The 135,664-nt window shown below is 62.9% G+C and overlaps 6 protein-coding genes across 8 annotated transcripts in view; 3 read left to right on the forward strand and 3 right to left on the reverse strand.

Annotated features, from left to right (window-relative positions):
* Nucleotides 1-24,556: 24,556 nt before the first annotated feature.
* CHRNA4 (cholinergic receptor nicotinic alpha 4 subunit) lies at nt 24,557-37,084 on the forward strand (the record flags this gene model as incomplete). Its single annotated transcript, XM_081257143.1, has 6 exons — nt 24,557-24,638; nt 26,076-26,227; nt 29,416-29,460; nt 29,591-29,700; nt 32,889-34,230; nt 36,959-37,084. 6 exons carry the CDS (start codon nt 24,557-24,559, stop codon nt 37,082-37,084), a joined length of 1,857 nt encoding a protein of 618 aa, XP_081113269.1.
* Nucleotides 37,085-42,699: 5,615 nt separating this feature from the next.
* Nucleotides 42,700-73,725, reverse strand: COL20A1 (collagen type XX alpha 1 chain). Its single transcript, XM_081255977.1, has 35 exons — nt 72,987-73,725; nt 68,884-68,975; nt 66,805-66,921; nt 61,990-62,133; nt 61,589-61,732; nt 60,094-60,252; nt 59,643-59,762; nt 58,907-59,071; nt 58,111-58,275; nt 57,758-57,918; nt 57,392-57,521; nt 56,531-56,676; nt 56,256-56,379; nt 55,956-56,095; nt 55,346-55,475; nt 55,009-55,151; nt 54,724-54,856; nt 54,267-54,409; nt 53,956-54,085; nt 52,883-52,918; nt 52,180-52,318; nt 50,818-50,960; nt 50,532-50,641; nt 49,935-50,093; nt 49,768-49,845; nt 49,145-49,231; nt 48,389-48,442; nt 46,398-46,451; nt 46,220-46,273; nt 45,869-45,922; nt 45,004-45,075; nt 44,556-44,591; nt 44,384-44,450; nt 44,048-44,194; nt 42,700-42,803 (listed from the first exon to the last, which is right to left on the reverse strand). Exons 1-35 carry the CDS (start codon nt 73,316-73,318, stop codon nt 42,778-42,780), a joined length of 4,134 nt encoding a protein of 1,377 aa, XP_081112103.1. The 5' UTR covers nt 73,319-73,725; the 3' UTR covers nt 42,700-42,777.
* A 307-nt stretch (nt 73,726-74,032) lies between these two features.
* Nucleotides 74,033-85,731, reverse strand: ARFGAP1 (ARF GTPase activating protein 1). Its single transcript, XM_081257171.1, has 13 exons — nt 85,679-85,731; nt 82,859-82,922; nt 82,596-82,705; nt 82,233-82,404; nt 81,734-81,834; nt 80,883-80,969; nt 80,312-80,408; nt 79,455-79,511; nt 78,296-78,328; nt 76,803-76,859; nt 76,246-76,305; nt 75,615-75,691; nt 74,033-74,635 (listed from the first exon to the last, which is right to left on the reverse strand). The coding sequence occupies exons 2-13, from the start codon at nt 82,916-82,918 to the stop codon at nt 74,287-74,289; spliced, it is 1,260 nt and encodes a 419-aa protein (XP_081113297.1). The 5' UTR covers nt 82,919-82,922; nt 85,679-85,731; the 3' UTR covers nt 74,033-74,286.
* An 11,282-nt stretch (nt 85,732-97,013) lies between these two features.
* Nucleotides 97,014-110,896, forward strand: NKAIN4 (sodium/potassium transporting ATPase interacting 4; the record flags this gene model as incomplete). Its single annotated transcript, XM_081256491.1, has 7 exons — nt 97,014-97,067; nt 102,046-102,183; nt 103,186-103,266; nt 104,327-104,521; nt 108,446-108,506; nt 109,604-109,688; nt 110,836-110,896. The coding sequence occupies 7 exons, from the start codon at nt 97,014-97,016 to the stop codon at nt 110,894-110,896; spliced, it is 675 nt and encodes a 224-aa protein (XP_081112617.1).
* A 1,696-nt stretch (nt 110,897-112,592) lies between these two features.
* Nucleotides 112,593-118,674, reverse strand: BIRC7 (baculoviral IAP repeat containing 7; the record flags this gene model as incomplete). Its single annotated transcript, XM_081256492.1, has 9 exons — nt 112,593-112,837; nt 113,000-113,071; nt 114,234-114,279; nt 114,387-114,468; nt 114,800-114,899; nt 115,754-116,332; nt 116,492-116,616; nt 117,784-117,938; nt 118,603-118,674. The coding sequence occupies 9 exons, from the start codon at nt 118,672-118,674 to the stop codon at nt 112,593-112,595; spliced, it is 1,476 nt and encodes a 491-aa protein (XP_081112618.1).
* A 7,023-nt stretch (nt 118,675-125,697) lies between these two features.
* YTHDF1 (YTH N6-methyladenosine RNA binding protein F1) overlaps nt 125,698-135,664 on the forward strand; it is a 14,532-nt gene continuing 4,565 nt past the window's right edge. Inside the window, exons 1-4 of one of the 3 annotated variants that reach the window (XM_081257488.1) lie at nt 125,698-125,965; nt 126,244-126,271; nt 127,289-127,368; nt 134,433-135,664. The exon at nt 134,433-135,664 is cut by the window's right edge and continues 289 nt beyond it. In XM_081257488.1, the coding sequence (XP_081113614.1) occupies nt 125,939-125,965; nt 126,244-126,271; nt 127,289-127,368; nt 134,433-135,664 (1,367 nt within the window). In that variant the 5' untranslated portion in view covers nt 125,698-125,938. Of the gene's footprint in view, nt 125,966-126,243; nt 126,272-126,360; nt 126,463-127,288; nt 127,369-134,432 lie in introns of those variants that run through there. The other 2 variants (XM_081257489.1, XM_081257490.1) reach the window with 2 other exon arrangements.

The raw sequence follows: 135,664 nt of genomic DNA on the forward strand, positions 1-135,664 counted from the left end.
GCGACCCTCAGACCTCCCGAACTTGGCTCTTGTGGGGAGGGGCCCGCTCCACAGGCTCCTGGAAGGGGGCTCTTGGGGGCTCCCTTCCAGATGTGGAAGATGGCGGGTCCCCCGTGTCGTCTCCCCTCTGCCCTGGCCGGGTGCTGGTCACTAGGCTGTGGCCAGCACTGCAATATGGACCCGCCTGCGGGGAGAGGTGCTGGGCAGCTGGGGCACTGCCCCAGGCTGGGCTTGTGCTCTGGGGTCCTGGGCCGGGCTGGTCGTGGTCAGCAGATGTGCACGCTGTCCTCCCCTGGGGACCCTGCCTCGCCTGTCTCCCATCAGCCCCTGATGGGGCCCGGGCTGGACAGTGCCGCCGCCATCGGGGAAATCTTCAGTAGGGCAACCCCCGCCGTCCAGAGACGAAGGCAGCTCTGTCTTATAGGTGTCTCTCCTGTCCCCGCGGAGCTGACCGTCCCCCACCTGCTCTCCTCCACTGACCGGCCCCTTGGCTGTGACCTCTTGGTGTCTCGGAGTCAGAGACGCCCATCCCCACCTTGTATCCTGGGAAGCAGTGGCCCCCATCATTCCTGTCCTGGGCGCCTGGGTCTGTGGGGCAGCAGCTTTGAGCTGGGGTTCCAACCCCAGGAGGCTGAGTGGACCCCGTCCTGGGCCCCCAGCTGTCAGTGCGCGGGGGCCTCTGGCATTTGGGGTGACAGGACGGCAAGCCTGGGCCCCCACCGCCCTCTGAGGCAGTGACCTGTGCTCCAGGGCTGGGCCCACTAAGCCCACCACATAGCGGCGTCCCCCGGAACACAAGGTTCAGCGAGAGCCTCACCGTCTCCTCAGGACGCCTGTGTTTGTCCTGGTCAGTGAGGGAATCCGTGTCCCTTCCTCTGGGAAGGACTTTGAAAGCAGCATCACGTGCCCCTGGCTGTCAGGATCCTGACGCTCTGAGATCTCTGGGGAGCAGTGTCTGCAGTAGCCTCTGCGCATGGCGCCCGCCCTCGCCAGGACACCCCGGGTCCCACCCGTGTGCACCTCTCTGCTGGGGCTGCTGGCTAGGCGGCTGGAGGGTGGGCTGGGCCCAGTGCAGGAGGATCCAGGCTCGGAGTTGGAAACCGTGGTCTGTGCTCAGGGCCGCAGCACGAGGATACACCTCTCTTCCAGCCTCCCGGGAGGGGTTGGGCGTGGAACCTTCCATGTGGCCCCACTGGCCCCCTCCGCCCGGCGTGTCTGCTCCGTGCCCCCCTCTTGTTCTCGAAGGCAGTGTTTCTCCACCTCAGACCCTCAGTGGTGAGAAAAGCCCCTCCCAGTGTGGACACATGGGTACTTGGTGCGACTGGCATGAAGGGGCCCCGGCAAGCGGCCGCTCCTCTGTGTGAGGGGGAGGCCCCCTTCGCCCTCCTGCTGCGGGAGAGGGAGGCCCCAGCTGCAGGCCCCTGGGCCAAGCATGTCCACATCCTGCCCAGCCCCAGCCCCTGCTCTCTGGGCCTGCGAGAGTCAGATTCAGGCGGCCAGCAGCAGGGACCCTCCCCTGTCCGATCTTGGTGGCTGTGGGTGCCCTACTAGGAGGGGCCCTTGGCCACAGGAGAGTTTCGTGTCCTGTCCCACACGCTCCCTGTGCCGTGGGCCCCGGGTGACGGGAGGTGCCGGCCCAGACATACTTCTTGTCCCCAGAGCTGCTGAGCCAGACGCAGGCACCAAGGCCACTGCTGGGAGGGTCTCCGAGGTTGCGGCAGGAGGGGTTGAGGCTGTCGACGTGCTGCACTTCGCAAGGGGCTGTGACGTCTCTGTGAAATCCCGGCCCCTTGGAAGACAGGAGACCCATGTCTCCACTTGAGGGACGGTTTGGGGGTGCAGTTTTGGGAGATGATGGAGGTAGAGGCTCCTTCTCAGGGGCCCCCAGACCCCGGCCCAAGCAGCGCGTGATCCTCCCGGCGTCCATCCACTGCGCCGGGGCCCCCACCTTCAGGAGGTGTAGAAGGAAAGAGGCTGGGCGCTCTGGGAAGTCAACGTGCTTCTTGGGCGCGCGTGTGTGACTGTGCCGGGACCCGCCCTGCTCCTCAGCAGGTGTGGCGAACGTTCCCCAGGACAAGCATTTTAGTTACTAGAGCACGCACCGCCCCCCAGCCCCTGACACACGCCTGTGCTCACACTCACGCCCGTGAACATGCAGCACACATGCACTCACGCATGCACACATACCACCACACGGAGTCATGCACACGCATTCTCACCCCCCCGCCACACGTGCACATACCCCCACGCACGCACACTCATACACACCCACGTGCACAGACACCTCGTCTGGCTCTGTGGCTCTGCCTGCTTTAAGCCAGAGGAATTAACGACTCTGGAGTTGCAGACGGTCCTGGGACGTGGACCCCTGGGTTGGGGTTCCAGCTGTCCCAGTCCTCTGGGCAGCACCGGAGATGGTCCACTCGAGCCCATCCAGGTCCCACCTGCCCCCTCCTCCTCCTCAGCTGCCCTGGAGGCCGTCTGGGATGTCGGGTCAGCCAGAGGCCAAGAGGTCCTGGCATCCGTGGGCGTCCCGCTGTGACGCGGGGGCTCTGGCGCCTCCTCTGCCCTCCTTACCCATGTGGCCCGGCCCCGGCCCCCTCTCCCTTCTCTGGCCAACATCCTCTTCTGTCCGCGTGACAGCGTGAGCTGTGGCTGTCCTGGAGGATGGAGGGACCTCAGCCAGGTGGCAGGGGGCTCCCTTCCAGACCTGCCTGCCTGGCCCTTCCCCATGGGAGACCGCAGCGGTCCCACCCTCCTTTGGGGGTACTTGCCTGCGAGTCCACTTCACGAGGGACCCCCCCTGGTGGGCCTGTAATCACCACGTGCAGCCCGGAGCAGAGGCACCGGCCAGGCGGCAGCTCACAGCTTTCACACGTTGGTTGGTTTTAACTTCTCCATTCCCTGGGCTTGTTCCCCGGTGGCCACTGATCTGAGACGTAAACCTGGGAGAGAGGGGGAAGCGCCCTGTTTTCTTCTGCTCCCTGCCCCGTGAGGCAGAAGCTGGACGAGACCGGGGAGGGAGGAGGTGGCACTGCCCCGTCCAGCTCTCCCCGCCCCGTCCATGCTGTTTGTGGACGGAACGGGGCCCTGGCACGTCTGGATGCTTCCGAAGGCCTGAAGGGCGGAGGCTGCGGGGAGGCCTCTGTAGGAGCCTCGTTTGTACTATTTCACACTCGCCCCAAATGAGAAGAAGGCGCTGAGCGCTCGTGGAGGCATCTGGCCCGGATTTCCTGCTGCAAAGTCAAGATCAGTTCCACCCCCCACGTCAGACCCTTGAATAAACAAGGTGTGAAGAGGGCTGCGTTGGCAGTGAGGACCCACCTGGAGGGTTTGGTGACCTTTTGCACCCAGGGAGTTCTGCGCAGCAGAAGGGGCTCCGTGACCCCGTAACCCCCAGTGCACACTGGTTCCCAATCAAACACTCCCTTCCCTGGCCGGCGCTGTCCTGCATGGTCCTCAGCTGCCCTCAGCAGTGGTGTGGACAGCCCTGCTCTCTGAGACCCCTGAGCAGACCTCCAGGCCGCCTGCTTGGATATACGGATGTTCGGTGTGGGGCAGGGGGGCTGGGCTGCCTGCTTGTGGTGCCCAGGGGAGCCTGCGTGGCTGTCCCAGGACAGCTGCCTCCTGCGTTCCTGCCCCCAGGGGCAGGCTCCACTAGGGCCGCTCGCCACCAAGTGCCAAGTGGGAGAGAGAACTAGGGAGGGCTTCCTGGAGGAGGTGGTGTGCTGGGATCAGGGGCTCATGCCTGCCTTCTCTCCAAGGGATCTGGGAGAGCTGCTACCCAGGCCCGGACACTGTAGCCCCTGGAACCTGCCCCCCCTGAGTGGCTGGATTCTGCCGTCTTGTGAGGGGTGGGGGCTGGCGGCAGACACCAGAGGAGGGGATGCTGGAGGGAGGGGAGCTTATGAAGCCGGCAGAGAGCATGAGAAAGAGATGCTCCGTGGGGGGAGAGACCCCTCTGGGTCGGAGGAGGAGTTGGGCGGTCTCTTGTCTTGGACACTTGAATGGGTGCCCCTGCCCGACAGAGGTGTGGCTGGAAGGCCCTGTCCAGAGACACCCTCGGGATGGGCAGATCAGGTGCCAGGAGAGGAGGGGACCCTCCTGGGGGGTGGTCCTCGGTCCTGGGGTTTCCAGGTGGGCAAGTGGACATTGCCAAATGCCGCACGTGCAGCTCTGACTGGGTTTCGTAAAGTTGTTGCCTTAATGCACGTTGATGAAAATTCACCAAGGTCACCCCCTGCCCCCTTGGCATCCTCCAGGCCCCAACACAGAACCCCGCTGCCTATGTCCATTCAGGATCTGCAGGACCATGTCCACAGCAAGCGCAGAGTGGGCGGCGGGCCTCACGGCATCACTCCTGCAGGGGCCCAGCCCGCCCGCCCGCCCGGGGGTCCCTGTGCCCCCATCCCGTGCCGTCCTCACAGCCATCGCCCTCCAGCCCCAAGGCGGTTGCAGCCCCCCACCTGCGCTGTTGCTTTGGCTGTCTTTGCACTTTTGTTCATGTTCATGCTCCAAAGAATATGTCATGATGCCTTCAGTACCGACGAGCACCGTCTCACTCGAGTCCCTGCAGCACAGCCGGGCCTCTTCTCCTGGATGTGTCACACACACACCCCGTGACAGGTGACGTGTGCGCCGTCCGTTTTCTAGGACAGACGCCCAGGGAAAGAACTCTAGTTTTCTATGGACCAGCCGAGATTCTCACTCCACTCACTGTCAGGTTGACACTTGTGCCGCCAGAGGGCCCAGCGCGGGTCTGCCCGGGGACTGCAGGTGTGGAATCTGGTGGCAGGGACACATGTGGAAAGTTGTGGAAAGCTCTACCGCCACGGGGATGAGTTCGGATGCCCAGTGGACCTGTGCACTTAGTAAAACACAGTGATTCAACCTGGACAGTGTGTGGTCTCTTTCCTTGCGTCTTGGGACTGCTGGCCTGTGGCAGGGCTCACGCAGGGTTCTGCCCTCCAGGGTGAGGGCGCTGGGCACTGCTGAGGTCCTGTCGCTGCCTTAATGAAGGACCATAAGCCAGTGGCTTACACAACAGAAACCCACGCTCACGAACCTGGGCCTGGGGCCTGAGTCCGTCGAGCTCCCCACCTGGCCCTTCTCTCCACCATTGGGATGGCAGGGGCCCTGGGACTGGACCTTCCAGGTTGGGGCCCTCAGGAAATGGTGGGTGGGTGCCCGTGTGCGGGGCCCTGTTCTCGGGCGTGGGCTCTGCGCACGTGGGTCTGCACGGTGGGTGGAGACCCAGAACTCGCTGCTGGTGCCCGGCCTGGACTCCGATGTCCTCAGAGCCCCTCCTGCTGGGCGTGCCACCTGCTTGGTCATGCGGGCATACCTTCTCTCCAGCGGGGGGAGGGGCTGGAGGGTGGTGGACGAGGCCATCCCATCTCCCACCTGGAGGGTTGCAGTGAGGGCCCGGCTGCAGGTGGGTCTGAGATGCGGCCGTGAGCTGAGACTGTGTGTGTTTTCAGCTCTGCTGCCCACTGCCTTCTGGAATTTTCCACCCCACTGGACCCTCCCTGGGCCTCCCGGGGGTCAGCTGAGTAGGAAGAACAGCTCAGCAGGACAGGACCCCAAGAGGCAGTGAGCAGGTGTGGACTGCTGACCCACAGCCGCTTCCCAGGCAACCTGGCCTGCAGCAGGGGTGGTTAGGGAGGGGCCTGGCAGGCCCAGGTCACCTGCCAGAGGCCTCTGGGCTGCAAGGCTTCCAGAAAGTTCTGGGCTGGGGCGTCCTTGGGTGAGAGCTGGGCTCCTGCTCGCAGGCCCGGGGTCGTCCGCTGGGCTCACCTCCGTCCACCCGGAGCACCAACCAGGGTCCTGCCATGTCCTTGCCCGTCTGCTAGAGCCAAAGGGTGGAGGGTTCCGGAGATGAGGTGTCATGGCAGAACCGGGAGGCCGAGCTCTCCCTCCCAGAGGTGCTGGCCCAGGGGCGTGATGGGTGCCTGCTGCCGCAGGGCCACTTGGGCATGTCTTGCCCGCTGGCCCCTCTCCCATCCTGAAACCTCCCCTCCACCCCCGCCATGTCCCGCCCCTTCCACCTTCCTGGGGGCAGGAAGATGATGTCCCCCCCGCCGTGGTGCATTCCCAGGTGGCTGATGAGCTCGTGGGGCGCCCCTGAGTGCCCAAGGGTCAACGGGACAGGGGATCTAGCGTGTGAGTGCTGGCCCGGGGGGATCAGAAGGGGCTGTGGTCACGGAGTGACAAGACACATGGTGGACAGGTGCTGTGGGCAGGGGCGGGCTGTCGGGAGGCTGGCGGGGAATGCCAACCCCCAGGTGTGCTCGGCCGCTGCCCACCTCTAAGCCCCCCCAGGAAGGACGCCCCGTCTGGCCCTTCCTGGGCCCCAGGGCCGCCGCGTCCAGATGCCACTAGGTGGCAGCACTAACCCGGAGGACGGGGACCTGGAGCCCACCCGGGGCAGCTGCTCCCAGGGACCCATCAATTCTGAGGTCGGTGCTCGGCTTGGAAAGGCTGCCTGGCGGTTTCTGCTGGACGGACGTCCCCAGGCCTGGCCCCGGACTCTGTGGTGCCTCGGGAAGGGCCTGAGGGGTCAGAGGAGGGCCCCCGCTGTGCGGGCTCCTGTGGAGGGTGGGCTGGAGGGTAAGGGGTTGGGATGCTAGCTGGGCCCTCAGGCCTCAGGACAGTAGGAGGTGCTGCTCCCGCCAGGCCCCCTCGGCCTGGGTCCCCGCGTCCGTCAACGTGCCCAGTGCCTGTGGTCCAGCTCCCTCTACCGCTCTGCAAGCCGGGGGCTCACGCAGCTGGGGTGGCCGCAGCCCCGGCCCCGCCTGGACCCTCAAGCCTGCAGCCCACGGGGTCCCAAGGCCACGAGGGGGATGTTCTCGGAATGGCCCCGGCTCCGCCCAGGACAGGCCCAAAGGCTTCTCTGGGCGTGGTGCCCTTCATTCATTCACGCATTCATTCATTCACTAAACAGGTGAGTGTCGGTCCCCAGGAGCAGCGACCAGAATGCGGCAGACACAGGCCTTGGGCTCATGGAGGCTGAAAGCCAGATTGTGGATACCACCTGTGAAGCCTGACCTTTCACGACAGCTGCTGGAGCACAGACGTTACAGACAGAAGTGCCCCTGTGCGCGTGAGGTCAGAGGTCAGACAGCTCAGTGGGGTGGTCACAGGCTGCCCTCACTGGCTTGTAGGGCACATTTGTCTCAAGGCGGAGCCCAGTCCAACCCTGGGTTAGCAATCCTGATGGGCTCTGGGTGCAGCAGGCCCTGGGGCAAGCCTTGACCCTCGACCCTCCGGGGGCCCAGCCAATGATGTCCGGTGCTGGGGAGCGGAAACGCAGGGCGGGAGCTCGGGCACGGGGCTGGCCGGTGCGCAATGGAAGCCATCTCCTGTTACTGGAACTGCTGCCCGGAGCAAGGCCTCTGTTGTTACCGTCTCCCTTTCCGGAAGCTGATGGAGCAAATCTCCCTGACCTTCTCCTAACACAGCAAGGCTCAGACCCATGCCAGGAGGGCAAGAGGCAGGCACGGGCGCTGGGCTTGTCTGCAAGCTTTATTACATCCGCGAGGCTGGCCCTGCAGGTCAGGGTTCTGGGCTCTGGCGAGACCGGGGAGGGAGGAGGTGGCACTGCCCCGTCCAGCTCTCCACCCGCGGCCCGGCTGTGAAATTCGGAGCTTTCGCAGGCAGGACGGAGGGTTCACTGAGCAGGGACCCAGCCTGAGTCACCGCCTGGTGTTTCAGGAGCCCCCAGACTGCACCTCAAACGCAAGCATGGGGGTTTATGGGAAACCAGCTGTCCACACCCGCCCACCCTGCTGCCAGACCAGAAACTGCACATTCACGCTTCTCCCGGCAGAGGGCAGGCCTGGAAGCTTCTGTGTGTGTGAGCAGAGGCGTTCCTACCTCACCGGGTCCTGCCTTTCTCCCCTGCGACCCCTCTGCCTGGCTGGCCTCGGCCTCCTGCAGCCCAGCCCCGGGTTCCTCCCCCCACGCGTCTGCACTCTGCTCCCTTTGCCCTGGGCACCGTCCTGCTCTGAAGCCTCCCGTGGCTCCCCAGTGCCTGCGGGGAAAAGTCCAAACCCTTCCTCCCCACACTGGGGCCTTCCCCCCAGCACGCAAGCGTCGTGCTTCTCTCCGGGCACACCCCCACCCCTCCCTCCTCCCATTCTCCGACCCTCTCGTCCTTCCGGGGGCCACCTCCGCTCCTGCTTCCTCCTCGTGGCCTCTGCGCTGCCCTGCACCAGTGCACCTCCCTCACATGGACTTGCATCCCGGGGGTGGCGTTCAGCCCCTCCGTGCCCCCATCCTCCTCCCCATGGGCCCCTTCTCCTGAGGCCCTCCCGTCTGTCCGGGGCCAGGTCCTTGAGCCTGCGCACCCGAGTCCCTGCAGACCCGCTGGGGTTAGACGCCAGGAAAGTCCCGAAATCCGGGCACAGCTGGGTCCTCAGGAAACCCTGCCCTGTAGCCGCCATCATCTGCTTTTACAAGATGCAAAACTATAATTTCTTTTTCAATTTAAGATGAAACGGTTTAGCTCAAGCAATTGGCACTTTACTTCTGCACGTGCAGAGGGAGGTCTAGCTGGTGATGCCGGCACGTGGCTTGTTCTTCTCAGACACTCGTAGGCGGAAAATGCCTGTCAGTCTTCATGGATGGCCTTGAGACCACTGGGCTGGGAGCAGTGAGCCCAGGGGCAGTTTGGGACCCTCCCCTCCTGCTTGGAGAGACCCTGGGTGGGACCTGCCCGGGGCTGCCACAGGCCAGTGGACAGAGAGGGAGCTGGGTGCAGGACTCATGCTCACTAGAGCCAGAGACCACATGGCCAAGAGCATCTATGGAGCACCTACTGAATGCATCCTTTGTTCTCTGCACTGTGGAGAGGCAGGGGAGAGGGCACAGCCACGCCCCTGAGCCCCTCAGGGACTTGCTGGAGGGGGCGTGCTGAGGGGACAATGGGCGCGCTGACAGTCCGGTGGCCAGTCTGCACCCAACAGTGGCCCCGATCCAGCTGCCTCTTCCCTTGGCCCCCAGCCCAGGAGCTGGAGGAAACAGCTCAGCCCCATCCGCCCCGCCCACTGGAGCCAGACAGCTAGAGCTGGAACTCCCTCCTTGACATTCAGAGATGCTAATTTTTCATCACAGGGTGGGTTTGACATTTGCATTGGAATCGGTTTCTGTTAACTTCCTCCCCATGGCTGGCGCAGAGACTGAATCCTCCTGGCTGCCCGCACCACTGCCTGCTGTCCATCCCACCCTGGGGGCCCCGGCCACCTAGGCGCAGACCTGGTGCTGTGGGGCCCCTGGGGCCCCCATCCTCCACCCTGCCTCTGCCCCCACCTTGACCTCAGGACGTGGCTGCCCACCCTGCCCCAGGCCGCGCTCCAGGGCAGACTCCCCCATAAGGGTCCCTGGTCCTGGCGCTGTCTTCCCTGGCAAAGCCCCATCACACCTGCTCCTCCCAAGTCCCCATCACCTGCCTTAGGTCGGGCGAGGCTCTGTTCTTCCCACCGCAGCGCCCACACTCGTGAGTATCCCCTCGGCATCCAACCAGCCGAGGTGCACACTCCCTGCAGCATCGGTGCCTCACGTGCCCCATCCCTGCCCACTCTCCCGGATTCTGCTGTGCCTGCACCCGGAGAATGCGTGCCCGCCAACCCCGGGCAGGAAGGCTCACCTGTCTTGTAGACAAGGGCCCAGGGGGATGGGGCCTGTGACCCCCAGCCTTGCGTCTCCCCAGGCTTCTGTTGGGGGTTGGGGCAGGGTGGGAGAGGGCTACCTAAGGAGACAGGTGTAGGTGGGCGTGCAGGGTAGGGCCGATGACGGCTTTGCAGGGGTGAGTGGGCCTGGCGGAGCCCCCTGTTGAGAGCCCAGTGCCTCCCACCCCAAGGCTGACCTGGGAGCCCGGCCCAGCGCCCGCCCCTCCTCTCCCAGGACAAGTCCCCCTGCCGGGAGTTTGTCCTCCATTTGCCGCTTGGCCTGCATTCAGAGCCCCCTCCCTATTTAGGAGAAAAACCTGAAGCTCAGAGAAGCTAAGCAGCCTGGCTGGAGGTGCCAGGGGAGACGGGGGGACAGGAGGTCCCCATGGGGACACGGCAGAGTGGGCTGAGTGCCTCTGCCCGTGGGCACAGCTCCCCTGAATTCTCAGAGAGTCACCCTGAGGGTGGGACAGGCTGGCTTCCGGAAGTGGGTCCACGGGGTCTGAGAGGTTGGTTGCCGGCAAGCCTCAGAACTTGAGGACAGCAGAGTGAGCCAGCTGGGGGGCGGCGAGGGGCCTCAGACCCCTGGAGCCCCTGCCTGGCCCTCCAGAAACAGGACGGGAGGCAGAAACGGTGGGGCAGACACCTGTGCCCTCCTTCTGTGAGGGGGAGACCCACCCCCAGGCTGGAGGGAACCCGAGCGGCCTCTCCGGGCGCTGCCGATGGGCACCCCAGGCTGTGGCCTCCGCGGGGATGGGGTCCCTGTAGGAGAGGAGGAGGGCCTCCCACCCATCCAGGGACTGGCCTGGATCCCCACCCCAGGTGCTCCCCACCAGGACTCTCGGAGCCCGGGGACCCCCGATGGCATCCCCGTGGCTCCCGCGGTACTGAAAACGCCCAGAGTTGGGAAGGTGCAGGACTCATGGGTGTTCACAGGACAAATGAACCAGGCAGGGTATCTTCTAGTGGTGGCCACAGCACACACCCCACGGGCTCCTCTCTCAGGGGACCCTCACTTCTGGAATCCAGCCAAGGCCACCAGGGACCCACGTGGGGGTGTTCTGGCCGACAGCTAGTGCCAACCCAAGCTTGCAGGTGATGCTCCCAGCCCCCGGCTGAGGCCCAGAACTTTGTCTCCTCTGTGACCTGTCCAGATCCCTTCCTGGTATTCGGAAGCCATGGGAGATAATACATGGGTATCGTTGTTTGAAGCCGCTAGGCCTGGGGTTATGGAAGGACCCATGCTTCCAGTTTTTATTCCCAATTCAGGCAAATTCCAGCAATTTCTGTGGGCTGAGAAATTTGCATCAGAAATGACTCTAATATCAAAAATTGAAATGTAGGGCTTCCCTGGTGGCGCAGTGGTTGAGAGTCCGCCTGCTGATGCAGGGGACACGGGTTCGTGCCCCGGTCCGGGAAGATCCCACATGCCGTGGAGCGCTGGGCCCGTGAGCCATGGCCGCTGAGCCTGCGTGTCCGGAGCCTGTGCTCTGCAACGGGAGAGGCCACAACAGTGAGATGCCCGTGTACTGCAAAAAAAAAAAAAAAAATTGAAATGTAGGACCTGTGTGTGTTTGAAATGATACTTGTTATTCAAATGCCCTGAGGAAAGAGCCCCAACAGACCACTGAGGCGCTGTATCAGTTGCCAAGTTCGTCTGCTCAACAGGACGAAGGGCACGGGCTGGACTGCGGCTGTGCCCGCCCCTCGCAGGACCCGGCGGCCCCTCTGCTAAGATTTGCTCCTCCCCACAGCTCAGCCCCTCTGCTGGGCCCTGGGCCTCCCCTGGGTGGAGGCTGGAAGACCGGGCACCTTGCTATGAGGGGGAAAGCCCACCAAACAGAAAACCCGCCGCTCCAGAAGTGTTCCTGGCACGGGGCTGCTGCCCTCAGCAGAGGCGGGAAGTCGTCCCCCGTCCCCCGCCCCCCGTTTATCCTCAGCCTCCCCTAGGCTTGAAGCAGCAGATAACGGGCCTGCCTCCTGGCCTTGAGTCCCTGGACAAGGAGGCCAGGGACGGACAGGGCCCACCCAGTACCCCACGCGGGGGTCCAGCGCCTGGCCTTCCTCTCCCAGGGATGTGAGAGATTGGACCCTTCTCATCGGTGACTTCTGTCTCCTGGTGGGCTTCCTAGAAGGGGGCATGGTTGTCCCTGGACAGCATGACCCCTGCCCCCCCGCATTGTAGTGAAAGGGGAGGTTCCCTCTCTCTGGGCCTCAGCGTCCCATCTTCAAGATGGCTCTGGATGGACGAGGTCCCGGACAGACTGGTGGTAGGGGGAGCCCGTGCTCCCTCACCGCGCTCACTCATTCAGGGTCATGGTGCCCCAGCCCCACTCTCATCAGCCAGCTCAGGGTCTGAGCCTTCAAAGGGCTCACAGTCCAATGAGATGCGACCAACAGAGGCACCTGTATGTTGCTATGGAAACACACTATGAGATATGGGCTGGGGATGGGCCCGGACAGGCTGGAATGAGGTGTTGAAAGATGAATGAGTTTCCAAGCCCAGAGAACTCGGAGGAGGTGGGTCGGGAAGTGTGTCCTTCTGGGCGAGCGAGAAGCTTCTGGGATGGACGAGAAACCCCGACACGTGGGATCTCTCAGCCTGGTCCACACCTGGCGCCAGGTGCCTGCTTATCTGAAAACCTCTCAGCAAAGTCGGTTGCAGGGCTCAGGCCATTCTGTCTTCTCCCTGGTTTGGGTGCGCAGACAGAGCCGTGGCCATGCACGTGGGGCCCCGGGCAGACAGCTGGGCTGGAGAGGTGTGGGTGCCCCAGCTGCCGGCCAGGCCCAGCGCAGAAGAACTGAGCCGTCCAGGAGCCAGGCTCCATCCCCTCCCTCGCAGGGGGCTACGTGGGTCGAAGTCACGGGCCAGGGTCCACCGGCTGGGCCTCAAGGTGCTTATTTGCCCCCATCAAAGCCCCCACCAGCTGGTCCCAGAGTTCAAGAGATCAGTGGGGAGGGGTCCTGCCCGGGCACAGCTCCATGGTGGGTCCCGAGGCACCCTGGTCCACGCGAGACCCTGGCAAGTGCCCGGCGAGCAGGTGGCCATCCTGCTGCAGCTGCAGTTAGGACAGGGAGGCCCCTCGGGCGGAGGGTCTCACCACGGCAGCTCAGCCCACAGGTTGCAAGCGGAGAACCCACCTCCTGAGGAACAGCCTGGTGTCATCCTGCAGGATTGCCGGTGGGTGGGCGTGGCTGAGGGTGGGTGAAGGGGGCCGGTGGAGCCCCCCTGCACCACCGCCACCTGCCCTCAGCCCACCCACCTCCCTCTTTCAGAAGGCAAGTGTCCTTGGCAGCTTTCCCCTGCTTAAAGGGGCAGGCCCCCGAAGGCACCTGCTCAGGGCCATGGTGGTCTGCGGAGAAGGGGGAGGGCCCCCTTTGTGCTCAGGCGATGGTTTGTAAGCTCTGGGGGCTGGGGCCCTGCAGAGACACTCCCAGGCCAGCCAGGACCCCAGGTCCCTCTGCTGTGCCTTTCTTGGGAAAGCTCTTCTCCTGTGTCCAGCCTCCCCAAGGTCAGTTCCCATCGTGGGTGGTGCTGGCTGGGCAGCAGGACCCCGTGTGGGGCCCCGGCTGCAGTGTGCACGGTGATTCTAGGGTTAAGTACGACTTTCAGCCCCAGCAGCTGAAGAGGAAAGGGAGGCTCAGGCCGGTTACCGTTTGCTGAGGGCTGGACTCGAACCTGGGCCCCGGAGACGGTGCTCTCGGCTGTGGCACCAGCGGCTCTCCCTTAGTGCCACCCTGGGAGTTTTCTTTAAATCTGCGTCTCCAGGGCTCCACCTCCGGCCCATGAGTGGTCTGCGGGCTGAGGCCCAGGAGCCGGCCTTCCGTCCTGTGCTGGAAACACAGCGGCCTGCAGCGCCCGCCCACCCGTTGGTCTGAGCCGGGCCTGGGACGCAGGGACCCCAGGGGAGAGGCAGGTGGGAGAAGTGGAGCCGGATGAGGCCTGGCTGGGGGCGGCCTGGAGGGGAGGCTCCCGGGCTCCCTTCACCCCAAGGCCTGCCCTCCTGGTTACTTCGTTAAGGTGACCGCCGAGGCAGTGGGGGGCTGCCGGGTGGGCCCACGGCGGGAGGAGGTTGGATGACGGGTGTCTGACCGCCCTCCTGGGCTGGAAGGGCCCCAAGGTGGGTGCCGTGACCTGGGCAGCCCAGGCCGCCCCCCAACCTGGCCTGAGCCATGGTCACAGCTGCCCGCTGGGGTCCCGCTGCCACAGACCCCTCGTCCCCAGTCCTCCGCCCTGAACCACACACCAGGCCCTGTCCCGGGGGAGGGTCGGCAGGGACCCCATCCTCTGAGAGGGACGTCGGGAGGCCTTCTGGTAGGTGGCCATTCATCCAGGACCCGAATGAAAAGAAGGAGCCAGGCGTTGGCGGGGGCACGGGCAGGCGAGCAGGGAAGGGCCCAGCTAGAACCTTCTAGAACCTCGCACTGTACACATGGAGGCGGGAGAGGACCCTGGCGATCCCTGGGGTCTCCTTGGGCCCGGGAACGGGGCAACATGGTCCCAGGTTGCCCTGTCCCTCTGTCCTCGAGATCCTCCTGGATTGAAGCTCCGTCCGAGCGCAGGGGTGATGGGCCTGCCAGTTCCGGTTTCCTGCGGTGCCGCCCATGTCTGGGGAGGTGTTTGCTGGGTCGACAGGGGTGTTTGCAGGGTCATGGCCCCACCTCAGTTCCTGGAGGCCAGTGGGCAGCCTGTTCGGAGGGTCCTGCCATCCGTCCGGCTGCGCAGCCAGGTCTGCGGTGCCTGTGACGCTGATTTTACAGAGATGCGAGCCGTGCTCTGAGTGAGATCCAGTGCTCACCATGGCAGCTTCCAAACTTGCAAACGCTCTGCGGAACCTCCGCAAAGGTGGGGAGCGTCAGGGCCGGGCTCCCCAGCACCCCGTTCCCATCCTGACTGCCGCCAACCCGTGTCCCAGACCCCTGCCCCGCAGGGAGCCTGCAGCCGCAGCAGCAGGAAGGGCTCGCAGCAGCAGGTTCTGCCCAGTGAGGAGCCCCCGGCCCCTCGGTGGAGGAAACGGCCCTTCCGGGGAGGCTGAGGCCCCCCCACCCCCAGCTCGCCACCACCAAATCTGTGTTTCCAGCGCCAAGAGAATGCACTTAAACTCTGCAGCGGACGTCAGGGTAATCATCTCCACCCGGGACTGGGACAAGGTCCAGGGCCTCCCTGAGAACAGGCCAGGGACATGGCAATCGCTTTGGAGAGCGCGCGAGCTGGAACGGGGTGGGGTGCTGGCTCTGGGACAGCCCGCACAGATACTGGCCGGCCCAGGCTGGGAGTGGTCGAGGCAGCCCCCCACCCCCACCCCGTCTCGCTGAGGTTGGAAGGAAGAGGAAAGAAACCGGGGAGAGGGAGCAGGAAGCTGGAGGGATGGGAGCCTGCGCGGGGAGCTCTAGCCTTGCCCAGGTAGCTGAGGCCCTGCGGCTCGGCTGTGCTAGCCTCTGCCCTCCTGGTTTCCGGCCGCCAGGAGCTATTTGCAGACAAGTCTGTCAACAGGAGCAGAACCAGGTTTACGGGCCTCCTGAGCCTCCAGCTCTGGGCACATCTCATCTCAAGGAGGAAGGTGGGTGGGCCGGCATGAGGCTCTGGGGACCCGGGGCCAGAGGTCGGGCTGGGACGTGGGGGCGTGGAGCTGTGCTGCTGGGGTCCCGCGGCTGGGCCCTTTCCTCGGCCGGATGACCTCAGCTTTGTCAGCATGTGAGTGGCAGAATAATGCCACCCCAGAGGCAGTGACTATCCATCTGGTACAACAAACGTCAGAACACGCCAGAAATAGAAGAGCACCCCACCCTGCAAAGGGGCCCCCTTTCTCCCCCTCAATCCGCCTCCCTAAAATGATGGGCTCAGAAACCCAAAGGCGTAGCGCTCCCCCCAACCCCCGCCCCCAGGCAGGACCAAGGACAGATACCGACAGGGATCGCTAAGGACAAATCAATAAGCTCCCTCTCCTTCCACGGCATCTCCCCTGGCCTGGATCCCAGCTCCCTGAGGCTGAATGTCCAGTGCTCCCTTCCAGGAAGGGACGGAGGCTGAGAGCCTGAGGGCCCAGCTGGACCTCCCTGCGTCCATGAACCTGGACAGAGCAGGTGGTGCTGGGCGCTGTGGGGTGGACTGTGGCCTGGGGTCCAGCGGGGCCCCCAGAACCCTGTTTGGGGGTATCTCATCCACTCAAGGGTCCCACTGAGGATGGGGTCCACGGTGGGTGCGGGCAGGCAGCAGTGCCTCGGCTTGCTGACAGTTTCTGAGCTGCAGGCTGTGGTGCGTGAGCGGCCTCGGAATCTCAGGGGCCCAGTGCTGGTTGGAGGACGTGGAGGACGCGGAGGACGCGGAGGATGCTGAAGAAGAGGGCCCCGCCTGCCCGCCTGCTGCCCGCTGCCCGGGGAATGTGCTGATTTAAAAATCCGTCACTGGCCAAGGAAGCTTCCGTGCTCTGCAATCGGCTGCTGGGCCTGGGGACCTGTGTGCCCATTGTGGGCGCCCCCCCGCCCCCCCCACCGATTCGGGCAGGCTGTGCATGTCAGTGGTCTGCCTTTCCTGCTGAGTCCCCTCCTGGGCAGGACAGCTGGGCACAGAGATGGGGGTGGAAGTGGGCAGAGCAGGAGAGGCCCAGGCCCACGGAAGGCTGCCTGGGAAGATGGCGTGCAGCTTTCACACGAGCTCCCCATGCAAACTCGCCCAGGAAGCGGCCTGTGGCCTCCAGGGCCGTTGGCCTCTGGGCCTGCAGCTGATCCTCCGCTTTGGGTGCAGACGCACGGGCTTCCTCTCCTGACTTCTGTGCTGGGCCTCAGCCAGCAGGCCACAGAGAGGCCCCACCCCGCAGGAGCTGTGCAGCCTTCCCGGGACCCTCCTCCTGGTCTCTGCTGCCGACTCTGTTTTCATTGCTGGTGGGGGAGGCCAGCTGCCTTTGCCAGCCTGTGTTTGTGGGAACTCAGGCCCCCAGGAAACTGGCCCAGAAGGTCCAGCAGGGAGGGTCCTCCCTGGCCCAAGAGGCCCCAACTGGGTCGCTTCCCAAGGAACCTGGGATGATGAGGAAGTGCAGGTGGTCTCAGTTGGCGGGCAGGGGATCAACCTCAGCGCTGGCATCCGGAGCAGACGCGCTGACACCCCAGCCTGGTCTCCACTGTAGCAAGGAGCGTCCCTTGGTTAAGAACAGCCTGGGAAAGGAGGGGCAGCGCCCCGCTTTACAGGTGGGGAGACTGAGTTGACGGGGGGTTGCCTGAGGCCTGTGGCCAGAGGGGCGGGATCAGGCCTGGGTCTGGGTCTCCTGGATCACACACATGGGGCCACCAGGGCACATGCCCAGGGGTGGAGGTGACAATCAGGGGAGGGGCCTTTGCTCTGCCCCAGGTCCACAAGGAACAGCCCCCCTCTCCTGGCCTAGCTGGTCAAGCCCGGGGGCCAGCAAGAGGCATGACCGCGGCCGTTCTCCCCTCCCTCGGGGCTGGCGGGGCCAGTTTCTGAGGACCAAGTTCCGATTTCCACCCCCAGGAGGGGCTCCTCCACGCCTTGGAGGTCCCTGGGCAGTGGACAAGACTGGTCTGGGCAGGACGTGCCTGTGGCCTGCCCAGTGCCTCTTCCAGGACGACCTGGCAGCTGCCTGACTCGAGGGGCTCAGGATCTGGATGGGGTGAAGGACACCCTCAACCAGCGATTTGGGGCTAGGCCCAGAGCACACACCCTGCTGTGCTCACAGAGGGCAGGTCCCGAGGGGGCCCTGGGGACACACGTGTGGGGTCCCACTAGACGTGGTGGGAACCCACACAGGGGCAGCAGCTTGGGGTCCAGGCCTCACGTGCAGCAGGAGCCCCGATGTGGCTCTCGCACTGGCCCAGGGGAGCCTGGCAGGCTGTGGGGTCTCCCACCCCAGGCAGAGCGCCGTCTGGAACTGCAGGGCTAGGTTCAGGGCCCGAGAGAGGACAAGGTGACTCGGAGGCGAAGGAGAAAGAGGAGAACCTTCCAGGAGGACTCAGGGCTCCCCTCGGAGGGTCACGAAGCCCCGCCGGGCCTGCCCTCCGTCCTCATGCACCGCCGTTCAGCAGGGCCCACCCCCACCCCCGCCCCCTCCTCTGAGGGATGCTGTGACCCTCTGCCCCCAGGTGGGAGCCGCGTGATCCTCCAGGCTGGGACTCATGAGCAGGTGGCCAGCTGCCTGGGACAAAGGGCTTTTCTGCGCTGTGGGCTGTCAGAACGTAATTCTTCAGGAAGAGCCGGACTCGCTGCCTCAGGGGTGGCAGGGCCGGCAGGCGTCCAGACACCTGCTGTTCTGGTCCTGGGTCAGGCCGTGGGGCACGAAGCCCTGCGTGGGGGTCCTTGGGCACAGTGCCCCTGGGATGCTCTGCAGCCCCCAGGGCAGGTGGCAGGGCCCACAGGTGGCAAGGAGAAGGCCCTGGGTCTGCGCCACACCTAGCCTGGCCCGTGGGCCCCCTGTCTGGCCTCTGAAGGCACTTGAGTTGCGTCCGGCTTCCAGCTCTTAGCTGTCGGCGCAGGGGCCTCCCTCGAGAGCAAAAGGGCAACTGCCAGGCGGGTCCTGTTTAATGGTCATTTCAGCGGCAGCAGCAGCCATTCAGCACCAGCCAGACACGGAGCCAGACACCAAGTGCCCGGCCGACCCGACCCCTCCACCCTCACGACGGCCCCATGAGCGGGGACTGTTACCATCCCCACTTAACAGCTGGGGAAACGGAGGTTCAGAGAGGTGCCAGCCGGCAGGGCCGTCAAACCACGCCCCCACCCCCCAGGCTTGCTGGGCCAACAGAACACTGGGAGCAGGGGCGAGGCCCGGGGATCCCATTCATCCCCAGCCGCTTCCTCACCCTGAAGAGTGCTTCGCCCTCCTCTGGAGTGTGTTTATAGATAATTAACTACTTAGCAGAGAGGCAGCTGGGGGTGGGGTGGGAGGCAGAGGCACGTGGAGCTGTGAGACTGGAGGCCGGCCAAGGGCGGGTCGATACCGTCTGAAAAGATGCTGCAAAGTGTCGTAGGGACAAAGTCCAGCTCACAGGAGTCCCGCCTATGGCAGCGGGGCCCCTGAAGGTGGGGGAGTGGGGCTGAGCCCCTGCCAGATCGGCTCAGAGGGAGAAGGGGCCCTGCAGAGCCCTGGCAGGTAGGGCACCTGTCAGCATGTCTGGCTCTGGACAGCACAGTCCTCCAGGCCAGGGCCGTGGGACGCCAGGGACACAGGGGACGAGGAAACGTGCTGGGGCGGCAGGCCCTGATCCCGGCACAGCACAGCTTGGGCTCGTGGCTTAAATCCAGAACCTGGAGGAGGACTGGCCGGTGTCTCAGGGGAGGCCAGGTCTCTCCTTCCTCTGTGTGACTGTCCACTCCTCCTTGCAAGGAGAACGTTCAGTGATTTCGAGGCCTCTCAGCTGCGCTCTCCCCTCTCTCCCACCCCTTGTCCCAGCATCGGTGTGGCCTCTGGCTGGTCAGCAAGGGCGTCTCTCTAAGAGGCCTGGTTGGACCCACCTGCAAGTGGGGGAAGATGACAGCGCGTCCCCTTTGGAGAAATGGCCCCGATTCTCACATTCCTCCTGCACTTGATGGCTTTCAAAACTTCTGCTGAAAGAAATGGGCAAAGAAAGAGACTCAAATATGGGCTTTCTCCCAGGAGCCCCAGGGAAGGCATTTGGTCATGACTGAGGCTGGAGGGGTGTTGTGTGGGGTGGGGTGGGGGGCTGGGGGTGTCGCTGTCCGTGGTGCTGAGAGCTGGGAGGCTGCAGGGGCCTGGGGGACGTGACGGGGAGGCCTCTGGCCCAGGAGGATGGATATGTGTTTCCATGTAGCAGTCAGAGTGACCTGGGGGCTGGACACAGTGCCCCTCCCTCGGGGCCTCACCGTAGCGTGTGCTGGACCAGGGCTCCCACTGAGAGATTCGATCCCAGGCCAGGCCCGGATCTTCCTAACAGCCCCCGAGAGATGGCGCCAGGGCCCACGTGGGGCTCTGGTGGGGCGTGGTCCCCTGTGTGTGTGGGGGGAGGTCCCACTGCAGGACTGGCTGCGGGGGCTGCTTCGGGGGGTGGGTGCGATCTCCATCCTGAGGGAGGGCAGGGTAGCCTGCGAGGGCCCAGGGAGGTGAGGCCAGTAGATTCACTTCAGATCCAATCCTGACCGAGGATGGGGAAAGGATGAGGAAGGAACAGACAGTCTCTGAACCCTCCCCAGGTCCCAGCGCCCTTACTCCTGCCTGGGCCAGTGTGGTCACCACCCCTCCCTCCTGGGTAGCACCTGCCTGGATGCCCAGCACCAGCCCCAAACACCTGGATCCTCTCAGCCTGAGTGTGTGGGGTTCAGCCAGGGTGGGGTTGACGTGTGACGCAACAGGGGCCCCCTCTGGACCCAGCCTCCTTTATGCCCTCTTGCCAGGCACCCACTCACCCACTCATCCATTCACCCACGCATTCAACACGTTTACCAGCCCTACTAAGTGCCGGGCATGTGTGCAAAGCCTGACTCCTCCATTATTGGCGGGGGGTGGGGGAGGGGAGGGGCCGACAGGTGTGACATCTAGGGGTGAAGGGTACTAGGAAGTGAGGTGAAGCATGGCCACGGGGCAGAAGTGGGGGGCGAGAAGTGGGGGGGTGAGAAGCTCATCCCCACAGTCCACGTGGGGGCACCAGGCTTTTCACGTGGCCCCTCTCAAGGGTGTTTGGGTCTTAAAGGGCCTGCGTGGCTGGGTCAGGGGCTGAGGGAAGCAGGAGGGCGGGCCTGGGAGGGGACTGGAGGGGTCCCGTCAGCCACCCCTCCCCTGTGGCTGGGCCTGGCTGAAGGGCTGGAGGAGGAAGTCCCCCAGGGGTGTGGGTGTATAGGCAGGACACCTCCTCCCGGCCCGCTGAGCTCACAGCGCTGCCCTTGGGCTCACGTGGGTCCTGCTGCTGACGCCCCCCCTTCCCCCCCACACCGTCGCCTCCCAAGCCCGCCCTCCTGCCTCCCTCAGCCCCTGACCCAACCTAAGTCCCACCTTTAATCCAGCCCCCGTTTATGCCAACAACTGGTTACCATGGCAATGTCCTTGGGACAGGGTGGAGGGTGGAGAGGGCAGCAGAGGGAGAGGGGGAGGCGGTTTCTGCAGAGAAGACCTTTCACGTTAGCCAGCCGCCTGGCACTGGCCGGGGGAGCGTGCGGGCAGGGGTCTTCGGGGGCCTGCTCCACACCCTTCCTCCTCTCGGCCCCCACCCGGGGTCAGCTCAGAGGACACCTTTCCTGCCCAGGACACCTTTCCAAGGCTCCAGGACGCAGGGACATGGAGGCACCCGTTCCCCAAAGTCGGTTTCATTCGTGTGTGAACTGGGGGTTTTCCTTTCCTCTGAAACAGCAGTTTCAGCAGCAGCGGGAGGGAGGGGCCTGGCGGCCTGGAGTAAGCACTAATTCAGCTCCTACGACACGACTAGATGATGACTAGCTTCCTGCAATGAGTGCTTCCCAGCCGGGCGCAGGTGGGGAGGGAGGGCTGTGCAAAGTAATGAATTAGGCCCGATTAATCTTGCTGCGTTAGCAAGTCTGTGGGGAAAGCCAAACAAGGTTGGACAGATGTGTGTGAATGTGTGCACGTGATGCCCCTCTGGGTCCACCGGGGCCCCAAGCACCGTGCTAACCCCAGTCTGGCCTCGAGCGCCAGGAGGGATGGGCCTGCTGGGCTCACCCGTGGGAATGGCCATTAAGACCCACCTTCTCAACTGCGTGGGCTGGCCCAGGTGCAGGGAAGGGGTGCAGAGCCGACCTGGCTGTGAGCAGCTGTGGGCTCCTGCCGAGAGCCCAGGCCTCTCTCCCTGTTCAGCCTCAGCCACCGGGTGATGCCAGCACCCGGCCCAGGCCAGGATGCCAGGTTGGGTGGGCACCTGGCCAGACTTTCTGCCAAGTCCTTGGGCCAAATCAGCTCTTAAAGTCCGAGGCCTCCTGAATCAGTGTTGCCTGGAGATGGTTGTCAGCAGATAGAGATGGGGGCCTCGGCCCAGGCTGAGTACCCTCTGAGGGTGGGGCGCCAGAGTCTGGAACTTAAGCAAGCTCCCAGGTGACTCCCTGTGCGTGGCTGTGCGTGGACGTCCACAGTCCCCAGGGCTGCATTCCTGGGCGCCCTTTCCTCCAGGAAGCCTTCACAGATTGGGCCAGATCACCCTCTCTCCTCTGACGTCAGCCTAACATTCTCAGGAGCACCCAGATTTCACAAGTCCCGAGAGATGAGCCTAAAGGCAGAGGCTTGAGGAAGCATCCCCATCCCGAAAGGCGTGGGGAGTGCCACAGGGGGACGGGACAAGACAATCTCGCCTTTTCAGCCAGACAAACCCCGTCCATACCTCACCTTCCTAGGCTGCCAAATGAGGGAACCCCTGCTTCCCAGAGGTGCTGAGATGGTTGGAGGAGACTTCAGAGGGGCCTGGAGTGTGGTTGGCCTCCACCACCAAGAGAAGGTTGTTGAGCAAGGCACCTTCTGTCCCGGGACAGCACGGAGCAGGGACAGACAGAGAACGCAGCCGGCAGTCACCAGGGCTCACCCCCACGCCCACCGTCCCTTCTCCGTGGGGGGGGGCTTCGCAGGTTCTGCACCTTGTGTGGCCAAGTGTTCTGCTGCGTGTGGGGAGCGGGCCAGGAGGTGCGGGGTCGGGGTTTGCCCCCTGCGCGCAGTCAGCCGCCGGCCGGGCCTGTCCCCCAGCTCCTGGCTCAGGGCAACTCTTCACCGCAGAGAATCTTCTGGTTCCTGGCGCAGAGCTGGCTCGGGGAAGGGGCCTGAGGGTGTGAGAGGAACCCTGGGGGGTGCTGAGAGGGAGGGAAGGGTAAGAGGGGGCTTGCCGGCAGAAATAGGCCGCAAACCAGAGCAGGCTCCCAGTGAGTCTGTGGGCTGGTCCGGGGCGGGCTGTGCGCTGGGGCTGGCAGCCCAGGAGGTCGCCCAGAGGGCAGGGCAGACCCTGGGGAGCTCCAGTCTGTAGGGGCACAGGCCAGCCCTGGGACATGCTATGCCTGAGGCCGGGGAGGCCAGGTGCAGACCCTGAAGCTGGAGGGCCCTCCTGGAACCCCGGTAGTGACTGCATCACCTTGGCACGCGGGGCAACTCCTCTGTCTGAGCATTTCCTCACTGGGACACACAGATAACCAAAGAGCCTGCCTCACAGGGATGCTGTGGGAGCCGTGCCTCAATGGCTTGGGCCAGCATCTAGGAAGCCCATGGACAGGGTGAGGGCGACCGTCACTGTTGAGACTGGCCACTGCTCAGGGCCAAGCTTTTGGAGAGCTCTATTTATAGGCACCAGCCAGAGTGGATAGACAGCTCCCGAGAGGGGAGCCCTGGAGGCCTCAGAGCAATTGTGTGAGGTGTCAAGAGCTAAAGCTGGGACCAGAGTGCCTGAGAGCTGGGGGAGGGGCAGAGGCGATGGGGGAGGGGCAGGAGAGATGGGGGAGGGGGAAGGGAGATGGGGAAGGAGGGAGATGAGGAGAAAGAGCGGAGACAGGGGAGACCAGCTGGGAGGGGGCGGGAGTGGGGGAATGCGGAGGGGCAGGGGCCTTTGCTGATGGAAGCTGCTGCCTTGGGACCAAGCCTGTTACTTGGCGAGCATCGCCTGTGAGGGGCGGGGACGAGGGGCTCGTGACCCGCATTCAGCCCCCTCAAGGGCGGGGCGCCGACTCAGGAGGAGCGTGGGGGCAGCTCCAGCCCCTCCTTCTCTGCCTCCATCCCGGGACCCGAAGTCTCGGTTTGGGGGCTGGGTTCTCCCCCCACCGCCCCCTAGAGCCCCCGGCGCACGGCGAACAGGGATGGCTACGGGGCTCGCGCTTCTGCGGAGCGGCGACGAGTGTGCGCGCCACGCAGACCGCGGTTCCGCCGCACAAAGCGGCCCCTCCCGGCCCCTCCTCCGAGCACCTGCTGCTCTGCCGGCGGCCACCTCGACCCACCTGAGGGCAGAGCCCCTGCCGGGTGGTCCAGCGCGCTGCCCGGGCATCTCGGTTGCGGCCGACATTGTTCAAGACTAGTCCGGGGGCGCCAAGCGTCTGTTCTTCAGGCACCCGGGCCCGAGGCGCTCCGCGGCCGCCCCTCAGCCGCTGCCCACCGCGCGTGGGATGGGGGCTGCCCTCACGCCGGCGCAGGCCACCCACTCGCAGGCCGCGCAGAGCGGGGGGCGGCGGACCCCGGCCCAGGCCGGACCTAGAGGCAGCAAGAGGAGGCTTCGCCCGGGGCGGGGGCGTTAGGGTCCTCTCCGCCCCCGAAGGGCGGGCCGCGGGGCCGAGGCTCCCCTGGACGCTTCCCGGTCCGCCAGGGACAGGCCGATGGGGGTGGACTCTGTCCTGAACGCCTGGTTGGGGAAGACCTGTGATTTCCAAACTGCAGAGCGGGGCGGGGGTGATGAAGTTAACCAGATCCGTGCGGGGCTCCCCTCCTGGCGCCCGGAGACCCTGGGTGCGCGTCCTCCCTCCAGGCAGGCGTTGGAGGCGCTAGGCTGGGGACGGGGAGGGGGTCAGTGTCTCGTGCTCCGCGAACCAGACCGCGCAGGGATTCCCCAGACGCACGCGGTGACTACCGGGCCCCCACTCGTGGCTCGGGCACGTCCCCAGCCCCAGGAGGTGGAAGGAAACTTTGGCCCTGCGCGGGCAGAGCGCAGCCTCCGCGCCCCCTCTCGGCTCGCGGTCCGTTCCCCCTCCTTCCCCCTCCGATCCTCGCCCTCCTCCCCCTCCTCCTCGCCGGCTGGAGGCGGGCAGGTCCGGGCGGGGCCGCGCCGCTGAGCCCACAGCCCCGCGCTCCCGGCGCGGTAGCCGCCGCCGCGCCCCGCGCGAGAAGCGGCCGAAGCAGGCCCGGCGGACGGAGCTGCCCGCGCGGCGCGGGGGGCATGAAGTTGGGCTCGCGCGGAGCTCGGAGCAGGGGCGCGGCGGGGCCGGGAGCCGCCCGCATCTAGAGCCCGCTCGGTGCGCCATGGAGCTCGGCGGCCCGGGGGCACCGCCGCCGCCGCTGCTGCCGCCGCTGCTGCTGCTGCTGGGGGCCGGCCTCTTGCCTGGTAAGTTTCGGGGCGCTAGACGGACCCCCTTTCGCCCTGTTCAGGGCGGCCTCGGACCTCCGGAGCCAGAGGAGGGGAGGCTCCTGGCTGCGGTCCCAAGCCGCGGGTGCGTGCAACGGGGCAACCGCGGAGGCTACCCCCACCCTCCCTCCAGACGCAAAAGGCTGTCCTGCGGCGAGGGCTGAGGCAGGCAGGGTCTGGGTGGGTGAGGGGGAATGCTGTTTCAAGAGCTGGACCCAGAAAGTCCAACTTGGATGGAGAGAGGCGCGGTCCATCTCCCCCCTCCCCCACCTCCATTTACCCATTGTGCCAAATTTCCTTGCAGACTGCATGGTGCCTGCCCACCTCCCCCCTGCACCGGGGTTTGGGGAATCAGAGGGGTGGCCTCTGCCCTTGGCAGGGCCCCACCCAAACCTCTTCTGCTCCCCCAGGCCCACTGGGACGGGGGAAGTTCTAGCCCCCGTGCTCCCCATTCCCTGGGAAGCCACCTTGCTATTTCACGGGTGAGTGGAGTGTAATTCTCTGGCCTCCCCAGTGAGGAGCAGGCTACACCTTACTGTCAGAGGGACCAGGCTGGGGCTCTGGGTTGGGAGTGAAGGGTCCTGGGGGTCTAGGACTGACCCCAGCGGTACCTGTGAATGCCCTCCTCATGTCCATCCGTGACTCACAGGTGAGCAGGACCAAGCTGAGAGGAGCAGAGTGGCAGGGGTCTCCTGTCCCCCTCCTCACACCCCTGCCCCCCCATGCAGTGGTCCCAGCGAAGTCGCCCAGGAGTGGCAGGGAAGCCCTCAGACCACAGACTGGCCGATGGGCAGGGCTGAATGAGGGGTCCCCTCCCCAGGCTCACTCTAGACCTGGTCATCGAGGGCAGGCTGTATGTCCGTCCAAGAACACAGGGTGCCAGGTTCATTGTCGGGCTTTGCACACTTAAAGTACCCCTTACACGTCAAAGCATGTTTTTTTCTTGGGTGATTGCTTGCGGATGCCACAGCCAAAGGAATCAGGCTCTCGGTGGCTGGACCCTCACTCTCCTTTCTCCATCTCCCTTCCTGTCCTGTGGTTACCCCCACCTTGTACTTTGAGGCAAGGTTCTCAGGACTCTGCTAGTAGCTAGAGATACAGTCCCTCCCACCCACAGTCACGGCCTGACGGGGTCAGCACTTATCATACCAGTTATCTACGTTCATGGTGAGGGGTACCATGCTAGGAAGGCTTCCCTGAGGAAGTTACAGACCCCCTTACAGACCCAGGGGGTAGGGGAGAAACTGCGGCTGGAAGTAAGGCAGCACGTGCAAAGGTCCTGAGGTAGGAGGGACGTGCTGTGAGAAGCTGGAAGGGAGCCCAGGTGCTGAGCACGGCCTGGCAGGAGGCCCAAGGGGGCAACCTGGATGGCCACCATCCCCTGCCCCTGAGCCGCACACCTGCTGGTCCCCGCAGTGAGCAGCCATGTGGAGACCCGGGCCCACGCGGAGGAACGGCTGCTGAAGAAACTCTTCTCTGGCTACAACAAGTGGTCCCGGCCCGTGGCCAACATCTCGGATGTAGTTCTTGTCCACTTTGGCCTGTCTATTGCACAGCTCATTGACGTGGTAGGTGATGGGGGGTGGGGTGGGGGGGGCAGTGACCTGAAGGGAGCACCCGCGTCTGGGAGGGGCTGGCCTGGAGGTGGCCCCAGGGCTGGCGGGGGCAGGGGGGCTGGATGAGCTGGGAGGGCTGCATTGGAGCTGCACATGGACTGTGTGTGCCCCAGCCCCGCCTTAGCCCAGCACGCACGCCTAAGCAAGCCGGGAGGCAAGGTAGGTTTTGTGCGACACCCCCAAGCCCTGCCCTTTCCTCCCTTTCCATGTAGAAAAGCTCAAAGGGCCAGATTTGCAGCAGGGGGTCCGGGCTGTCATCTTCAGAGGCAGAGAGCAGGAAGTACCTCTGTGGGGCCAGTGGCAGAGTTTAGGGCTTTTGTGTAAGTCGTGCTACTGCGTGGGGAGGGGTGAGGCCGTGCGGCACCCTGGCAGCACCCTGACCTCCACCTGGTTTGGATGTGTTTCCCTTCCTGGTTGGGTACCAAGGCAGCTGCTGGGAGGAGGCCGGGGGTCCAGCCTCCGAGTAGCCACGGCTCTGGAGGGGCCGGGGCGTCCATTTGGGGTGGGAGCCCGTCCTGTGGGTCTGACTGGGTGGTAGCTGCACAGCCTGGGGCAGGGTCCCAAGGGCCTTGGAGGGTGGGCTCTGGCCTGGCAGGGAGGGGGCCTCTGGGAGCCTGGTTTGCAGGTCCAAGGCTGGCTGGGTTTGGGCTGGGGTCTCCAGCCAGCTCTGGTTTCACAGAGGGAGCTGGAACTTGTGCAGCTGCAGGAGGCTGTAGATCTCTCCAAATGCCAACCCTATGCCCCTGCCGGGACCCCAACCCCAAGTGGGCTCCGTGAGGGGGGGAGCCACCAGTTTTGGAGTTTGGAGGTCCTGGTTCCTGGCTCAGGCCGGATGTGTTGGTGACCCTCAGGGCCCTGGTTTTCTCACCTGTGAAATGGGATAAGTGTGACAGCTCCATCTGGGGCTGAGCTGGCAACATCCAAGGGGCTTTGGGAGGTGGGAGGGGCGGTAGCCACATTCACATGGATAGAAAGGGCCGTGCTTGGACCCCATCAGTAGAGAGACCCGGTCAGTCCCCCTGTCCTGGCCTGTGCCCTCAGGCCTCCTGGAACCAGGCCTTAAATGCTTCCTGTAAAGTACTCCTGGCTGGGGCGCAGCCAGAAGGCAACTCAGGATGGCAGGTGTCCCGACCCACTGCATTTGCAAATGCTGTTCCCAGTGGTGGCTGTGGCTTCATGTTCTGGGTCGGCTGCACCGTGGCCTGGCCCCCTACCTGAGCTTCTGGAGCTGTCTCATCCACCCCCCTGCCACATCGCAGCATCCGCCCCGCATCACCGCTTCTCCCCGGTTTGCCCAGGAGAGACAGCCTGGAGCACACGAGCTCCGAGACACCAGCGAGGGACCCACTCGAGGCCCTGTGGCAGCACCAGGCAGGACAGGAGCTGCTCCTGGCTCTGCTGTCTGCAGCCACGCTGGCCAAGGGCACTCCTGCACACACGTGTGTGCGGACAAGACGTCCTTGCCCATCCTGGGTGCTGGCCGTTTGTGGAAGGGGCCGCCTCCCTGCCCCACTGTTTGTGGGGCTCAGGTGTTTGCTGCAGGTCTGTGCCCCAGTGCAGAGTGCTTGTGTGTGTGAGTTCACGCCTGCAGAGGAGGCTGGGGAATTCCTGGGCGCTTCTGGGCCCCGGGCGGACGTTGCAGGCGCCAGAATGTACAGAGAGCACCTCAAACGGGTGCCGGGGGGGGACAGCTGCGCTGGGGGGCGGCCGGCACGAGGGGAGGAGGCCAGGCCCCGCCACCCAGAAGCTTGTTCGGAGCCCGGGGGTGGGGGACGGGGCAGAGCCCGGCAGGCTGTCCCCAGGGGGGAGGGGCGGGGACATGGTGGTGGGGGCCGCACCGCAGGACCGCACTGCCGAGGTCGAGGTCGTTGGACGTGGTCGTTGGGCCCCACTCAAGTCACATTTATCCTCAGTGTCCTCTGGCAGCCTGTCCCAGGTGGCCCTGAGAGAGAGCAGGACCAAGGGCAGTGCCTGGGCTGCAGGAGATGTGGTCCCCTCCTGTGACCTGGCTGATGGGGGCTTGTCCCCTGGGGGAAGCAGGAGGGGAGGCTCCCAGGGACACCAGCCCCCACCCCCGGCCCTGGGCGCTTTGCTTGCTTGACCACCCTTGGTTTCTTTGGCCTCAGCAGTTGTCCCAACGGCCTGTGTGTCCCTGGTCTGGGGCAGATGGGGGCAAAGTTTGGGCCATCAGCAAGTGGGAGGAGGCTGGTTCAGGCGCTGCTCCCCACACCCTGTGTCCCGTGTCCAGTCCCTCTTCCCCCAGGGAAAGAGCCCCTGCCTCTCTGGTCCCCGCGGGCTCCCTGCTCTCTGAGGGGACCCCCCATCAGCTGCTGGGTGCCCTGCCCCAAACTTTGGGCAAGGAGCCAGCCCCCAAGCCCAGCCACCCTCTGAGTGGGTTGGGTGAGGCCGTGGTCCCTGGAGGTTGGTTCAGAGTGGGGTGTGAGGACCCCTACGTCCCTGCACGGAGCCTGGCGGTCTTCTCCAGAGGTCTCCAGCCTCTGCTGGACCTGCCTGCCCGTCCGTGCACCCGGGAGGGCTGTGAAGTCGGGGGAGGTGCAGAGGCCGGAAGGAAGCTCACGGCGTGTGTGGTCCGGCCCTCCTCACCTGGACGGGTGCCCACTAAGTGACCTGGAGAGGACCCTCCCGGGTCTCCTGCTCCCACGTCACCTGCTTTAGCCCCTCACCTTCGGGTCCTGAGGCTCAGGCCCTGGGGGGCAGTTTGGCCAGTGAGTGTGTTGCTCTGGTAGCTGGAGGGGGGCAGATGCCAGCTCACCTGGAGCCCCTCCGCAGGGCAGCTGCCCCGCCAGGCAGGATGGAGCCATGCAGGTGGGCAGGCCCAGCACGGCTGCCTGGGGAGGGGCGCCGTCTCCCTTTCCCTCAGACCCTTCGGTAGCTGGAGGGCCCGGCCACCAGTGACGTCAGCCGAATGCTGTCCTCACTTTCCTTCTGGCCCTGAGTTCCCTCCGGGTCCACTGTACTGGGCTTGGTTGCCTCCAGGGACAAGGCGCTCACTCCCTCCTGAGGTCCCCCACTCCCCACGTTCAGCCCTGGCCCATCCTTTCGGGTAAGGAGACGTGGCCAGAGAGACGTGTCCTGACCCGAGGGCATCACAACCTGCCTTCTTCTCCTTTGTGTCCTAGGATGAGAAGAACCAGATGATGACGACGAATGTGTGGGTGAAGCAGGTGAGCGGGAGGGAGCCCCCACTGCCCCCCGCCCCTCCGTGCCCCGCCCCTCCCCCTCACCGCCCCCCACTCCTCCCCCTCACCTCCCCCCACTCCTCCCCCTCACCTCCCCCCGCCCCGCTTCCCCCAGGAGTGGCATGACTACAAGCTGTGCTGGGACCCCGCTGACTACGAGAACGTGACCTCCATCCGCATCCCCTCTGAGCTCATCTGGCGGCCGGACATCGTCCTGTACAACAAGTGAGCCCGGGGTTCTTAGCCGGCAGGGTGGCAGGTGCCCAGGTCCAGCCGTGCTCCGGCCAGGCGGCTCTTCCAAGGCCGGTGTGAGCAAGAGGCAGGCGGCTTGTGTGGGCTGAGGGTGGGCTCGGACGCAGGAACAGTGAGTAAAGGAGGGTGTTGAGGCCTGGGGTGTGGGGGGCAGGCCCGTCAGTGGGCAAGGTGGCAAGGAGACGGGGTCCTGGGGGCAGCAGTGGCGCCTGGGGGCTCCGTCCCTGCCCAGGCTGGGGCAGGGGCCTCGGGCACTCATGGGCCGGGAAGGGGTCTGAGGTCCTCCCAGGGTGACTGCAGGCCCTGCAGCTGCTCCCCCTTGGGCTGGAGTCCTTTCCAGAGTCAGTCCCTGTCTGGGGAAAGTGGGCCCTGCACACGCAGCGGACCGCGTCTGGGAGCAAAGGCCGGGAGGTGTAGGGAGGAAGCCCCAGACCGGCCGCCCATCCCGGCTCGCTGCCCGCGCCCCCGCCTCCTCCTGGCCCTTCGTCTGTGCTCGCAGTCTCCCCAGACCCCGCTAACCACACGCAAGCAAACAAAGCCTCTGTCTGGGCCGCGTGTCCCTGGCTCTGAAATCGGATCTCCTGGAGGATGTTTCTGTGCTGGGGGGCCGGGGTGTGATGGGCACGGCTGTGGCAGACAGTGGGCTCCAGAGGGCTGGCGTCCTTGAACTTGTCCTTTCCCGGGATCTTCGAGGTGTCCCTGACCTCGGGGCAGCCTGGTGCCCTCCCGCGTCCCCGTGTCCCTGCTGTGTCATTGCCAGGCCAGCTCACCCTGAGCTGAATCCACACTGGCAGATCCAGACTCGGGCCTGGGAGGCGGCCGTTCCACAGCGCTTACAGCTACAGCAAATGGAAGCGCTCGGTCCCCTCTGGTCCCAGCCATCTGCCCGCAGCCCCTGCCCTCCCACCAAGACCCCAGTGCTTCTGCACAAAAGGCCTCCTGGGCCCCCAGGCTTGGGCCTGACCTACAAAATGCTGCTATTTGATTAAGAACGATTGGGCTCCTCTTCCAGCTTAATTGATTCCAGTAATGGCAGCGGGAGAGCGGCCGCATGTGGAGGAGATGGTGTTCGGGGCTGCATTAAGGGGGGCCGCTCGGTGAATGGAAGGCGGGGCGGGCTCTCCGCTCTCCCTCTGCAAGCTGCCCGGTCCGATCCTGCGCCCTGGAGCTCTCCAGCCGCCGGGCCCCCCGGGTCCAAGCTCCGCTCCCCCAGCCCCCTGCCCTGCTGGGACCTAGCACGGAATACGCCTGTGTATCAAAGGATCCAGAACGTAGGTACCAGGGTCAGAACTCTGGCACCCAGGGGAGCACCGTCAGGACTGCTGTGGGAGCCACACAGCCCCTGGGCCGGCAGCGCGGGAGAGCGGGGCTGCCGCCCGAGCCCCTATTTTTCTGGCCTCCTTACCAAGGCCCACGGGAGGCTGCGGGATGGACCTCCAGCTTCTCCTGGGAAAGGCGATCGGCACCGAGGCCCTCTCTGGATGGGGCTGGGCGTGGGTGAGGACAGACCCCAGAGCCGGTGGCTGGTGCTGGCCGGACGGCCACTGAGGAGGCATGTTTCCAGGGGCAGCGGGTAGCTGACGGCCAGGGGCGTGTGCACTTGAGTGAGGCCGAGCGGTCAGCACAGGCTGCCGGGCGAGGGGAAGGGTCGGGGGGGTGCTTTTCTGATAGCTTTGGGGCACCCCTTCAAGGTTGGAGGGCGTGCACGTGAGGCCATGCCACCCCCTATGGGCTTCCCTGCATCGGCCTGTCAGGCAGAGGGTCTCACGTGGATGGGAGTCTGCGGCCTGGAGCAGGAACGGGACCAGCTGGCTCGGGGTCCCCTCCTCCCACGGGCGCTGTCATGCGGTCCCGCTGTCCACACCCCTGGGCTTGCTGGGGGCACAGGAACCAGCTGTGGGGGGAGGGGCGGGACTTCGTGCAGCGGTGACGGGTAGCAACAGCGTGCCCTGGGGAAAGCTGCTCCTTCCTGGGGCTGCGCTAGGCGCCGGGTCCCACGTGCAGAGCCCTAGGCCCTCTGAGGACCTGGCCGGGGCTGATGTGCCCTCAGCACACGAGTGTGAAGACACGGGCTTGGTGACTAGCGTCCGGTGCCCCTCAGTCCTGGGGCCAGCTGTCTGGGGGGTGTCCTGGGGGGACGAGGCGAGGTCTCCCATCAGCGTTTCAGAGCCGAAGCGGCAGGGCTGCTGGAGGGGCTGGGGGAACGGCTGCTGCCTCCACCGGCCTGTGGGCACCACGCACGGTCGGCATGGACAGCGCAGGCCTTGTGGGGAAACAGGCCGACAGAGGGGCCCCCGAGGCCCAGGTGGCACCCACTCAGGGCCCAGACTGGGGACCGGATGCCAGCTGCAGAGGAGAGAGTGGCTGACTCTGGGGGCAAGAAGGGCTCTCGGGGGACCATGAGCAGGTGTCCCTGTGTCCCCATGGCCGGCTGCCTCACCTCTCATGGTGTCAGTGTACCCCCCATCCCACCATGGGTGTCTTTGGTGGAGAAAACTGAGGTGGATGTCACTGTCTGGGAGGCCCAGGGCCAGGGCTGCAGGCTGGGCACTCTGCCCACGAGGAGAAGGGCTGGGACAGGGCACCCCGAGGCCGAGGGAGAGGCAGGAGGGCTGAGGGCCTGGGATGTGAGGCTGGGGTCCACGTCTTGCTCGGGGTGGGCCCAGACTGGTCTTTGCCTCGTTGGGCCTTGGAGTCCTCACCTGTGCAGGAAGGGGGGGTCCTGCCTCTAAGTTGGGGGGGGTCAATGGGGAGAAAACACCAGTCTGGGGCACGAGAAGGTGGCCGGACAGGTCCGACTTCTGCCCAGCTCTGGGGTAACGGCAGGGGACAAGGTGCTCTGCGTGCTACCCAGGGGCCACTTGTGTGCCTGGGGCCCCTGATGTGGCGTGGACGGCCTTTCTGGCCCCCAAATAATCACGCTCATCACCGCCATCAAGCTTGGGCGTCAGGCACGGTGTGGGCCACTGAGACGGTCTCCACGGAGCGCTGCCCCCAGGGTAGGGGTGACAGCGAGGCAGGCAGGTGAGCAATGAGCCCAGGGCTGCCCCGTCCTGGGCGAGGCCACCGCGAAGTGGGGGCGCATGTGGCGGGCGGGGGGAAGAGAGCTTCCGGGCCGCGGGTGCTGGGCACCTCACCCACCCCCTCTGTCTCCCACCCAGCGCGGACGGGGACTTTGCCATCACCCACCTGACCAAGGCCCACCTCTTTCACGACGGGCGGGTGCAGTGGACACCCCCAGCCATCTACAAGAGCTCCTGCAGCATCGACGTCACCTTCTTCCCATTCGACCAGCAGAACTGCACCATGAAGTTCGGCTCCTGGACCTACGACAAGGCCAAGATCGACCTGGTGAGCATGCACAGCCGCGTGGACCAGCTGGACTTCTGGGAGAGCGGCGAGTGGGTCATTGTGGACGCCGTGGGCACCTACAACACGCGCAAGTACGAGTGCTGCGCGGAGGTGTACCCGGACATCACGTACGCCTTCGTCATCCGGCGCCTGCCGCTGTTCTACACCATCAACCTGCTCATCCCCTGCCTGCTCATCTCCTGCCTCACGGTGCTTGTCTTCTATCTGCCGTCCGAGTGCGGCGAGAAGGTCACGCTGTGCATCTCCGTGCTGCTCTCGCTCACCGTCTTCCTGCTGCTCATCACCGAGATCATCCCGTCCACCTCGCTGGTCATCCCGCTCGTTGGCGAGTACCTGCTGTTCACCATGATCTTCGTCACCCTCTCCATCGTCATCACCGTCTTCGTCCTGAACGTGCACCACCGCTCCCCGCGCACGCACACCATGCCCACCTGGGTCCGCCGTGTCTTCCTGGACGTCGTGCCGCGCCTGCTCTTCATGAAGCGGCCGTCCATGGTCAAGGGCAACTGCCGGCGGCTCATCGAGTCCATGCACAAGGCGGCCGGAGCCCCGCGCTTCTGGCCGGAGCCCCGGGGGGAGCCCGAGCTCGGGAGTCGGGGCCCCGCCCCGCCCCCGACCCCATTGCGCGGCCCGGACCAGCCGGCCTGCATGTCGCCTTCGGACCAGGCCTCTGCTCTGCAGCCCTCAGAGGCCGAGAAGGCTGGCCCCTGCCCCTCGCCCGGGCCCTGCCGCCCACCCGCCGGGCCCCGGGCCCCAGGGCTTGCCAAGGCCCGGTCCCTGAGCGTCCAGTACGTGTCCGGCCCCAGCGAAGTGGCTGAGGGCGGCGTGCGGTGCCGGTCCCAGAGCATCCAGTACCGCGCACCCCGAGAAGACGCCGCCTCCCCAGCCGACCGCCCGGCGGACGGCTCCCCTGCCTCGCCGACCACGGCCCCCTCGGCCGGGCTTCAGCCCCCAGACCAGGCCTCCCCCCGCAAATGCAAGTGCAGGAAGGAGGCGGAGGCACCGAATGCCGTGCTCAAGGCCCCCGGCACCGCAGCGCCACCCCTGCCCCTGTCGCCAGCTCTGGCGCGGGCGGTTGAGGGAGTCCAGTACATTGCAGACCACCTGAAGGCGGAAGACACGGATTTCTCGGTAAGTCCCGGCCGCGGCCGTGCCGGACGGGCCCCGCTGCCCTGTCCACTCTGAAGGAGGGGGTGGCCCGTGAAAGGCCCAGAAACCAGGTCCCAGAGCCGGCTGCTCAGCTTGGAGGCCCCCCGCCACCCCGCCGTCTGCTCCCTCTGCCCCAAGCCTCCGAGACCAGCAGGGGTCCCTGCGGTGACTGAGTGGCTGGCAGAGGGCAGAATGGATCTCGGGCACCCCCTTGGGGCTTCAGGGCGCAGGGAGCCTGCCGGCGGGGATGGGGCTGCCAGCACCATCTGTACCTGGTGAGCGCCTCCCCCGACCTCGAGCGCCCCCCACCCCGCCAAGGGCTCCCGGAGAAGGACTGGGGGGTGTCTGGGCCCTGGGGTTGGGGTGAGAGGGGCTGAGTGGCCTCAGCGGCCCGGTGGGGGGAGAGGAGAATTCAGGCCTGGGCCACAGCCCTGCCTCTCTGGCCGGCGCCCCTGTGCCCAGCTGGGGAGAGGGCATCCGGGGTCTGGGTGGGCAGGGCGGGTGCTCAGACACAGCTGAGGCTCAGGACCCCGTGGAGGTGGTGGGGGGTGGCAGTGGGGCTGCTCCCCGAGGCTCAGGCTCCACCGGCCACGTCGTGGGTGCCTGTGAGGGTGGGTCCAGGCTGGCGGCCGAGCCCCAGTTCAGGGCATGGGCAGAGACAGGCGGGCAGGGGGAGGGCACTGGTCAGTCGGCCTGGTCATTACCGGCTGCTCAACCTGGGCATCGGTTATGCCGCGTTGACCTTGCCCGCGTTAGCTTCTTCTTGCCCGTGACATGGACCCTGGGTGCGGGCGTGACACTGCTGTCCCCTCCCTGGACCTGGGGGTGGGTGTGACACTGCCGTTCCCTCCAGGAACCTCCTGGTCCCTTTGCTTCCTTGGGAACGGCCCATGACTGTTTCCCGGACATGCATGATCCCCGGGGACCATCCGTCCCGTGGCTGAGCCCCGCCTCTAGCAGTGAGCCGGTCTCCCTGCACCAGCTGGTCATCCCCGTATGACTGGCTGGTTATCCCCCTGAATCCCAAGGGGCTGTGAGGCCACCTGGGGGTTTCTGGAAGGTTCCGTCTTGCAGCCAGGTCTTGAGACAAGAGGAGCTCTGGCTCTGGCGTGGGCTTGAGGGCCTGCTGAGCAGAGACTGACGCCTTTGAAGTGTCACCAGGATCTCGGAGGCCCAGCGGTCCTCAGCGCAGGGCCGGCCCCTCGTCCCCAGACCCCTCCACCAGCATCGCGGGCCTGGCTGTGGCGACCTGGTTCTGGTTCCGGGCGTCGTCCCCGGGCTCTGGGGAGCAAAGCGACTTCACAGGATCCAGCCTGGGATCCCGGCTGGGGTAGCTTTGTCTGCGAGCATTTCATCCTGGGAGGAGGGGCAGTGTGAAAGGCAGCGCGGAGGCCGCGCGCCGCGGGGCTGCTTCCCGGAACAGAGGGTCCTGGCGCTCCCTCGCTTATAGTGACCCCATTTGCTCTGGTTTCCTGAGAATAAACACGGCTCTTTCAGCTTTGGCTTAAAACTATCAGGACGCCTCTGATGACTTTAAAAATCAGAGCACAAAACAGCAGTGAAAAGCCTTCTTTCCCTCGACGGCCCCAAAACGGGGTGTGATGAGCCTGCCCTTGCCCAGGCCTATCAGACCCACTGGCGTCTGGCTGGCCTGAGCCTGGGGGCTGCATCCTTTCTGGTCACTCAAGGGCTGACAGCTGCCCACCCAGGACCCGCCTGTGGCCTTCCTGAGCCTTTGCCCTGGGGTCACACCAGGTGGAGGCCAGGACCTGCTCGCCCAGTGTGGACGTGTAACCATGGCCCATCCTGCGCCACGCTGGGCCTCAGGGTCCCACCTGCAGACGGGATGGTGCAGCCACCTTCCTTGTCAGGTCCAAGGGAGCAACCGCAGGTGATGCACTCAGCGTGTTCCCCACCTCGAGCCCGGGGTCCCCCCCTTGCCCTTCCATGGAGCCCCCTGCCTCGCAGCTGCCCGGCTCAGAGCCTGCTCGCAGCACAGGGCTGTGCCCTCCTTCACATGTAACCCTCACCCTCAAACGGCTTTAGGGACAGAGCTGAGAGACCCCCTGACCCATGAGGGGCTCGAGCCACATGGGCAGGCGGCCGTGAGTGCCGCCCCGGGGCACGGGCAGGAGTGGAGGGCAGTTGGGACTCAGCTGTCACCCTTGGGATGCCGTCCACCGTGGAGCCTGCCCTGGGCTTTTTGTTGGAGGCCAGGCCCCGTTACTCAGGTTGCTCCTGGCTCTTGCCCTGCACAGCCAAGGGGCTGTGGGTGCCCCCTCCCTGGGCCTCACTTGCCCACCTGCAAATGGGGGTGTACTGGCTGATCCCCACGGTGCCACCAGCTTTAGCAAACCCAGAGCACGTTACACTGTGACACAGTGCGGACCCTGGCATTCCTTCAGAGGCATCACTACCTTCTCGGAGCTCAGGCAGGTGAAGTCAGGTGGGGCCACCATGCTGGACCCTGTCCCCTGCGGTGGCTCTGCTGTCCAGCCCCCGCAGAGGGCACTGACCCTGCAGCTCACTGCTTCTGAGCCCAGACTTCAGCTGGACAAGCCGTTTCTCTGTGGCCCCTTTCCACCCCTCACCCCAGTACAGGTGTGCCTGTGACCTTGGTGGCAAGGATAGGAACAGAGCTTCTAGAAGGTTCGCGCTGCGGTGAGGCCTGAGGGCACAGCCGGGAGTGACTGTGTGTGTCTGTCCGCAGGTGAAGGAGGACTGGAAGTACGTGGCCATGGTCATCGACCGTATCTTCCTCTGGGTGTTCATTCTCGTCTGCCTGCTGGGAACGGTGGGCCTCTTCCTGCCACCCTGGCTGGCCGGCATGATCTAGGGGACTCCCCGCACTCGATGCGGCCACGCCACTCACCAGATTGCCCCCAGTCATCTGTCTGCCGTGAGACGGCCTTGGAAGCTGCCTCCTGGGGACCTGCCCGTGAGGCTGGTAAACGCCTGTCTATCTGCAGGGCGGTGTGTCCGGAGCAGGGTGACATGATGGCCTTCCGCCAGGACGCACGTCTGACCGCTCTCGGCAAATGTCCCAGCAGCCCTGACTGTCCCAGGGCCACGCCCCTTGGCCACACTCAGCCCCTCTCAGCCCCCAAAGCCCCTCGTCCCTGCGGGATCCCCGAGGCCCAGGCACTGAGCCGAGCCTGGCTGCCTCTCCCACCCGCGCCTGGGGCACCCGTGGGTCCTCAGACCTGCTCTCTCTGACCCCAGAGGCGAGTCAGCAAACATTCAAACCTCATTTGCCAGGGGAGGGTCCAAGCAGGGATTTTATTTTGGTCTGTTCTGGGTAAATAACAAAAACCCCGATTTTGTGCCTGAGGGGCCTTGGGGATGGAGTGATGAGACGTAGTCCTGCTCGGAGGAGAATCCAGTGGCAGGTCCCCTAGGGTGAGGGATCCTCAGCCCCAGGGAGTCCAGAAGTCTGCCTTCCAGGGGTGCCGGGGGTCTCGGGCCAGCACTTTGCAGGGGCCTGTGATGCCCCAGACCCCCGTGGGCTCTGGTACTTTATGAGGGACCCGGAGCCATATTCAGGACCCAGGTCCCGGCTCCCCGACACCTCCTGTGGGTTCCCCTCTGCTCACAGCCCGGGGACCCCTCTGGGGCATAGACACAGGTAGGACCTCCCTGACACAGTAGCCATGGTGACCTGGGGGGACCCGAGGACAGCTCATCTGGCCGACTTGGAGACTCTCTGGAGTGTGGTCCCTGGGGGTGGAGCCCCTGAGAAACATCGAGGGCGTGGAGGGGACCCTCCACAGGCCGCCCCCCAGCCCAGGAGCCCTACCTCACACCATGCGGGGGCTGCCCTGCCCGAGATGGTGGGGGGAGGTGCGCGGGCAATGGCCCTGGGGGTCCAGTGTCCCCCCACCCCAAGGCTAAACACTGGGCGGCACCAACAGTGTCCCTGGAGACCCTGGGAAAACACCGGCCCTGGGGGGGCGGTGCCGGGGTGGGCGAGTCTGCCCCCCATCTTCTGATTCTTCCAAACCTTCAGGCTCCAGGTGCCAAGGCGGGTCCTGGACAATGTGGCCCCTCCCCCAGGAGTGGCACCTGGGTGGGGGGCCCCCCAGGCCGAAAGAATCGCTCCCCCTTTATGGTCAAGCTCCCCAGACCCCATGCATCGGGGGTGTGGCTGGCAGGTTGGAGCCGGGCCCTCTTGGAGCCCTGGGTCTCCCCTCTCCCCAGGCTGTGCCTGGTCCCGCACAAGGTAATGGGGATGCTGCTGGAGGTGCAGCTGGAGGGCAGCGCCAGGTCAGAGGAGGCTGGAGTCTGCAGCCCCCACCCCGCCGCCTGTGAAGCTCTGGACAGCCCCCTGGACATCCAGGCCTCCATCTGCCCATCTCGGATCGGCACCTGCCTCCTGGGGCCATTGGGGCACTAATCTCAGGATGCTGGGGGAGAGCCCGGGTGGGCGTTCACCAGGACGCAGGACTGGGCGGCGGAGGTGGGGGAGGGCCAGGCCCCCGAGGATGCAGCCGGGATGGGACGCAGATCTCAGACGTCGGCGCCTCAATCCTCCTTACGTAAGCGGATCCAGCGCCAGATATGGGGCAGCTGTGGGGAGCCCTGGGGGTGCCCAGCTGCAGATGCTCTTTTCTGGGCTGGGAGAGAGCAGGAGCCCCAGGGATGGGGATGCTTCCCCTTTCTGGTTTCCGCTTCTGTCTTTTGAGACCCAAACACAAGTCAGAAAATCCGCACACAGCATAGATCACCCACATTCCCACCAAATTAACCATGACCACTGTTTTGGGGTATTTGCCTCCAGGGTTTTTGTTTTGATTGACATGAAATTTACCTATGACAAAATGCCTGGTCTTAGGTCCTCAGATCAGTGAGTTTCACTAGATTCGACCCCAAGGCCCCCATCCCCCAGAGCCCCCTCCAGCCCCTTCCAGCCTGTGCCCCGGTGGCTGTGATGGCTCTAATTTCCTCCCCAGAGGTGGGCTCTGCCTGTCCCTGACCTTGGTATGAGTGGAACCCCCCGTTCTCAGCCTTTCTGTCCTGTTCTTCCACCAGGTGTGGTGCGGTCAACACCCACCATGGCTGTGTCTCCATCCATAAAGAGTTTTGTCGTTAGTTGCTGAGTCGTGTTCTTCTGTCCGAATAAAGCAAGTCTGTGTCTCCGTCACCAGTGCTGGCCTCTGTCCGGTCATTCTGACTCAAGCCGCTGTGTACAGGTCCCGCTGGGTGTCCTCCTTCTTTCTCTTAGGGTTGACTGTGTTTCATTTTCTGTGTCTTGTGATGTTTTGACACCTTGGGGGCCTCACACACCGGTGAGAGGGTTGTTTCAGCACCATTTGTTGAAACACTGACCCTTCTACATTAAAATGCCTAAAACCAGTTTCCTCATATATTTTCTGTGCTTTTTAATGGTTTTTGGTCCAGTATGGGTTACTCCATCACGGCTAGAAGTAGAAAGCTGTATCTTGTCTTTTAATGCAATCTTTTGAAGCGTTAAAACTCCCCGCTATTTGTTGTAATTTCTGCTACACTGGGATATGGTCAGGCCGTCTCCCTTATTTTTCTGCTTGCATGTGTTCTACCCCCCTACATAGAAGAAAGCTTGATCTAGTTGGCTAATCTTGAAGGTTATATGTTCAGTGTTTTCCCTCCTGGTGGCTGCTCTTAACTTCAAGAGTGCTGGTATTTTTCAAGAGCTTAACAAGTTGATATGAAAACTGTCTCCGTCAGCCTCCCACCTCCGAAGAAAGCAAGCACCTCGGCTGCCCTCGGGGATTCTGGAACAGCCTGGAACCTAGACTAGGTTGCCACCGATGTGATGGTCTGGGGAGGGCTTGACGATTCCGTGAACGGCGAACGTCACTAGGGCTCTTACTTACCTGGGATTTTCCATGTATCGGGCCTAAGTGCTGGTTACTTCCCCTTTCTGCAGAAAACTCCGCCAACCGGATTTCGAAGAGGATCCCCTGTGACGTGTGACCTTCTCAGACTTTGTGGGCCTCAGAATGTATTTTCACCCCGTTCGTTTCAGTAGTAATTCTGCTGGGCATAAAATTCGAGCCTTTTCCCTTCAACGCTCTGAGGTCATTTCCCCCACCTTTTGAGGTAGAGCGACTCTTGTCTTTTTGTAGAGAAGTGTTTAAAGAACTTCCCCTCCGTCTTTGTTTTTTTGCATCAGTGACTCTAAGGGTATGTTCTAAGAGCCGGTCCCACTTCGCCCTCTGAGACTTTCCATCTGGGGTTTTAAATCCTCCTCTAATTCTCAGATCTTTAAAAAGTACTTACTTCGGGCTTCCCTGGTGGCGCAGTGGTTGAGAGTCCGCCTGCCGATGCAGGGGACACGGGTTCATGCCCCGGTCTGGGAAGATCCCACATGCCGCAGAGCGGCTAGGCCCGTGAGCCATGGCTGCTGAGCCTGCGCGTCCGGAGCCTGTGCTCTGCAAGGGGAGAGGCCACAACAGTGAGAAGGCCCGCCTACCGCAAAAAAAAAAAAAAAAAAAAAAAAAAAAGTACTTACTTCAACGTTCTGCCCCCTCCACTGACTTCCTGTTCCTTCTTGGAGCCCCTCATGAGGATGCAACGCTTCTTCCACTTTTATCCTCCCCCGAGCCCCTGGGTGGCTTCTCTCCCCCGATCCCACGGCCTGTCTGAAGTTGGGCCCGTAATTACTGCCCCACCGACTTTATTTCTCCTTTTGTCTCCCACGCCACGTTTCCTCGCACCTGTTCATTTCAGCTCCATGGCATTACTACCTGTCCTTCCCTCTTTGAAGATACTGTAATTTTAAATTAATGGACGAAAGGGGACCCGCATTCTCCTTCAACTCCTGAGACCTGCCCGGCGGTCGTGTGGCTCCTATGTCGCGTTTCCCGTTAACTCATCTTCCAAACCCGGGCGCAGCGCTGCGCGTGTGAATGTGCGGGAGCACATGTGCCCACAGGGGAGATGCACGCATGCGTGTGCGTGTGTGTGTGGCGTGCGCGCGCACAGGAGTAGGGGGGAGGTTTGGGAGGGACGTTTACTGTCCTGTGAGGGCTTCATGTCAGCCCTCGAGGCAGCTCAAACCATAAAGGGCCAGAGGCGATGCTACTGGACAGGGTGGTTGGCAGGGGCCAGTGCCCACTCCTGCCCATCTCGCCCTTCCTGCGGGGGCGTCGCCGAGCAGGTGTTCCCCGGCTCTGGAGCCTTCTCCTCTGCCCCTTGCCGGCCACATCCTGACAGGTGGTCTCTGGCAGCGTCCACCCCCCTCCTGTTGCCGCCCCCGGCCCTCCCCGCCCGGCCTTGGAGACGCGAGGGACTCAGTCCTGGGACGAGCCCAGTCTGTTTCACTGCCGCCAAGGTGGCGGCACCCACACTCTGCCCCCGTGAACCCCGCTCTCGCCAACCCACCCAGCACCTCCCCCCACCACCTGGCTGCTCTTGGGACCCTGGACCCCACCTCGCCCAGGGCTCAGCCCCCGCCCACCCCTTCCAAGCCATCACCTCCCCAGTCCAGCCACCTCCGTGCCAGTGGGCATCCCCCCAACCTGGCCACCTGCACTCTCATCTACAGGTCGTTCACACAGACACCAGGTCACGGCAGCCCCTGCTCAGAACCCCGGGGCTTCCGGTCGCTCTGAGGACAAAACCCAAACCCCTCCCCGCAGCCCCTGCCCCGCTCCCCGGTCCCCGGGCTGAGCCCCCACTGGCCTGTGCTCAGCTTGCTCTTTCCTCCTGCCATTTCTGGGTCAGGCGCAGCCAGGCCCGGCCCCAGGCTGCTCACGGGCGGCGCCCCTGCCCGGAACATTCCACGGTCTCCTCCTCCCACTCTGTCCTGTCTCTGCCCCAGTGTCACCTCGGAGCCTTCACTGGCCCCGCCCCCAGTTCTTCCCGGTGTTCAGGGAACTGCTTGGCCCCAGGGCCCACGGCTGGCTGGCCCAGGTGGATGGGGAGCCGGGGGGAGCGGTCACTGCACAGACGGTGGCATCCAGGCTGGTCAGAGGGAGGGGGAGGCGTGCGGGGCAGTGACGAGGCGAGGGGCCAGCGGGTTGGGGTCCCATGAGGCCTGAGCACATGGGGGCTGAGCCAGACTTTACGACTCTAGAGGAGGGGCCGCTACTAGGGAGGCGGGGAGCCCCTGGCTGGGCCCGGGGCAGCCACGCCAGCGTTCTCCATGCCCACCCCCACCCTGCGGACTCAGAGTGCAGCCGAGGCTGAGACCCCCTAAGCGGGGCCTGAGCTCTGGAGGGGCCGGCCGGGGGCACCCGGGCACCGGGGCCTGGGGGCTGCAGTGGCCTCACAGGAAGTGGGGGCAAGCGCCAGGGTAACAGGGAGACCATGGTGGGGGCTCCTCTCCGAGAGACGGGGGTGGGGAATCTGGGACTCCACCCGACGGGGCGGACGTGGGGCCCCGCCAATGAGCAGCACCTCCCTTGACAAGCACACGTGGTTTATGTGAACAGGAAGCGCACAGAGGAAAGGTTCCCAGGCCCGGCCTCTGCCTCCTCTCCTTCCACCTCCAGACCCTCTTCTCCAGCTGTGCTCGGTGTCCGGGATCCGGTGGGGGGACGTTCGGGCTCACTCGGGGCAGCAGGGGCACCGTCCTGGCAGGAGGACAGGGTGGGTGGGTCTGGGGGAGGCGGTGGACAGCTGACAGCCGTCAGGAAGCAACGCCCGGCCTGCGCGGCTGCGTGGACCAGGCCCCCGGGTCCCGGCTGGACCGTGAGCCGTCTGCACAAACCCGCTCCTCAGGACGCTGCCCCCTGGGCCCCTGCCCCAGTCAGCCAGCCTGGCCAGGTGTCCACTGTGGTGCTGACCCCCATCAGGGCCTCCCCACTGGGCCAGCCTCGGTCTCCCGCACCCACTTCAGTCCTGCCGGCTCCCCCGAGGCCCCCACATGCCCCACTGCGCCCACTCCAGTTGCTTCTCTAGCACCTGCACGACTTTCCCCGCTGCTCCCCGCCCCCCCACCGCTCCTCCCTGCAGCCCAGGGCTGCCTGTCCGACTGAGGGCTCCAGGCTCAGCCAAGGGGAAGGAGGGATGTGCCGGACCAAGGGGTGCAGGTGGCAGTGCTTTCCTTTCTTGAAGGTCCTATGCTGACCTGGGGAAGGTGGGTCCTGGGGGCAGCGGGTCCAGCCTTCAGGTTGAGGCTGAAAGCTTAGGGTCGGGGGTCCCTGACCTCAAACAGGCACTGATCATTGTCTCAGAGGCCGGGGTTTAGTGTGCGGTGGGGACGGGGGAGGGGGCTGGGATGGGCATCATGACAGCGCCTGCCAGCTTTGGACGGCAGGTACAAACGGGGGGCACTTACGGCAAAGACAATGTCTGGGGGACTGTGGTGGGTGCAGTCGGGGGGGATCCCTTCCCCGCCCATCCCCGTCGCCCCCCCCCACCGCCCTCGGCGCAGAACTGTCCTCCCAGCCGCCACATCCCACCCCCACCCATCTCCTCCTCCCCATCGAGGCCACGAGCTCCATCTCCCCTCATCAACTTCTCCATCCATCTCAGCATCTAGCATCTGAGCCGTGAACAGCGCCACAGCCCCAGTCAGATGGACGGACTCATTACAATAAGGTCACTGGACCAAGCCTCCCGCTGCAGCAGCCAAGGAGAGAGGGACGGATCAGGGACGGGAGGGAGGGGACCAGAGGGTGGGGAGGGGGCCCTAAGCTCAGGCTTGCTGGGAGGTTGGGGAAGAGGCTGTTTCGAGGGCCCCAGGCAGCCAGGCAGCCCCAGTTCTGTGTGCGTTCAGGGATCCTGTCTCCCCACCCGTCACCTGGGGGAGGAGGGCCACACAGAGCCACCAGCCCCAGGACTGGGGGAGACCCTTCCCCACGGGGGCCAATACCTCTGTCCTCTGGGCGGGGGCCACCGTGCCCCCCTTCTCCAGGGAGCCGGGCCCCTCTGCGCGTGCCCAAGGCCCTGGGGGCCTCCAAGATGGGCATGGGGGGCCGGGTGCTCTCGTGGGTGCAGGCGTGGAGCTTCAGCACGTGCGCTGCGGGGGAGGACGGTCAGAGGGGGCAGGGCAGGGAGACCTTCCCTTGCTCCCTGCCTTGCCCCGAGGCACGTGGCCCAGGAGAACGGCCGCAAGGCTGGGTTCGCTAATGACCGGGCGCCGGGCGTCCCTTCCCTCCCGGGTGAAGACGGAGGCTCTGGGGTCCTCACAGGAGGCTGGGCCACTCACTCTGGATGGCGGACTCGCAGGCCTGGCCCACGAGCTGGTAGATGGTGGCCAAGGACTGTGGCTCGCCCTGCAATGCAGGACAGGCCACGTGGCCAGCGGATTGAGCAGCCCGAGTCAGTGCCTCCCTGTGCTTCCCCAGGGACGGCCCAGACCCCAGACTCCCCACACTCACCTTCTCTCCTCGCTCCCCCTTGGGCCCCGGCAGCCCCTGTGTGGGATGAAAAGGAGAAGCATCTGGACCCCGTGGCCACCCGCCCACCGTGCCCCCCAACCGAAGGCTTCGTGTGGGACTCATCCCAGGAGTCCCCAGAGGACAGAGGACCCACCTCTCCCGCTGCGAGAGGGACCTTCCCTGCCCCCCGGGCCCCCCCCAGCCTGCAGGCCCAGGTCTGCCCCTCCCCGGCCCCCAGAGCCCACGTCCCCTCACCTGCCCCCCACCTTGTCTGTGTTGGGCCGGGCAGGGGGCAGGGCAGCCTGGGCTCTCTCCCCTGCGAGCTTTGTGCCGGCCTTGCTCTACAAACGTGCCCGTCGCAGGACACCCCGAGCGGTCAGCGGGGACAAGTCTGCACACGTGACCCCCCTTGCTGTCTGGCGGGTGGGCTGGGTAGGGAGGGGCTTACCGTGGGCCCCACAGCCCCCGGGGGTCCTCGCTCCCCGCTGCTGCCTCTGGCCCCCACCGTGCCCTGGAAGCCCTGCAAAGGCGGGGGTTCCGGTTTGGCTGCAGCTCCCGTGCGGTGGCCCCTCCCTCCGGTCCCGCCTGCCCTGGGCCAAGAGCAAGCTAAGACAAGCTAAGGGAACCCTTTAGCTTGTCCCCAGCCCCCTGCAGGCTGTGCCTCCTGCCCACCCTGCGCCCAGGCAGCCTCCCGCACGCCCTGCCCGTTGTCGCTAATGCTGCACTAACACGTCCCCACCCGCGTCCCAGTAGTCCGGGTGTGACCGCAGGACGGGCCCCCCGGGGGGGCCTCTTGCAGGAGGGGCAGCTCGGCCTTCCAGGAACGCAGCGAGGCCGACCCCCGGGAGACCCTGGCCGGGTCTGGGCTGCCAGCACCGGACTCCCCACTCACAGCAGCTCCCCAGCCCGAGCTCCGCTCTGAGCTCCGGGAGCACCAGGCCGGGAGGGCAGGCGCTTCCGAGTGAGCCGTGGTGCCCCCAGCCCTCCAGCAGGGCCACCGGGTGAGGGTTTCTGGAGGCGGAGGGGGAGAAGGGGGCCCGACCTCGTCCCGCGGCCAGGCCCGCCCGGGAGCCCAGGCACCTTCGTGCCCTGTGGAATTGGCGGCGTTTCCTACCAACCTGCCCGATGCAGGGAGCGGGGAGGGAGCGGGGAGGGGGCGGGGGGGGGGGCGCGGCTGCTGCGCCACCGCCGACAAGGCCCCCAGCCTGGGGCCCAGAGGCCTCCCCGGTCACTGCTCAGCTCAGCCCCAGGAAACCTGGGGAGGGCCGGTGGGGTGAGTGGTGTTGGGGGCTCACGGAGGAGGCAATACGCACCCTAGGGCCAGGGGGTCCGGGCAGGCCAGCAGTCCCCTCCAGGCCTCTCATTCCCTGAGGGCAAAGGAAGGGGTGGGCGGGGCAGAGGCAGGTGCCCCTCCCACAGTGACCCCCAAAACCCACCGCTGTGGGGGGTACATGCTTGTGCCGGGCTAAGGCTGGTCCATCCCAGGGCCTGCCCCCGCCCCGGGCAGTGGCCACTCATGCCCCAGTCTGTGTGGGCTGACGCTCCCCTCCCACCGGCCAGGCCCCGGCGGGGGCAGGATAGGGGGGGAGGTGGGTGTGGGGTAGAGAAAGAAGCCCCACCACAGCCTCCATCTCCAGACCCTCCCGGCCAGGCTCCTCTCCCACCTTTGGTCCCTGGACGCCAACCTTCCCAGGGGTGCCCTGGAGGCCGGGGTGGCCCTGGAATAGAACAGAGGCAGCCAGCCAGGCTGGGCCGAGGTCCGACCCGGAGGGGCAGGCCCTGTCCCCAGACCCCTGTCCCGAGCACACAGCACTTGTGCTCCGAGTGTGGTCTGAACCAGACCTGCAAGCCGGGGCGTCCATGGTCCCCCTTCTCTCCTTTGACCCCTGGTGGACCCTGGAGGGGGAAGATGGATGGGCTGGAGGGTGAGGGGAGAGGGGCGGGGGGATGGGCTGGAGGGCGAGGGGAGAGGGGCGGGGCGATGGGAGGGAGGGCGAGGGGAGAGGGGCGGGGGGTGGGTGGGTGCTGGGGGGTAGGCAACACCTACCACGGGTCCCTGGATGGTTCGGCCCTGGGTGCCTGGTGACCCCTGCTGACCTCCAGGACCCTCGGGTCCCATCTGTCCGGGTGGTCCGGGCTCTCCCTGGAGACACGGGGGTGTGTGGTGGAGCTGAGAAGACACGTGGCCCGTCCTGCGGCCCCTCCTTCGATCCCACCCTCCTGCCGGCCCATGGTCTCCAGACCCAGGCCCGTCACAGGCATCTTCGTCCTCACAGACCACTCTGGGAGGGAGGGGTCCTGCTATGACCCACCGTATAGCCAGGAGCTGGGCCGACTCTGGACGGGCCAGCACAGAGCCCTGAACCCCAGACACCAGAACATCCTACGAAACCTCTAAGGGACAGGTGACACTAACGCCATTTAAACTGCTTGATTCTGCTTTCAAATCATCATGTGAGCCATGCGCATCAATGCACCAAACTCCATAAAGAAAACCGCAGGCACCGCCATTTGTGAATGTCAACGCGACAATCCTAAATAAAGCCCGAGCGCACAGAAGCCTGCAGCCCATTACATGGGCAGCGAGTGCTCGGTGACCACGCCGGCTTGTAACGGGAGCAGGCGTAGTTCAGAATTTGGGAGAGATTAAATCATTCACCAAACTAATAGCTTCAAGAAGAAAAATGGTTTGCGTCCACAGCAGCTGATGAGGCACTAAATCTTATTAAACGCCCATTCTTGATTTTTAAGATCTCCTAATAAGGGTAGGATTTGACTATCACGTGGCAAAATGTATCTGTCTCAGCTCCCAGGCCAGCCCCACACTCAACCGGCAAACACCAGAAGCATTTCTGTGAAGTCAAGATGAGGACATCTTCTATCACCGCGGTTCTCTGACAAACTCTGGAGTGTCACCATACCAGACAAATAAACGAGAAAAATAAAAATAAAAATAAACGAGTGTAATAAAAATCGGAGTCAGTGAAGTGACTTTTCACAGGTGATGTAAATTTAAACCAGGAAATTCCAAGCAAACCATCTGAAAATTAAAAAACTATTGCAAATAAGATAATTGAATAATAAATGGGGCACAAAAGTCATACACAGAGATGACAGAGGATTGGGGGGCCTGAGTGTGGAGCTGGACACCAGGATCCGCGTCGCAGGCAGCCGTTTGGACTCTGGAGTCCGTGGAAACTCGTGATGTGATTAGGCTGCATTTGAAGTTGGCGGGGGCTGGCTACCCAACCCTGGGAGGACCGACGGGGCAGTGGTCTGGGGAGGGAGGAGGAAGCATGTTGTGTGTCGGAAGGTGCTAGAAGCACTAGAAGGGACCGTGAGCAGGTGGGCCCCCTCAGACTGAGGAAAGCCTTTAAACACGGTGCGAAAGTCAGGAGCCGTAGAGACAGACCCACGCAGTCCACTAGACAAAGGCGATTCTAAAATCTGCCTGGAGACACGTACGGTAGACCAGGTCAAAAGACAACAACAGGGTGAACTAGGCACAACTCAGGTCACAGGTGTTTCCATTAAACCTAGAGCCCCACGAGCGAAGAAGAGATAACTCATCGGAGCGGGGGCTGGAGGCCACGCGTCCAGCAAGAAAATACCAGCAACTTTCAAAGCCGCTGGAGCCACTGGGGAGAGAAACACACTTCAGGGCAGAAGACACACGTCCTGGCCAGACGCCCAAGACGGCCCGTCACGCTGTCCCTAGGTGGGGCCCCGCGGGGAGGGCACCATAGCCCGGCTGGGGGGCCCCGCTCCCGCCTGGGATTGGGCTGCGGGGGGCTCAGTCCTGCACCACGCCCCCAGGACGCCTCACAACTCACCCTGGGCCCTGGGAAGCCCTGCTCTCCTGGGCTTCCGTCCCTCCCGGGGTGGCCCTGCAGAGGCACAAGCAAGGCTGAGGCCGGGCTGCACGCTGGCCTCCCCAGCAGTGCCCTGGGCTCCAGTCCCCACCTTTAGGGGGAGAAGAAGGAGGGGCTCCAGGGGTGAGGGCGTCCTGGCCCACCCTGCCCCCCCACAGCCACCTGGTTACCGCGTTCATGGGCTCAGGCGGGTCTGGGTTCCAGCCCTGGCCCCTCCCTGGTGAGGTCTGTGGACCACCAGCTAGAACGGGTCCTGGAGCCTCAGGGTGGCCAGAGGGTCTGGACCTGCCCCACAACGGGGCCCAGGCCTGGAGCCGCCTCCTTGGAGGCCTGGGGAAAGGCCCCCCCAGGGCTACCCTACAGCCCAGAGCGCCCAGGACAGAGGCTGCCTGCGTGGCTGCGACTTGTGGCCAGGGACCAGCGCAGTGCTGCAGACTGCTGGGCCCGGACCCCCACCCCAGCGGGCAAGTGTGGCTCCGACACCAGAGAGGGGCCTGCTCGGGAGAGGGCGGCCATCGGGAGGAAGGGGCTTGCAGGAGGCGACATGTGGGCCGGGGGGTGGAAGAGGCAGGCAGGACACTCATGACGTCTATCTCATCTGGGTGGTGGGCCTAGGGACGGCTGCTGGGGCATGCAGGGGGGCCACCCTCATCACCGCTGGCAGCAAGATGTTGCCAAGAGTCCCTGGTCACCTCAGGGAGGAGCTGCTGGACTCACAGGAGGTCCTTGGGGGCCCGGGGGCCCAGGGGTCTGCGAGGAACATGCACAGGCAGAAGGGAAGGCAGGGCAGGTCTCTCCATCCTTCTGGGAGAAAGGAGACCCCCACCGTTAAATGGGCCCTTTCCTCACTTCTTGTTCGACCCTAGAGCTCAGGGTATCCACGGACCAGGGTCCAGGGAATCTCCAAACCCACCCCTGGGAGGCTGGGGGGGAGGGGGGAGGACCTGGTCCTGGGTGCCCACCCCCACAGCTACCTGGCACAAGCCCCCAACAGGACTCCCTCTCTCACTCCCTTGCAGGCCACCAGCATGGCCAAGCCCAGTGTGGGCACCCAGGGGAGTTGGTAAGGACCCCTGCCCACAACTGTGCCCACAGAAAAGGGCAGTGGCCCTGAGTGCGTGGAAGCAGCCACCCCTGGGGCTGGGGGCTTCCAGGCCTGCTCCAGCCTGCCTTGCCTCAGGGCCTCCAGGACACACATCCAGCCGCCCTGAGCTCTGGCTCTAGCCCCGGGGGCCACCTCTTCCAGGAAGGCTGTCTGGATTTCTCCCAGAGCGGCAATGACCTGGATGGCCAGTCTACCCCCAGACTCTTTTGCCCTCAGTGGGCACTTGCCCGCCTACCGAAGCCGGGAGCTCGCAGCACCTGTCCTCCTCTGCCCAGGAGTCACTGCACACAATCTGTAGCATCTGGAGCTGGAACTGCAGGTGGGGGGGAGGGGCAGGGTCGGCCAGGGGCAGCTGGGTCGGGTGCGGGAGGGGGTCCGCCAGCCCTGGGCTCTCTGGCTCACCGAGGCTGAGCTGCTCCGGGGGCCCCGGGCCTTGGCCAGTCTCCCCAGCGAGACGAAGCCGGTGGTGGGCAGGCTGCCGGCCTCCCCAGTGGGCTTCTCAGCCACCTTCCGGCAGTCTACGTAGAGCCTGACCTTGGAGCGGCCCACGGCTATGTGCACCTGGGAGACACCAGGAGGTCTCCCGCAGCCCGGGGCCAAGCAGGGCTCCCTTCCACGCCCACAGGCCAGGGCCAGAGCGGGGAGGGGCAGGTGACCTGGGGCCTGGGGTCAGGATCCTGACTCCACCCCAAGTCTCGTGAGACCCCCCTCACGGGGCCTCAATTTCCCTTCTGTAAAATGGACCAAATGACATCCCGCACAGCCCCTCCCAGGGACTTGTGGGACGCAGGAAAAAGGGCTGGATGCTCTCTGACCCAAATTAAGGTAAGGACGTCCAGGGTAGAGGGGACCACAGGAGCAGAGGGGGAGCCACGGTGACGGGGGGCGGGCAGCCTGTGTCCTGCAGAGCCCCATGGGGTGCCTGTCCCAGAACTTGGGAGCCAGGAGGGCCTTAGGGAGGGAGGCACATGCTCTGGTCCTTCCAGGACCTTCCAGGACCTTGTGGAAGCTCCCAAAGAATATCCTCCTCACTTCGGGCAGATCGAAGGTGACCTCCTGCAAGGTGGCCCTGGGGTCACGGTTGAAGTAGGTCAACGACTTTCTGCTGGCTGAGGGGCAGGGCAGGGAGCACGTGAGACCCCCAGGCGAAAGGCGGGAGGACCCACCCAGAGTGGAACAGCAGGGTGGGGGCCGTGATGGGTGTGCAAAGCCTCAGAGGCCGTGCTGCATCAGTGGCCCCTGCCTCTGGGGAGTGACCTGGGCCCACCGCTCCCCTCCAACTGACCGTCCAGCAGGACCCCCACGACAGGCTGGAAGTCTTCAGCCGCCACCTGCCACAGCGCGAAGACCTCGCGAGGCGTCTCGGGGAGCAGGCGCAGGAGGAAGACGACTGTGTGTTCCGTGGGGAGGGTGGCCAGGTGGATGTCGCTGTGGGGACACAGCAGGGGCGACCGCAGGCCTGAGAGGAGGCCGGACCCCCGGGACCGCGGAGTGGTGTCCTCGGGGCCAGGCTGGGCCTCTCTGCCTCGGCTTCCCGTGAGTAACACGGGGAGTGACGGGCAGGACTCCCGTCCCGGGCCTGTCAGGTTTCAACGGGAACATCTCCCCCAAGGCCCAGCAGGGAGCACGGCCAGTGTCCATGATGATCGTTCTTCAGGGTCTCTGCTATGGGTGGGGAGGGTGCAGGTCGAGGGCTCCCAGCAAAGTCTCTGAGCCTGTCTCCTGGGCCAGGAGCCCACAAGCCCAGAGGCAGCTCTGCCCTTGGGAGCTGCTCAGACTGGGTGGGCAGCTGGGGCCTGTGCTGGTGCCATGCCCACCCTGGTGCTCAGTGGTGGGGAGGGGCAGGGAACAGGGCCTTGAGTCACCCAGTAAAATTGCTAACGGCCTGCAGCGTCCCTGTTTGCTCTTCCTTTGCTCTCGGGATAACCAAGGGCCTGGAGGACACAGCCCAGCCTCATTGCTGCAATTCTTTAAGCAAACCAACCCCAGGGCCTTGGCATGTGCTGCTCCTTTTCCTGAGAGCCCTCCCCTCTCCCATTCTCTCCTACTCTCTGCCACCTCCTGGGGAGCCTTCCTGACCCAGGGAGGAGCCCCTTCCATTCTTAGCAGCCCCAGGGTTGTATTTTGTATTTCTCGAATTTCTATTATAAAGTACGTGATCTACCTTTACAATGTAAAACATTTTAACTTAAGAAAAATTATGCTGTGCATGTGGAATTTCCAATGAGTGATTAAAGACACCTCCATATACGAAGTGGGGTGACTATTAGACCTCGGAGGTCATCACAAGCCTTGATTGTGGTGAGTCACAAAGCAGTGGTTTCTTACAGACCCCGGATATTCGCAGAATCAAATTAAAGCACAAAGGAGGCAGGAGTTCTCAGGGAGACAAATCTGGTGGCCGCCGCCCAGAAGTCTGCAAGTTTGGTCAATCCCTGGGCCACAGGGGGAGAAGGACCCCCTCCCACCGTGGCCTCATTGCGCCCACAAGAGATTTATTGATCTGTGGAACTCGGATTCCCGGAGCCCACGTTCCCCCGGGAGTCTCCCTGGCTGGCTCTGGGGTGGAGCCGCTGGGCCTGGGGGACTCCCCCTCCCACGACCCCCGCAGGGTGCCCTCCTGCTTCCAGGCCCACGCCGCCCCGACCTGGCCCGGCGGGTCAGCTGAGCATCCTTGAACAGCGTGAAGGTCCTGAAGGGACCAAAGGCCGAGGGCTCCACGGCCACGCCACGGATGGAGGCGGACTCCTTCTCCACCAGCCCGAAGGCTGCCATCAGGTCAAAGCCTGGGGAGGGGGGCGCGAGGGACAATCAGAGACAGGAGGGGAGGTGGGGGGCAGGAGGCAGAGAAGAAGGCCAGGTGTCAGGTGCGAGTAGGCGGCGGAGGCAGCGAGGGAGATGCAGGCCTCCCCCTGCCCTCCATCCTGACCTGGGGAGGGACACGCAAGCAGCACCGTCCTGCCCCTTCTGTCGCCCGCAGCCCTCGCCTCCCTGTGACCCTCAGTGCCCGGACCCCCGCCCAGCCCACCCCCATCCCCGCTCGCCAGCCCTGCAGCTGGGGCTGAGCAGCTTGCTGGACATCCCGCGGGAGACCCAGCCCCAAGCTGGGCCCCCGCCTGCAGCCCGACCCCACCACCCCGACCTGGCAGGTCTCCCTGACCATGGGGGCCCATGTGTCAGCCTTCCCTCTGGCTGTCTCAGACCCACAGCAGTAAAGATGCGACGCCAGGGACCCTGGCTCAGCCCCTCGCCCGCCCAGTCCCAGGCCACCCTCAAGACAAGGACCCAGAGGAGGAGGGGCGGCTAGGGGCTGGTGGGGAGCAGCCGCCACCCAGGGTGGGGGGACCTACCTGGGAGGGAGCCATCCGGGTGGAGGGCCGGGCAGGCTGCTGAGAGGTGACGGAGGTCAGGGTCAGTGGGGAGGGGCCCTCATGGCCGGACACCATGGCCTGCGGTCCCCACACCTCAGGGACGGGGATGGGACAGGGACAGTGTCCTGCTGCCTTAGGGTCCACCCCCAGGAAGACGGCAGCCGGCTGCGTGCTGCCACCGGGGGCTGCACCCAAGGCGGGGTGCCCCAGGCGGCGGGGCCAGGGAGATGCCTGGGTGTGAGGACGCGCCTGGGGCACTGCCACCCTGGGACCCAGCTGTGCAGGCCTGACCCACTGCCAGGCTCTGCGTGGGCGCTCAGGATCGCTCACGGGCGAGTGCGTGCAGAAACTGGGACCCTCAGGGCGGGGAGCGGCTCCCCCCTCAAAAAACAGGAACGGTGCTGAGCCTCAGGTAGTGAGGCCCTCGTCCCCAGAGGTATTCAAGCCAAAACCAGGCAACCCCATGGAGGGGACGCAGAGGGAAGCTGGGGCGGTCAGCTAACTAGCCTCTGAGGGCCTTCTACTCCGAGCATCTGATTGTCCAAGAAAAGCAGCAAAACAAAACAAAAGACTCCTCTCAGCCGGGTCCTGGCCTGCAGGTGGTGGGGCCCCAGGGAAAACCGATACCCCGATGGTGGGGCCAGCCCGGCATGGGCCCTGGGCTCCACTGCAGCCACCCGGTCTGTGGTCTGCGTCCAGCTTCCTGCTCCTACAGGCCAGACGTCTGCCCTGAGCCTCCCAGATGCAGATCCAGGAGAACACCGGCTGCTCCCCAGCCTTGGGCACCTGCAGTCCGGGCCACAGCCGCGATCCCCTCCGCGTCAGCCTGATGCGTTCAGCTGGACTGCAGTGGCCTTAACCCTTGGGGTAGCGGTTAGCATCCTACACCGAGGAAGGTCTTGCGTGAAGACCGGATCTCCTTCCGCTAAGGTCTGCAGTGCAGGGTGCCTCCAGGAGTGACAGGGCCCACACGTCCTGGCTCCCAGGGACCTGCCAGGGTTCTGGGTCCGGCTGGGGTCTGCTGGGGCCTGGGGGTCTTAGTGCCCACTCACCCGTCTGGCCCGTGGCAGACACTGCCACACTCTTCCCTGCTCCGTAGACGGCTGAAACCAGGACCTGGTACTTGGTGGCCGCCAGCAGGTCAGGGAGAGTCACATGGCTTCTGGGTCCTGGAACGGAGATCTGGCGGGGGAGGGGAGATGGTCACCTGAGCGTCTTTGCTCATTTGGGTGTCTCAGCTCCCTGTGGGTCCTGCCATGGAAGAGTGGCCCCCTTAACAGGCAGGGTGGGACGTGTCTCCCCCGAGGCCCAGGACCCAGGGGCCCACGAGGGGCGATGGCTTCCCGGCTCCAGGGAGACCCACCGACTTCACGGGTCCCGAGCCTGAGGCCAGTGCGTAGGAGAGCTGGTAGTGGAGAACATGGCCACTCGGGGGCGTCCAGCTGACCCGCAGGCTGTCGGGCGACTCCGAGGCCAGGGCCAGGTTGGAGGGTGGGCTCCGGCTGCCTGCGGGGGAGCAAGGTGCGGGGGGGCCTCAGATGGCAGCACGTCCCCCACTCTGCACCACATCCACCACCCTCCCACTCCACGGCCCCGCCACGCTGCCCAGTGGCCTCGGCCAAGACAGGGCCACCAGGCCAGCTCCAGGACCGTCTTGGGCACTGTGTCACACCAGGTGACTTGGACCCTCGGCCATCCCAGGGATGCCTGCCTGGATGGCTCAGGACCCAAGTGGTCCAGCTGCAGGGTCAGGGACTTGGGGGACTGCCTGTCGGGGGCCCACAGATCGAGGGGTCTGGGGCAGAGCAGGGGTCACCTACGGGGGGTGTAGCGGAGGGACACAGGGTCACTGCGGGCCCCGTCCCTGTAGTAGGCCAGGATGGTGATCTCATACTCCGAGTGCCTCCCCAGGCCGGGCAGGATGGCCGTGCCCAGGTTCCCCGGGACGGAGATCTGCGGAGAGGAGGGACCGGGTGTCCAGCCCGTGGAGTTGTGTCCACACGTTGGGGCCCGGCCCGGGCCACATGCAGGCCGATGTCCCCAGGGTGCAGCACGGGGGTCTGAACCCCGGGAGCTGGGCTGGGGAAGGTCTTCTCCCCCCACACCTTATGGGCCTTCCCCTCTCCCAGGGGCGTCCACGTGATCTGGTAGACAAGCACGCCGGACGCCACTGCGGCTGCCCACTCCAGCTGGACTTCGTCCCCAGGCAGCTCTGTCACCGACAGCTGGCTCGGGCTGGGGACTTTCCCTGGAAGAGGGAGACTGAGGCTGGGGTGGCAGAGGGGCCCCCAGTCTTCACGCACAGTGCCCGCAGGGCCCACTGTCACACCTGCCCAGGTACCCGCCCTCACCTGGCTTGGTGCTGCACAGAGCAGACACCGAGCATCTGTGTTCATCTTAACTGTCCAGGGGCACAGAGGGAAGCAGCCTGGGGACACTCACGTGTGGTCAGGCGGCCAGTGAGTGTGGAGGAGCTGCCCCCAGGGTAGAGGCAGGTGACGCGGACCATGTAGGTGGTGGAGGACGAGAGGGGGCCCAGAGTGACCGAGGTGGCGCTCCCAGGAGCCTCCGTCTGCAGGCAGGTGGGGGTGGGGACACGGGCAGCTGCAGAGGGGGCAGCCCCCGCCAGAGGAAGACCCAGGCCTGCCCCATGACCACCCCCCAGACCGGGGAGATGGGGACGGGCTGCAGGATCCACGGCACCGGGGCGGGGTCTTGTCCACCAGCCTGCCCAACAAGCCGGCGTTTTCGCCTCTCGTGACGCCACGTGCCCGCAGCACAGCCCATCACAGCTGTCACGCACGAGGGTTCTCATGTATGATTCTTTGCTTCACGTCTGCCGCCCCCAGGGGTCCACAAAGGCCGGGGTGGTATCAGGTGCCCTCCACTCCCCCTGTACCGGCTGAGGCTGTGCCTGGGGAGACCCGGCCACACCCACCCACCCTGAATGCAGGGTGCCCAGTGGGGGAGGCGGAGGGCACTGGGTCCCCGTGGACAACTCATGCCCCTGGACAGCCCAGGACATCGGGCCCCGGGCAGGGCCTGGCCTCACCTGTCCCGAGTGGCCGCCCTTGCTCGAGACGTAGCTGACCCTGAACAGGCGCACAGGCCTCGCGGTGCCCTCCCAGGACACTCGGGCCGAGTCATGGCTCACGTCCGAGAAGCTCAGGTGTCTGGGGGGTGCCAGGGCGGCTGCAGGGCACACCAAGGCCTCAGGGACCGCCCCACACGTACGGGGGAATGGTGGGCGATGGCCAGGGCTGGTGGGGCTACCGGATGGGGTCGGGGTCCCCCACCCGTGGAAGGTTGCGGGGAGCCAGAGTGGGCAGCAGCCTGCAGGCGGGGCACTCACAGGTCCTGGCGCGGATGCTCTGGGCCTCGCTGGTCTCTGCCCCTCGCAGGCTCCGCACCCACACCTCGTAGTCCCTGCCTGGGGCCAGCCCATCCAGCAGCGCCTCTGGCTGCCCCACCCGCACCTGCGGGAGGCTCACGCTGGCCCTGCCTGCGCTGCCCCCGCCTGTCCACCAGCCCAGGCTGGCTCCTCCGCCTCCCCTACCCCCCTGCCCCGCACCTCTCTCCCCTCCCCCTCTGCCCCGCACCTCTCTTCCCTCCCCCCCTGCCCCGCACCTCTCTCCCCTCCTCCTTGCTCTTGGGGGAGGTGGGTGAGCACTGCACCAGGTACTGGGTGGCCCCTGCCGAGGGCTGCCAGGTGAGGTGGATGGCTCTGGGCATCACTGCGGCCAGAGTCAGCGCCTGGGGTGGGGGCAGGGGCGCTGGGGGAGACGGGGGCAGGCGTTGGGGGGGCTTTAGAAACGCAGCTCAGGCAGAATTCAGACCCATAAACTAGCGGGACAAAGGGTCTCAGGCAGCGCAGGCCAGGTGTGTCTTGATGGAGACACAGAGGGGGGAAGACCAGCGCGGGGTGTGGGGGGCACTGACAACTGAAGTCCCTGTCCCGACTTCGCCCTGGGCCACCCTGCAGGTTTCGCTTAAGGCCACATGCTGTGTGGTCCCATCTATATGGAGGGTCCAGGAATGGCAAACCCCCGAGACAGAAAGCAGATTAGGGGTCCGCAGGGGCCGTGAGGAAGGGGAGGATTGGGGGTGACTGCTAAGGTGTGGGTGTGCGATGCTGGGACAAACGGAAACCACTGACTTGTACACTGTAAATGGGTGAGTCATAGGATGTATCTCAATAAAGCTGCTGGGGGGCGGCTCATGCAGGCCCTCGGGGCCTGCAGGCTGGACGGGGCGGGAGCCCCACCAAGGGTGCGAGCAGCAGCAGTACTGGGTCCCAGCCATGACTACCCTGTCATCACTGTGCTCAGAAGAGGACACTGAGGGTCAGAGAGGCCCAGTGACTTGGCCTCGGTCACAAGCCGGGAGTGTGCCCCACCCGGGTTAAGACTGCTCCGGTGCCAGGCTCCGATGGGAGGCTGCGGGCGGGGCAGCCCTTACCACCCTGAGCCCAGGTCCCCCCTTGCCCACCTGTGGTCACCAGGCCCTGCAGGCCCTCACCGACACCGGCCTTGTAGACGGGGAGCACGGAGACCAGGTACTCCGTGCTGGAGGTCAGGTTGTGCAGCTCTGCTGACGAGGTGGGCGCCTCCACCACCACCTGGAACAGGAGCCGCGACGGAGTGGGCGGGGTGGGGGGCAGGGGCGCGGGCCGGGGAGGGCTGGGTTCGCCCTCGCTCCCTGCGCGGCCGCGTCCCTGGCCAGGTCTGGGCCATCTGCGGGGGGAAGGGGCTGCGGTTTGGTAGCCCCCCCACCCCTGCCACTCTTCTTCCACGTTGGCTTTGTGACATGTGGGCCCGACTCTAGCCCTGCCTGCGTGAGGAGGGGCCCTCTCACCTCCCTGGGGGCGCCGCCCTTAGAAGGCCGCAACACGATCAGGTACTTGAGGGGTGGCCGCGGGGCTGGGGTCCAGGACAGGTGGATGCTGGAGGAGGTCACCCGGCTCAGGACCAGGCCGGTGGGAGTGGAAAGGGGGTCCAGGGCCGGAGCGGCTGCGGCTGGTGTAACTGTGGGACGGGAGGGGGCGGCTGGCGACAGTGGCTCTGCCTGCGCCCTAGGGGGCCACTTCCGGGAAGGACAGCGCTCCCCCAGGCATCCTCAGAGCCCTGAGATCCGCGTGGGCGGGCCCTGGTGGGGCTGCGGCCAAGCACGGGCGACCCTGCCCTCGCGCCGCCCCTGCTCTCGCTCACCTGGGCCCCCACGCAGGCGCCCGCCCTGGACCTTCTGGCAGACGAGGCGGCTGAGCAGGCCGGCCAGCGTGCCGAGCTGGGGGAAGTCCTGCACGCTGTGGACGGTGATGTCCAGAGGCTGGGACGCCAGGAGCCTCAGCTCAGCATCATCAGCGTTCTTCACGCCTGCCACGGGGTGGGGGTGAGCTGTCCGTTGTGCAGCCAGGACCACTGGGCCCCTGCCAGGCATCCAGCCGGCAGAGGCTCCTTCCCAAGCCACAGACCCAAGACTCCACAGGCCCCAGAATGGGGTCACCCGGCCGGGCCCCCGCGAGAGATGGGCTGGTGTGAAGGTGGGGCTAGACACCCGAAGGTCCCTCTCAGGCTGTGCCATGCCTGCCTGGGTCTCTGTGGGGTTTGGGGCCAGGAGGGAGGCCAGTGTGCTTCCCTCGCTAGGGTCAGGCCCCGGGGACGGTCTCTGCTCCCAGGAATCCCCGCCCCCAAGTCTGGAGTTTCCTTCCCAAGGGACAGAGTTAATGACTGGCCAGTTAAGGGAACAGAACAAGGCGTCCAGGCCACGCACAGGCCCGTGCAGACAGGAGGGGGCACGGAGCCGTCTACGGACACTTCATCAGAGAGCGGCCTTGCCGCCCACGCCGACGCACGCGGCTGCCTCGGAGCAGGGACTTGTCCTCCCCATTCGCAGACAGCGGGCTGGGGCTCAGAGGCCACAAGACCTGCAGCCCGGGGGGCGGTGGGGGGAGTGTGGGAGCCACCCGCTGTGAAGACTCCCCGTGAGAGCCCGGGGGCTGCTCACCCACGGCAAAGACGTCGACGCCCAGACCCTTGAGCACGTGGCCAGCAGCGCGGGCGTCGTCCTGGGACTTGCCGTCCGTCACTAGAATCACCAGCTTGGCCGCCTCCGGACGGAGGCCCGCCACGGGCTTCAGATTCTGCTCCAGCACGTGCGTCAGGGCCAGGCCTGGGTGCGGTGGGAAGCAAGTGCCGGCAGCTCCAAGCACCCTCCCAGCCCGCTCGCGAAGGCTCCGCCAGCCCTCGGCCCCCTGCTTTGCCCACCAGGCCAGTCCTGGCCCCTTCAGGCTGCGGGGGCCAGGAGGGCAGGGATGCCTCCTCTCCTTCCCTCAAAGGTACCCAGAGACTCAGGGACCGGCACCCCACACCCTGCTGCCTGCTCAAGAGCAGCGAGGCCCCAGGACGGGAAACAGGGAGGGGACTTGCGGTGGGGGGAGGGGTCTGCTGGGGGGATACCCCCTGACGGGGGCTGCTGCTGGCAGGGCCCCCCCCCGGGCAACTGGTGGGCCCTCCCAGGGGCCTCTACCGACCAGAGGAGTCTCCTGGTTTCAGCAGGACTGCCCAGCACACCATGTTCACCATGGATGAACGAGCTGGACTTGTCCTTTGCAAAGGCGTCAATACACAGCTCTCAGGCGGGGCTCAGAGCACACGTTTCCAAGTCTGGGAGGGTGCGAGGGCGGCGGACCTCGGGACAAGACCTGAATGGACCCCGAGGGGGGCGCCGGAGCCAGGCAGACCTGTGAACGTGTTTCCGCCTCTGTAGTGGAGGCCACGCACGGCGGCCAGCACCTCCTCCTTGGTGCCAAAGGCATTCAGGTCCCACTCGGTCTGGGGGTCCCCGCTGTACTGAGTCAGGCCTGGAAGGGGAGGGGTCCCCGCTGTACTGAGTCAGGCTTGGAGGGGTGGGCACACAGCAGGCGGGCAGGACACACACGGCCTCACCCGGGTCACCAGGGAGGCACATTTGCAAAGCCTCGCTTTCCACACAACGTCCCCCCAGGAGCCAGCTGTCCTCCAGTGCAGGTGGGGACCCCACCCCTGCCTGGCCAGGTGGGAACTTAGCCTTAGTTCCCAGAGGCTGCGTGTCTCCTTCCCCAGTTCTCCCTCCCTTTTCCAAGCATCGCCTGTGCTGGGGGCTGGCAGGAATTGTGAGGACCATCCCGGGTGGGGCGCAGGGCTGGGACCCACCTACTTGGACTTTGTCTGGCCCGATTTCAAAGGGCTCAATGATGCTGGCCAGGAAGTCTTTGACCTGCTGGAAGTGACTGTGACCAATACTCCAGGACCCATCCACCAGGAAGATCATGTCCACGGGTGTGGGGGACGTGCAGTGGAACTGGGGTCCGGCTGGGGAAGGAGGGGAGGGAGGCGAGGTGCTGGGCGAGACCCGCTGCTGCTGCTGGACCCTGAACTGCCCTGGAGGCGGGCTGCAGCCCCAGCATCTCCTTCCCTGGGGCAGGTAGAGGGTGAGGAGCCACAGGACTCCAGCCTCAAGTGAGGTGGGCAGCTGGGTGTTGGGGGACAGGCACTAGGGTCTCCCCAGACTTAGAAAACCCCACTTGAACCTCAGCCCATCATCCCAGGCCCTCCGAGCCCCCCCCCGAGAGGGTTCACAGGACATCCAGCCGCTCTGGCACCTCTGCCCTCCATCAGCCTTGGCGGTGCTGGTCACGGTGCGATTGTCTATGGCGGGGGAAGGGGGGTTCCACCTTCCTCGTCTGGCCAACACGACACCTGGGCCCAGCGGGCAGAGGCTGCCCCACGGGGTGCCAAGCGGGGTCGGGGGTCAGCACCACGGACAGCTCCCAGCAGCCACCCCTCCTGCCAGCTCTGGGCGGAGGCCTCACCGTTTGGTCCAAAGGACCCAAGAGCTCTTTGGAGACAAAGCCACACCCCTCGATCTGGGGCTCCCTGAGTTCTGCACAGACAGTGCCTCCAGGCCAAGCCCCAGGGCCAGGGCCAGACCCCACCTGAGGCTCCCGGGCAGGGTTGGTGTGGTGAGACACCCCCCCAGTGGGGGAGGCAGGCCCTGGCCTCAAGGCCCTGCATTGTTGGGGAGACCATCTTGTGAGACCCCAAGTCCACTGGGAGACAGCAGGGGGCCCGGACCCCAGGACCCCACGTGAGGCTAAGGAAGGAGGCACTTTCTTCCATTCCAAGTCTGACGGCAGCAACAAAATCAGAGACATCTCAGGTCTGATGGGGGAGGCACAGCCCTGCCTGCAGGGCCTCGAGGGAAATGCGGCGCTGTGGTGCCATCCCGCTAGCCTGCAGAGGCTGGCACCCTGGCCGTCTTACCTGGCTTCTCTCTCCCTCCAGCCGAGGCCCTGGCGTGGTTCTGCCCTTCCAGGTCTGGGGTGCGCTGAGCAGGGGCCTCCCCATCGGGGCCCCTGGGTGGGGGCTGCTCCTCACCAGGTACTCCTGGGGGGGTCACAGCTGTGTCACCTCTCACCAGCCACACTCAGGCTGGGGGACTCCTGAGAGGGGTCAGGGTGGTGGGACCAGGCACTGGGGCCCCAAGGACACCCCCAGCAGATGACCTGCCCCAGTGGGTTTAGTGAACCCAGGAGCATGGCAGCCAAGCCTGAGTGAAGCTGGACAGTGTGAGGTCAGACGGAGGAACCACGGAAGCTCAAGACCGCTCCTCGTCCCAGGCACTTACCGTCCCCCGGCTCGGACCCACCAAGCGTGGGCAGGTCTTGGCTTGGGGCCAAGGCCACTGGGGGCTCAAGGTCTGTGCTCCCCACATGGGAGGGGGTGGGCTCCAGGGTTGCCCCCAGTGGCCTCCGGCTGCTTCTGCTCGCAGAGCTACTCTTCAAATCTTTGACTGCAGAGAGATGCGAGGGGCTGTCAGGACCACTAGGGAGGGAAGAGAGGCCTGGGGCTGCACACAAACCCTCCCCGCGAGGGTACGTCCAGGCTCCATGAGCCCCAGCCTCCTGGGAGGCAGGCAAGGGCATCAGATACAAGCAAAGCTCCCGGGCGGCTGCCAGGACTGAAAGCCAGGCCTGGGGCTCCCAGTCGAGGGGCTGCGAGGGCTCAGCTCCAGCCCCCTCTGCACACATGCACCCCGGAGGGACTTACTCACAAACTCCCTCCGAGCCAGCAGGACGTTCCCTGAGCCCGTGAGCTCGAAGATCTGCAAGGTGTACCCTTTGGAGGGGCTCAGGCCCCCCACCGTGGCCTTGGGGGTCTTGGTAGTCAGCATCACCTCCTGCTCCAGGTCCCCTGGGGTGGGGGTGGGGAGAGCTGTCGAGCCCACCGAGGTGGATGATGTGTGCACGCGTGTGTGCACCTGTGCGTGCAGGTGTGCTGCGCCCACTGTGTCCTGCGTGTGCCTGCACGTATGTCAGGGAGTGGTAAAATCCTCCAGGTGCCTCCTCTTCCCCCTCCCCCAGCTCCTCCCCTTGGGGCGGGGGAGGGAAAAAGGGGAGAGGTCTTTGTTGCTCTCTCCAGGACCTGATGGGAGGGGCCTGCACTCCTCGGTAACAAATGGAGAAAGAATGTATCTCTGCGGCAGCAAAATAATATGCCTTTACAAAGCTTCCCCAGAAGGACTTATCCTCCCCAGAGAGAGGACCCATAAACCCTCCAGATGCCCAGCACAACAGTCCTGCGGACAGCATGAAGGTGTGAAGATGGGGGCTGCACACAGAGAGAGGCCCCACCTGCCCGTGCACAGGGGGCTGGACGGCACACAACAGCGAACCTGCAAACATGTCCCACTGTGACTCTGTGAGTCTGACTAAAAAAAGAAACTATTCCAAAGGGGACACTGCCAAGCTCTCAGGGCAGGCAGTCGTGGAACCGACTGGAGGGACTGCAGTCAGAGGTCAGGAAGCACCTGGTGGTTCTTGGGTCTCAGGTGCTAGAAAGAGGATAAGGGAGGAAGGACCTGCACGCCCGCCCCATCGTCCATCGTCTTGCAGGGCGGACGGCCCTCAGCCTGGGTCCAGCCCCACGTGGGGAGGTGGGACAGGCCGGGAGGGCGAGGGTGTTGGTGCTTCATATGACTCAAGCTGTGTAATTTTCACAAAACCATCCCATTTTGTAGGTGGGAAAACCGAGTCACACAGTTACTCGATGGTAGAACCAGGATTTAAAGCCAGGTCTGTTGGGTTCCTGGGCCCGCCTGCACAGGGGAGGGATGTACAGGCAGGCCCTTTGAGGAAGTGAGTCCTTGGCATGTGACCATGTGCCCCCCGCCAATCTTTGGGTTGAGACCCTGAAGAGCTCCACCCAGGAGCAAAAGGGTTAATGAGGACAGACTGGCTCTTGAAAGGGCTGAAGCCCAACTTCAAATAATCTTAACTTCTAAAATGGAGTGAAGATGACCCCAAACTGCTAGTTCACATCACTGTCTGTCAGAAACAAACATAAATTGTTTCTGAAGGAAGGCAACGTTATCAAAGGCCATAAATTATTTCTATAAGTTGTCACAACGTCTGGTGTGCAGTAAAAAGTAACCGGATATGCGAAGGAGCAAGGCAATGTGATTGAATGTTAAGAGAAACATGAGACAACAGAAAGAGAGCCACAGATTTCCCAGATAATGGAGTCATGAGACTTTAAAATAACTATGCTAACTAGTTTGAAAATTTAAAAGACGAGCCTATGAATTCAGATATCAAACCATAAAAAAGTAAAAAAAGGAATTCTTGAATGCAAAAACCAAACGGAAATTTCCAAATGGAAATTCTAGAATGTAAAAACACAGGGACTTCCCTGGTAGCACAGTGGTTAAGAATCCATCTGCCAACACAGAGGACATGGGTTCGAGCCCTGATCTGGGAAGATGCCACATGCCGCGGAGCAACTAAGCCTGTGTGCCACAACTACTGAGTCTGCACTCTAGAGCCCATGAGCCACAACTACTGAGCCCATGTGCCACAACTACTGAAGCCCGTGCACCTAGAGCCCGTGCTCTGCAACAAGAGAAGCCACCGCAATGATAAGCCCACGCACCACAACGAAGAGTAGCCCCCACTGGCCGCAACTAGAGAAAGCCTGCACGCAGCAACGAAGACCTAACGCAGCCAAGAATAAGTAAATAAATAAATTTTATTTAAAAAAGAAAAAGAAAAGCACAAAACATGATGTTAGAAATTCAAAGAATGACCTAACAGCTTGTTACACACAAATGAAAAGATAAATGGTGGAAGATCAGTCAGAATAAAAAACACAAAAGTTAAGCATGGAGAGATAAAGGGATTGAAAATATAGAAGAAAGAGTAAAAGGCATAAATACAGAGAGAGAATGGGGCACAAGCAATGTTTGAGAAGATACAGCTAAAGAACTTCCCCAAACTGTAAAACAGTAGACACCGATTTGAGAAGTTCTATGAATCTGAAGCAGGAGAAAAGAGACCCACACCTACAAACATCAGATTAAGTGTGCTGAGAATCCAAACAGGAAAAAGTCTTAAAAGCAGCCAGGAAAAAGAAAAAGACATTACAGCAGCAAATGCGTTGATAACTGAATTCTCAAGAAAAACAACAGAAACCAAGAGACATTCAAAGGAGTCTTCAAAGTGCTGAAGGAAAGTTCCAACTTGAAATTCTATACCCAGCAATAGTATCCCTCAAGAATGAAGGCGGAATAAAGACATTTTCAGACAAACAAACAACCCCCCCCCCAAACACAAGAATGTGTAACCAGCAGACCCTTACTAAAGGAAACATTTTCAGGCATGAGAAAAATAACCCCAGACATGCTGGAAGGAAAAGAGAACAAGGAAAGGGTAAACATGTGAGCTGGTCCAAATTCATGTCGAATTTATACACTACACAAATGAAAATGTTTTATGAGATTTAACATGGATATAGAATTAACATGCATGAAAAGGGGATAAATGTAGTTGTGCTGCTCCTGTGTGGGAAAAGGTAACGTAGCCATCATGGATGCTACACGTTGATAAGTTAAGGATGGCACGGTGGTCTCTGGGCGATCACTGCAGGAGTAAAGGGATACGTAACTACTGAGCAGAGGGGGACATGGGATGACAAACAGTGCTCAGTCGTCCCCCACCTACCCATCAATCTTAACTTCACACACAAAAAAGAGACACTAGACGCTGTGGGCCTCCAGCTGTGGTGCAGCAGGAGTGACACAGAACCACTTATAAAGGATTGTTGTCAACCAAAGATAATCAAACCTCAATCTGACCAAACCTCTGGGACCTGTCAATCTTCAGGTCAGACGGGGGTAGGGGAGCAATAAAAGTGGCACCACGGGGATGCCATCAGCAGAATAAAGCATGTTGGAAGTTCTGGCGGACAAACGATCTTCTTTCTTCAACAAGTAAGTGTCAAGGAAAAGGGGGAGAGAGGAAGCTGTTCTAGCTGGAACATTACCGGAGACACGGGAACAGCACAGTGTGAGGACTCTGTTGGGACCTCAGTGCAAAGAAGTCAACTGCAAAAGATGCTTATCAGGCAAGCTGGAAGATTTTTAACACAACAAATTACTTACTGATGGTTTTGAAATATTTTTACTTTTTAGGCATGCCAATGGTATCAGAGTTATTTTTTTGGTCCTTCCTTTTAGAGAAACATACTGAAATATTTATAGACAGAATTATATAGTGCCTGAGATTTACTTTAAGATAATACACTCTAAGGAAGGGGTTGGAGAGAAAGACATGGAACAATAGTGGCCGTATGTTGATAATTGCTGAAGCTAAATGCTGGGAACATGAGGCTTCATTACATCACGCTCTCTTCTTTTGCATGTGTTTAAAACTTTCCATAAAAATTCAGTGCCACAAAAAGACAAGAAAGGAGAGGAAAAAATTATAGTGTAACAAAATGAAAAGAAGTAGGAAGATAGTAGATTTAAACCCAAATATATCAGTAACTTCATTAAATGTAGGTGGAAAAATGTTTCAATTAGAAAAAGATTGTAACATAAAAACAATACAAATTCTATGCTTCTTAGAAGATGCATCTAAAATGAAAGACTAAAGAAAAATTGAGTAAATGAATGGGAAACGGTTTTCAGTGCAAACGCTTCCTGGCGGACCAATACTTATCTCATAAAAAGGAGACTATAAGAAAAGACTGCAACCACAGAGATAATGAGAATAGTTCATAATGAAAAAGGTTCAGTCTACTAGGAAGATATGATAATTCTGAATTTGTATGCACCTGATATCAGAGCCTCAATGTATAAAACAAAGATTAGTGAGAAACCACAGAAAGATGTATCTATAGTCATGATGGGGGATTTAAAACACTTCTCTCAGTAACTAATGGGATAAGTAGACGCACACAAAATCAGCAAAGATAAAAAAGATGTGAAAAATAAGGTAAATAAATTTGGCTTAGTTGAGATAGTAGAAAACCACAGCCAGGTCAACAAGGGGGTTCTGCTCGGGAGCAGAAGGGGTGGAGACCGGGAGGGGCCTCTCCTCACCCTGGGAGCGAGCTCCGGTTTGCCTTTGCATCGTGCGTGTACCAATCCTGCAATCACACACCCACGACTGTGGGCTCGTCTGCGTGTCAAACCTCAACTTTTGAAAGGCTGTAACCCTCGCAGCCCTCATCCCGTCTGGAGGTTTGTGCCGGGTTGCCAGGCGCCTCTGCCGCCTGCCCTCCTGTGAGACGCGCTCGGATACCGTGAGTGTGCCCTGGCGCTGGGCACTGGCAGAGCCCCGAGAGCTCTAAGCTTGAGGAGGAGCCTTGTTTCTTCCAAGTGAGTGAGCGCCTTCTGCGTGCACCAGGCGCGGGGATACGGCGGTGGGGACTTCAGGGTCCTGCTCTCCTGCCACAGCTTCCCCGTGTTAGCGGGGCGGGGCGGGGGGGGGAGGAGGCAGGCAGAGTCGCGAGGAGCCGGGCACGGCGACCGCCATGCTGACCGCGGTCACCGTCAGTGCGCGCAGAGGGGAGGCGGGGCCCTACCTGCCCGGGGCTTCACCCGCACCAGGTAGCCAAGGCCGAGGCTGCTCCCCTCCGACTCCCTCCACTTCATCTGCAGCCGGTCCTCAGGCAGCACCGCCAGCCTCAGGCGGCCGCTTGCTGCGAAGGCAGGACGGGGGTCAGGGCTGCCCCCTGGCAACCACCCCAACTAGCTGTGGGGGCCCCAAGGCAGCTGGGGCCCCATCAGGGGTCAGAGGGGGCCAGTCCCACCTGGGGGAACTCGAGAAGAGGTCCCACCCGGGGCTGAAGGAGGACCGGGCCCGCCTGGCAGCTCCTGGGAGGGCAGACTTCTGTCCAGGGAGGCCCCCGCCCCCATAGAGTGAGGCCAGCCTCCCAGAGCGGCCGTAACTGCCCCACTGGAGACGCAGGCACTGAGCCAGCACGGCAGCTGCCAGCCCGCCCGGATGTCCCCGCCGAGTCCCCACAGCGGGAGACGCAGCTGCGCAGCTGCAGACCCCAAGGTCACCACTAGGTTCACACAGCCCCTGAGGGTGGGGTGCCCCGGGGTGGGCCTGGCCATCCTGGGAGGAGGACGGGGTAGCGGAGGCCTCAGCCCTCAGGCACAGCCTGACCTCCCAGCTTCCGGGAGCTCCTTGGCGGAGGCGACTATTTTTGGAAAGTGGGGACAGAGATGGGCTTCTTCTGGCGGCCCCCCTCAGAGCTGGGGCACAGGGGAAGGGCAGGGCTGGGGGGAGCCCACGGCAGACACAATGATCGCCTAAGAGCAGAGAGCAGCTGAGCCGGGTCGCCGGATGGGCCCTGCTGACCCCTGGAGCCTAAGCTGAAAGTCAGGAACGCCTCAGGAGTGGGGGCTTTGAAAAGCCACTTGTGAGCAGGAAGCCCAGCTCATGAAGAGCCTCTGTCTCCCTGCGCCCCTGGCATGTTGGGGGCCGTCCCCAGCTGCCTTCTGAGTCTGCAGGTCAGGGCCCTGGTGGGGCGCCTGGGAGACAGCACCCACCCAGGGGCACCCCCCACGGGCCACCCTCGGGGAAGCGCAGCGTGGACGTGGGGCCCCGCCCCACCCCAGCCCTCCCCCGTCTACCCAGAGCCTGCAGGGACCTCGTGCTGCCTGGACTCAAGTGTCTGTGGGGATCCCTTAGTGACTTGGCCCCCTCGGGGTGATCCTGTCAGAGCCCCAGGGACAGAGGGCCCCGACCACCTGCGTGCAGAAGTATAACCACGAAGACGCACCACCAGTAAGGAGGCGGTTACCAGAGCCGGGGCTCCGGGCTGGGTGGCTGCACGATGCGCCCCTGCCGCCCCCCATGAGGCCAGGCCTCGGCGGTCTCCTGCTCCTTCATCACCCGTGGGAGCCGGGTGCACGCCAGGGATGTGGCCGGCGGGGGTGGAGGGGGCTCACTGGGTGACCAGAGCCTCGGACGGCCCCTGGGACGCAGACACCACCTCCCAGTGTCAGTCTACGCAGCCCTCCCCCACGCGTTTGGGGTGTTACAAAGGATACTGCGACCAGCGTTACCCCGAAAGGGACACACTGTGAACGTCCAGTAGGGAGCGGAAGCATCCCCTCGCTGGATGGGGTGTAGCCGCCCAAGGTGCTACCCGCAGCGGGCAGGGGGCTGATGTGATGTGTGCCTTAAAGGAGCTTAAATGAGCAGGGACCTGCTGGAGGCAGCATCTTGGGCCCCCCTGGGGGTGGGGGTATCACTGTTTACTCTAGATTCTGCTGTTTGAAAAGTTCACATTGAAAAGGCATCTGGGGAATGATGGAAAAAACCATTAATGTAAGAGGGAATTAAATGCACACCCGGTGTGTTAATAACTGTTAAAAAAAAAAAAAAAAAAAACCCCGGAAAACAAAAAAAGCCCAAATAAATAGAAAGACCGCAAGGCCACATGGTCAAGCCACAGCTGAGGACACTGTGGGCAGAGCTGTCCCCTCTTCCCGTCTCTGCCCCGAGCATCCATCCCCCCAGAATAGCAGCTGCTGGGGGCTCAGGGCCAGAAGGAGGCTGGTCCATCAGAGGACCTGTGCCCTGGGCAGGTACGGCCTGGGGTGGGGGGCAGACAGGGGCCACAGGAAGCCCACATCCGTGTCCTCACCTTGTCCCTGGCCGAGTCCCAGGGTGACACCCAGCCACAGCCAGAGGCCGACCCCGAGGCGGGGGCACACACGGATGCTCATGGTGCGTGGCCTGCAGGAGGAGGAGAGGCCACTCAGCCATCTGTCCGTCTGTCCCTTTCCCCTCCTGACCTCGAAACCAGAGCTTCTTTGTCTGCGCCTGTGTGGGCCTGGGGCCGAGCCCATACCTGGAGGCCTCCAGCCACTTGCCCTCCCGTCCCCAGGGGCCAGCGTCCCACAGGCCTGGGGGAGCTTCCTGGATTGGGAGGTCAGCTCCCCTCCGTCTGCCCACCCACACCCTCTGCATCCCGCCCTCGGGACCTTCTCCACAGGCCAGCTAGGGGCCTGGCCACTGCTCTGGTCACTCACTTGTCATTAGACCAGCCTGGGGTGGCCACTGTCAGGGCCAAGGGGTCTGGGGAGGAAACCACGGCCAGTTGGGGGGCGGCCCTGCCCACAGCCCGGAGCGGCATCAGAGCTGGGAACGGGACCCCTGCTGGAGCAGGGCCCCAGCTGTGCCGCTCCCCCTGCTGGCCCCAGGAGGGGCGTGTCCTGGCTGAGGACCCGCCACCCAGGACAATCAGCCCCCTGGCTCCAGACCTGGCCTCTCAGTGAGGCGGGGGGAGCCCCAAAGGTGGGGTTGGGTCCTGGGGGGCTGTCTCTGGACCTCTGCTGACAGAGCAGAGGGGAACGCAGTGCAGGATCTCAGGCCTCCGGCCAGCCCCGGCCCAGACACACCCAGGGCAGTGGAGCTCAAGGGGGTCCTCGGGGCTGCAGATGGGCTAGAGGACGATGCACACGTTATCCGGGCACCCCAGGTCCCAAGCCAGGCCCCTCCCCTCCCCACAGAATTCAAGGCTGTGAACAGAACTCCGCAGCACCTTCCCTCCTCCACCCGTGACCCTGGGGGGCCAGACCCCCTCCCCAGACCAACACTGGGCATCCGGTCCTGCTGCGCCCGCCCCCGCAAGGAGCTCAGCTCCCCACCCGCACTCTGTCTGGAAGGACAAGGTCATCCTCAGATCACAGACCTGGGTGCATCCCCTGGTGGCCCCTCCCTGTCCACCTGGCCCTGAGGCGAGTCACCAACCTGCTCCCGTCCCAGAGCAGCGTCCCTCCGTCCCGCGCTCCCGTCTACCCTGGTCCTGCTGCGTCCACAGGGAGGCTGTGGCTTATGAGGCCCCTTTCCTCCGACGTCACTGCCCCGGCCCACCCCCCGCCCAACCCGCGGCTTGCCCCCCTCCCCTGGCCCCCCTCCTCAGCTCTCCACTCTTCCCATCTGCTGCCCAGGACGTCTCTCCAAGCGTAGGGGACACAGGTCCCAGTGTAAAGGACCCCATCGCACCACAGAGTGGGATCCAACGCACCAAGGGGCCAAACACCTTTATCCCTCACTCCACGTGGTCTGTCACAAAGAGGCCCACGAGGCAGGCACCTCAGGGACCAAGGTCACCACGTGTGGTCCTGGGCGCCAAGCTGTGGGTGATGGGCACGGGGATCTCTGGCAGCCTGGAGCAGCACCCGGACCCCAGGGTCACGCCAGCCTCACAACCTCCCCACTTGTCTGGCATCGCACCCCAAGACCCGTGACCCCAAACCCAAGCCACTCATGGGTCCCTCTCCAGGGCCCCGCCCCCCAAGCCTCCTCCACACCTGTCCCTTCTCTACAACCCTCCACAGCCCGTGAGGGCCAGCGTAGCACAGCCCCTCCCCCAGCCCTCCCCACCCACCCTGAAGGCCCCACCCCGACCGACTAGGTTCCCCGCAGGCTGGGCCCACTAACCAGGGCTTGCGGCGTGGGGCACCCAGCCTGGGCCCCAAGCACCCAACCCCTACTGGACCCCAGGACTCACCCCCTAGAACCACCCTACCCCAACCTGGACCGGACTGGCCCCCTCCCCCCAGCTGCTCTGAGGCTGCCAGGGCAGCTCTGGCCCCCTGCTCTGGGCTCAGCTTCTGGAAGCAGAGGTGCTTTGGGAGAGGTGGGCGCAGCACAGGCCCCTCGGGCTGCTGGCTGGCAGAGGCCAGTCAACATGCGCTGGAGACTGGGAGAGGCCAAAGGTCGGGGGCTGGATGCTGCTGGAGGGGTGGGGCCCTTCCCAACGCCCCTGGAGGCTCCTGTCCCCCTCTCCAACCCCCAGCCACTGGGCAGGTGACCCCCAGCCACTGGGCAGGCGCTGCAGGATCCAGCCAGCTCCCGGCCTTGACCCAGGTCGCTCAGAGCCCCTCCTAGCCTCCAGCCCTGCCCTGCGGTTGGTGCTCCTGCATCTGGGAGGGGCCCGAGGACCCGAGGCGAAGGCAGTTCTGAGACTTGCCGTGGCCTGGGAGCCAGCCACCCATGCCTGCGGACCCATGGCTGGACGCCGGACGCTGCAGTGCTGGTGGATGCCCTGCACTGGATGCTGGCGCTGGGAGCGGGGGGTGGGGGTGGCGGTGGTGCAGGCAGGCCCTGCAGACCCCAGTGGAGGCCGGCAGAGGGCGCCTGGCCTGGTGGCCGCAGACACACAAACACTGGCACATACGTGTCTGTCCACGTCCACGGCTCACAGGCGCTCGGAACATGCATGTGCACGCTCACGCAGCCCACCAAGGCGCCGCTTTCCACACTCGCAAACCAGTAGGTCCTGAGCGCTCTTGGCTGGACTCCGTGCAGGCCCCCACCCATGTGCCCACCCAGGAGTCCCTGCACCTGGCAGGTGCTCCACGCCCCTGAGGCCTGTGGCCTTGCAGCCCACCTAGCAGCGTCAGGGCTCAGCCAGGGCACAAGCTGCCCATGGTCACAGTTCAGAAAGGGCAGGACAGAGTCAGGCTGGCCCCTGCTGGGCAAGTCCTGTCGGCCTTCTGGAAGCAGCATAGCCGTCACAGCCCTCACTCTAGCGTGCAGGTGGGGACCCCGAGCAAAGGCCCCACTTGCCCCAGCCCCAGCAGTGGGGAGGTGGCCCCAGGAGTCCCAGCCCTGACCGCTTGGGAAGCCGGCCCTCAGTGCTGAGCAGAGTCTCCCCAGCCCCTTGGGGAGGAGGTGCAGAGGACAGGACCCCCACTGCCCGGAAAGCCCCCCAGACGGTGCCCAAGAAGCCAGGACCGGCTCAGGGCGTGGAGTCCCAGGAGAGCTGTCAGTATATGGCGTGCCGCAGGCCTGGGCCCGCTGGGCAGGGCCATCTGCCTGGGAGCGATGGTTGGACTGGGTAGCGCAGGTCACCTGCGAAAGCTCTGGAAAAGGAAGCTAAGCTGGGCAAGGGCTGCCTTTAGGTGTCTGCTGGTCAGTCGCAGTGTCTTGGCCAGGAGATCTGGGGCAAACAGGTGACAGAGGCTGGCCAGGCCTCAGCTGGTGGATTGGCCTGGCCTCCTGGAGCCGGAATCTGGGGAGGACAGCACGCAGCCAGGGGGGCCGAGGGCAGTTTCACGGCCGACGGGTATGTTGTCCAGAGAGGCAGAGGCCCCGTGTGCTCAGCACGACCGGGGCTCAGCTGAGAACAGGATCCAGGACCGCCCTACATGGCACCCTGGCTGCCTGACCTGTCTCCCCACCCAGACCCGGCTGCCTTCACCCCGGGGCCCCCCTGCCCAAAGTGCTGCCCTGGGACAGGACAGCACAGAACCACCCAGAAGACACAGCTCCAGCCTGGAGCCTCCAGTCGGCCCTGCGTGGCAGCCACAGGTGCCCTCGGGCAGGCAGTTTCAGGATGACGCAGGCTGGCTGACCGCCAGCTGGCAGCCCCAAGTCTACCCAGGGCCAGGGGAGTGCCGGGCTGTCCTTACAGAACTGCCCGCCAGGCACACACCCAACTGGGAACTTTTCTTCCCTGGACGAGGGTGCCGCGCAGATGCCCCCATGTGTGGCAAGGGAGCTGGATGCTCAGGCCGTCACTGCCAACCCAGCCAGGAGGAGAGGGCCTGGCACTGTCCTGGGCCCAGCGAACAGACCTGCAGAACAGCAGGGGTGCCTGTCCTTTGCCCGCGAGGGGTCTCGGGCCACCCACCTAGTGTTCTGACGTGATGCCCGCGAGCAGAGCACATCTCAGACCAGTCAGCCTCAGGGCCACGCGCATCAGCGCGGGGGGCTCCCGGGCAGAGGGCAACTTACTCCAGCTGAACTCGGCCTCCGGGTCGGGCCTCGTGGACCAGAATCGACAGGAACGAAGTGCCCCCGAAGCCTTCAGGGCCGGGGCAGGATCCCGGAGTCCCGATCCCAACAGGCTGGGGTTCCAGCATGGAAACAAGGGTGTCAGGACAGACTGCACCCCCTTGTCCAGCCCGGCGCTGACCTGAGGGCCGCCTGCAATGCAGCCCACCAGCCCCGGTGAGGACCCACACCTCACACCTGGCCCTCCTGAGTGCCTCTGCTCTGGGACACTTGGTCCCAGGCTGGCAGACCATGTTTGACCCTGGCTCTTGGGTTGACCTGGGTCTTCTCATCACCCTAAGCCTGATCTCTGACCTCAGATCCGAGCGTGGCAGACTACTGGTTCAGTGACTGAGACCCTCAGGGTCAGCCAAAGGCACAGGTGCTGGCCACTGGGCGTCCCATTCGCCATGGGTGTCTTCCTTGGGGAGAACTGTGGGTGGCAGGGCTGCCACTCCCCACTCAGGGCCGTGCCGCAGACCTGCCACATGAGTCTTCACATGCAATCTCGCTGTCCACACGGGGAGGGCCCGTCCCACGGGGCAGGGCGCAGGGACGTCGCACACCGATCACAGAGGAGGCCTGAGGGCCGGCAGAAACAAGTGCGGGGACGGAGGACCGAGCACGGCGTCGTGTCACGTGGTCGTCAGCGCCGGACTGTAAAAACGGGGTGGCCGGCACACAGCCGTCAAAGTCGAGTGGGCTTGGGCGACAGTGAGATCCAAACCACAGTGCAAGGAGGCTGGAAGAGGGGCTGCGAGGAAGGCCAGGGTGCCAGGGCACCGCTGCACGACCCCCCCGAGCTGATGACGGGCTTTAGGGTGACGGCAAGGCCAGGCAGGCGGTGCTTGGGTCGGGCGGACACAGGCCGGCACTGGTGCAGAGACGCACTGGGGAGCGCAGGGTAGGGGGCAGGTGGCGGCTCTCAAACACCAGGCAGTTTCTTCCAAAGGAAGAAAGAATGAGAGCGACCGGGAAGTGAAAGTTGCTTCAAGGAGACACAGGCCTCAGTTACGGTCACCGGGTAGCCGCGGGCGCCGCTGGGGAGGGTGTTTATTACCGAGCGCGCTGGGGGTGGGGGCTGGGTGTGGCCGATCCCGCAGCAGCAGGGAGCCCTTCCTGCGACAGCACCCGGCCCAGGGCCCCAGGAGAGCGGGGACAGGGAAGCACACGCCCCTGGGGTCCCCGCGGAGGCTGTCTTCCCGCGCAGCCGTTGCTTCTTGGGTGGAAAGGAGCGAGGAGGCGGCGTGGCCGCTGCACCCTACCAGTCCTGGTTGTCCCAGCCGTCGTCCACGGGGGCCGGCGGTGCCGCCTCCTTGACGGCCCTGGCCCTGGCCCTGCCCTCTGCCCCGGCCCCCCAGGCCTCCCCACCACCCATGTTGTCGCCGTCCCCGTTGCTGGACGCAGACGCGGGGCCCAAGCCCCACGCGTCCCAGCCGTCTGAGCTCCTCTTGTCGCCCGAGGGGTCTGCACACGTCCAGCTGTTGCCGCTCGGGGACCTGTGGGCCCTAGCAGGGTCGGTGCTCCCGAAGGCCTCCCAGAAGTCCCGGTCGGTGGTGCTGTGGGAGCTGTCCCCGCCGCTGTTCGGACAGCTCCGGCCCTCCGGGGCTCTGGGACAGAGAGCGGTCTCTGAGCGGCTCCCAGAACCAGAAGGTCCAGAAGGTCGCCGGCGTGGCCCTGAGTCCAGGCTCCTCCCCAGAGAACGGGGATCAAGGCCGAGTCCAAGCCCCCAGCCAGAGCCCCACCCCCAACCAGGGCGCTCAGCCAGTGCCACTCAGGGTCCCAGAGCCGCTGTTCTCGCTCTAGGGCAGAGGAAACCCAGCCTCAGGGCGGCTCCGCCATGGAGCTGAGGCCGTGGAGCCTGTGGGAGGGACTCGGGCCTCCTGCCACCGGAGCCGCCTCTCCACCAGCCCCACCCAAACGCAGGACGTTCTGAAGGAAAACCTAAAGTGCTGGTTTCCTGCAACGATTAAGGGGGAAAAAACCCCAGACCCTTCTCTGCACCGTGGAGTCCCTCAGTCCCTCAAACCACAGTCACACCACTGAGCACAGCGGACAGCACGCAAAGGGGGAAGCACTGAGGCATTCCGTCCACGACCATGGGAAACACGCCCAGGCCTCGGGCAGACGGACAGCACGCGCCACGGCCGGAGTGGCCGCTGCTCCGGGCCTGGCCCGAGACCATCCATGCCCGCACCAGATCCCCAGGGTCCCACCTGGGGTCAGAGAAGGAGAAGGCTGACCAGTCTGGGCTCGCAGCAGAAAGGCCCGGGCGGGAGCCCTGAGTGCTCCAGAGTCCTGGGAGGTGGGTCAGAGCCCAGCTGCACCCCCTCTCCCTCAGCCTGTCCCAGAGGCAAGGCTGAGACTCTCTCCCTCCCCAGCCCTGGATGGGGGCAGCTCCCACGAGGTCGAAGGCAGGGCTTCAGAGCAAGAGGTCAGGGGGCCGACGTGCCTCTCTGCACCCCCAGGGCTCCAGGGGTTTCTGCACTGTGACCCCTGAGCCCCTGGGGGAGACACACCTGCCTCCCAGAGACCTCAGGGGAGAATGCCACGGAAGGGGGCCCACTTCGGGAAGGGGGGCCAGTATACCTGTCCAACGGGTCCTCCGCTCTCCCAGATAAAAAGGTGGTGACGTCCCTCCATCCCCTGCTACCAACTCCCTGGACCTGGAAGGAGACGTAGGCGCTCAGCCTGGGCTCTGATGCCAAGTGCAGAGTTGAGAGACTTGGGTGAAGTTTAGGAACACGGCGACACCACGGGGCTCGGGCGGTTCGTCCCGGGCAGGCTCTGCCAGGGACGGCAGGATGCCCGCTGTGTGGACGCAGAGGCTGTGGCCCCAGGAGCTCAGCGGAGAAACTCCTGGGTGGGAAGCAGGACAAATGCCAACCCGACCCCCGCCCCACCCCCAGCAGTGCTAAGGCAGAGAAGGCGGCCACCCCCAGCGCACTCACCAGGGGAGGTCGGCAGCAGCAAGACAAGGGCAGAAAGAAAAGAAGCAACAGGTTAGTGGCTGTGACGGGTGCCCGTCAAGCTGTTTCCATATTCCTCAGGCTGTCGGCACCGGAGCGTCTACCTGACCCTCCTCACGTCCTACAGGCCCCTTGGGCCAAGAAGCCATACGGGGCATGAAGCGCCCGACCCTTCCTGCTCGCGGTTCCGGGCTCCTTGGAATATGGAGACGCTTTCAGCCGAGCCCGCCTGTCAGGCGGGGCTTCCCTACCTTGGCCGCCAACTCAGAGAACCCACTGGACACATCATCAAAAATCTTTCCCTCCTTCACCTGGTGGATCGAAACAGCATCGTCATAGCCGAGGCAGATGCCCCGCTGCCCATTACTGACAAAGGACAACGCCCACCGACACCTGTCAGGGGACCTGTCTCCGCGCCGTGTCGCCCCCTCCCCAGAAGTGAAGGCAAGGAGCAAGCCGACCACACCGCAGCCCGGGCCGGTCTCGCTCGGACCCTCCTCCGGTGGTCTCCCGAGCACAGGCTGGCACTGGCCGCAAACCGCACGCCCCCCACCCCCGGGAGCTTCTCTCGCCGCCTTGGCCTCCTCCGGGGTGAGGGGCTGGGCACATACACAGCCACGCGGGAGCAGAGTACAAGGCCAGGCCTTGCAGGGCTGGGGGACGAGAGCCACGGGCACGACGCACGCTTGGGGACACAGGGAGTGAGCACGGGGGTCCGAAGCCCGAACAGTGCCTCCCAGCACCAGGTGCCCCCCGAACGAGGCCCACGGGAGACGCACGCAGCCGAGTACCGGAGTCCCCGCGTTACCTTCTCCTGGGCAGGTTTGAGGACACTCTCGTTCAGACTGTGGCCCAGCTCTGATGCCTGTTGGAAGGACAGATGCGATGAGAAAAAGCCGCGTAAGTGGCAGCACGTTCACCTCAGGACTGCGAGCCCTGCCCGCGGAGGGAAGGCTGCAGACGGCGAGCAGCCCACCAGCACCCGATGCTCCAGGCTGTCGCAGAGGCTGGAGACCGCTGCCCCTGCCTACGCGCCCTGGGAAGGGGCTCGGGACAGCAGCCAGCTCTTGGAAGTCCACCCCATCTGGTGGCCACCATCAGGCTCTCCCCGTCGGAGCCCACAGGATCCATCCCAGGAGAACAGCCCCTGGCATCCCCCCGACACAAGACGGGTGGATCCCAAGCCCCACCTGCCCTCCAGGCACCCTGCGGGCGTTGGGACAGCAGGGGATGCAGCCGGGGAGCGAGCCCAGGCCAGCAGCTTGGGTGGGGTGCAGGCAGGACGGAGGGGAGGCAACCACGGAGCGGGGCCTTCGCCACTGGCACAGGACTCTCCAGCACCGCTGCAGCAGCAGCCTCAGGTTCCGGATCCCGCACCTCCTGCCTGAGACGTGGACGCCCGAGCACCGTGGACAGGCCACGCGGGAGCCCATCGGGCTGGGGAGCCACTCTGAGCGTGAGGACAGGGAGCACCGACATGCAGGCCACAGCGTGGGCCCCTCGGAGCAGGGCACACGCCATACACACGGGGGGGGGGTGGCATGCACGAGCATGGGTGTGGCCTTACCAGCTCTGGCTGCTGCTTGGAACCCCAGAACTTTACCCAGACAGCATGGGGAGACGGGGGGTGGGGGTGGGAGAGAGAGCGAGGCAGTGGGAGCGCTGTTCAGCAACAACCAGGACAGGGTCCCGTGGGCACCGCACGCTCACCAGACCCGGCGCCTCCCACCTGGGACCTTTCCAGCACGGTAGGAGCAAGAGATTAGGGAGTTGAGATGGGGGCTCAGAGAGATCAGCCCTCGGGGCGTGAGGGGGCCCGCGTGGCCCCAGAGGCTTCTTGGACGGCCTGGCACCACGCCGGGACCGCCGGGGCTGCCAGCCAAGGTGTGAGGAAAAGACGAACACCAGGGCCCGAGATGCCGCCCACGAGAAAGGAGGGCGCTAACCAGGGACAGAGGCACGCTGTTGCCACAGGATGCAGAGCCCGGTCCCCTGGGGGGCGCTGGGCCTCCCGTGTGCGGTTGACATGGCACAGAGCCTCCTTCCCCACGAGGCCAAGGGCACAGGGGCCTATGGCTGCCCCCCTACCAGGGACGGGGGAGGATCTAAGCCTCCTCCACCTGCTAACCCACAGGCGCCCAAAGTGACACATGGACACGTGAGCCTGGGAGGCAAATGCATGCACGGGCCTGTCAGCGCCTGAGCTGCCCGCAGAAGTGCCCTTCCCCTGAGCGCAGGGCACGAAGCAGGCGACCAGCCTAGAAACCCTGAGAGCACGAATGCAGAGGCTTCCTTTGTTACCTTTTGACTTGCCTGGGATCCAAACTTTGTCGCCTGAAAGGAAACACAGAGAAAGGGCTTTCTGGTCAGCCGCCTGACACCAGCCACGAGGGCTGCACATCCTTGGGGCCCAGACACCCGTGCGGGTCTCCTGACGGCCGCGAGGCACTGGTGCTCACCCCACAGCAGCTCTAAGGGGCCCTGCCAAGCTGCCCACCACACCCGCTTCCCCTGGAGGGAGGCCGTCAGGGGAGGGGCACCCAGGGTGAGGGAGCAGGGCTGATGCCGACCTCCCTGCTCTGGAACGCAGGGCGCACAGGCCGCCCACAGGCCCACAGGTGGGGCAGGTCCCTCTCTAGCGAGCTCTCCCCGTCGCTGCCGAGTGCGGTCTGGTCACACCTCTCACCTCTGCCCAGCACCCCGGCCGCTCTCATAATAAGTAAAGAGGGAAAGGCCTGGATCCCCACCGCAGCCCCGCAAAGCCCCAGAAAGAATCAGCAGAGGCCACGTGGCAAAGCGCTGGTGCCCCAACGCCAGGCTCCTCCGCGGGCTCTGGCCCTCAGAAACTCCTGTCCTGGCCTCTCCAGGGCCTGTGTGCTCTGCGTCAGCCTGCCAGGCAGCCTCCCGTCCCTGCTCCGGGCGTTCCTGTCCCCACCACGACAGGGTCTCCTCGCCAGGCCCGTATCCTCGCGCACGCCTCTGTCCTGTCCCCTCCTGCCTGGCCTCCACCCAGTCACTGCCAGGAGCCGCGCACGTGCCCACGACCCAGCTGCCTGTTCTGACAAAACCCTCAAATACTGCCTCGCCTCGAGCGCAGGAGCAGGCGAGGGCAAGAGGAAACTCGGGCTGTCTCTACCCTGGAGCCCCAGCAGCAGCAACTCCAGGCTTCGCTTGCGCCGGGGGAGGGGAGGCAGGGAAACCTGGGTCCCCCGACCCCCTGCCGGCACCAGCCTTCTGGAGCCGGGCCAGCCCCTGCGGGCAGCTCCGCTCTGCCCGGTACACCACCAGCTGTCACAGCAAAGGACGTCCGTGGGGCCTGGAGGATTCGCCAGGGCGAGAGGAGGCCGCTCACCGAAACCCCCTCAGGGCACATGGACGCGTGGCCTGAGCCCCGTCAGGACCCCCTGGTCTCCCAGAGCCACCTGGCCTGCGCGGCCGCATGACGGGACAGGCTACTTACACCCTCCTTAGCTGCTGAGGCAAACCTGCTTGCTCCAGTGGCGAAACTGCTCCAGCCCTGAAAGGAAGTGACACAGAAGCCACACGGTGGCTCCACATGTGGCCACCAAGGGGGTGCTCCTCAGACACGCGCCGGCCGCCTCGCACCCACGTTCTGTGGGAAGGACGCAGCCAGGGCCCCAGAAGCAGCTCCTGGCCCGGATCCCTGGAGACACGCCTTCCCCCGAAGCGCCCCGCCGCCCCTCCAGACAGACCACGGGGCGCTGGGGGCACTGAAAGCTGTCCTCCTTCCTCTGAGTCCAAGGTTGTTTCCCCTAAGCCTCCAAGATAGATGAAAGCAATTTGGAAATAGAAATTCTTCATTTAAACCCCAACTCGGCCTGCTCCACCTGAAGGAGCCGCGGAGGGACCCTCGCGAGAAACTGAGAAGACAAGTGCGTGGGCCTCTTCCCCAGGGCGGGGCGGGGCCACACGGAGACACACACACTACAGCCTGGGAGGCGCTTCTGGAAAACAGGCTCCCGCACAGGGGGCCAGGCCGACAGCCCCCTTCCTCCCTGGGGCAGCCCTGGTCCAGAACCCACACGCTTGGGAGGCTCTGCCAGGAGCGGGCGGCCAGGAGGGCTCCGCTCAGAGGAAACGAGCCTTGCTAAATCTGAGGGATGTGTTTCGTAGCCAAAGTAAACAAACGACAAAACACACATGGGATTAAACACCGTAAGCAGCGCTTTAAGAAGAGGACGTCAGTGAAGGAAAGGGAGGGGGGCCTCTGTGAGACGGGCCAGCGCACGATCCCAGGACAGCCAGGCTCCAGGAGGCCCCTGGGGAGCGGGGAACGGCCAGGACGGGCGTCCTCACCGAGTACAGGGACGACATGGCGCTGTTGAGGAAGTCGTCTTCCCTCTTCGGAGGCGGTACCGTGTTCCCAAACCCCACGTAGCGGTTCTCCTGGGCCCTGGCGGGGACACAAGCAACAGCCCTGCTGCTCCCGACAGCTGGGGGTGCAGAGGTGCCCAGACCCGGGACGGGCACCCCGGAGGACGTGCGGCTCCCACACCCCAGTGTGGGGTCAGGCTCTCCTCTGTTCGTGGGATGAGGCCCTCCTGCTGCACCTGCCAGAGGACCTGGCGAGACCCAAAGCGACAGCCGGTCACTGCAGGGAGTGGGACAGGCTCGACCACAGGTCAGGCAGGTTCCAGGAAGGAAACATGTCCTTTCTGCTCGCAAGTATTCTTAGCAGTGGTTTTCTCTCCACTCAAGCCCCCAACCTGAACCTGGGCTGCCAGGCGGCACCCCAGGAGGCCTGCCGATTCTGCACCCCCTGCACATGCGGGCAGCAGCCTCCCCCAACCCTCGCAGGGGCCAAACTCCCGGGGGCCAGGTCTGCCTGGGCCTCCCCCAGCTTCCCCGAGCCCTCCGGAGGCCTTACCCTTGATAGGAGCCAAGGTCATCATTCAGCCAGTCTTCGAAAGCCTTGTCCGCGGAGGTGGTGGAGTTCCGCAGCTGGCCAGAGGCTCTGCAATGGAGGGTCAGAGGTCAGAGAGGCCGACAGGGGGTGGGCACACGCCCACAGGACCACGGGGGTCTCTGGGAGGTGCCGTCACGCCCACCTGCTCACACCTGGCTCCTCCAAAGCTTGGAGCAGAGGGTGGCTCAGGCTTAGACACAGCGGCTGAAGCCGGCAAGAAGCAGGGGGAGGCGCTGCAGCCTGGGTGGGGGCACAGCAGCTCTACGCCTGCCCGTGCCTGCAGGGAGGCCGCAGGGGTCGAGGCCGAAGCAAGCGCTCGGCAGGGATCTGGAGCCCTTCCGACAGGCATCTCGCCACACAAGGGGGAGGAGGAGGGGAGGGCTGCTGGGCACCCCTGGCGTCAACAGGGAGCTCTCTCTGAGACCGGTCACCCCGGAACACCAGCCTCCAACCCACGAGAGGACACAGGATGCCCGCCAGGGGGATGGGTCACCCTGGGGACGTGGGCAGCCCTCAGGCAGGACAGGAGACGTAAACAGCAGCAAGACTGGGTCCTACAGAGATGCCGTGTGCTGTGGGCACAGATCTGAGGAACGGGGAACGGTGCTTCTACTTCAGATGTACCTTCACTGGTTGAATTTCTACTAAAAGTTTGAATTGTAACTTAAAAAGTTGTTTTTCCCACTGACTTTCAGAAACGGCTCACAACTGGAGCTGTTACCACAACAGCACAGGGACCCTGAGCCACAGTTAAGGTCAGAGCCGGGCAAACCCGGCCCAGAGCCCGGCCCGTAGGCCAGACAAGTAGCTACCGGTGGACAGAGGATGGCAGCGTCTTGGGCTGAGGTGGGGTCCAGTTCTGGGCGGGCGATGACTCCAGAGACCATTCTCTGCCTTCGGCCAGAGCGGCCACCTGCAGAGGGAGCCAGGGTGTCAGACAGCATGGATGCCGCCTGCCCCGCACACAGCCCCTCGGGCTCAGCTGCCATGGGCCGGGGCTCTGCGGGCGCCGACATCGAGACTGGCTCTCATGACGGGCAGAGTGAGCGAGCTCTCGGTCGGCGTGGCGCCCGGGCTCCCTCTGCAGCACTCCCCAGGGGCTGCGAGGAGGCCCCATCCCTCAGCCCTCCTAGTCACAGGCCACCTGCTTCCCCTTGGGTGGGGCGAGCTGGGGCCACGCGTCCTGTCTGTGTGTGGACTGCACGTGGCCTCCGCATCGTGTCAGAACCCACAGGAGATCTCAGCTCCTGGAACCACTACAGCGGCTGATGGACGGAGCAGCCTGCACACGGCCAGGCGGCCTGTCCTCACCTTGTCCCTGAAGAGGGCGGCGGCCTTGCTGTTGTACTTCTCCTGCAGGGACCAGCAGGGGTCATAGTCCTCTTGACACTCCAGGAACTCCCGGAATTTAGCGTTCCCACCCGCCTTCATCTTCTCCAGCTCCGCGTCCTTCCACTTGTCCATAGTGACGGAACGGACAAAGCTACACACCAGAGGGCCGACCTCGCCACCAGTACCAGCATCCAAGAGCCCACCCCAAACAGGCTGGAATTAGACACGTGCACCTCCTGTGCCGGAGCGCCGGAGCGCCGGAGCGGGTAGGAGCCGGCCTGTGGGTGGCCCGCACCTTCCCGTCACCCGCCAGGCGGCAGGCCAGGAGCAGAGGGCACTGACCTGAGGTGCACCCCGAGCCCGCGGTGCTTCCCCGAGCACTCCAGGCAGATCCAGATGCCGTAGGTCACGCTCACCCACTGAGGGTTGAAGGCGCCGCACTCAAAACACACCTGCGAAGAGCGCCCAGGCGACTCAGCCGGGGCGGGGCAGGGCCCCCAGAGCGGGCAGAGGGAGGCTGGCTGGGAGGCCAACGGTGACAGGGAGGGAGGACTCTGAGAGGACCCGGAACCTAAGCCGAGGGTCAAGGAAAAGCGGACACTTACGTTGTTTTCATCTTGCACCCGAACTTCCTTAAGAACTTTCCTGGTTCTCGGGCTGGCCATGGCGCTGTGAAAGAGAAAAACAAACTTTTCAACTTCCAAATTGGTCACTTCACAAGAAGATCAACCTTTGGTGCAAACACACTACAAAGTATGACTTCAGGAAATTCCGTGAAGCTGCTTGGAAGCTGCAGGGGAACAGGGCTACTGACTGCAGGAACCTGCTCTCCACGTGCTAAGAAAAGCCGAGATCAGTCTGGACGCTCCCGGGCCAACCACGACGTGATTATTAGGGGCAATGCGCAGTTACTGGAGGCCGCTCATCATGTACTATCAAGACCACATGACTTATAAACACGTCCGTCTTCTGGTGAAGTTCACGGCAAGGGGTGGTCTTCACAAAACGTGCTCAGACTGGCTGTTAAACCTCATTTCCCCTTTTCAGGGCGACACAGCAGACTTGAGCAGAGAGTATCCGAAGACAGGGAGCCCCACGTGCTCGGCCCCCGCAGCCCCTCTACCTTTACTACCAGTGCAGGGAGGCTACTGGCCTGGGGCGGAAGCAGTGGCCCCGACTGACACAGGAAGAGGCTGGCCTCCCTGGGACCATCTGAAGGATGGAGGTGACAGACAGCATGGCCACAGCAGGGCAAGGACAGGGGCCTATGGACCAGCAGACCTCCCACCGCGCCTCAGGGGGACACTGCCGGGGAACAGCAGCCACATAGCCTGAGCTGAAGAGAAAACCCATTTACTTCTTTATAGATCTCCTAGCTTCCGCAAAGTTCAAGTTCAAGTTCAAGTGGTGGCCCGGTAAGTTTCAGGCGGGGCATGGGGAGGGAGCTCAGCGTGGTGTCGGCAGTAAAGTAACCCCATGGATGCCCAGCCTGAGTCTCAGGCTGGCCCTTCCCTTGTGACCAGGACCTGCAGGCTGTCCCTCCAGCTCCCCCGGCAGCATGCGTCCTCTCAGGACACACAGGCCGCTTAAGGGACAGAGCCACACACGTGGGCTGCTGGGGTGTCTCCAGCCTCTGACCCTGCACACGCCACTGTCTGTGAGGGACGGCTCCAACCAGCTTCCCTGCCAATGCTTTAGCGTGAAAATACCAGGGGCAGCAGTCACCCTCGGTTACTCCCCAAGGGGACCCTGCCTCTCCCCACACCCAGGCCTCCTGAATCCTGAGCCCCAGGATGCCTAACGCCCACAACGCCCACTTCTGAGTCAGCTGAGGTTAGGAGACAAATGTCTGCTTTCTGTAACTGAGGGAAACAAAGCCAAGGGCTCGCCGGAGGCGCCTTTCTGCTCTGTATTTCTCTGTGCTGTGCATGATGGTCTCGAAGGCAAACACCTGAACCTACAATCCTGCCCAGCACCCAGCACCCAGCCCGACCCATCCAGGTGGGACTCTGTCCTCGCGCTGAGCTCCAGTCACCCACAGAGCGAAGACAGAAATGGGTGGCCCCTGGGAGCTCTTTCCAGAGAACTGTGCCTGCCCAGAGGATCCCGTTCTGGCCAACAGGACCCAGGCAAACAAAAGTCAGAACTGGGGTGAGCCTGCCCTGAATTTCTAACTGCGTAAAAGAAGGCAGAGAGAGTGTCTGCAAGAGTACTGCAAGGAAAATACGTGAAAAGTAAATGACTTGGCTCGGATTGAAAAGGAACTTTTTTTGGACGTGAGAATTCTGTACTTCTGTGAAATGCTAACTTTAATACATAAAAAACAAATACTTCCTAACTTTCAAAACTATAGTTTGTCTTGAAAAATAATCCAAGAACTCCTGCATTAATGCTTGAAACCAAACATAGCTCTCTGCAAGTGAACATGGCCTCAGTAAACGGTGAACCAAATAACACTTCTCAGTTTACAGAAGAAGCCACTTGTCAGACGGCAGAACGCTGTTCCTTAAGTTGGGACTTCCTGAATGCCTGAGATGAAAAGGGATGACTTAGGGACACCGCTTGGGGCTGTTATACAGGCGACAGGCAGAAATCCTGCTCATCTTTCTCAGAAACCACCTGAGGCCCCCGAAGCACCGACACCAAAGAACAACCGTTTCTCACCTTAAAACACCATTACTACTGAACTTCTGCAGGGTATGGTCCCAGGAAGGGATGCCAAAGCCAACTTAAAACGCTAATTATCCCCTGGGCCATTATCACAGCCCCACAGAGGATGGCGGAACCGTTAGGCAATTAACTCTCACATGGGTGGTCAGCGATGAAGCTGTTTAACAGGGCAGACGAGAAGCACAGTTCTTCTACCTAAACGCACGGACACTGACAGACAATTCCAAAGTCCCTTCTTAGTTTCCTCTCCCTCCCCCAAGACGATCACCCACGGCCACCAAGGGCGAGGCTTCCATTTCCGATTAGACCGGCCTCTCCAACACCGAGGGGGAGGACCCTTCCCTCTTAGGAGTGGAAGCCCCTTCAGAACTCAGACCCGGCCTGACGGGACCCTGTGTCCAAACCAGCTCCTGGTTCCGAAGGAAGGGACGGGGCAGGGCCGGCTCGCCCCACGGAGGGGGTGTTGGTGGGCAGCGGCCCGTGACAGCCTCAGAGGAAAGAAGGCTGGGGGCCGGGAGCGAGCTGCGGGGGGGGGGGGTCCAGGCGGGGGCGGCCAGAGGAGGGGGGACGGCCGGGGGCCCGTGGAGTAGCCCCGGGGTGGCCGGGGGAGGGCGGGGTGGGCGGGGTGGGCGCTTCCAGGTCCTGCAGACAGCGGCCTCGGGGCGGGTGTGGGTCTGGGCGGAGGCGGCCGCCGGGAGGGGCCGTGAACCAGCCCGAGGGGAGCCGGGGCCTCGGGGCCTCGGCCGCGCGCTTACCGGGCAGAGGGCTCGATCCTGCGTGCCGGGTCGGGCCGGGTAAGGCCGGGGTCAGGGCCGGGGTCCTGGCCGGGGTTGGCCGCGCCGCGAACCACACCGAAGACGAGCGCCGACCACCCACCCCGCCGCCACCCGCTTCCGGCTACGTCGCGCCTCGCAACGCCTCACGGGAAGCCGGGGACGGGCCGGCGGGGGCGGGCCTTCCTCCCCGCCTGCTTGGCCGGAAGCGCTGCCTCACCCCGTAGCTATGGGGACGCGTCCTCCTCCGGGCTGCTGTGTCAGAGCTGCTAGTCCAGCGGGGACCGCGGTAGCCTGGGGACTGGCAGCCGTGCTCACCAGCGCTGCGCCGTCAGGATCAGACGGGAAACTGATGGCCTGCTCAAATTAGAACGATTCATGGGCGTTTACTCGCAAGGGGGCTGGTTAGGAGGGTATGCGCGGGTTTAGGGCACCGCAGGAATTCTGCGGGAACCCAGGGCTGGAGCAGCAGAGCTGTGACGTCAGCAGACTCCAAGGAAAAGGGGGAAGGAGGGGTTCCCGGACTCGGGAAGGGCAGTGTTCTCAGGGCCGCTCCCCAAGAGGAGCTGTCATCTTTTGTTGAGGGCATGACCAGCCCAAGGTGACCTAGTAGAAGAAGCCACAGGAACAAATACCGGCCTCTCTGGCCTCTCACCCTCTGGTCTCCCGATTTTGCCACCCACTGGCCGGGCCCACCGGTGCAGTCTGAGGTGGAGAAGGGTAGGGGGTGGGCACGGAGGACAGCTGGAGACGTTGCAAGCAGGCTGCAAAGCAATGTGAATAGTAGAATCCCAAATATGGGAAATATGACTGTAGAAAGAAAACTGTCCAGAGTGATGATCTCTGGGGAGTATAACTGCAAGTGATTTTTGGTTTTGTTTTTACTCTGTGCTCTTATGTGTATTCCACATATTCTTCATTCGTCTATGTAACTTTTGGAGTGATCAAGTATGAACATTTTTACTGAGGTATAATTTACATTCAATAATTTACGTTCAATGAGTTTTGAGAAATGCATACTCCAATGTAACCTCCACCATGATCAATTATAGAACATTTCCATCACAGGCAACCACTGTTCTTACTTTTATCCCCATTTCTTAGTTTACCTGTTCTAGAACTTCATATAAATAGAATCATGCAATAAGTACTCTTTTGAATGGCTTCTTTCACTTAGCATAACGTTTTCGAGGTTCATCCATGTTGTAGCATGTCAGCACTTCATTCCTTTTTATTGCTGAATACTATTCTGTTAAATGAATATAACTCTTTGTTTATTCATTTACATATTGGACAGTGGAGTCATTTCTGAGTCTTGGGTATTGTGAATAAAGCTGCCCCGAAATTCACATGGGTATATTTTAACATTTCTTTTGCATAATTACCTAGAAGTTAAGTTGCTGGGTGATCGGGGAGGTGTATGTTGAACTTCATAAGAAATTGTGAAGCAGTCTTCCAAAATGGCTGTACCATCTCACACCCCACCAGCCGTGTGAGAGCTCCAGTGTCTGGCGTGTACGCTGGGTTATCTCATTTGCATTTCCCTCCATTGCTGGTTGAAAGCTGCCCTGGAGGATTATCTTAGCTTCCTGGCCCTTCCAGCCCACCCTGTGCCCAGCTTAGCATGAGCACCTCATGCAGCTAGGGGAAGCCCTCAGGAAGGAGCCAGCAGGGCTTGCAGTGAGAAGCCACTGGCATCACAGAAACAAGAGGACTGAGGTGATGTGCACGGGGCATCCATAGGGTCTACACAAGGACAATGTGAGACAGTGTAGATTTCGGCACGAGACCCTGGGGCTGGGACTGTGTGGGTTCCACAAGTTCAGAGAGCAAGAGCCACGTGCCGGATTCCTTACGTGGGCTCCCTGGAGGAAGCGGGCTATGAAGGATGTTGAAAAGGAGGAGAGGAAAAGGGAAGGCGGTCCCTGAAAGGGCACAGTGGAAGCCAACATTTGGTGCTGGCTAGTGCAAACAACGAGCAGAGGCTGAACTTTCAGTTTTCTGATCACAAAGCTAAAAGGTCAACCCCTACTCCACCCCGGCTCTGGAGGCCTGGGGCTACGCTCGTCCCCAGAGCCAAGAGCAGGGAGGTGGCCACTGCAAGGACAGGGCAGGCCTGCCTCCTCACAGCATCCGTAGTGCCCCTGCCTCTCTCTGCCATCTCAAGGCTGGCTCAGTGACCAAGTAACAGAGGATCAATCTGGGCATTGAAGTGGTGAATGGAGCAGAACATGCAGCTGCAAACTGGAAATTTTTTATTACCCCATCTGAAATATTTAGATAATTTGTTTTTCTTCTAGAACTGCCGCAGTACATTAATTTCCAGTTAGAGTAACGTGCTCATCTTTGTGGTTTCCTCCCCAGGGCTGCTGAAGCTCTCGATATGATATGAATAAAACTGAAGGGAATACGAGGGCAGCAATATGAAAACCTTAGGGTAAATGGCTACACAAGGCGGGGGCTGGCCTGGGCCACACAAGTTCACCTGTGAAGTCACCGTGGGACCCGGGACACATCACTGCTGCCTCCTGGACTCAATTTCCCCGTCTGTGAAAGGAGGACCCCAGTTCCCCTTCCACGCCAGGGGCCCACGCTTCCTGCCTGCTTGCCAGAAGTCAGGCCCTGGGCTTGACAAGGAAGAACTTGTGTAAACTGCACAGCCGTGCAGCTCTTTCTGATGTGAACCTGTTGTTCAGGTGAAGAAACAGAGGCACAGAACAAGTAAGCAATTTGCCCCAGGTCGAAAAGGCAGTAAGTGGAGGAGCCGAGGTTGGTACCCAGCCTGTGTAACATCTTCCTCAGAGTAGAAGGAGGGCATGTGGGGCGAGCGTCCACTGGGGGCGCAGTTGTGTCCTCTGATCTGACCCAGCACCAGTCTCAGAGGTCAGTTTCATTCCAAACATGTGCAAGTGACAGAGAAATTGGGTTGGGCCATGAGCACTGGTCAGCCGTGACCCTGTCAGGGTCTCACAGCCGGGTCCCAGGGGTCCAGCCAGCTGCCATCAGGGGTGGCAGAGCCTAAGGAAACAGCTGAGGCTACACAGGACTGGTGAGGACCATGTGTGTACATGTGTGTAAGTGTACACATCTGTGAACATGTTTGGGTTTGCACGTGTGTGCAGTGTGCATGTGATTGGTGTGTGTGGGTATACATGTGTGCATGGTATTGCATGTGTGGTCTGTGCCTTAAGGCTCGTTAGGCTCAAGGTCATTGTAGTGAGTCCCCCACGCACACAGAGACAACAGGTGTGGCGTTGGGGTGTGCCCCAGAAGAGGTGCCGCCCACAGGGCTTCCCAGAGAAGCAGGGACTGCCATACCCGCTTTGCACAGCAGCAGAGGCTGCAGCTTGGAGTCGGAGAGACCGCCCTGGCCCCGGCCAGTGTCAGCAGCACACAGATGCGGGCCCAGGCTACTCAGACCCCAGAGGCACCCCAGCAGCGCGCGTCCGGAGCTCCTGCGCGCGGGGAGAAATGAAGCCAGGGCTGTGTCCGCCTCGCCCCCAGGAGCACTGCTCCGCCCTGCACCCTGGGCATGGCCCACAGGTCTGTGTTCCTGAAACCAGTGTGGGCTGAGGAGGGGCCATGTGGGGCCCCGTGAGGACAAGGCTCCTTCCCTGCCTGGGAGGGTGGCTCTCAGGAAGTCTCGCTGCCTATATTTAAAGATCAGCCATTCTGTGGGCCTCCAGGAGCCTGGGGCATGGCAGGACCTTGGGGGCATCTTGAAATGACTATCTAATCCCATTGACTGGCCAGTGCTCCAGGGCCGCCTGGAGAGGTGGTCGCTGGCCATGGATGTCGCCAGAGCCCTCGGTCTCTCTCTGGACTCTTAACTCCTCTTGAAATCTCTCCCATATTGGGCTCAGCTCGGGGGCAGGGGTGTTTCTCCCAGTGTTTAAGGGGATATGCCTATGCCACCCAGCCCCCACTGGGCTCCAGGGAGCAGTTAGACCCACCTTGAGGCTGACAGGGCCTCAGGTACATGGAAACAGCCCCAGTTTCCCAGAGGGAGGGCTCAAGGTCAGGATCATTCGCTCTGTTCCAGCGATGAGGATGGAGCCGACTGTTTGCTGGGTGCTGGTAGGAAGAGGACCAGACGGACCCAGGTGGCACTGGAGCATCTGTGATGAAGGGTAGGGCTGACCTTCTGAAGGGAGCAGTGCTGCAGGGCCCAGCATGGGCTCAGGTGCTGCTGAGGCAGACTTTTGAGCCAGATCCGGGGGAGGAATTGAGTCCCTCCTGGGTGCCAGCCCTCACGACAGGCCCTTGGAAGCCCACAGAAATAAAGGGACACGAAATCCTTAGTTCCTATCACTGACCTCCTGTTTTTCATTCCCCAATAGCGTGTGCCTCTCCTGATGCAGGAAATCAAAGAGATGGAGGGGCCCCTGCCGGTCAGCGTTGGTCCCGATGCCGGGCTCTGGCGCACAGAGGGTGCCGCGATGCCCCCCGGGTCCCCTCCCACAAGGTGCACCCCCCTCTGGTGTGGGCCTGTACGATGCACTCAGAAATGCTCACATGGCGTAGACTCTCAAAGTGGACGCGCTGGGTAAGCTCTGGTGGATTCGACCGGATGGTTCCCAGAGACTTTGTCCCAAACGCCCTGACGCGAGTGTGTCCACTTCTTACGACCCCTCGTGGCCGAGTGTTACTGGTAGCTCGTCTTTGCCACGCCATGAATACACGTGTTGTCACTGCTGCCATGGTTTTCGTTGCCTTAACGGTGGTGGAGCTGAGCGCACGCACGCTGGCCGGTGGACATCCCCCCATGTCCGCGCCCTGTCCGTTTCTGTCCTCCGGTCACCACCTTCCATGGCCAGGGCCTCCCTGAAGTGGCTCCGTCCTGCAGCTGATAGAAGGGCATGGGGCTGGCTCAGGCTGAGGCGGTCACACTCCTGGCCTCTGACTCGGCCCCACACAGAGAAAGGCCTGGTCAGCCTCAGCCCCATCTGACCCCTGTTGCTGCCTCTAAATGATGCACAGGAAGAACTGGGCCCCAGCATGAAGGAAATGGAAGGAATGTCAGAACGTGGTCCTGCTAATCCACGAGGTTGTGCGTCACTATGGAGCCCAACTCCTCCTGAACCAGAGCTGTCGTTCCTCCTAAAACACCCAGGAACTTGCAGCTGTGCTGAACGACACTTGGTCACACAGGCTAACGAGTCACGGCCAGGAATGTATTGAGACAGGGCCAGCTTCTCAGACTGCAGGCCTGAGGGCTCAGATCCAGGGGCTATGACAGGAAGACCCCCACACCCCCTGCCTTAGCCCCTCCCATGCCTATCCAGATTCTAGTTGTTAGAGACAGAAAACCCAACCCCACATGGCTTAAACAGCAAAAGGATGTTATTGGCTCATGTGGTGAAAAGTCCAGTGGTAAGTTAGTGTTCAGGTGAGGCTTGATCCAGCAGCTCAACAATATCGCTGAGGAGGAGGTTTCTCTCTATATCTTTGCTCTGCTGTTCCATTTTCATCCGAAGCTCCCAAAATGCAGCTCCTAAGGCTGTAAGCTCCCTGTTCACATCCCAGCTAAAAGCCCAAGATTCACTAGCTTGGGTCATGTGTCCACTTCTAAACCAATAACAGGCCAAGGGGATGGAATGTGCTGATCTGTGGCATCTAAGCCCCGAGCTCCAGCCCTGGAGCCCCAGAGGGGAGGCAGGTTCCCAGGACTGCAAGGACCCCAAACAGAAGTCTGAAGGTCAGGTGAGCTCTCCTTGTGGCCGAGGTTGAGGTGGGCATTTTGTGGCTCCCCTCTGTGTCCCTGGGGCCCAGCATGAGCCCAGCCAGCGTGGTACAAACACTGGGGATGCCTGGGTGGGGCGCTGCCTGTCTCCTCTTCTCTTCGGGGGAGCTGCTGCTATAAGGAGGGAGGGAATGAGTGTAGGTGGACAGGCGGATGGTCTCTCCAGAGAGGCAGGAACTTGGCCTGGAGGCAGGAGGGAAGAGGGGTTTCAGGTGGACACAGGACCTGGCGCCACGGGGAGGCTGAGAAGGGCCAGCCAGGGGGTGGGCGGCAACTGGGAACAGCCACTGACACACTGATCCCAAGGCCAACACAACGGTGGGGGGGAGGGGGGAGGGGGGGGACCGGGTGGTTGGAAATTAGGCCTTAAAGGACCACAAACGCAGCCAGTCACGTTTTGGGCTGAGAGCGCTCCCGGTCAGTCAGCCAGGAGGCCTGAGAGCCTGTGGCCCCGGGGGAACCACAGCATCCCTCATCCTGCATTCTTACCTCCCAGGCACCTGCCAGCTGCGAAATCACAGGGCAAGGGGAGCCACCGAGCTGCGATCCTGCCCCCGGCTCCCTCTGCTGCCCCCCCAAAGCCCCTGCCCCTGCGCTCCGTCTCTGGACTTACTCAGACCTGGACCCGATCTCGCCTTGAGCTGCGGGCGCCAGGTCTCTGGACCTGGCGGAGCCTCAGCCTCTGTGAAGCTGTGGAGCGGAATCATCATCACTCCTCCCCCACGGTGGTCCCGTGACATCAAGGGAGATGAAAGGAGGTGCGGCTTCTGGGCCCAGGAGGGGCCCTGGGCTCCTGGTCACTTCACACCCCACCCCCACCTGCGCGAAGCCAGAAGCAGAGCCTTCAGGAGTGACGGAGGGGGTGTCGGCAGGGCTGGAAGAGTCTGTCACCTGCCGTCCCCTTTGCTCCCAAAGCCCAGGAGTCCTTCCTGGGGACTCGGTAAACGTGGCTTGATGTGGGCGGTCCTCTGCCACTCGGGGATCGTACCCCATGCCAGCCCTCCATCGAGAGAGAGACAGAGACAGAGACAGAGGGAGAGCGAGAACCCAGAGCCAGGCGGCGGTGGGGGGGCAGCCGCTGACCTCAGCAGGGGACACACACAGGCCTGCAGACCAGCTTCCCTTCTCCTTTGTTTCCAGTCTGCTTAATGAGCCAAATGTTTAAGCAACTCCCCCGCTACCCTGCTTTCCTCTTTAATCCCTGAACCGCTGAGAGTGATGCCGGGGTCCCAGTGAGAGCTGCGGACACGTCCTCTGGTCTCTCCGGGTCTCAGGAGGCCCGGGCCGACGCGCCGGTGGACGGGCCAGAGACGATACCTGGGCCGCGTCTGGGTCACTGCAGCGAGCCGTCTCCTCCCGCCCAGCGCTTCCAGCTCTCAAAGGCCCGCACGAGGGCTCCTGGATTTAAAGCCTCGTCTGTACCCCAGCCTGACGACGGGCACCCTCGCAGGGCCTGTGGTCCGTCTGGGAGAACCAGTGGGGTGTCTGCACGCGGGGCCTCCACCTGGGCCGAGGGAGTTTGCTCCCGCGTCAGGCGCCCCAGGGAGCCTGAGGCTGCTCCGCGCCCTTTGCAGGCTGCCCAGCTCTGTTGCTCTTTCAAAGGAAGGACAGGATCAACAGTGCCTCCCGCTGGTCTGCCTCTTGTCTGGTCCGGATTAAGGGGTCAGGCCCCCCACCCCATGCAGTTCTGGGGCTCAGCCACTATCTTTCTGGGAGTGTTTGTTGATAGTTAGAAATTTCTCCCAAATTCATCTGAACAGAGGTGGCAAGAGGTTTTTTTTTTTTTTACATCTTTATTGGAGTATAATTGCTTCACAATGGTGTGTTAGTTTCTGCTTTATAACAAAGTGAATCAGTTATACATATACATATGTTCCCATATCTCTTCCCTCTTGCGTCTCCCTCCCTCCCACCCTCCCTATCCCTCCCCTCTAGGTGGTCACACGGCTGGTCTCCCTGTGCTATGCGGCTGCTTCCCACTAGCTATCTATTTTACGTTTGGTAGTGTGTATATGTCCATGCCACCGTCTCACTTTGTCACAGCTTACCCTTCCCCCTCCCCGTGTCCTCAAGTCCATTCTCTAGTAGGCAAGAGGTTTTGACAGAGCTGAAATTCCTCTAGCCTCTCTGTGAGCTGACCCCACACAAGCCCCGAGGCCGGCTGTTGTTTCTGCCACAGGGATGGCTGAGCTCTGCAGGGTGGATGGGGGTGGCAGAGGGGTGCAGGGGGCCCCCCAAAACCTCAATCAGGCCTCTCCAAGTGTAGTGCTGAATGGTGGCCTCCGGAGGATACGTCCCTACTGCCTGGAACCTGTGAACAGGACCTTGTTTGGGAAAAGGGTCTCGGCAGGGATTGAGTTAAGGATCTCGCATGAGATTCTCCTGGATTACCTGGGTGAGGCCGCAATGTGTCCTTACAAGAGACAGAAGAGGAGGGACAGACAGAGGAAAAGGCCGTGTGAAGATGGAGGCAGAGATGTGAGTGATGTGGCCATAAGCCCAGGGACGCCTGGGCCACGAGAGCTGGGCTCAAGGATAGGTCCCGCCCTGGAGCCTCCAGAGGGAACGTGACCCTGCCGACACCTTGAGTTTGGACTTCCGGCCTTCAGAACTGGGAGAGAATAAATTTCTGCTGTTTTAAGCTCCACCCCCACCCCCCACCCCAGACCGGCCCAGTTTGTAGTAAACTTACAGCTGCCACAGCAAATTGCCTGGAGGCCTTCTCTGGGCGAGATTGCTCTTCCCCTAGGAAGACTCAGTCCCACGCTCAGAGCGCCCAGCTTTCACCCTCTGGAAACCAGGGGCACCTCCCCCGACCGTGCCACCTCAGCCTGCAGACCCCAGGGGCAGGCTTTCTTCCAGATTCGCTGTCTGTGCTCAGCTGTGGGCAGTGTGGACGTTCCCGGCCTCACCTTGGTGACCCGGCAGCGTTGCCCAGGTGTCAGGCTGCCGTCTGTCCCCCAGCTCTTCGGATGGCCTGCTGGGGGCCTGGAGATAGCCCACCTCTGTTCTCTGCTCATGACTCACATAGCACTGCAGCCTCCTGCTGCCCCGATCTGGCTCAGGCAAGGGAGCCTCTGATCACTGAGTTCCATCTGGGGGTCTATGTAAAATGCAGAATTGGCAACATTCAGCCTCCAAGAACCGTAAGCCTCTACCAGGAGGAATATGAAGTGCAGTGTTCTGTAAAATCTCACAGTCCAGAGGGGACCTAGGGAGAGTCATAGGCTTGTCATCTGTAAAACGGGTGGCTCTGCGCCCGGGGGTCCCCCCTGGCCACACAGCGTGCATGCCCCAGATGTATGGACGCCATTGACCCTGTGCAGAGCCCCACACATCAGGTCAGTGTCCGAGTGGCTCTGGTTGACCCCCAACCCCTCCGCCAGGACCCGTCCTTCTGGAATGGGTGATGCCCAGGAGGCCTCCAGGAAGTGCCAGCAGGGGAGGCTAGCCCCGTTCCACCCCCACCTGGCGTCAGCTTTGAAGAGGAGTGGCTGGCCTGCGACGACTTATTTCACCCGGCATAATGTTTTCAACGTTCATTCTCTGCACAGCAGGTATAAGTAACTAGATATCTTGTTATATAGCTGGATCAGTAACTAGATACCTTGTTACATAGCTGGATATACTCCATTGTACGGCTGGAGCACATTTTAAAATGTATCCATCCATTCAGGGATGCTTGGGTTGTTTCCACTCTGGGTCCTTATAAACAATGCCGCTGAAACACTTGTGTGGACATTTTGGTTTCTTTGGGGTAAATATCTAGCAGTAGAATTGCTGGGTCCCAGGGTAACTTCATATTTAACCTCTGAGGACCTGCCAGACTGTTTTCCACGGCGGCTGCACCGTTTTACACCCCTACCAGCAAGGTGTGCAGGTTCTGGTTTCTCTGAGTCTTGGCCAGCACTTGCTGTGTCTGTCTGTGGATTCCAGCCATCCTGGTGGGTGTGAAGTGGTCTCTCGTGGTTCTGAATGGCTTTTCTCTTTTCAGGTGCTTGTCTGACTTCTGTCTGCAGACAGCGCGGTGACAGCCATTGCCCATGCATCCTGGCACAGGTGAGCAAATTCATGCGGGGGAACCAAAATCACGTAGGGGAAAACTCTGGGTAGTTTGTGAACTCACATGAGTGGGGTCAGGAATTGAGGTTGCCATGGGAAATTGGTCTCAGGTCCCTCCTCTGGGAAGGGGGCTGGTGACAATGGGGTGGCCAGAGCTCCAAGGACCCAATGTCCAGCAACCTCTCTGCAAGTGCCCTTGCCTGGAGGTGCTGCTTAGTCACGAGGCGCTCTGTCACCACCGTCACCACGGGGCTGAGACCCTCTGGTTCTGGACTGCTGGAGCCAAGACCCGCGGCCCAAGGCTGAAGTGCCACGTGCTGGGCTGCCCCTCACTGGCCACTCTGTTTGGGTCCTGCTTCCCCCGGGGTCTGACCAGGGCCACAGCCTGCATCCCAGCACGAGGCTCACTTGACCATGGGTCACCCTGATATAGAACCCAGCGACTGCCTATGATCAGTGGGGTAAAGCCCAAGCCAGACTGTGCCCACATCTCTGGCCCCCACCTTACCTGCCTCGCTCCCACCATCGGCCCTACATCTTGCTCAGTCACACCTCCACACCTCTGCGCATGGAGGTCTTCAACTAGTCCTCCCTCCACCAAGCACAGGTCCTGTGCCCCAAGGCCGCCTACACCCCAGGGTCTCCCAGGGACCCTCCCCCTCAGGCCTGACCCTGGCCTGGCCTGCAGGCCCCCCCGCGGCCCCTCCCCAGTGCCTGGGCAGGTGAGTTCCTGGTAGGCTAGCCCGCCCCTCCTCCTCCTCTTGAGTCCTCACCCCCGAAGGGGTACCTCTGAGCTCCTGACCTAGTCCAGGATGCCTCAGGGATGGAGTGCGCCCGGGGCCCCATTAGGAAGGAGGTTGGGTGCGTGGGTCACACGAGAGCCCCGGGGCAAGCACAGGAGGTGCGTGTGCGGGGGTCGGGGTAGGATATCCTGGGGGTTATCCTGGACTCTATGGGGCAGGTCTGCAGCAGCTCCGGGTCTGTCCTGGGGCCACCGCGCAGCCCCTCCAGCTCCGCACCGCCTGACAAGCTGCGCCATCGCCCCTTTAAGAAGGGTCCCGCGCCCCCTCCCCAGCTGGCACAAGCCCCCAGAGGCTGCGAGGAGTCGGGCTAGAGAGGGAGAGAGACGCTGCGCAGCTGTTATTCGGAGGGGCGGGGCTGGGCTGGGGGACACCGGGCTGCCGAGCAGGGCGGGACAGAGGACTGGCTGGGGCTGCGGGGTGGGAACTGGCCGGCCGCGATCTCGAGTCTGTGGGGCGGGGGCGGGGCTGCAGCGGGGGGGGGGCGGCGGGGCAGGGACTTCGGGGACCTGGGATTGCGGGGCCGGGCAGGGCGGAGCCCGGCAATGTGGGGGAGGGACGCTGCAGAGTGGGGCGGGGCCGGGGGCGGGAATGGGGGGAAGTGAAGGGCGGGGGCTGCGGGCCCAGCAGCCCCCAGGCACCGGGCGTCCCGCGCGCTGGTGGCACCTGGTCCAGACTTGCAGAGGCGGCGGCCGCGGGCCGGGCCGGAACCATGGGCTGCTGCTCCGGCCGCTGCACGCTCATCTTCCTCTGCACTTTCCAGCTGGTGAGCGGCGACCCCTCCTCGGGCCCGGCAGTCCCAGCGCATTGGGGGATCCGGACGCCATCCCCACACTCAGCCCGCTGGGTCCGCGACAGCCCCTGGGGGCTCCCGACTGGGCATGGCTCGGACCCGCACGCTTCTGCGGCCGAAGTTCCCCGCCGTCCGGGTGGGGTGGGAAGCCAGCGTCCTATGTGCGACCCCGACGGCCCCTCCGTGCGCCCCAGCGCGCCCCGCCGTGTGTGCGCGCGCGGAGTCCGGGCTGGGGGCGCGGGGCGGGGCGGCCGCGGGGTCCGGAGCGACGCGGCAGGTACTGGGGAGCCGCTGGAAGTGCCTGTCGCGGAACAAAACCCTCCCCGCGGGAGCGCCGGGCCCCGCGATCTCCAAGTCCCTTGCGCGCGGCGGGGAAGGGGCGCCGCTGCGCGCGGTGTCCACACGTGTCGGAAGGTATGTGTGGCCCCGGGTGCGCGCGCAAGGAGCGTTGCGAGGGTGTGTGTGTGTGTGTGTGTGTGTGTGTGTGCTCCCTTTCCGAAGCCAGCACTAGGCAATGAGTGAGCGACGAAGTCCAGTTTCTGAGACCTGACAGCCCCTGGCGGCCAGGGTGCTTGTGAATTTGGGAGTGTGTGTCTGTCTGCATGTCTGCCGGTGTGTCTGTGTAAGGGTGTGTGAGCCCTGCCGTGCCCACCCCTGACACCCCAAGCTGGAGGAGGAGGCCCCTCCCCTTTGCCCTGGCCTGGCGAGTCCGGGAGCGGAGAAGGGGGTTGAGTCTGTGTGCAGGGCTGTGCTTCCCTGTCTTTTGTGTCCGGACCAGGATGCAGAGCTGGGCCCTCTGGATGCAGAGCTTTGTTGGAGGTCTTGGGCATCCCTCTGCCAAGTTTCAGTTATGCCTTTGGAGCTTCAGGAGCTCCTGCTGCCTAGGGGCTGGGGGCTAAACAAAGGTGGAGGCCCCTGGGCTGGGGAGGAGATGCTGGTGAGCCCCTGGGTCCCTGGTCTTAAAAGGGAAATGCTGCTTTGTCCAAGATCCCTGGGTGTGCTCCTAACTCAGCTGGCAGAGTGCTTTCTCTGGAGCTAGAGGGCCACGGAGGAGGAAGGGGCTTGCTTCAAAGAGGCTGTGAGTAGGAAGTCCTCCTGCACCCACGGCCGTGCATGGATGCGGGTCCTGTCCTCTGCCTGGGGGCAGGGCTTCTGTCCAGGCTGGCAGGGGGCAGAGGTACACAGGCCCAGCTGGAGGAAGGAAGGAGCTGCTGGAGCTTCCCTGTGGAGCAGGCTCAGTGCTGTGGAAGCGAGGGGCAGGGGTGGTGGGCGGTGAGGAGGGAGGTGGGCGGTCTGGGGGGTTTTGCTGGACAGATAAGGCTGAGAGAGAGCCCGGGCCTGCAGAGGGCATGAGGGCCCAGGGGCTGTTGCACCGGCAATAGGGAGCTATCCCGGGCCTTGGAGCAGCGGTGTCACTCACTGTCTTTTGGTGGACGGTACACAGATGGTCCCGCCACAGGCCTCTGGAGATCTGGCTGCAGCTGTGGGGGAAGGGCTATCTAGGCTTAAGGCAGCAGGGTTTCCCTGGATGGGGGCTTCCTGCAGACTCTTTAGTCTCAGCCAGGCGAGCCCTAGGGCCGGGACGGAGCTGTGTCCCCATGCGGCCAGTGGCCACAGCTAAGGGCAGCGGACAGCTGCTAAAGGCCTTCTGTCCCGGCCGTGCACCTGCCCCTCCTCTGCCGGGTGCAGGGGGCAGCGGAGTAGGAAGAGGTTTGACGCCGCCCACTGCTCTGGTCACTATGGGGGGCGGGGCGGGGGAGCTGAGGGGGAAGCCGTGTGGGGAGTTCTCTGCTTTCTTTTCTCTTTTTGACAAGCGTGAGTTTTCTTGTCCCAGCTATGGGACAAAGGCCTGAACATCTCAGAGCCTTCTCCCTGAAGAATAGCGTGACCTTTTTCCACTCTGAGCCAGCTGCAGCACCCTGAAGCCCTTTCCCAGGCTGGGCCCTGGCTCTGATGGGAGCCAGGGCCCAGCGAGGGGTTTGGGACCAGTGAGCAGGCCACTGGGGCACTGCAGAGAGCTGAGCCTTCCGGTACCTTGGCTTAGAAACGAAAAAGACACCCCCACCATCCCCACCCATGCCAGCCACCCTGCCAGCTGCAGGGTCTCTCTGGCAAGCAGACCCTGGGGGCCACCCCTCAGACTTAGAGAGACTTCAGCAGGGATGCACAGCCAAGCTGGCCCTGAGTCGGGGCCTCACAGGACAGTGCCGGCGGCCGGTGATGATGGGTCGGGGTGGGGTAGGAAGGGGATCTGGGGCACCCTCACTCCGCCTCCCCGCCCCGTGCATGGCACCCCGGGCGAGTTCAAGCAGGGCAGGCGTCCCTGCCCATTGGTCAGGGGCTTCTGGGCACCAAGGGGAGGCCTGGGGCTAAGATTGAAATTTCATTCTGTGTCTAGAACAGCTGCTGTTGGCCAGCTCTGCCCCAAGGGCTGTGTGCATACACGTGTGTGCTCGTGTGTGCGTATGAGTGTGCACGTGTGTGCTCGTGTGTGCGTGTGGATGTACGTCTCTTCTTCCCTGCCCCACGGAGCTTCCCACCACAGTGTAGGCCATTCACGCAGGGCCCCTCCCCTTCCTTCTGCACCACCTCGGACCTTGGCCCACCCACCCTCCCTGCCCTCATCTGCGGCCAAGGGTCCCCGTGGCTGTCCTCCGTGGAGACTGCCAGCGTGGGGTCGAGTCCACCAGCTCACGGCTGCCCAGTCAGGCGGGGCCGGGCTCTCGTGAAGCAGCAGAGGCAGGCCCGCTGCCCTCAGATGCCCGTCTCCTTGCCCCAAGTCTGTAATCGAGGAGCTTCAACGTGCAGGCCTCCTCTGGGCACCGGGGACCATGCCGAGATGGGGCAGCTGAGCCCTGATGGGCGAGGAGGCTCGTTCGGGGCTAGGCAGTGGCCTAGCCCAGGCGACATCTGTAGACAGACGGACAGACAGACCGTCCTGCTGCTCCGGGTCAGCGCTGCTGACATTGACACGGAGTGGACTGAGTCGCAGGCGTGTGAGAATGCGAGGCGGGAAATGCGTGTGGTGGGGCTCCCGCAGACAGCTGCACGCGGAGGACCCAGGTGAGGCAGGAGTGTGGCTCCGGGAGTCGAGAGATGCAGGGTCTCGGGGACGCGGCAGTGAGGGTCTGTTGGGGGGGGAGGGGCGGATGGCAGGGCCCGAGCCCACGCGGGGATCTCAGACTTTGTCTAAAGGGCACGGGCATCCCTGAAGTGGGGTGTCCCCAAAGGCCGGGGGGGGCTGCTGGCGCCCCCCCGCCGGGGAACAGGCTTCCCTGGACACTGTCCAGCGGACTGGGGAGGGGGCTTAATGACCGCTCGTGCTCGTGCCCTGACGCTGGCCCAGGTCACGGCCAAGGCCTCCACTCTGTGCCGTGACTCTGTACCTACTGTGTGCTTCCTCCTGTCGGGGAAGAGCATTCTGGCGCCTCTTCCTGGGGGTCCTGTCTGGCCACCCTGCTGTGGGACGCCGTCCAGCTGGAAATTGCCTGATGTGATGCCCCGTTGTGGGTCTGCTCCCGCCTCCCCACTCCCGACTCCAGCTGTCTTCTAGGGCAGACCCCAGCCCCCCGCAGGACATGCTTGGAATGCCGCCTCCCCGAGACCTCTTGGAAATTGCTATTACCTGGTCCGGGCCAACCACAGTGGCTGGACAGTGCCCAGGACGCACCACAGCAGCTGTTTCCTGGGGGTTGGCGGGGGTCCCGTGAAGGCTCCAGGACACAGGCCTGGAGCAGCGGAGAGGAGGGTGGTCAGGGGAGGGCTGAGCACCCTGGCTGCAGTAGGGGCTTCTGTGGCCAGCAGGCCTGGTGACCACAGGGCCAGTCCACAAAGGCTCACCTGGCTGGGCTCTGTCCTTCAGTGCCAGGGGCCACGTGGGAGGGAGGCTGCCCCTCGCTGCCCCGGCCCGCCCACTCCCCTCTGTCCCAGTCCTGCTGCTACTGGCCTCAGCCCATCCAGTCCTGAGGAGGGGCATGCGGTGACCTCGCCCGCCCGGCTGTGAGAAGTCTGGCTTCTCCAGTGCCCGCCTGAGGCTGCCTGCTGGGAGGGGCTCCCCTCCCTCCTCCACCCTACAGAGTCCTCCCCACCCCAGGGCTCAGTGGATGGCCCCCGACCCCACCTGCTCTGGGTCCAGATGGCTCTCTCGCCTCTGCAGCCCTCCCAGTGGCAATGAGTGCTGGACACACAGTGGGCCCACGGGGACCTTGTGGAGCGCAGCCACGGGCCGTGCTGATTTCCGTCCTTTCTCTGCCACCGTCCTTCCGGGATGTGCTGGTCCTCTCTGCCCTTGCTCGCCGCAGCTTCCTTGCCGTGAACACAGCTGGGACGGCATCTGGGGAGCAGTGGCTTCAGTCGTACCTTCTGGTGATGAGCTCGGCCCCACAAACACGATGAGTGAATGAATGTGTGAGGGGATGAATGAATGAATGAGGGAATGCTTTCTGAAGTCACGCCGAGCTCAGACCTGGTCCATCTCCCCCTGCGCATAAAACGTCAGGTTTCTTAGGCATATCTGATCCCCTGGCGTTGGTCCTCTGTCGGCCGAGCCTGCAGGGTTGGCGTCCACAGAGCGGGGGGGCGGTGGGAACGTCCTGGAAGGAGAGGCCCCAAAGCGGTGAGGGAGCCCCGCCGACGGGGAGGTGCTGATCTGGGGGCCCAAGGAGCCCAGGGTCCCGCTCGACCTTCCTGCCCCACGTTTGCCGTTTGGCCCTGCAGCCCCCGAAGTTAGAGCAGCCCCCGTGTTCCCGTTCTGCAGGTGAGGAAGCCGAGGGCGGGGGCTTGTTCCAGGAGGGACACCCCAGTGGTGATGCTTCCAGGCCCGTCGACTTGTTTGGAGATTTTTGTTGAATAGCCGAGACCACAGTGGGCGCTGGATGATGGTGACGAGGCAGGAGCGGGACCTGGGGCTCCCAGGGGTCCGCCGCCCCTCACACGCCTGCCCTGCTCCTAGGTCACCGCCCTGGAGCGGCAGGTGTTCGACTTCCTGGGCTACCAGTGGGCACCCATCCTGGCCACCTTCACCCACATCGTCGTGGTCATCCTGGGGCTCTTCGGCACCATCCAGTACCGGCCTCGCTACATTGTGGTGGTGAGTCCGCTCTGCTCTGGCCCTTCTCCTGTGGGCAGGGGCGCCGGGATGACCGGCATGGAGGGCTTCAGTGACAGTATTTTCCTGGAAGCCATCAGAAAACCTGGAAAGGCCCGGATTTCAGCCGCACAGACCCCCAGGCTCAGACCTTCCCACAGCCTGGACATCTGAGTTCTGACCTGGAAATTGTGGCTTCAGCGTTGCTTCTGGGAAACTGAGCTGCGGAGCACCTGCCAGGGGCCCCAGGCGGAACTGGAACCCAGCATGTCTCAGCACCCCCGCCCTGCCCGTGGTCCCATGCTCCCGACCGTCCTGCCTCTGGAGAAGCTCAGACGATGTGCAGAAAGTTTTGCTCTGAGCAGAGTAGCATTGTCGCTCAGTACAGATCAAAATAATTGGTCTGGATCAGGGTTTGCAGCCAACCCTCTTGGAAAGGCCGCACAGCCTCGTGGAAGGTACTCAGCCCTGTCATGGCCCAGACACAGCCTGAGCAGTGCCGCGCAAAGGGCGGGGCTGCGTCTCAGTAAAACTTGACGAAAGCAGGTGCCAGCTGGCAGCCCTCCCCGCTGCAGGCAGCTCTTGGGGGCGATCTTTGGGGTGGGCTTTGGGGGTGCTCTGCCGTTGCTCGTCACTGGTTCACGTGGCCCGGGCCACGGGCACCTCTGGGCCAGGACACCAAGCTCGGGAAGTGTGCTGTGTGCTGGCTCCCTCCAGCCCACTGTTCCCCATCTCCTAGATGTTCCCCGGCCCTGTGGGGGCAGGAGCCTTGTCACCCTTCTGGACCTCTTCCCGGTGGGCTCAGGGACGCCCTCTGCCAAACGGAGCATCCTGGGCTCCAGACTCGGGGAGCAGAGCCCCCCCCCCGCAGAGGCCTTGTCCTCTGGGGGGAGGTGCAAAGTCACACTCCCTCCCCCCCTCCCCCGCCCTCTCCTTTGTCCTCCAGGGGGGAGGTGCAAAGTCACACTCCCTCCCCCCCACCCCCGCCCTCTCTTGTCTCCACAGTACGCAGTGTGGGCGGCTGCCTGGGTCACCTGGAACGTCTTCATTATCTGCTTCTACTTGGAAGTGGGGGGCCTCTCAAAGGTGAGTTAAGTCATGGGAAACTCATGCAAACGCAGGGGATCTTGGCGAGGGCCCGGGGGCACTGGATGTGTTTGCTTGTGTATCGCGCGGCTCCCCGATGGCGACAGAGGCTGGGTCTCTTCATGGTTCTGTCCCTCGCACCCTGAACAGTCCCGGCCCATAGCAGTGACTCAGTAAAGTTTTGGGGAAAGATCAGTGATCTGATGGATGGATGAGGGGCTGTGGGCATTGGTTGGCAGGTGGTCTCCAGCCGGTAGTAGATGCACCAGGGAAGGCTTCCTGGAGGAGGGGGCCTGGAACCTGGGCAGCACCTGGAAGGAGAGTCAGGGCTGGGGAGCAGGAGCAGAGAGACCAGCCTTTGCAGGAGGGCTCAGGCGAGAACACCGCCGGGCGGCCAGGCAGAGGGGATGCCGTCCTCCTGCCCACCCTCTGGGCTGCTCCTTCAAACACTGATAAAGTCCCCAGGTCCCACCTGCAGGGGAGGGGACACCTCATCCAAGCCATGTTCTGGGATCATCAGTGTGAGCAAAGCCTGCCTATGCAGCTGATTCAGGCACTTCACACAAAGCACTTTATTTCATCTTTGCCCAAAGCTCAGAGGGGAGTCTAAGAGCCAGGAGTGGGGTGGCATGGGTGGGCAGTGGGGCAGATGGCCCCTGCTTCCTGGGACCACACCTGGGCAGCAGTGGGGGAGACAGAGGTTAGTTCAGACACACCTGAAATGGCAGCGTTGGCCTGAGATGCGAAGGAGGGGCCCAGGGCACCGTTAGAGTGTGTCCTGGGGGTCTGTCCTGGGCAGGGAGGCCTTCCTGGAGGACGGGGTGTGAGCCGGAGGCCCATGGCAAGCACAGGGAGGCCTTCCCTGCAAGGGAACGACTGGGAGGGCCTTGGTGCCCCCTGCTCCCGGCGGCTGGAGCCCACGGGGCCGGGGCAGGGGAGGCGGGAGGGCAGAGTACCCCTTGCCCTCCTCAGGGAGCCCATCTGGGCTGCAGTGGGTGGGGTTTGGCTCTGTCCCTGGTGCTGACCTGGTCCCCCCCATCCCACCCCACCCCTCCCCCAGGACAGCGGGCTCCTGACCTTCAGCCTCTCCCGGCACCACTCCTGGTGGCATGAGCATGGCCCGGGCTGCGTGCACAAGGAGCTGGCGGCCAGCCTGGGTCCCCCGGAAAGCCAGGCCCTGGTGCCAGGCATCGGCTGCACCCTGGAGCACGGCTACGTGGAGGCCCTGCACAGCGCCCTGCAGATCCTGGTGGCGGTGAGTGCGGGGGAGGGGAGGTGGGGCGGGGGGAGGGGCTCATCCTGCTGTGGGCCCAGGTCTCAGCCTTTCCTGCGGAGGCAGAGGAGGTCCTCTGCAGGGGGCGGGGAGCCCCTCTTCACACCATCCCTGCTGAGAGGTTAAGGAACCGCACCCCCACCCCCACCTGTGTGGCCTGGGCCACCCGCTCTGCAAAGTGGGCTCAGAACCAATCCCAACCCCAGGGCTAGCGTGAGGATGAACCAAGGGTACAGAACCTGAAACTTCTGATGATGCAGTGGGGTCGGGCGGGCAGGTAGGACCCTCCGTGAGGGGGATCAAGGTGAAGGCTCCTGCAGCCCCACCGCCCCCACCCTGGAGGCAGCGTGACAGGGGAGGAGCCCTGGGAGCTTCTCCACAGCCTCCTCCAAGTCAGAGGGTCTGTTTCCATACCCAACAATCTGACCATGGGGGCCAGGGGCAGGGGAGACTCAGCCTGGCCTGCGCGCTGGCCTCTTTCTGCTCCTGCGGCATAGAGAGTAGAGGTGTAGATTCCGCGAGTAAAAATACAGGATGCCCAGTGAAATTTGAATTTCAGATAAAGAGCAAGTTTTAGTGTAAGCGTGTTCCATGTCGTGTTTGGGACATACTTATACTCAAAATGGTTTCATTCTGTATCTGAAATTCAAACTTAGTCGAGCATGGGGTGTTTTGTCTGCAGCTCCAGAGAAGTGGTCAGAGGGGAAGGGCTGGAGCAGCCCCCCTGGGCCAGTGCCTGGCAGCCCCGGCTGACTCCAGGGCTCGGGCAGGACGGGTGCGGCCACTGGAGGGCGCCGGTCAGACCTGGAGGCTCCTGACTGCTTGGGTGCACGCAGGCCAACAGCACCTTGTCGGGGTGGATGCTGGGTTTATATAGCACGGATGCTCTGCGCCAACAGCTGACGTTGGAAACTGAATGCCAGGTCTAGGGCCTTCCCTGGCAGAAAAAAATGTGACAGTCCAGGTGCCTCTCGAGCTCCCAGGGCTCCCTCCCCTCCTGCTCTTACAGGACCTGCAGAAATCCAGACTTTGGGGCATCTGGGTGCTGCCAGTCCCTCGGGTGCTGGGACATTCTCTCTCCCACCATAGCTCATTCACTGAGGCAAAAAGAGGGCTCTGGTTTTCCCAAAATACTTGGGAACCTGGGTGCATTCCTTGAAAGGAGAAAGAACCGCTTGCCAAGGATACAGGTCAGAGCTTCTGAAATCACGTACAGAATCTGTGAAAAGGTAACAGGAAGGAAGCTGGAAAAGAACAAAGGAGGATTCTCCTGGGCGTTTCTGACTGCACGTGATGGCAGAGGCAGAGACTCCTCACTTTTATCCTTCATCCCCAGGGATGGGGGTTTCTTTCTTTCTTTTTTTTTTTTTTTTTTTTGCGGTACCCGGGCCTCTTACTGTTGTGGCCTCTCCCACCGTGGAGCACAGGCTCCGGACGCGCAGGCTCAGCGGCCATGGCTCACGGGCCCAGCCGCTCCGCGGCATGTGGGATCCTCCCGGACCGGGGCACGAACCTGTGTCCTCTGCATCGGCAGGCGGACTCTTAACCACTGCGCCACCAGGGAAGTCCTCTTTTTTTAAATATAATTTTTATTTTATATTGGGGTATATTTGACTTACAACACTGTGTCAGTTTCAGATGTACAGCAAAGTGGTTCAGTTATACGTATACATATATCCATTCTTTTTCAGATTCTTTTCCATATGGGTTATTACGCAACATCGAGTAGAGTTCCCTGTGTTATACAGTAGGTCTTCAGTGAAATGCCGGCTTCTAAATACCAGTCAGTCCTCTGCTGCTTGCTTTTGAGGGTCCAGGAGCAGCAGACCCTTGGCTGCACAGTCGGCCGGTGCTGGGGGGTGGGGCGGGCAGGTCTGAGAGCCTCACGGAGGAGCTGGGCCGGATCCCAAGGGGGCCTGGGAGGGGCGGTGGGCGGGCAGAGGTGTGGCAGGTGGGGCGGCCTCCCCCAGCGCCCCGCCCACAGAGGAGGAGCGGGGCTGCGGAGGAGTTTTCAGCACCTTGGCCAGCTCTCGGGCGTTGGGAGGCGGCTCAGGTTTGCCTTTCAATGGCAAGGAGACAGGCACAGAGGAGGCCCTGACCTGCCGCCTGGAAGGACGGGCTTCTGAGCCCTTCCAGCTCCATCTCCTCTTTCAAGGCATAGGGGGCGTCAAGGGAGGCTGTTGGGCTTGTTCTTTGGTGAAAGTAATCCCCTGAGGTCTTGCCACTGCTGATGGGAGGCCAGTCTCTCCTTCCCGTGGCCCTTTGCCCCTGAAGCGGCACCGCTGGCTGGCTTCCTGTCCCCTGCCCCCTGCCCTGCCTGTGGTTGCCCCACAGACAGACCCCACCACCCTCTCTCAGAAGACCCGCTGCAGCTCCTCCATGGCAGGTACCCCCCATGAAACATCTCTTCTGCTTATTCCCCTGATCAGTCAGGGTCCCAGCAAGACAGTGATGATGCACTCGGCTTAGGTTAATTCCCGGGGGCAGGTGAAGGGGCTGTTCTAAGCATAGGTGCCATGTCGGGGACCCCACGGGATATCCCCCTCCCCTGGGGCTCGTGGCTGAGCTGTTGCCACCCCAGCCTGAAGGGAGGTAGGGAGGAGTTGTGCTGGCAGAGAAGGGGCTGGGGGGTACGAGCCCTTCTCCCCCTCCCCCCCTCCCTCCAGTTTCCTGCTGGGCTCCCCGTGGGCCAACCCAAGCTGGAGGGCACTGGTGGACACCGGCCACACCATGCAGGGTGGGGAGTGTGGAGGGAGCGCCTGCAGGGGCAGGTGGGGCACCTCTGACCCACCACTACTGGAACCTCACTCTGTGCTATGTCCTCAGGGTCGAGACCACTGCTTGCTAGTGGGGTGACCAAAGACAATAGGTGATGCCCCAGAGGATGCTGGGCTGACCTACAGGGCAGAGAGAGGCCAGAGGGCGTGACTTCGCAGTCCTGGGCCACCTCTCAGGTTTCCAGCTTCTGTGTAAGAAGCTCCCCTCCAGGGTGAGCTGGGGCGGGGCTGCCCCTCCAGGGGTCCTGCGAGCACACGGGGCTGTGGGCCTTCCACGAGACCCTGTGGCTTCAAGATGCATTTGGCTGCCCACCCCGGGCTGCCCTGTGCATTGTCTGTCAGCCCCAGCAGAGGGTCGGGGCTGGGCCCCTCGTTCCCATCAAAGAGGCCGCTGTAGACACCGTGCGTGGAGTCACTCCCCCTCCCCCATGCTTACCATCACCGGGCTGTGGGCAGTGCCAGCCTTGCCCCGTCTCAGCTGGAGCCCTTCCTGCTGCGGTGGCCCTGGCGCCCGGGCATCTGTGGGGGTTTAATGCAGGCCTGTCCTCTTTACCCTGAAGTCCGAGCATCCTCTGAGGAGCCTGGCTAATGAACATCTGCCAGGCCAAGCCCTCAACTCCAGCCAGCCCCGTCCACTCTGCCCAGAACTGCCCGCTGCACCAAGTCCTCGGTCTGTCTCCCCTGCACTGCCATGCAAACCATGAGCTTGGCTGGCTCGAAGCTTCTCTACCATGGCTTCCCAAGGAGGAGAAACCTGACAGTTGTCTGCTTACGGCGAGAGGTGCTGGGGAGGATGGCTTGGCTGTGACAGGGGTGTCAGCCTGTGGGGGCACGGTCAGCCTGGGGGACCTTCAGGCTGCAGTCATGTGTCTCCCAGGGCTTCTCTCTGCATCTCATCCCCCCGTCCAAGCAAGGGCTTGGTCAGCCCCACTGGGGAGTGGACGCCGCCTGGAACTCCAGAGCCAAGGAGGCTGGCAGATCACACTCCCCTCGATCGGTTACAGACAAGGACACCAAGGCCAGGAGGGGCAGTGGCTGCGTGGTTAGGACGCGCTGGGACCCACGTCCCACGATGATGCTTCTGTGGCTCCCGGGGCCTCACCCTGAGTGACCTCTCCATGTCTTTCAGCTTGTGGGCTTCATCTGTGCCTGCCACGTGGTCAGCGTTGTCACCGAGGAGGAGGACAGCTGTAAGTGTGCGGCCACCGGCCTCCTGCAGAGTGTGTTAGTGACCTGCTGGCCCCATCAGGCAGCGGGGGAGGGAGAGAGAAGCTGAGGGCTGGCCACAGAGGCCTGAGACCTGGCCTCTTAAATGGGTCCCCGTGCCATGGAGGTCCTGGCCTGAGCAGAGACAGGGGAGGCCCTGGGCTGTGGGCACCAGGGGTCAGTGCGCCCCAGCTCCTCCAGTCTGAGGGCTCCTGTGCTGTGGGGCTGCCCCCCACGATCCCCACAGACGTCGCAGGCGGAAGGCTGAGCTCTGACCTACAGAGGAAAGTCCCCCCGCCCTGTGCCCCCTTGCAGCTGGGAACCGGCCCACCTTCAGGCCCAGTGCCAGCGGAGACGCATCTGAGGGGAGTTCGCACATCCCCCTCCTGTGAGCCCTCTTGACTTTTCCTCCAATTTGCAGCATCAACACTAGGGTGCCCTTGCCAGCCCTGACCACCCCAGGCTCTGACGGGGTCTCGCCGGGGTGAGCCGGGGCTGGGCGCACCCAGGGGGCCCACAGCTCCTGTGGGCAGAGCCTTCCCTGGGATCTGAATCAGAATTCAGAGCCTCTGTTCCCAGAGGTCAGGTGGCCGTGGGGTAGGCGGTCCATGTGTCCTTCAGAGACCAGACTCAGTCCTGGACCAGCCCCTAGCTACCCTCGGTCCTGGTGCTGGGTGGCCCCAAACCACCACTCAGCCCACAGCCAGCTGGGAGGAAATAGAAGGGGCTTCCTGTATTGGTTACATTAAAACGTTTTAGGACGGGAGCCAGCCCTGGGGTTCAGGAACGTGTTAGCTTTGCCCAGCAAGCCCCGGCTGCTCACGTGCTGTGCAGACCCAGCTTTGAGGCGCTGTGATTGGGACAGCCCAGCAGGGCACGGGGCAGCCCCCCGCTGAGAGCGCCAGCATCCTTTGAAGCTTTGCACCCAGTGGGAGTTCACCCTCTGCTCTCCAGTCTGGGCAGCCCACGGCCCCTCCCACCTCTGTGTCACCTCCTGAGTGTTTGCACTTGGGAACATTCTCCACTCTGCCGTCCTGTCCATTGTTTGGGTTTGTTTTATTTGGGTCTTGGTTTCTTTCAGTTGATTTCATTGGTGGATTTGACCCATTTCCTCTCTGCCATGTCAGTGAAAAGCCTTCCAGCCTCTCGTTCGAGCAGGCATGCCTGTAAGCACGGCCGCAGAGCCTGCCCCACTGGCCTGGCCAATCCAGGTAGCATAGCCGCCAGGCTCCTCTCCTTGGGGAAACCTCACCAGGCGTCTGCCTGCCTGTCCATCCATCATCCATCTGTCTGTCCATCCCCCACTTTCCCACTTGCTCCTTGCCGGCTCTGGGCCGGGTGTGGGGTACAGAGGCTCTGGGGCTCGGCCCCCGTGCCCAGCAGAGTCTGTTGGAGTCGGGGCTGAGGGGACGCTGAGAGGCCACCACCCAGGAGAGCAATAGAGCGATTTTCCTGGGTCTCACGGTGGCAGGAAATTTTAGGAGTTGGTTTCCTACCTTTGGAGGATCAGACTTCTTCACTCTTGAAAAGCAGTGTCCACGGCCCTGACCACCCCAGGCCTCAGTAGGGGTTCCCGGGCCACTGGCCCCCCTCCTCCGAAGCGGCCTTGGCCACGGGCCCTGGCCCACATGGATTCCTGAAAGTCGGGGTCAGCAGCGGTGGCTGTGGTCCTTCTCCTGGTAGAGCTGTGCTTCCTCCGTCTCACCCAGGCCCTCAGAGTCAAGCCTGCCCTTCAGGGCCACATCTGCGGCCATCCCTGGAGACCCTGGCCCTCTTGGTAGCCCCCCAGCCCTTCTACCCTATAAGTGAGGCCCCACGTCAGCTAAGGGCCATCAGAGGTAGCAGGCATCCAGCTCCCGTGATGGGGGAGAGGCCTCGCTCAGACCCCTGAGCCAGGGCAGGGTATATGGGAGTTGATGACCCGGGCACACAGGCTGGGAGAACTGGCCAGGCTGAACACGCCTCTGGGCTTTCCCCCTGGCCGTGGAGCTGGGCGGCCAGAAGGACCTAGGGTGAGCCCCTCACTCCGCTCCCATCCCCCTGGCTCAAACCCCAACGAGATGTCTACGGCCAGAGTCAGCTCTGCAGGGACAAGGCCCCCAGCTGCCTGCGTGGGGAGCCCCGGTCCTGGCCGGGCCTCGCAGAGGCCCAGCCCCTCCCCGCGCCCTTTTCCAAAGGCCAGGAAGCCCTCCCCTTCTTGGATTTTGTCCCATTTGCTCTCCAAGGGACGAGGGCACAGCAGCCCCGCTGACCGCTGACTGCGCCTTCCTTCCGGCTTCTCTGCCCCTGCTCACCCCCCACCTCGCCCCGCAGGCCGGCCGGCGGCGTAGGTGAAGAGCACCCCCCCCGCCCCCACGACCTCCAGCTTCGGTGACCCACGCTGACGGTGAGGAGCCTCCAGGCAGCGGACCTTCCTGCCCCCGTGGCCTTGCAGGCGCCCCCAGGGTCTGGTGACTGGACGTGAGCCAGGGCGGCAGGGCCAGCGCCAGGCCGGGACGGCTGCAACTTCTAAAGAGTTTGTTGTTTCCTTTTTCTAAAAAAAAAAAACAACACGAGAAAAAACCTCATCCCTGGCCTCCGGTAGCACTGGGAATGCACTCCATCTACAGCAGGCCTGGGGCTGCTGGCCAAGGAGCCCCGTCCCTCAGATGCCCTTCCCAGGGCAGCCAGACCCCCGGGGGCTGCACACACCCATGCTGGGGTGGGAGGGGGCCGGGCTGGCCAAGGGGCCTGTGAGACGGGGAAAGAGTGACCCCACCACGAGGGTCCAGTGAGCCCATGGTGACCTCCACCTGAGCGCGGTGGGAGTTAGGGTTAGGGCCCCAGGTGCTGCGGCCGGTGGGACCCCCGGGGTGAGGGCTGGGCTTGCCCAGGAGCCCACAAGGCAAGGGCTTCCTGGTGACAAGCAGAGGGCACTGTTTGAGCCCCCGGGATGCAATCATCCTAGTGCATCCCAAGGTGCCCACAAGTAGAGGATAGAAAGGAACCTGCCCTCCAGACCACCTTCCCTACCATGCAGGACCTTGGTGGACAATTACAAGTTCAGTTTCAGAGGCAGCCCAAGGCTAGTCCATTCTAAAAGTCCTTAAAATGCTGAAAAGATAAGAACAAGGGAAAGGGGGAAGGGTAAGGGGTGGTGGGAATGCCCTGGAATGGGCCTGGCCTCACCTGCCCTACTGGTGAGGCGAGGCGGGGAGGGGGTGGGACAGATGCTTGGGGCAAGGTGGTGGAGAGGGGGCTGGTGGTTCTGGAACAGAGGCTGCTGTGCACCATCCAGGAAAACCCACACTTTATTTTGACTCTTCCAGAGCACCCACACACAGGGCAAATGGCCCCCACCCCGCACGCCAAGCCGCCTGCAGCTCCATCTTCCACGCTGGACTGGTCAGTGCTAGACGCGAGCTCAGCCGTGCTCAGCAAGCCACCGAGTGGGTGCCCACGTGGGGCCGGTGCTCACAGCTCCTGGTGGGGAGGAGGGCCGAAGTGGCAGCTCCAGTTGGCTTCTCCCCCCAGCTGGGGACCCTCAGCCCCCAGGGAGTTCCCTTCCCTGTCACTTCTCCCCCCAGAGGATTCCTGGAGGGACCTTGGGGCTCAGAGCCTTTGGGAACCCTGAGAAGGCCAGGGCTCCTGCCCCAACACGAGCACTGGAGTGTCACGCACCCCTCCCCCACCCACCATGCATTTCCATCAGGCCTCAGATCCCAGGCTGAGATCCCCATCGGGGTCTTATGCTCAGGCAGACCCCAGCGCTTTCTCCTAACAAGGGCATCGTGCGTTTCTTCACATGCCTCCAAAGATGTCCTCCCCTTGGCCTGGCTGCTGCCATGTATGCCCAGCTGGACAGGAGGAATTATCCCCCTTGACCACTAGGAAAACCAAGGCAGAGATGCGCTTAAGCAGAGTGGTAGTGGCCCCCTAGGGTGCTGTGCTGAGAAGGATTCAGAGCAAATATCTGAGCATCAAGGGGAGGTATGGGGTTGATTAGCAATGTCTGTCAGGATCGGCCCTGCAACAGGATCGTAGGAGCCGGCGTGCTTGTGGTCACCGTCCAGGCCGAATGCTCACCTGGCCTAGGACAGGAAGGTGCGCACGCAGCTGCGGATGGGGGCCCTGCAGATGGGGCACAGCTGCAGGCTGGGCGCGCACTCGGTGCAGGCCAGGTGGCCGCAGGGCACGAAGACGACGGCCACGGTGCGGTCCAAGCACACCCTGCACGTCCGCTCCTCCTGCAGGCGCTGCAGCTGCTCCTCCACGCCGGCGGCCTGGGCTCCTGGGGCCCCGAGGGCCACCGGCACCCTCTCGGCCTGGGCTCCACCTGGGTCTCCACAGCGGGGACCTGTGACATCGCCCCACACCCTGACCTCCACCCTCTGTACTGGCCGATGGGGAGGTGGGCCAGACCGGGAGTGCCCGCCCCCCACCGCAGGATGCAGGAGGGCCGGCCCCGTCCCCACCCCAGGTGGGCCCTCTCCCTCACCTGCCTCCCTGGCGCCTTCCACCTGGGCCTGTCTGCCGGGCGTGGGTAGCTCGGGCCCTGGGTGGACAGGAGCTGTGGGCAGGTAGAACAGGGGTGAGGCCCAGGTCCTCAGGGGACACGAGGCTGGCCCAGAGACGGCAGGCCACGGGTGAGCCCTGGTGCCAGCTCCCCCACCCACGGTGCGCCAGGATCCCAGAGCCCACTCTCCACCAGGGCGCTCGGCCCGTCCAGCCCCTCGCGCCGTGGCCCTGGACACTGCGGGCCGGGCCCCTGGGGGCAGCGAGGGAAGGCTGTGCCCAGAGGCAATGAGCAGGGAGAGATGGGCGGTGTCCAGAGAGGTGGAGGTACCTCTGGCCCCTGCTGCCTGGCCCCCGTCCTCTTCCTGGAGCAGGTCGGCCACCAGCTGCGACGTGGACACGCCGGTCGGCACCACTTGGCGGTACTTACGCTGCAGCAGCCCTTGCACCTGGCCCCGCCCGAAGCCCATCCGGAGCACGGCCTGCACTGCTGGGCACTGGCTCCAGGCGGGCCGCTGCTGGCTGCCCCCGACATCTGCAAGGCAGGGCGAGGGGTGTTGGACCGAGGGCAGGCAGGGGCCAGGGCCTCGGGGTCCCAGCAGAGAGGCAGCAGCCTGCCACTGTGGCACGTCACCAGGGACACCTCAACACAAGGGGCCCTGTGGCCATCACAGCCACTCCATCCATGTCCGAGTCAGGGCTGTGTTCCCAGGGCCTGTGTCAGAGGTACCGCCACACCGGGAAGATGGAAACCTGATCACCAAAGCAGCCATGGACAGAACCCGACTATGTGCCAGGCGCTGCTCCCGGGGCGACACACAGACCCCTGTTTAATCCCAGTCGAGGCTGTCACCAGCCCTATTCCACAGCTCAGGGCACTGAGGCTCAGAGAGCACAGTCGGGACCTGAACACTGGAGCCCCTCAGACCCTGCCCCCGCCCACCCACCACCCGGCACTGATGGAGAGCAAGAGCTCCGCGCTGCCGGCCCCTCTGTGCTGGGGATGGCAGCCAGCTCAGGGGTAGCAGGGGATGGCTTTGGCCTCTCTGGAGCCCCGGGCACACACGCAGTGCCTGTGTGAAGCCCCCCGAGAAGCAAGCCCAGGCAGCACCCTTCACTCTCCCTAATGTCCTGTAGGGGGGATACCCAACGGCTGGCCACAGCGCAGGAGGGAGATGCCCCAGGGAGCCAAGCTCAGGCTGTGTGTCCCGGCTCACCTGAGGGGGTGGCGAGACCTGCGTCTTCTGGTTCCTCTGAACGGTCCTGGAAGGAGCCAGAGAATACCTGTGCCCCGAGTAGGCGGAGGAGCAGGGGTTGTGGGGGGGACCCTCACTACTGCCCCCCAGAGCCCTAGGGCAGGCAGAACTCACCCAGGAGCCCGGCTCGTGGCAACAAGACTCCTGGACCCTGCAGACAAAGTCCCTTCCTTTTGTCCGGAGCAGGAACTCACACCTGAGGAAGGCGGGTTCAGAAGTGGGCAGTGGGCTGGAGCTGTCAGAGGACCCCCCGCACTGGCCGGGTCTGGTCCTGTGGACCCTTGGGCCGGGGTCGTGCCTTCTGCCCCCGCTTCCCCCACCGCCCCTGTGGGGGAAGCTGGGGCTCCGGGGTGGTGTGCGCTTGCTGGGAAGCTGTTTTGGAGACAGACCCTTGAACATCAAGGGAGAAATAGCAGAAGCCCCGTCCCCAGAGAGTCACCAGCCCCCAGAGAGTCCCCCCCACCCTGGTCCCTGAGACTTGACACCCCTGGGACTGGGGAAGGGAGGCTGGCCCGCGGAGCCCGTACCTGGGGAACCACCTGGCATGCTCGGTCCAGGGGTCGTCGCCTCGCTCCCAGCTCTGCAGACCCCCGTAGCAGAAGAAACACCTCACCTTGTCCTGCTGGCCTGGGATGGAGCCAAGACACTGGTCCTGACCACGCTTGGTCCCTTGCACGGCCTGGTGTGTCCCCCGAGGCCAGGGTTGGGCGCTCCCAGGTGGCCTTTCCTTCTGGGGCAGGGGCTCTCTGGGGTTGCTTGTGAGCCTTGGAGGCTCCCACTGGCCTCTGCCACCCCTTTGCCCAGAGTTCTCCTCAGAATTCATGTGTACCCCATTTTCTCGACAGTGGAATAAGGGTAATGATGTCTGGGTACTTGCCCGGGTTGAGGTGCATGTTGGGGAAAGGGATGCCGGGGGCGTCCACAGTATGTATGGAAAGGTGGGGGCAGAGCCCTGGTGCCTCGCCCCCCGCACCTCTGCTCCAGGTGCCCCTCCTCAGGATGGAGTCCCAGTGGCGGAAAAAAGGGGAACTGTCTGCTACCAGGCTTGGTTTTAGGGGCTCACAACTCCACTGGGGGATGCGGACCCCCATCTCTCTACCCCCGAGGCCCTCACCCCTGCCTCACCCCCTATGATCAACAGATTTGGTGCAGAGACCACAGATCAGGGGCTGCTACAGGGACATCCCACCACCAGCCCTCCAAGAGCCTGTCCCTGGACTCCCGGGAGCCCTGTAGATGCGCCCATACCCCCCTCTCCTCCGTCCCATCACTGTCCCACCAGCCTAGGGTCCAACTGTTCCGTGCTGGTCTGGCCTCTCCCTAGGGGCACGTGTAGGTCGGAAGCACAGGAGAGACTGCAGGGCAGGGGGCAGGCATGGAAGGGCTGTGGGGACCCTCCCTGCCCTGGGGGCGGACGCCGTGGAGAAGGTAGAGCCCAGTCCAGAAGGGTCTGCAGTGGCGCCCAGGCCACTGGGACTCACCGGTGTGGAAGAAGCCAGCGGCAGCCAGCAGCTCCGGCGGCACCACGGTGCTCAGCGGCCAGTCGTAGAAGGAGGCCAGCCGCAGCTCCTCGGAGCCCATCCCCGGGAAGGCGGGCCTCGTGGACGGGGCATCCCCGGCCCCATATTCCTCCTCCTCCTCTGCCAGGGGGCGCAGCTGGCCCAGGATCTGCCCGTCCATGTGGTCCCGGCCTCCCCAGGACAGGGCACTGTCGGGGCACTGGCCCTGAAGGTGGCCGCACGGAGAGTGGGGTCGGTGGTGTCCCCAAGTGGGGCGGCCGCCAGCTGCACAGCGGCTGGGCTCCAGGCCACAGCACCAGCACTTGGTCCCGTCCTCGGGCCCCATAGAGAAGACAGCAGCCGTGACAAGTTCTGTGGCAGGGATGGGCCCCTGGGCAGCCGGTTCTGGAATGTGCTCCGCCAGCCTCCCCAGGGCTCCTGACCCCTGGGCCCTGCCTGGGGACAACGGTGGCTGGGCAGGCATGGTCCTGCCCCCCAGATGCCCCGGGTGGGGGAGCAGCCAGGGGACTGGGGGTGGGGGCCGCTGGGGCCCGCCACTTTCTGAAAGGGGCCAGCGCTGCAGCCTGTGTCACATGCTCGCTGCAGCAGGATTGTCACAGGGCTCCGGGGCCACTGTGAGGGCTGCGGCTCTCACTCTGCTCTACAGGGGAAGGTGGGGTCGCTTGGCACGAGGGGAGGGGCCGGAGCATGGAGACCCACCCAAGGCAGCAGAGGGCTGGTACTGGCTCTGGGACCTTGGTGGGGGGATGGGAGGGGGGAGGGGGAAGGGGTGGGTGATGCTCTCCGTCAGCTCCGAGCTCCTGGGCGGCGTGCCACGGGGGCCTCTGAAAGCAGAAGGTTCCAGGTGATCTAAACACAGTGCTGCCCGGCGGGGGGGAGGGCAGCTCCCTCTAGAGGGATGACGGGTCAGCCGAGGATGCAGGGGTGCGTAGTGAAGGGCTGGGCCTCTGCCCTGGACTGGTTCCCCTGGATGTTCTCGTGCTCCGAACCCTGGAGCTGAAAGGGGCTTCAGTCATCCCTGTGTCCAGCTGGGCGGGAGCAGCAGGCCCTCAGCGGGCCCTGGAGCAGCTCCTGCCCTCCGGCCTTCAAGATTCCGTCTCCTCCCTCGGCCTCAGCATCCCAGGGGCCCAGAAGGTGGAGCCACATGTGGTGAGGTCGATCTTCCCGCTTGAACTAGACTCCCTGAGGCGCTGTAACCCAGACACCAGGGACGTTTGGGCCACGTCCACAATTCCAGCTCCCTCCCCAGGTCCGGACCCCCTGCCACCCCCTCCTTGCTAGGTGTGCAGCCCAACCAGCCCAGGGTGCCCTGGCTCCTGGTCTGGGGGGCCCGGGGCTGCTCCAGGCCCCAGCCCGAGACCCTGGCCATTTGGGTGCCCCCTTCCCTGGACAGGCTGCCCTCAAGCCTGGTCACAGCCACAGGTCTGCCAATCAGCCCGAGCCCAGGGGCCCCAGCGCCCCCAAACCCAACAGTTAGGGAAGGGGGTGGAAGGCTGTCACCCCAGTGGGCAGAGCAGGGTCCCTAAGACAGAGGGCTCTGGGGTAGAAGGGACGCAGGAGAAGACGGGACGGGGTGGCCTGCCCCCATCGCCCCTCCCCGGAGTGCAAACCTCCTGCTGCTCCCAAGAGCAGAGCAAAGAACAGGCTCAGTGGGGACCCTGCCAAGAGCGGGGGAGGACGGACCCACCGGCCCCAGGGCCAGGCAGGCCCAGTGAGGGTCACAAAGGGGGGTGGGCGGAGGGGGGCCCCACCCGGGCCTGAAGCCCCCATGTCCCCCCGGCGGCCCTCCCCCCACCCCCCGTGGAGCTGCACGAGCCCGGCACAGAGCGAGGAGCCTGGAGCCCAGGTCCGTGCCCCAGTCCTGGGAGTGGGGTGCACTCTCGCCCCCAGGGGGACCCCTTTGACATCCTGGCTGCACTGGCCCTCAGCCCCACGTGGCCAGGGTCCCATGGAGTCCCTGGAGTCCTCTCCTAGCAGAGGCCTGGAGCCACCTGGTTCCCTGCAGGAAAGCCTGGTAAAGGGTGTGGCTGGACATCTGTGCCCCTCCCAGGCTCCTGAGGCCGAGCTGCCCGTCCTGGGCTGGGGGGGGGCCACTGGGCGAGGGGCGCTCGGGCAACTGGAAGGCCGGGTCTCCCAGGAGAGGGTCCTGGGGGCAGGTAGAGACGGATGGGCCCCAGCTGGGACCTCCCAGTGAGCCGCCTTGGGATCCCCGGGTACTGGGTCTCCAGCTGCTCCTATCTCAGGAGGGAAACCACAGCCCCCAGGTTTGCTCTGAATCCTCTGGACCTGGGGACTGGCTGGCTCAGAGGACCCTCTGAGGTGGCCCTTGCAGCAGGGGTGGTGTCCCCTGGGGGCACATCTGAGGTCTATTCCCTCAGATCCTGAAATTCGGGGGTGGGGAGGGGAGAAGCAGCCTCCCTCTCTTCTGGAAATTCCAAACACGCATCCTCCAGGCACCACCCCATCCCGTGGTGGAGTCTCCCCATGAAGGAGGGCCGGTGCCTGAGCTGAGGGAGCCCTGCCCCCTGCGCCCCCCACCTGGAAGCAGGTATTTCTGCAGCACATCCAAGCGTGTGGCTGCACACAGGAGGGGCTGCGAGGATCACCCACAGAGCCGTGGGCATCTCGGAGGAGGAACAGCCTCAGCCTCTGTGCTTGTCTGTGGCCATGGCTGAAATTCTTGACACAAGGAATTATTTGTGTCTTACTTATACAGTTAAATAAAAAGAAATCAGGAGCTAAAAATAACTATCATATGCTTATTCCAGAAACTTCAAGAATACTGAAAACATAAAGAAAGTAAAAGTCACCATCTGAACCAACTCTGGCACCACCAGGGCCAGTTTTCCAGAGCCGACCTTGCCCGACAGCTGCTTGGGCATGGAGCTCACTGGAGCCTCACAGATTTCTTTGCAACTCTCTGTAAATCTATAATTATTTCAAAAGAAGCAACTGAAAAAAGCCATCAGCCTCCCCTCCACTGAGAAGCACTGCTCTATTTTACTGTTTCCTTCCAAACGTGCTCTGTGTATTTGCTATTTGCCCGTTTTCCTCACTTAATGTTATGTGCCAGTTTTTTTTTTTAAATGGGCACATACCAGGTTTTTGTTGTTGTTGTTTGTATGTCAGTTTTTAAACATGAACGAATATCTGTCGATGCCTCTGATGGCTCACCTTGACCACCTTTGCTGTGAGTCTTTACAATGATATCTCCCCAGGTAAGATGATGCCAGATGGGAGATGGCAGGTAGAGGCCTCCAGGTCACCCCAATCCGTTTAAAGACAGGAGCCCAAAGACGACCCAGGACCGCATACAATTTGCTACTGGATTCGGACCAGATCCCCACTCTCCCGAAAAGAATCAGAACCAGCTGGGGCTGGACAGGAATATCCTCAAATTGAGGGCTCTCTCCCCTACCACACCATGATGGGGCCTGGCCCTTGAAGGCAGGACAAGTGTGGTGGGGGGCCGGACCAGCATGATCGCAGGTCCTGCCTCCCCCAGAGCCACACCCCTCGGAGAAAATTCTTACACGGAAGCTGTGTGTGCAGCCATTCGAACGAGCTCTGGCTTTCCTTCAGGATGGAGGGGCCAGGGCCACCTGGGCAGGTGGCTAGACCCGCTGGACTTATTCCCCTGGAATGAGGCTTCTGAGGCCCAGACCTGAGTCCGCATACAGCGAGGGAGGGGTGCTCGCCAAGCTCTGGTCCGGTCCGGGCCTCAGGTCTCCCCGCGGGCTCTTGAGTTTCCAGGAGGCTCAGTGCTCAGACGCTGGGCCTGCTGCCCAGGCCTGGGGGCACCACAGACTCCTCTGAGACAGGGGAGTAGGGTCCACCTCCCTCCCACACCCCCACCTCTCTTCTGGCTGAGAAAAGAGCTCCACGAGCGCCCCACCCAGGGGTCTGGGAACCTGGCTGGCACAGGGACACCCCGACCTGTGTCCGCAGAGCAAGGACTCCAGGTGACCACAGGGCGCCAGGTGAGCACAGCAGAGCAGGCACGGGCTGAGGGCCTGGGGAGGGCGGGGCAGAGCAGCTGGGGCTGGGATCCACCCCCCAACCCTACCCTCAGCGCCGGCTCCCTGCCCTGTCCACAGAGACATCCCCCTCAGAGCCTCTGCAGACAGACCCTGCCTGGTGGCCTGAGCTCCACCTGGGGCCCCACTTGCTGACGATAACGAGGACCCGTCCTTCCAGCCACCGGCGGAAGTCAGACAAAGTACAAGCTGGGTGCAACCAGCACTGCCTCTGGGCTGGGTCACGTGGGTTGGGGGGAGCCATGTCTGCTGCGGTTCTGGGGGTGGGGTCCTTAGAGCCTAGAACGGTGCCTGGGCCAGAGTGTCATAAAGATCTGTGGAAAGGAGAGCGAGGGGGCGGAGGGAGAGGGAAACGATGGCTTTTTAAATTCACCCTCAGAGCAGGATGTTCTGTACTACGCCACCTCCACCCCTGAGGCTGGAGTGGGGCCCCCAGAGCCGACCCTGAAACCGAGACTGGAGGGGAAGAGATTTATTTGCGGGTCACTGCAGGAAACAGCCAGAGGGGGTGGGCAAGGCGCCGATGTTGGGTGTGCTCCTGAGGGTCCTTGCTGTGGGCACCCCTGCTGGGGGCCTTGGAGCCTGCGGACCCCCAGCGGCTGGGCCAGGCTCTGGCTCCGGGCTTGTGAACGGAGCCGAGGGCAGAGCCGCAAGGGGCCGAAGGAGGCGCGTGGCGAAAGCGGGCACCGGAGCGGCCGGCCCCTTCCTGGGCATCTCCCCAGTGGCTGAGGCTGGACCCGCCTGCGTGCAGTTGTCTGGACCACAGCTTTGGGGCTGCCTTTGCACCCCAGTCTGCATCACCTGGGCTTGTTAGATCAGATGATTTCCTGGGCATGCGTGGCCCCAGGCCCGGCAGGATGATTGGCTGGTCCCTGAGGAGGACTCAGCACAGCTAGCCTGACTCCTTCCTGCCCCGTCCCCAAGCCCAGGTGCCCCTCGAAGCTGAGCTGGGAGGCTCGGGAGCAGACTGGAATTATGGCCCAGGGAAGGGAAAGGAGGGAAGGCTGAGCGGTGGCCTTCTGGTCTTAGGCCCACAAAGTCCAGAATGTCCACCGACGGCTCCTGCACTCACAGCTCAGCAGCCCGGGAAGCATCGCATCCCTGGGGACCCAGCTGCTGTCCTGGGCTGGGGCTCACAGGCTCTGAGTGGGCCAGGTGAGGCGCCCACCCCAGCCAGAGTTTAGCGGGATGTGTCACCGGACAGACGGGGATGATGCCGGCGTGCAAAGAGACCGCGGGCGAGCCGTGCGGAGAGCCTTGCCCGTCCCAGGGCAGTCGCTGCAGGCCCTGGGCTCCCCTCCTCCCATAGGAGGGCTGTGCTGTCCGGCGCCATTCTCCTTACCTGCCCCCGGGACCCCTCCAGGGGCCAGTGCCCTCTCCAGGGCTGGCCCTGCTCGCCCTCATTCCCACCCCACCCACCTCCCCTGCCCAGGCGCCTGGCCCGGCCGTCGAGGCCCCTCCCTTGCCAGGCCACGTGCAGCCCTTGATACGTCTCGCACGGCCTTGTCACACTGGCCACTCGGCCCCTCCTCCTAGTGCTGCCACACTGGCTGCTGTGGTCCCCGGTCTTTGTGGACCTCTAGCGGAGAGTCCTTGTGGTGTCCTGGGGCCTCACGGCATTCGACCCGCACTGAGGTGAGCTGGTGTTTGGGGGTTAAAGCTCTGTGGTCACCATCTCGACATTCTTAATACTTCATCTTTGAATGTACGTTTTGTAAAGTACCGTCCAGGGGGACAAAGGGGCACGTGGCAGGGACTTGGGGCCTCCCGATATCCCTTCCCCTAGGACCGATTCTTGGCCGCCTACTTCCCTGTCCCCCAGCCAGTGACCATCACTGACCCTTGCCCCAGCGGGGGTCTAGGGGTGAACACAGAGGAACACTGATTGACAGGGATGGGCCCCAGGTGTCTACGACAGTCTGTGCTCCTGTGTGAGAGCCCCCTGACATTAAACAGCAAATGATAACTAATAACTGCCGCCACAGGTCAGAGAGAGATGTGGAGGGCAGGGAGGCAAGGCCTCTTCCTGCTTCTGGAACGAGGCCCCAGGTTTGCACCCTGCACTGTGGCGGCCCCGCTGGGCCGGGAGCTCACCTGCATCCTCTCACTGCCAAGGTCGATGCCCCCTGAGTTGGGCGAAGCTGCAAAGCAGCTCAACCCCTGCTGTTGTATCAACCACCCGGCAGGGTGCGTCCCACTCCCACCGCCGAGAGACATCGGGCCCCAAATGACCTGGCACTGTCTCTGGGGACAGATGGTGGTTTGCCGCTGAGGCCGAAGGTGCCCTTGACCAAGTGGAGCTCAGACACCACAAGTGCAGCTCCTGGAAAAGCAGGGTGGGAGCTGACCGGCATGACCGGCACGGGCCGGGGGTGCTGCAGGGCCCCCGGGGAAGTGGCAGGGCCCAGGGGTGCCTCCAGCTGGCCCCCGACTAGCTGTGTGGCCTGGGCAAGCTTTCTCTTCTGGGAGGCTTACCAGCTCCAGGAACCCAGAGCTGCTTCTATCTCACCAGTTTGCTCTCTACCTGTTAGATGGTCCACCTCCCCTACACCGAGCTGTCTTCCCAGCACTTAGCAGTGGACACAGGCATGGCCCGGGCTGCGGGAGCTCCTCTTCCAGTGGGTGGGCAGTCAGCTCTGCGCCCTGGCTCCCAGGCCTAACTGGCGAGGGTCTGCCTGTCCTAAGCCTCAGTTCTGGGATGGGCCCCAGAGGCCTTCCCCAGGTCAGGCTGGCACCCCTCCTGGCTCCATCTGAGCTCTGATCCAAGGTGCCCTGTTTACCCCCTCTCTCTCTCCCCTCTGGGCCGTGGGGCAGCATGAGGCGCATCCTCTGCCCTTGAGCTTTCCCCTCAATGAACGATCAAGCAATCAGCATTTTGCAGGCTGTGAAGCATGCCCCCACCTCAGGGGCTCTGTGGGGCAGAGACCACCTGTACCCCCAGAACCCCACACATGCAGACCACATAGTAGTGCGCAATTAACACTTACGGAATTAGTGACCCAATGAGACACTTACAGAGAGGCAGTTTCAAAACTGTAAAGTGCTGTAAATTATAGGAGGCACGTCAAGGTTACTCCTGAGCTGGGGAGCAGGAAAGCCCGAGGACATGAGCAGGTTTGTGGCGTATGAAGCAGCTCCAGAGAAAGCGCAGAGAGGGTGGTTTCTGGAAGGAGTCCATTGATTAGGGATGAGCCCTGAGAGTTTAGGTGAGAAAGGGACTGGGGAGTGGCTGACACCAGCACAAGCACCTCTATCACCCCTCGGGTGGCCAGTTGTCTTTGTTTGCAGGCCCCCGGAGGCCAGCTGTTGGGTGAGCCCTGTCCAACCCCCAGGGGGCAGTCTGCTCCAGCCAGGTGGTCACCTGAACTCAGGGCCAGCACCCTTTAGGGCCCACCCCCAGCTCGGCAGAAGATTTCCCTGCTGGTGAATCCGGAGGCTTCTCTTGGGGGTGACCTGCCAGATCTAACATCATGCAGGTGGCCAATGTGCGTGCCCTCTGACCCAGTGATCTGCCTGCAGGAACCTCCCTCTAGGTGTCCCTGCACAGGTGTGCACGTGCATCAGGGCCAGCGAGGCTGGAACAGCCTGGGAAGGACCTTCTGCCTCCCACCTTGTACCTTTCAGTACATAGATGAGGTGTTCTTGGTTTGTTTGTTTGTTTTTCGGCCATGCCACGTGGCTCCTGGGATCTTAGTTCCCCGACCAGGGATAGAACCCAGGGCCATGGCAGTGGAAGTGCTAAGTCCCAACCACTGGACTGCTGGGGAAGTCCTAGATGAGGTTTTTCACCATGTGCTTACGTGCCTGTGAAACAAATAGAAAATCAAACCTCTTTAAATCAATGCTGGAAATGTTTAGACAATCCCACCCCAGCTGCATACAGCAGGGAGGGGGTGCCTGAGCGTGGAAGGCCCTGGATGGGGTGGGCTCCCTCTGCCATTGGACACACCTGGCAGGAGACCCCTGAGCTACGTGCCTGCATGGACTCGGCTCCTCCCCAAAGCTGAAGGGTGACCAGGGGTCAGGTGGGGGAGGGCAGGAGCAGAGTGTTCTGGGCAGTGGGGAGTGGCCGCTGGTCCCAGCACAGACCCGGGGTCGGGCAACCCTTGCCTCAGAGGTCCCCGTGCTGTTCCAAAGCCTAAGCTGATCAGTGTCACTTGAGTCCCCCACACCCCCTCCCTGTGCCAGGAGCCGGGACAGTTTCCCCCACTCCCTTCACGGCTGGACCATGGCAGTGACCCTCTGCAGTAACAGGAAGCTCAGCTCCAGACTCCGTGACTCCACCCTTCCTGTGTCCTCAGGCCTGGCAGAGGAAGGGCTTCCCCGGGGCTGGTCTGGGAGCCTCAGCCCCTTGTGCTGGGCCCACAGAGTCCCCACCTTGGGCCTCTGGGGTCCTATGCTCCCTGCTCTGAGCGGTCCTCACAGCCCCCCTCCCGGAGATCAGTGAGGACCACTGCCAGATTTCCCAGCTGGCAGGGTGGCAGCCCGGGGTGGGCCCAGGTGGTGGCTATCAGGTCCTGCCTGCCCCTTCCCTGGCCAGCAGGCCTGTGTGGCCGTACCTCCGCAGGCCTCTGGTTTACGGGGCTACTCCTTCCACCGCTCGGCCCCTGTAACTCGCCTCCAGATTTTTCACTTGACATTATTTGTGATCCCTGTACTGGTTGAATAGTGTCCCCCCAGATCCCTGTCCAAAGGATACCTGTGAATGTGACCTTATTTGAAAATAGGGTCTCTGTAGATAGAATGAAGTTAAGATGAGGTCATACTTGACTAGGGCGGCCCTAAATCCAATGATGGTGTCCTTATAAGCGGAGGAAGACTCAGAGGCAGACCACAGGGAGAAGGCCATGTGTTGACAGAGGCAGAGAGCCAGCATTCCAGGCCTTCAACCTTCAGCAGATCTGGGCCTTGCGAAGATGTTACACCTGTCAGAGCCAGAAAAGAAGAAAAGAGACCCACCTGGAAGCCATGTTGGGGAGTGGCCGAAGGGGCGCGGGAGCCCCGAGGAGCAGCCAGGCTGGGGGCCTGGTGTGGGGTGGGCTGGGAGTGAGTGGGGAGAGAGAAGTGGTCTCCCTGCAGGAAGGTGGAGCCAGGAAGGGGCTGTCCATCTCTGAGGAGAGACCAAAAGGCCCCTAGCAGGTCCTGGACTAGGGCAAAGTGCAGGACTGAACTCTTTTCCTCCCTGTGGTCAAGAATCTAACATGCAACTATGATTATAAACTGGGGAGCCCCTTGGAGACCCAAGAGAGTGCTCACACAGCAGCACCCTCGGGGAACCTCGAGTCCAAGGCTCCGCGGGGACGGAGGCTGCAGAAGCCCAGGAGGAGCTGCCCCGAGGACCGCAAAGCTCAGAGCCTGGGCGCCCCTCCAAGGGTTGTTGGAGGGGCGTTTGGGGGCGAGCTGAGGGGTAGAGTGGACTGCAGCCTGGCTATAAGTGGCTTTCGGTGGGTGGCCGCACTCGCTGGCTGGAGCTTCTTCACATCTGACGAACCAGCGCAGGGGTGCCACCAGGCTCACAACCTGCGCCAGTCTGCGGCAGCACCATCATCGCCCCCGCTGCGGCTGCCGACTCGAGGTCTGACAGATGCACACCTGCGGGGCGGTCCCCGCGGCGCCACTGGACACGCCCATGTGACTGCCCAGGCTCGCCCCGCCCTGCCGCGCGAGACTGGGACCCGGGCGTGAGATCCGTCCCGCCGGGCGGCGACGCGCAGGCGCGGCGCGTGGCGGCTCGTCGACCTCCCGGCCTGCCCCGCGATCGCTGACGTCGCGCAGCCTCGTCCCCGCTGCTGCCGCCGCCGCCGCCGCCGCCGCCGCCGCCGCCGCCGCCGCCGCCGCCGCCGCCGTAGTCGCCGCTGCTGTCGCCGCCGCTGCAGCTGCCGCCGCCGCCGCTGCCGCCACTGGAGTCTGCGCCTCGTCAGTGCGTCCAGTCCCGCGCCCGCCCGCGAGCGGCCCGCGCGCCCAGCCACCGCCGCCGCCGCCCGGACGGCGCCCGGGGAGGAGGTGGCGGGCCCGGGGCCGCGAGAGCGCGGGTGACAGGCCCGGCCTCGCGGGGAGGCCCGAGCCGGCGGGCGCCCCGGCCCCGCACCGCACCAGCTGTTGATGAAGCATGTCGGCCACCAGCGTGGACCCCCAGGTAGCGGTGGGGCCGGGGTCGCGGGGCCGGGCGCCGGGGTCGCGGGGGCCCCTCGCGGAGCGGGAACTCGGGGTCGCGGGGGCCAGGATCGCGGGGCCCGGGGTCGCGGGGCCCGGGTCGGGGTCGCGGGGTCGGCGTCGCGGGGCCGGGCCGACGTCGCCCGGGACCGCGGGCCCGTTGGGGCCGTAGCGCGCCGCCCGCCGGGAGGGGTTCTCGTGGGTAATTTTGTGTTCTCGTCTCTGGTGCTGTCCGCTCGCGCGTCTGGGCCTGCGGCGAAGCAGAGAACAAAAGGGCAAGATAATAAAGGTGAGCGGAGTCCGGATGGCGGTGCGGGCCGGGAGCGGAGGGGGCGGCGCTCGCCTAGAGGGAGGAGGAGAGGTCTTGGAAGCGGAGTTTTTCTCCTTCCTCTTCGGGGAGGTGAAACTTTAGGCTGTGATACTGGGGGAGACGTAACAGGTCGGAAACGGAGTTTTCAAGGAGAAGCAAGCAAATCGGTGGTGAGAGTTAACTCCATCTCTCCCTCCTACGGCAGGCTGGTTGATTGGGGTGGGGGAAGGGAAGGAGGCCGGGGGCCGAGCGACCTGCCTGTCTGCGGCTCCAGGTGTGGGGCTGGCCCTGGGGCGGCCGCTGGCCCTTGGCCCTGTACGCTGGCGCCTTACCCCAGTCGTAAAGCCCCTGCCTTTTGAGCCTCTTGGGATACTCTGGCTTGGGGTCCACCCCCCAAACTCCGTCTTGGGAGAACTGGTGACGCTTCATGTTTACTCCAAAGACTGTTTTGAACCAGTGTGTGTGTTACTCGGGTGTAACCAAATACGGTTATCATGTTTTGAGATTGGAGAAGGCCCAGCACTTATTTACCTTTCCCTTCTTTTCCTGGCTGAGCGTGGTGACAGTGGAAAATAAGAGCACAGCCAGATAACAGTTAAGAAGCGTCGTTCAGTTGCAGGCTTCCCAGCTTTGCTGCCCGCGTAGCCAGGCTTTGGGAAGCACCGTTCTCTGTCTGGCAGACATAGATCTCAGACCACATCATCTTTACCAAAACCTGGTTACGAGTTCCTTGCATTATTTTGTCTGCACCTGTATTTTGTCCACATCTACCAAAGTACGATTAATTTTTATCAGAAACGTAACCGAAGTTATTGAGAGTTTTGTATCAGTTTTCTAATTAGTTGTGTATCAGTTCTGTAACGTCTGTGCCCATTTTTAAGTAAAAGTGGTTTCTAGTAGAAGTTGATGGGTATAAACTTGACTATCTTTAATTTCTGTGGTTAAAAATAATTTTAAAAAAATTCAAAGGTAATATTTTGCAACTTCTCATTCTAGTACAAAATGGTTCTTTGCATCAGAAGGATACAGTTCATGACAATGACTTTGAACCCTACCTTTCTGGACAGTCAAACCAGGTGAGTTTATCTCTCTTTTTTTTTTTTTTTTTTTTTTTTTAGCATTTTTACATTTATTTTGACTGAGGTTTGTAATAAACCTTTATTAGCGTATTCTTGACTTTATTATCCTAAACAACAGAGAAGCAGACTATAAAGTTCTAGAAATAAAGGAAGAGGCTGACAAAGGCTTATATTGAAGAGCAGCTTCACGTTGAAGGTGGGGCATGAGTGCGGGAAAGCTGGTTTTCTCCCTGGAGGAAATGGCATCCCACACGCCTGGCAGGCATGCGGGATTCTCGTCGGCCTTAGCACTGGTGGGTGAGTGATGCATTGCGTTAGACAGAGTGGGGGTGTGCGTAGTTCTCTGAAGTTTTCCGGTGACTTTTTTTAGCTCTGGATGATTGGACTTTTGGTCTAGGAGCAGCTAGAGCAGGACTGTGGAGTGAGACTCCGGCCTTGGGTTCTTCACAGTACTGCTGACTGGGACACTTCTTCGATGGCTTGCCCTCTCTGTGCTTGCTTCCTTTTCTTAGGACAGTTGGAAGAGATGGCTCCTGATAGAGCTGTGGGGAGGGTGAGACTAGATGGTGCCCAGAGAGCTCAGGGCGGTACCTGCGTGAGTTGTAGCCACCGTTCTCCCAGGTGTTGCAGGCTTTCTCAGCTGTAGCACTAAGGGGATTGTGGACAGAAACACTCTCTGTCTGGGGGGCATTGTAGGATGTTTAGCAGCCTCCCTGGCCTTCGTCTGTGAGATGTCATTAGTATTTGCGTAGCACCCTCCGCATAACAACCAAAAATACCCCGGCAAACATCTGCTGGGGGGCTAAATTGTCCTGGTTAAAATCACTGGGCCAGTTGGAGTTGAGGTTTAAGCCAAAGATCTGCCGCTTTTAAAATGCACAGTGTACGTTTGCTTTAGAGCAAAATCAGGCTCCGCCTCTTCCCTGTGGAATGAAGCTAGTCTGCCCTTCTGTAGAACATCTTAGAACTTTTCTCCATTCTTCTCCTCCTGCTGCACTTGGCAAGTCAGCAGCTGAGGAGCCTGAGAGACCCTGTTCAGAGGGGCCCCCTGAGGGCCCACCCCTCCTCTGGGCAGGACAAGGGGCTGCCCGGTGATGGGCTTTCAGCCAGAGGTGATGGCAGGAAGTTAAGTGGACTTATTTATTTCTCTCACATGATTTGTTCTAGCAGTGTTATGTGTTGATTTTAACCAAAATTTCAAGGGGGGGGGTTGCTTCACTTGAAACATTTCTTTATAGGGTAGGAGCTTTTGTTCCTCAGGAGGATGTCCTTAAAAATGGAGTAGGTGACTTTGTGACGTCAGTGGAGTAGTCCCAGCTGGCTCACGCTGGAGAAGCTGCGTGGAAGGACCGTGGTGGGTTGGTGCTACCAGTGGACAGCCTTAAAATATCCTCTTCATCCTGTGTGTTAAAATGTGTACTTGTCAGCAAGATGATTCATCAGCACATCACTTGGGAGTGAATTTATTGAGAAAAGTCTTAATTGAGAACAGACCTTCCAGAAATGCCCAGTTGTTGCGGAGTGTAGGAGGCGTGCAGCACGGGAGGGCTCTTAGATCCTAGTTTTCCCGGCCTTTTCGTCCTACGGATGAGGAGCCTGAAGGCCAGAGAGGCTCTGCTGTGCCTGGTGGCAGAGCCAGGCTGTGGGCTGAGGGTCGGTACCTCTCACCCAAGTGTGCAGCGGGGTCCTTTGGTCCTGTGTTTGCCACTCGTTTCTTCACATGGGCTGTGATGCAGTCAAGAGTCCCTTGAGATTGTCACTGCCTCGAGATGTGGACTCGGCCGTGACGTCCAGCCCAGACTGCTAGTGAGGAGGCCGGAGCGGAGATTGGTGTGGCAGGAAGCACTGAGCGCACACTTCCTGTCCGTCCGCTTGGCCTTTACCGAGGTGTTGCTGACGTGAGATGAACTGCCCGTGTTTGAAGAGGACGGTTTTACATGCGGCCTTGCCCTGGTGCGCGTGCGCGCCTGTGGAGCCATCACCGTGGTGGGGGTCGAGGGCGTATCCGTCAGCCCTGGGCTGCTTTCTTACCTTTTCTTAACCCAGCTGTGGTTTGTAGTAGCCAGTTGGAGACACTATATGGTGTTCTGATCTGTGAAGCCTTAATGCTGCGGATGACTTGGAAAGTATTTAAAAGCACGCCTTTCAGTTAGTTGACTTGTACCACACTCTAGTAGGACTGCTTTGCTCGGGGTGGGTGCTGCTTCCCTCAGAAAGGCCTTGGGGACCCTGCTCTCGGTGTGTGTTTTCTTTCCTAGTGGCACCCCGGGGCATCCTTACGTAGCAGCTCTGGATCGCCTTCTGTGACTTGAAATTCAGTCAGCTTTTTGGACACGACGGGGGGAGAGGAAGTATGGGGCGTGGTGGGGGCCTAGGGGCGAGGGTGAGGGGCTCTGGGTGGGGCTCTGATGCTGCTGGATTGTCCTGCCTTTGCCCTCCTAAGGGCCTGCCTGCTTTCTGGTTCTCTGTTTTTTTCTCTGAAAGGTAAGGAAAGACTGCAAGGACCCACAAAGTTCCTGCTCAGAGTTTTGGAGACAGTGCCTCTGAGTTTGGTGTAGGTGCTGCTGGCCAATTGCCAGGCCGAGCGTGTGGACGGAGGGGTTACTGGGGATTCTGCGTCTACACTCAAGCACTCAGTTGTCGGCAGCCTTGTCAGCGTGCCCGGTCACGTCTGACGTAGACAGAAAGGAGAAAAGTCAACTTTTTCGTTTTTCCTCTTTAATAATTCAGCTGTGTTCTAAGTGTAATGAGAAGCATTCACCTTTTAGGAATGTTGTATAAATTTACTAGTTTCAGGTTCTAGGGCTGATCATTTGTAGTTGGTTTAAGCCATGCTGTTGGTCGAGTCCTCTGATGAGATGTGGGCAGAGCTGCCCGGAGTGCTGGGGGCTGTTCCGCCACTTGAGGGTCAGTGTGGCATCTCTTCGAGACCTTGTGTCCACTGTCTCTCACATGCCGTCCGTCCTACGTGGTCGAGCTGACACGTATGCCTCTCTGCTCTCTTGGCAAGAAGCTCCTGTCTGGCCACCCTGAAGGCTCCTTCCTTGAAAATGGTGCTCAGTTGTCACCCAGGGTTTCTGTCAGGTTTGGGGTGGACTTTTCACCCAGCGGCACAAAGCTGGACGCATCGATGCCTTCTTGCGGCGCCTGCCCCATGCAGAGAGCCTGGAGGAGCTCAGCCCGTGGCTTCCTGCTGCTCCACAGTGGCCCCGGGGGCCTGGGCGGGGGTCAGGGCGAGCACTTGGGCACGGGCACTGGTTGCCGGTGGCTGCGTCTGGGAGCCGGGGGCGTCGTGCTGCCAAGTGGCATCGGGACACTGCTCACCGCTGTGAAGCTGCTCAGAGCCGCGCACCTCAAGGCGGGAGACAAGCACAGAAATTGTGTGGGTGTCGGAAGCCGTGGTCTCCTCTGACCTGACCTGCAGCCTGAAGCCCAGGAAAAGTGAGTGCACTCCAGGATTTTCCCCAGGAGCTGTGGGCGTGGGGGGCGTGCTCTCAGCCCTGGGTCACTTTGTCACTGCTTTCACAATTGCCCTTGGTACTTCCCCTCTTGAATAGTTTATTCCAGCCCCCTGCATCCCCCACGTAAATGCTTCTCAACATACGAGGTGTTCCACGTGCCTTGGGTGTCTGAAGCCTTGGGCTTTCTGTTTCTCCCTCCAGTCCCTCTTCTTGGTCACTGTAATGGCTGAGTCACTTTATTGTTTGTGAACCTTAAAGCATTTGAGTAATTTCAGAATTTCTTCTCAGAAAAATGGATATAGGAATCAAATGTTCCAACTTTCAAGTAGGTGGTTTTGGTCATTGAGCATGAGGGTTTTTTATAAAACTGGTTAAGTTTTGTTTTAAGTATAAAAAACTTAATTATAGGATAGGTTTATGGGTTTATCGTCTTTTACTGTTTGGTTTTTCAAAGAAAGTCATCTAGGGGTAACTGTCACGACTATTTGAGTTTATTTTGTTTGGAGTGCCCATTTTGTTTATCGCTTTTGACTCGGTCACAAGGAGGCGCCCTAAAAGTCCAGCGCTTGGGGGTGTCTTTTCTACTGTCATTAGACTAATTCTGCCTTGGAGACCTGTCAGCCTCCCTTTTTTGAGTCCCTTAGTTATACAAAGACTACAGTTAGACGTGTCACACATGAAAGTGGTCTTCGGGGGGCGTGGTTTTACCCGCGTCGTCCTTAAAAGAGATTGTTCTATGCTGCTCCTTTGACTAGCCCTGCGATACCTCTGCGCAGAAGTATTGATGCGTAAGAGAAAGTGCGCGATTTGTCGTCATCCCTTTGGTTTCTGCACCCACGTCCCTGGCAGGTGAACTTGGGCCTCTTGACCTGGGCTGCACAGCTAACTAAGTAGATGGCGTGTTTGCTGTCGCAGGAGCCCAGCTGGGGAGCGTGGTGTCTGAAGAGCCTGAGGCCACGGCTGGGCGGGCTTCTGAGGGGCTGGGCGTGAGCTCGAGCAGCACCCGAACCCTGCGGCACCACTGGCGGCCTTGTGTCCCAGCTCTCGGGGTGGCACAGTTCAGTTTCGCTGACTCGGGGCTGGGACAGTCAGCCCGAGCACTGCGGACAGCGGGCCCGGAGCCCTGGTGGCGGGGGGTGGGGGGGTGCGGACTGCAGCAGGGAAGGCCCCACGGGTTCTCCTGCTGTTCCTGGCAACTTTGCCTGTTACTCCGCTGCTTCACTCTTGGACTTTGGAAGGAGACCCGGCAGATGTGGTAGGAGATGGGTTGCCAGTAAGGTGGGGATGAAAATGGATTCAGTTCCCAGCACCGGAGGTCACTGCATGCAGCCTGCCGTGCACCCCGCAGCCTGGTGGGGACAGACGACGTCGGGAGGACTCGGCCAGGGCCAGCTCGGAGCCCTGGGGATGGTGGTACGGGTGGCACGCAGCGTCTTCTTAGTAAACCACGGCTGCTTACCCTGTGAACTTGAAGTGGGGCATCTTCGTTCCTTTCGTCGTATGAACTTAAGTGTTCAAGGGAGAGCTGCGGTCCAGGTTATTTCACGATTTTCCAGTAAACAGCTGCGGCCTCACTGGTGCTTTCCTCGTAGTGACCTGCCTGCATTGACCCGTCGCGGGAGGAGGGGTCGGAGTCCTCCCAGGGCCGCCTCCGCCTTGGTCCTGCCTGTGGCTGGGTGACGGATTCAGGGGTGCCGGCTGGCTCGCTTCCTCTTTCCCTGGACAGTCCTGGCTGGAGGTGGCTGAGAACTGCCCATCTGCACGATGGGGTCTGTGTGACCAGGGCGTTGGGCTTCTCCATTAATAGTGAGATTGGGGTGGACTCGAGGGACGTGCCGTGGGTAACATAGGACGTGTGGTCTCACGTTCTAAATGAGGTCCTGTTGTGCTTAAGGCTGAAGTGCGGGTCAGAAGTGAGGTGCTGGCCCCGTGGGCTCAGTGTTCCGTGGCCGTGCTCCTGTGGCTCCGGTTGGATTCGTGGCTGTGTGGTTTGGATGCCACGCAGCCCCTGGGTCCTCTCTTCTCCCGAGTGCATTCCTTGTGTGCGAGGGAGGACGCGTTGACGTGGACCCGGCACCGAGGTGGGCGCCCAGCTGGTGGGGGCGGAGAGTGCTGACCTCCCAGGGACTGACTCTCCTCAGAGCAGCCCCTCCTGCGGGCCCAGGGTGGGTGGAGGCAAGCAGGGAGGTGGGGCTGGGGGGGCTACAATGCGGGGCCAGAGTGACTGAGATCCTTTCAAGGGCAGTGGCTCTGGCGGCTCCCCTGCATTCAGAGCACTGATGACGGCCACTTGTCTGGCTTTTTCTACCCCCTGAGAATCTCAAGGATTTGTGTTAACAGGCAAACAGTTACTACTACATTTTAAAAGTGATTCTGGAATAGTCTGCCGTCAAGTGGAGCAGCCAACAGGAAGGAGACGTGATTCCTGAAGCCCCAAGAATCCTAGGATGGGGCAGGGAGGGAGGAGGTGGCAGTGGAGACCGGCAGAGGGTGCCTGGGTCAGCACCATCACGTGCTGGGCCGGGATGTGCTGAGGAACTGGCCTGTCCTCCACGGGGACTTCTGGGGGTTCCAGAGAGATACTCCCTGTTCTCATTCCAGTGAAGCAGAGCCTCCTCCAGTCACCTGGGACACCAGCCACCCTTTGCCGGCCAGGGCAGCGGGTCCTCTGACTGGACGACAGGTGCGGGGTGGGGGAGGAGGGCTCCAGCCGCCACTCTGCTTGTAGAGCTCTCTGGTTACTTGGGAGAACTATGTAGAAATCGGACCAGAGAACTCCACGTTTGCCCCCACTCTTGCTTTCCTTCACAGCCTTTCCGCTCTCGGGCCCGGTTCTGACCAGGACCCCTGGGTGAGTCTCTCTCCAAGGAGACGTCTTCCCAGAACTGCTGACCCCAGGTCTAAAACCCGGCCCTGGGCAGCTTTCCTGAGACCCCCCCCCCCCAACCCAAGGGGAGGCCCTGCAGCTACTTAAACTCCTCACAGGGGTTCCGGCCATCACACGGAGGCATGTTCTCAGTAAGGGTCTCCCCGCCGTAGCCAGCTCCCCTCTGAGAGCCCCAGGAAACGGTGGGGACTGAGGGGGCCAGACCCCTTTGGGCTCAGGGGTAGGGGCGGGGCGGGAGTCCTGGGGGTCATCCAGGTGAGTCATCAGCAAGCCCGTAGCCCTGAGTTCGTGGCTGCTGTTGGAAGTGTCTGCTGCGTCTTTGAAGCTTTCTCACTTTGCGCTGTGCTGCCCGTGCTGTCAGTATCCTGCGTGAGCATTATTGCCAGTGGGACAGAGAGCTGTTCCTCAGGCTGAGTTCCTTGAAGCGGGTCACTCTTCCAGGTGCAGTGGAGGCGTTGCTGAGAAGATTGCTGTCGCCTAACTGGAATCCAGATCAGTTGCAAGTGACCCTTTTTGTTTGGAGTGGCCCCTGGGTCGTCTGGGCGTCGCCCTCTCTGTCCTGGCTGGGCCCCCTGGGAGGGGAGCCGGTGCTGCACAGGCCCGTTCCCCACCAGCCCACGCTGAAGTAGCCTGCGCTGACGTAGGCGCGCTTGCCGTGGCAGCGCCTCCTCCGTGTCGGGACGCGTCTAACGCACCACTGCTTGTTTCCACAGAGTAACAGTTACCCCTCCATGGCCGACCCCTACCTGTCCAGCTATTACCCACCATCCATCGGATTTCCCTATTCCCTCAATGAGGCGCCATGGTCTACCGGAGGGGATCCTCCAATCCCATACCTCACCACCTACGGACAGCTCAGTAACGGAGACCATCATTTTATGCACGATGCTGTTTTCGGGCAGCCTGGGGGCCTGGGGAACAACATCTATCAGCACAGGTTTAATTTTTTCCCCGAAAACCCCGCCTTCTCGGCCTGGGGGGCGAGTGGGTCTCAGGGGCAGCAGGCTCAGAGTTCAGCTTACGGCAACAGCTACACCTACCCGCCGAGCTCCCTGGGCGGCACGATCGTGGATGGACAGACGGGCTTTCACAGCGACACCCTCAACAAGGCCCCTGGAATGAATAGCCTGGAGCAGGGTATGGTGGGCCTGAAGATCGGGGATGTCACCACCTCTGCAGTCAAGACGGTGGGGTCAGTCGTCAGCAGCGTGGCGATGACGGGCATCCTTTCCGGCAACGGCGGGACGAACGTGACCATGCCTGTGTCGAAGCCGACCTCGTGGGCGGCCATCGCCAGCAAGCCCGCCAAACTGCAGCCGAAGATGAAGGCGAAGAGCGGGCCCGCCGTCGGGGGCGCGCTGCCTCCTCCGCCCATAAAGCATAACATGGACATTGGCACCTGGGACAGCAAGGGGCCCGTGCCCAAGGCCCCGGCTCCACAGCCCCAGCCGGCCCCCCAGGCGGCCCCCCAGCCCCAGCCGGCCGTGCAGCCCCTTCCCACCCAGCCTCCCGCTCCGGCCCCACCACAGCATCCGGGCCCCCAGCAGCCGCCCCAGACCCGCTGGGTCGCCCCTCGCAACAGAAGCACGGCGTTCGGGCAGAGCGGGGGGACCGGCGGCGACAGTAACTCTCCCGGGAGCGCCCAGCCCAGCGCCACCCTGAGCCCGGAGTCCCACCCCGTCCTAGAAAAACTGAAAGCCGCCCACAGCTACAACCCCAAGGAGTTTGACTGGAACCTGAAGAGCGGGCGCGTGTTCATCATCAAGAGCTACTCGGAGGACGACGTGCACCGCTCCATCAAGTACTCCCTGTGGTGCAGCACGGAGCACGGCAACCGGCGCCTGGACAGCGCCTTCCGCGCCCTCGGCAGCAAGGGGCCCGTCTACCTGCTCTTCAGCGTCAACGGCAGCGGCCACTTCTGCGGGGTGGCTGAGATGAAGTCGCC

Source organism: Mesoplodon bidens, assembly GCF_964165515.1.
Source record: "Mesoplodon bidens genome assembly, chromosome: 15".
NCBI lineage: Eukaryota > Metazoa > Chordata > Mammalia > Artiodactyla > Ziphiidae > Mesoplodon > Mesoplodon bidens.

Excerpts from the sequence above, each read along its gene's own strand:
- COL20A1 (XM_081255977.1), bottom strand. The coding sequence starts at position 73,318 with ATGAGAAGACCCAGGTCAACCCAAGAGCCAGGGTCAAACATGGTCTGC. Across the intron at positions 60,253-61,588 it reads CCAAGACCTGCCCACGCTTG|CCGGACCCCAGTTCCACTGC; the intron begins GTGGGTCCGAGC and ends CTCCTTCCCCAG. Across the intron at positions 44,195-44,383 it reads CTGCGAGTCCGCCATCCAGA|CGCACGTGCTGAAGCTCCAC; the intron begins GTGAGTGGCCCA and ends CCTCCCCCGCAG.
- ARFGAP1 (XM_081257171.1), bottom strand. The coding sequence starts at position 82,918 with ATGGCCAGCCCGAGAACCAGGAAAGTTCTTAAGGAAGTTCGGGTGCAA. Across the intron at positions 82,706-82,858 it reads GGGTGCAAGATGAAAACAAC|GTGTGTTTTGAGTGCGGCGC; the intron begins GTAAGTGTCCGC and ends CGCTCTTCGCAG. Across the intron at positions 76,860-78,295 it reads GATCCCAGGCAAGTCAAAAG|GCATCAGAGCTGGGCCACAG; the intron begins GTAACAAAGGAA and ends TCCTTCCAACAG.